Source organism: Arachis ipaensis, chromosome B7, assembly GCF_059453495.1.
Source record: "Arachis ipaensis isolate K30076 ecotype BB chromosome B7, ASM5945349v1, whole genome shotgun sequence".
Lineage (NCBI taxonomy): Eukaryota > Viridiplantae > Streptophyta > Magnoliopsida > Fabales > Fabaceae > Arachis > Arachis ipaensis.
The window spans coordinates 2,864,101-2,986,867 of NC_142442.1; the positions used below are offsets into that span (position 1 = coordinate 2,864,101).

The following is a 122,767-nucleotide window of genomic DNA, read 5'->3' on the forward strand; positions in this document are numbered from 1 at the left end:
TTTAAATACATCTCCCGTTTGTATTTCAAGATACCTCACTATAGAGGGAGAATTATATCCAACATATATCCCCAATTTTCTTTGGAGTCCCATTTTGGTGCGATTAGGTGGTGCAATGGGAACATATATTGCACACCCAAATATTCTTAAATGGGAAATATTTGGCTGCTGGCCAAAAGCTGATTGCATAGGAGAGAACTGATGGTAACTCGTTGGCCTCAAACGAATAAGTGTTGCGGCATGTAAAATAGCATGCCCCCAAACCGAGGTTGGGAGATTTGTTCTCACAAGCAAGGGTCTAGCAATTAATTGGAGGCGCTTAATAAGTGATTCTGCTAACCCATTTTGTGTGTGAACATAAGCTACTGGATGTTCAACACTTATTCCATTAGCCATACAATAAGCATCAAAAGCTTGGGAAGTAAATTCACCAGCATTATCAAGACGAATTGCTTTGATTGGATTTTCTGGAAATTGTGTTTTTAATCGAATAATTTGAGCCAGTAATCTCGCAAACGCCAGGTTGCGAGAAGATAATAAGCACACATGTGACCATCTCGAAGATGCGTCTATTAGGACCATAAAATATCTAAAAGATCCACATGGTGGATGAATAGGTCCACATATATCACCTTGAATCCTTTCTAGGAATTCAGGGGACTCAAATCCAATCTTTACTGGTGATGGCCTTAAAATTAACTTTCCTTGAGAACACGCAGCACAACAAAATTCACTAGTTTTAAGAATCTTCTGGTTCTTTAGTGAATGTCCATGAGAGTTTTCAATAATTCTCCTCATCATTGTTGTTCCCGGATGACCCAATCTATCATGCCAAGTTATGAATTCATTTGGGCTAGTAAACTTCTGATTTACAATGGCATGTGATTCAATTGCACTAATCTTAGTATAATACAATCCAGATGAAAGTGGGGGTAACTTTTCTAATATAACCTTTTTATTTAAATCATGAGTTGTGATACATAAATACTCATGATTTTCCTCATTCATTGTTTCAATATGATATCCATTTCGGCGAATATCTTTGAAACTTAACAAGTTCCTCAGAGACTTGGTAGACAATAGTGCATTATTTATTATGAATTTTGTTCCTCCAGGAAACAAAATTATAGCTCTTCCGGAGCCTTCTATTACATTGCCCGAGCCAATAATAGTATTAACATATTCTTCTTTTGGCACAAGATGGGTAAAATATATAGTACTTTTAAGAATAGTGTGCGAACTTGCACTATCCGCAAGGCAAATATCTTCAGAATATGTCCTTGCCATTTTTCTTCAAAAATAAATAATAATAATAATAATAATAAAATGAGTAGAAGTACATGCACAGTAAAATTATTCACATAAATACTTAACAAACACATACATATATCAAACTATTCCATCATTGATCAAATAGCCAATATTTCCTTCAGAATCCTTAAAGAAATTAGGTACATCCTAATGAGTAGTGGAATTTTCATTATTTGAAACAAAATTTGTTTCCTTTTCTTTGTCATCCCTTTTCAAGGATGCTTGATAAAGATCAACTAGGTGCCTTGAAGTACGACAGGTACGTGACCAATGACCCTTTCCACCACAACGGAAGCATTTATCCTCAATTGATATACTTTTCCCATTGTTTCTTTCTTTATCCCACTTCTGGTGAGATCTTTTCTTGTGAGAATAATTTATTTTCCTTCCATAATTTTTCTTGTTATCAAAATCTTGTCATTTACCTCTTCTGGGGTTATAATTTGCCGCATTTGCTTCAGGAAATGGGGCGGCACCAGCCGGGCGCGCTTCATGATTTCTTAAGAGCAACTCATTGTTGTGTGCAGCAACAAGAAAGTAAGAAATTAGCTCAGAATATTTTTTAAATTATTTTTCTCGATTGCTACTGCAGGAGCACATTCGAAACATGGAAGGTCGAGAAAGTTTTCTCTAACATATCGGGTTTAAGGAAGTATTTGATGATTGTACCTTTCTTCAAGGTCTTTCCACAGATCTGCATGATCTTTTAATGTGAGATATTCATTTTTCAATCATACTTCAAGATGACGACAAAGGAAAAATATGGCTTTGGCTTTATCCTTCTGGGATGTATTATTTTCAGCCTTAATGGTATCTTCAAGATCCATTAAATCAAGATGGATTTTAGCATCTAGTATCCATGATAAATAATTATTTCCATATATATCAAAAGCATTATATTCAAGATGAAAAAGTTTTGACATAATAAAAATTTGTTACCTGAAGTCTTTCTAAAATTTCATTAGAGTTTCGTGCTGATAACGTGTTGTAAAATAACTAAATAAATAAATAAGGAAGAAATAACAAATATAAACTATAAAAATATAATTAGATAACTCTCATAGTAATTTTTACTAAAATTACTATATCAATATAATAGATATAATCATATATTTAATAATACTAAATAAAGTATATAAGAGAGAGAAGAGAAGAGTATGAAGAAGAGAGAATAAAAAATGTTATATTCTTATTATTGTTGTATTACTTCAATCGTTACTTCTACTATTTATACACATAAAAAGCTTTTGATTTTAACTTTCATTAAATTTAAATATGCCTTGAAAAACTATTCCTTGTATATAGGAAATATTAGCCGCCCAGTTTCAAAAATGGACATTCAATTCTTTCTTATCACAATACACATTAAATTTTGGTGAAAATGCAATTGTTTTTACGTGACATTAATGATTAAAAGTTTAATTAAATTTTTTAAATTATTTAAGGATTTTTATTATCAACTTGGGAGTTCTGACTCTAAATCTGTGAAACTTTTAATGACATCATCTTTAATGTACAAGAAACTTTTAATGACACGTGGCGTCAATCTGAGGATAACGCCAACTGACATATGGTTCATTGGTTCTTAAACGGGGCAGAGAGATTATAACTCATCATCGGTAGTTTCCGTTTCCGTTTCCGTTTTCGTTTTCGTTTTCGTTTCTGCTTCTTCCTCCTCTTCTTCTTCTTCTTCTTCTTCTTCTCCCTGAGAGGCAAGTGAAGCAAAGAGTGTGTTAACATGAATGTGGAAGTGAACGTAGAAGCAGTTGAAACCATAATAGGTTACACTTTTCGAAACAAGAAGCTTCTAGAAGACGCACTAACCCACTCTTCATTCCACCAATACGAAAACTTCGAACGTCTTGAGTTCCTCGGCGACGCCGTTTTGTCAAACTCACTCTCCAATCACCTCTTCCTCACTTACCCCTCCCTCCAACCCTACCACCTCTCCCTCCTCCGTGCCGCCAACGTCTCCACCGACCGCCTCGCCCGCCTCTCCGTCCGCCACCGCCTCCACAGCTTCCTCCGCCACCGTTCTCCCACTCTCCTTCCTAAGGTCCGATCCAATGCATTGCTTACACTAGCTTCGTGTTATATATGTATTACTGTGTTGTGATGATTTTGATGTCATGTATAATGTAGATTCAAGAGTTTGCGGAAGCAGTAGCTGAAGAAGGCGATTCGGTTGCTCATGGTGGATCAGTGAAAGCTCCTAAGGTTCTTGCTGATATTTTGGAGTCTGTGGCTGGTGCGGTGTATGTGGATGTTGATTTCAACCTTCAAAAATTTTGGCTGGTATAGATCTCTGTATAAGCTGTTTAAATCACAAATTACTATGTAGTTGATCTTCAGTGTTCCGCATTTTGTTTGGCTCCAATAGGATATAATAGAATAGAAACCTTCCCATTCAATCTACCTTGGATCCTTTTTGATAGAACAAACATGTTGCTAGGGATTCCCCTTTGACCTTGGTTTTATGGTTTATATATACATCTTGGAACAAATCGTGCTTTGCTGACTTGTACTGTTGAATAACTTCTTATGATTTGATTCATTTCATCAATCTAACCATTGAATAGCTGCATTAATTTACAATCAATGTGTGATTAATTTACACTTTACAATGGAAGAAATTTGGTTTCTATTACTAAATAAACTACCATTTTTAACCATGAAAGATGTTAACTAGCTTAATACTTGTCAAAGATTGGGTTAGTTCAACAAAATTATCCAAATTAGTAGTTTATTAGGGAGTTTTGTCAAATGTTTTGAGTAGTTTTGTCATACTAATCCAACCTTTGATGCATATCAAGTTAATTTACATCTATGGTTAGAATTGTCTGTGCTCAAATATTTCATGGTCGAAAATGGGAGTCTACTCTTTTATTATTTCATTCCATTGGACAGATGAGTAGCTGCATTGGTTTTCGGGATTTTATTATTACATTTATAAATTAGTTACTACAAGCTGTTTGAATTTATGATCTTTCATCTAGGTCAGGAAGCCATATTAAGGAACTGCTTTGTTTTGGCTGATACATTTGTTTGTATATTTGACATAATCATTGTTTTTGTGGTTATTCTGTGGAGAATTAATTGTTATTGTTTGAAGATAATTAGAGGTCTTCTGGAGCCATTGGTCACACCAGACATCATCTCACAACAACCCCAACCAGTGACAATGCTCTATGAACTCTGCCAAAAGAACGGGAAACAGGTCGACATCAAGTACTGGAGGAATGATGGCAAAACCATTGCGAGCATCCATGTCGATGGACAATTTGTGACGTCGGCTTCATCCGATCAGAAGGACCTTGCAAAGCTTGATGCTGCCAAGCTTGCCTTGGATAAGATAGCAAATTCATTCCCTGCAAATACTAGTATGCTTGAATTTTCTGCTGGAGTGGATGGTTCCCTTGAGATTGAATTTGCAAAACATGAGTTAAATGAACTTTGTGGGAAGAAAAAATGGTCTAAACCAGTTTTTAGGTATGTAAATTCATAAGGATGCATTTTCTTTTCTTCTGATTTCAGTCTTGTTAATTTTATTTTGTTCTATCAATGGAGTTATATATGTCAAACTTTGCTTCTTCCTTGTAAACTAACTTCTTGATCCTCTGCAATGGTTCACAGCATCACAAGCACTGAAGGTCAACCACATCAAAGGAAATTTGTCTGCTCCGTTCAGGTAACAACTACAGAAGGTACATTCCAGATGACAGGCGAGAGAAGGTCGCGAGTGAGGGACGCAGAAAACTCTGCAGCTTCTCTAATGATTCAAGCCTTACAAGAATGTAATCATCTTTGAATCTAGATCACAATATGAAATGTGTAAAGTGTTAACCTAAAATTCATTATAAATTGAAGGGTTGTATGATGCCCTTCTCTTCATGCACATTATGTTACAGCAATTTTGTACATTTAACTAAATGAGAACTAATTGACCGTAACTGAAGGTTTTCTTAGTTTAATGATAGGCAATTCCATGCATATTTTTGTGACAGAAATTTTGTTCATTGTTCTTACTAGAATACAAGATTACTCAGTGGACTTTGCTTGCACACAATAATTCTCTTTACACGCAAGCACCTTTTCTTTTTGCCTGCACACTACACTCATTTTTGTCATTCTATCTCACTGTGTCTGTAGACTCCTACTACTGATTACTCTGCAAACACAGATTGAGTATTTGAACTGCACAGTTATACATGTTTGATTGGAAGGATCAAAATTTCAATCTTGAGCATAAAAGCTTTTACCTTCACTTGTTTATGGTATGGTTTTCAGTGGTTTGGAATGGAGCTCAAAGAAATTTAATGGTTTATATTGTTTGGATAGTTGAATGGTGGAAAATACTTCTTACAATAACATGCCAGAGTAGGTTATGAAATCTAAGGTAAAGAAAATCTAGATTTTACATAAAATCGAAAGAGGAAATTAAATATGTAAAGTATAAAATTGTAAAATTACCTGACCTAGCAGAACTTTTTAAGAATCGATTAAAATCGATTCGAACCCCCGACACTTGCTTAAGCGGACTAGTGAGCTAACTACTAAACCAACCCAACTTGGTTGGTGTTGAGGAATATTATTGGTGGGAATAAACCATAAAACAATAACATAAGGATCTTCACAAGCATCCTCTTCATGTATGGACCCCTCTCCTCTCACTTCACACGAAGGCCACATATCAAAACAATAATGGAATTTCATAGTTCAAAAATAAAGGCAAAATAATATCTTAATTTTGATTTTGATTGATGACTTTGCCATCACACAAATCAAAAGCTAAAAGACACAACATCAGCCTTAATTATGAGAAAGAAAAAGTATTTAAAAACTAAGAATAATTATCTTATAAAAATGAAATTCTGAGTGAGCACTCTAGGCTACTGATCCCTAAGAAAACACCAACATATATATAATTTTTCAACAAGCACCACCAAAATATGATGTGTACGCAATACCTTTATATATTTTAATTAAGAGAGAATGAAATCTGCATTCTTATTACTTGTAAGAGATTATATATTAACATCAGCTTAGAAAAGGGTAGGTGAATTTACTAAGTGGTTCTAATCTAATTTTATGTAGTGTAAGAGAAATTATATTTGTACTGCTTCAATTTCATGTTTAACAATATTTGATTTTGTTGAATTTGTTATAGATAATTTTCATGATATATTATTGTGATTCAATAATTAAATTGATAAAATATATATTCTATAAAAAAATTATGAACTATATAACTTTACTGAAATTTAATCAGTGTCATTTGATCCTCACTTGTCTATGTATATATAAAGAAGGAAAAATTCAAGCAAGAAAAAATGTCTTGTACTAATGTTTTTACTACTTAAACTCAGACAAAACATGGATCCCCAACAGATTATTCTTAGTTTAAGGTTAACATGAATGGAAATGCCATCAATTTGAGTCAACAACAGTGTTCATAATCATAATATTGATACTGATAAAAATGGATTTTGAACTGAATGATTCTTGACAGGTGTATAATCAAGATAAGGCATGACCTCTCTGTCAAAGTTAACCCATCATCTTGTTTACTTTATATGCAGCTGCCTCTATAGTCTATAAAGCATTATTGTTTGGCTTGAAGCAACACTTTTTAGATATTCTTCTGGATAACACTGAATAATATGCATCCATTTGCTTTCTCCAACAAGCTTTTTGTAATATATTATGTAATTTTGGTAGGGGGGTCCTAAAGTACAATTAGTGATGTCAAAATCACTCTTAAATTTAACCAAATCACATATAAACTAGCTTTTTATGATTGAGTTAGTTGCTTAAACTTTGTGGTAATAACTTATGTTAAAAAGTGGTTGATTTGATTCAAAATGTTGGATTAATTGTTAGATAATTTTGGTTAGAAGTTAGAGTTGCATGGATAATGATATCATCTAAATCTATTAAGATAATACGATTCTATCGTCTTACTGTCCCAGAATAGAAATATATAAATATCGAAAGATACAAATCTATTTAGAGAAAGAAACATGTACAGAAACAACTAAAATATCTCCGTCTTAAACGAAAAACTTGTTCAATTTTTTGTCCGAAAAAAAAACTAAGGACATTACTTCTGTATTTACATTTTGAAACACTAACCAAACACAGCCTAATAAACCAAAGATTCTTCTCTTTGCATCTTCAGCTGCTTATAGAAGTTTCCAATGAAGGCCTCAGCTTTTGCAAAGAGCTCTTGGCCATTAACACCAGCAATCTCTTCTTCCATTTCAAGTTCCTCCTCCTCAATCTCCATGACCATGACTTCTTCATCAGCTTCTCCTATGTACTCTTTAACCTTATCTACTTCACTATTATTATTAATCACACCCTCATCAACAACCATACTATGCTTCTTTTCCTTATGTTCTGAGACATCACTTCCATTAAGAACAACAATGCTTGAAGCTTCCCTTTTTTCAGCTATGGCTGCTTCTTGGGGTGGCTGCTTTCTGTCTTCTATAGGCTTAGAAAAAGCAGAAAGAAGACCAGCTTCAGCTCCAAGTGCAATGATGAGAACATTAAAGATGAAGTACAAAAAGGTAGGTCTAAGAGAAGAAGGTAACAAGGGTGTGATTGCAAGAAGAAGAGCAAGAACAATGAGAACCATAACTTGAGATTTCATAAACTCTTTGATCATGGTTTGATTTGTGTTGGTGAATGTGAGAAAATAGTGGCAGAGAATAAAAGGTTCTAGAGGGAATAAGTGGTAGAAAAAAGCATTGAATTGAAGGGTTTTGGACATATATTTATATATGAATGAATGTGGGAATGAATGAGGGGAAGGAAGAAGAGACACAAATGGTGGAAGTTGTCGTTTGCATTCCTTATATGTATATGTGTTCACTGAGACAAAATAACAAACACCTTTGTGGGTGTGTTTGGATATTCTGAGAAAACTCTTGACACATCTTTTTTGTAATTGACATTTTGACAACAAACAACATCATTTGAAAAAAAAAAATTATGGATGGTGAATTACCACTGGTTTTAGTAATTTTTGCTACTTTTATCTTTTAATCGTATTAATTTTTTGTTATTTATCTAATTAGCAGTGCAACTCCTCTTAATTTTTTTTTCTCACTTGAGAGGTTAAAGTGTAATCTTTTACCATACATTTTATAGATAAAACTAAGAGAAAATATATAAAAAAAAATTAAAAAATTAAAGATCACATTTAACTTTTTCAATTGAAAAAAAATTGAAAAGATCTATTTTTTAATTAACACACGTTTATATTTATTTTATTTATATTAAAAAATTTTAAATTTTTAAATATTTCGAAAACAAACTAATATTCGTGTTCTAATTAATTAATTGTCTTTTACATTGATATAATAAGTCTATTATTATTTAGTCACCAAAAAAAAAAACTTTATTATTATTTGTAATTTAAATTTCGACAAAATAAAAACTAATTCCAATTTGGCAAAATAAATGACTCAAACTAAACATATTTATTTGCTAAGGTAGAAAAAATTGAGATTTTACGTAAAATTGACAAAGTAAATTAAGAATATAAAATGTAAAATCTTAACAAGATTTAAATCGTAAAATCGTCAGATTTAGTACAAATTTCGTAAAATTGATAGACTCATTTAAAATTATAATATCAAAAAATTTTAAGAGTTAAATCGAGATTTTAGCTACTATAATTTGCTCTATGAGCACATAAGAAATTTTCTACTTACACATGGAATAAAGTTGATTTTCATGTTCTAACCTAATTAATAGGCAGCAAGGTAGTTCAGTGTTACAAGTTTCATGTTATTGAACTTGAGAATATAATAATGAAATATATCTTTGGTTAATTATTTATTTGAATAGAAAAAAATTAAAGGCTGCAATTTCTTTAACACTAGCTATGATCACTAATTGTTGCAAGCTACAAAATAAAGTTTTTGTTCTCTAAATAATTATGTTGCAAAAGATTTTCATATTTTTGTTACGTGATAGTTTTTCGATTTAATTATTTATAATTTCACCAAATTTACAATTAGGTACTATATATTTTTTTAATTATATTTTTATATTATTTTTAATTTTATAATTAGTTTATTTTTATGTTAAAAATATTAAAATTAACAGAATATTTTTTAAAAAAATATGTGATCAAAGATCTAAATAGGTTCTTAATTATAAATATATTTAATTTACAAAAAAATATTCAGTTAACTTTAACATTTTTTACACTAAAAAAAATCTAATTACAAAATTAAAGATGGTGTAAAAATTTAATTGAAAAAAAAATATAAAAATCTAATTAAAAATTTAGTAAAACTATAAAAACTAATATAATAATTAAACCTAATTTTTCAATACAGCCCAATAATTAAACCAGTTTTCTCTATTATTTTTTTTTAACCAAAGTTTTTTGAGTGTTAGAAAAATGAATCACGCAAGCATTATATGTGCCATGCATTTTGTTTTGTTCACTTTATTCTTCTTAGGAGCTGGTTAAGTATTGCATCTTATTATAAGGACCACATTGAAAGGAGCTAGGGAATATTAAGTTAGGGCAAAAGATTGTGACAAAAAGATAAACAGAGTGAATACTCACTCGATCCCTGACTTTTTTTTGGCATAAAGGCTTTATTGTCATTTTAAAGTAATTGTCAGGAGCTGAATTAATTTTTTTTTTTTGGTCAAGGATCTCATTGTCTTTCAAGATAATTATCATGTGCTGTTTTAGGTTTTTCTCTAAACATAATGATAGGTTTTGCAATATAAAGAACTTTGAAGGTAGCCACATTGGTTATTGGTGTATGAGATAAAAAGAAAGGGACAATTGAACATGCATGAGAAATATTTATTATTTTATTATTGATTGGAGCTTGCATGATAAGGTCGGTGAAAGTATATGTATATTCCTCCATTGCCTTCTAATTTTATTGGTGCTCCTTCATATGAAAAAATCCAAAGGGAAGAAGGTAAACCCTATTTGAACACTCTTTTCTTTTTAAGAAAAAAAGTAATTGTATGTCCTTTATTTGTAAAGATGTAAATATTGACTTCTCAAAGTTTATGTAAGATTCAATATTCTTATACTTTTTTTGGTAAATATAATATTAAATAATAAGCACTCTTATATTGTAGTATATAACAAGAACACTAATCTACCTAAAAAATGTTAATGCCATTTTTCTAATAAATAAAATAAATTTCTTAAAAAAAGGTTTTTGGTTCAATGCTCAAAAGTCAAAACCTTGTTTTATTTTGGTCATGATGCCCAAACTTTTTTTTTTATAATGATGCTCAAACTTTGTTCAAGGTAGGACTAACATCTTTTGATTTTGGGCCCATTGAATATCTCTCCAGCCCAATTATGAGTCCACCAATCCACTTTTTCAGCCCACTTACATCTTTGTTAATATTCTAAGTCTTTAATTTGGGTTTCCCTACCCAAATAAGGCCCAATAATATAAAGCCCAAAGAGCTCTAACCAACCCATAACTCCAGTCCAAAAAAAAAAAGAAACCAACCCATAACTTGAATAAAGTGCATGACCAAAAACAATTAGTGTATTTTCCATAAGTGTATAATAATAATAATAATAATAATAATAACAATAATAATAATAATAAAACCAAGTTAGGTTGGTCTAGTGGTTAACTCACTAGTCCGTTTAAACAAGTGTTGGAAGTTTAAATTTCGCCTTCTGTATGCAGCAACTCATTGACCAGACAAATCCTTAAATAGAGCTTAGTATAGCGGTATATTAGTCTTTAACCTGTCGAGAATCGGAATCGGAGATACTGTGGGAAATAAATAATAATAATAATATATTTTTCAGTTTTTTTTTTTCAGTTTTAGGTCATTAAATAAAGAATGATCTAAAGGACCAGACTTCTCATTTGCATATCCCAAGACTTTTCTTATCACAATCTTTTAAACTTCAAAACTTTAAGGTATATTCCAAAGAAGTCAATATCTGATTATGGTTCTATATGTTGCCAAATGCATCATTATCCACTTTTTATTTTCTTAAATTAACATTTGGTCGCTGCCTCAACTCAGAGTCTATGTTCATAACTACATGCATCGAGAATCAAGAATATCAAATATGTATAAAAATTAATTTAGTTTTTAAAAGCTCAAATTTTTAAAATTTATTTTTGAAAGATACAACTGTGAATTAGATTAATCTTTTCATTAGTTCAATGATGTACGAAATATAATTATTTTGACAAATTATTATTTAATTAGCGAAAAGACCAATTTAGTTTACTATTATAACTTAAAATTAAGTGTTTGATCTTTTGAAAATCAAATTCACAAATAAATCATTTTAAAAAAATCATTTTGACTATGAATACTAAAAAGTGTAGAAACTATTTTTGGTCAATGTGGAATTATCACGGCCCTTAACTTTAGTGTATAGAAACTATTACTTGGCCTTATATATGAAACTGCTACGAAACTTCTTTGGCTGTTGTCATTTTTCACAAACTGTTCTCATATTTTAAACTCTCCAAAAAATAAATAAATAAATAATTATTAGTTCTAGACTTTTAGGTAGTGTTTATTTTGAGGTATTGAGACAGAGACTAAGAGATTGAGACTCAGTATCATATTTGTTGATTCAGAGATTGGTACTAAAATTTTTATCTCTAGTCCCTAAAATTTCAGTATTTTAGTACCTCCAAAACGTAGGGACACATGGGACTAAAATTTTTAGAGATAGAGATTGAAACTTTAATAACATTTTATACCTAAAATATCTTCATTTCAATTAATTCATTCTAATTTTATCTTTTATACAAATTAAATTAGAATTTTATTCTTGTTTCAATTTCTGTCTCCCACTTTATACCAAACAGAATACTAAAATTTATTTCAATTTCTGTCTTAATTTCTGTCTCTGAGTCTCAGTCTTTCCGTCTCTATTTTTCCATCAAACGCTACGTAGTGTTCTACCGTGGAATATCATTTTCTTGGTAGTTAGAAAAGATCAAAATAAACCATCCCTAAAAAAGTAGCTTAATTATGGAGTAAAGTAGTACCTTACTGGTATTTATTAAATATTAATTCACATATGAATTAGAAATTCATCTCGGGTTAATCTTATTTATTAAGAATTACTATATATATTATAATTTTATGGAAATTATATAAAGTGGTGGCTGCCATTTGCAAAAGGTTGGAGTTTGGCTGCTAAAGAAGAATATTAGTAAAATATAGAGTGTGTTTGGAATATAAAATTAATTTTGGATTAATATAGGAAAACAATTTAAAATTTTAATAACTAACTAGCTTAAATTTAGATGTTATAGTGTTTTTAAATGTATATTTTTTAACAGATTGTTGATTAATTTTTATTATCTCCTAACCTAATCACTTAATTTTTCTACTATGTATGAACGTTCCTCTTTTATTTAGCAAATTATATTAGAATTATTAAGATAGTAAATGCGAAAATTATTTTTCTTTATATCACAACATATGCTTAAATATTTATTTATATTTATATTTATATACTAAAAACTAGTCTCTATTATTTATTTTAGGGTAAAGTATAATTTTTTGTTTTTGAAGTTTGTTAAAAATTTTAAAAATACTTCTAAATTTTATTTTGTTTCAATTTATTTCAAAATTTTTTGAATTGTATCAAATATATCCATGACGGCCAATTTTTTAAAATATTTAGCACTAATTCAGCAATAATTTCATAAAAACAATCTTTAATATAAATAAATCAGATATAATTATTACGTATTACTATCACATTGGTCTTAATTTTTAAAAAATATAATTGTTAAAAATATATTTGATACAAATAAAATTTTTTTAATAAATTTTAAAAATAAAAAATATAGTTTAATCTTTATTTTATTTTAGTGGAGTTTGGTGATGGAACTTGAGCATCTAATTAATATTCTAATTGGGTAATTCCATTCAAATTTGGATTCACTACATACAAGGAAAGGTCGTCTTTTTTGACTAAATCATTATATATTTTTCTTTTTGATGAGCTTTCTTGAATTGATTGGCCAATCCTAGAAATAGTTCAAGTTGCATTTAGATTGATGGCAACAAATAAATAAATAAATAGACATAAAGAAGATGCAATCAGTGTGAGAGAGCAGACAAAGGTGTGGGTTTCTTACAAAAGGAATGATTCTTCTGTTGATTCCGAATCCTGAATCCTTTTTATTTTATTTAATTAATTAATTAATTTCCATGGTTCTTGTTTCTTCTCATTCTCCACCCCATGAAACATTGAAACATCATGAATCATTGTCGTCCATGCCATTTTCATTCCCATTCTATTCAAAACAGCACTAATCAGATTTATATAGAATAAATTACCATTTGTAACTATAAAATATACAAACATTGACAAATGTACTTATATAAAAATAAAACGACAATTATAACTATGGAAGATAGTTTTCGTTTGCCAAGAGTACCCTAACGGACGCTACTCTTGGCACAAGGAGATCATCTTCCTTAGTTACAATTGTCGTTTTATTTTTATATAGGTACATTTGTCAAAGTCTATATCTTTTATGGATACAAATAATAATTTATTCTATAATATATATGCTTATGAGCTAACGCAATATTTAAATAAAAATTTTTTATATGCATTAAAAATAATCATTAAATCAATTATTGATATTCGTGATATATATATATTATCAAATAATTTATTTTTAGAACATTCAAATTTTGAATAAACTAGTATTAAATTTATTTAAAGTAAAATTATATTCAATTTATTTTTAATATATTTAAATATAATAATGTTACTTGTATATAAAAAATAAAATATTAATCAGCTATTATGTATAAAAATATAATGTATTATAATTTAATATTTCACAAAAATATTTTATTGTCTCAATTGAATTATTATTATTTAAAAATATTTAATTAACCTAATATGACTTGATTGAGATTATATAAAATTAATTAAGAAATGAAAATTTTTAACATTTTCAAAATTTAAGCTCAAAATATCGTTAATTAAAAGTATTTATGTACTTAGAAGAATTAACTATAGATATTATTCTGCTATAAATTAAATTCTCTCGTATTTTTTTTTTTTAATTATGAGTGAGATTTGAATATGTAATTTTTAAATGAATATAAAGAGATTATACAATTTGAGTTATAGTTTATTAATTAAATTCTCTCATGTTACGCCAAAATAAAAAAAAATTAATTATTTTTTTTTTGTTTATGATATTTTCTATCATAAATTTATCTTTTATTTAAGAGTCTATTATTAATCTCTCAACTAACACGTTAATTATTTCATTTTTTTTACTTATTTTTTATTATTATTTTGGGCCCAATGATATTGATAGCACGCAAATTGTACGACGCACACATCACGTGGAGTTGACGATAGATCACTCAACTCTCTGCTTCGTGCTTTGTGGGGTCAAAGACATCACCATTTCTAAGCAGATTTTTTTTCACCAAGTTTCAGGCCCTTCATTTTCGGGGTTTTCTTTTTCTTTTTTAAGACAGGGAGATTTGAACCTCCGATTACGCAGTCGAGGCCTTGGTTCAATGGCAGCATCACCTGTCTTGTTGGGAGCTGCATTTAGGTTCGAATCCTCAATGAAAAATATAAAACCTATATTAGTAATGTATTCATATAGTGTATATGAGTGTGTAATATATGAGTGTAATACTTAAAATTAAAGGTTGTCCAATTCACTTGACAAAAAAAATTTTTTAATTTATAAATAAATATAAAAAAATTATATTGTTTAAATTTTTTTATTATAAAATTAATAAATTATTAATATAAAATATATATTACGAACCTAAGTCCGGCCCAATCGTCCCACAATAATTCGGTCGATAAGTGGAATCACCACTCTCGACCCCAAAATTTTAGGGGCTACCAAATGATCGGATTATTAGTCAAATATTCAAATTTAAATATTAATTATATTCCAACTAATTAAAAAATAAGATAAAATGATCAAATTTATATAAATGAGATCAAATATGTTATATATACACCTCTAAAATTCTATTTCTAAAGTTTATTATGACTTGATCAAATTGAGCCGAAAACAGTAGATTTCGATATTTTAAATAATTTACGAACAATATAAAAAATAAAAAATTAAAATTTATTTAGCTGATAAAAAATACAGGATTTTTACTTAATAAAAAATACAAGGATATTGAGTTTTTTGTAAGATTAATTTTATTTGATAAAATGTATTACTTTTTCTATAATTATGAATTAGTTTTTTAAAATATATGTGGACAATTATTCAAAAAATATTAAAAATCAGAATAAAATTTGGTTTTTATATTTTGATTCTTTCTTTAATTTTTAAATAGAAAAAAAGGTCAAAAAAATTCAATTAGCATAAAATTATAAAATTTATACGGTAGAAAAATGATTTTTAAATACATTTGTAAAAAGTATGCAAATTTTTTATCTCTATAATTTCGAAAGCGGGGGAGGGGGTAAGACTAAATTGTAGTTTTTCTTGTTAATCTTATTGAAGGACTTAATTTTCATATAATAAATACAAAATTACACATATTGTATATTCAATTATATATTATTATATTGATAAAAATAATTATATTTATATTTTTTACTTATTCAATTAAATTTAAATTGTTATTTAATATTTGCTGGTACTTCCGTGAGTTATAGGTTGCCACTCATTTGTGATCACAATTCACGTGTACATGGCCATACACTATCATCACTACGACATTATTTTAGGTCCACATAAATTTATTATATGAATAATAAATTAATAACCAATAATTAACCATTGCTCTATCTAGTACAATAATATTAGCGAGTTTGAACATATTTACGTGTATTTTTCACAACGCATTATTCTTTTCTTCTTCTCCAAGTCCAAGTTACATGGGTGTTTTTGGGACTTGTAGAAAATAATTTGATGGTGATGTTGAATTCCTTATTATAATGAATAATGAAAAAAAAATTAGTACAGTAATTAGACACAGTTTGAGTAACCAACTTAATTAAGTTTCTTTTTGATAAAATAACTTAAACAATAAATGACTCTGTTAAAAGTAACTTATAAATAAGTTATTTTGTATTTGGATTTTTAACTCTAAAAGTACTTATTTTATAGAAATATGATGAAAAGTATAAGTATTATGAGAGAAGTCATTTTTTTTAACTTCTCTATAAACTCCTAAATAGTTTCTTAAAAAGTTATAATTTGACTTTAAAAATTATACCAGACATTAATATCACTACTTTTTATAAGTCAAAAACTAAAAAAAATTACTTTTAAATTTTCCCAAACGGACCATAGCATGATTGCAACTACTTAACACATGTTAAAGGAAAAAAAAAAGGGTTTAATTATAGGGTAATTTAAAGGGAGAAAGCTAAGTAAATGGGTTAGTAATATTATTTGGATTAATAAATTTATGGTGTGAAATCCCATAACTTCTTATTTTCTCATCATTGGCACCTTTATCTCAAACACGGAAGGACAAAAATAGCCACAAATTTAATTTAAGTATTTAACTAATATATGTAGCTGTGTTCCTATGTTCTGCACGAAATAATAATATACAAAAGCATATAAGATTTTTTTTATTTTTAAAATAAAAACACACACAATAATTTAAAGTTTAACTATTTTTAATATTAAAAATAATGAAATTAATGAGTAATAATTTTACTTAATTTTAAAGTATAATAATTACTCATTATTAATAATATATAATTTATGAGTAAATTAAAATATTTATATTAGATTCGTATCTTTTTAAATATTTTTCTTTAAATAACATTAGCGATTAAATTTGTTTATCTTTTTTAATAATTTATGAGTAAATTTTTCAAATCATCTTACTTTTATGTTAACATCAATTTAAGAAAATACAATCTAACATCAGGTCAAATTTATCCTCGAATTGCTTTATTTATTATTATAGCAAAAAAAACTATTATAAAAAATTATTTATATAATAAATTTACATAAAATTATTTTATATTCTAATATTATATCTATTATTTATATTAAAATAATATGACAAACATTGTTATCGGATGAAACTTATTAACATATTATGTCTGTTTTTAAGTTAAAGTAGTTATTTTTATACCTAAAATTAATTTTATATTTTTTTTATTAATAAAAATATCTATCAAAATTGCTAAAGATAAAATAAATACATAATATTTTATCTTAACTCTTATTAAATGATATAAAAAATTTGTACTAAAGTTTTGAATTGGCCATACATAAAATAATAATTATTGATACAGATTTTTTTTACAAAAAAAATTATTTTATAAAATAACAACTTAAACATTAACATGACAATAAAATGAATCAAATAATATATATTTAAATTAATTAAATTAAATAATTGATATAATAAATTAATTATAATTACTTGACTCAATAAAATAAGTTAAATAATAAAAAATATATATCATATAAAAATTATAATACTTTTAAAAATTATTAATCAAAATATATGAGATGAAAAAATTAATCTAAATTAAAACAAATCAATTCATTCATTATAGTTAAATCAAATATATAAATAATATAATTAATTTGTTATAGTTAATGTAGTCGAACAAAATATTAAATAATTTAATATTTATTTCAATTTAATTAAATAATTAATTAATTATAACTCTTTTAAAAATTATTAATTAAAATACATACCACAAAAAAATTCATAACAAATAAAACAAAATTTATTTATTTATTTTAATTAAATTAAAAAATTAATCTAATTAATTAATTATAATTAATATAGTCAAATAAAATATTATAATTTAATAGTTATTTCTATCAAATTAAATAAATTATTAATTAAGTAACATATTTAAATAAATCAAATAAAATAAATAAAAAATATGTCACGCGATTTTAATAATATATAATAGATTAGTGGTGGTAAGATCAATACGTTTAATAGACTCTAATCAGTGGTGGTGGAGAGAAAATTCTATATTAAGTAATAAACACGATACTTCTAGAATATTCAATTATAAGATATTTTCTAAAAATAAAATGGTGTAAATATATTACCTCTTATTATTAAATGAAAAATAAAGAGACTAATTAGTGAGTTTGATATTTAATTATAGTTTTAGCTCTTTTTTAAACATTTATTTCCAATTTCTAAGAGTATAAAATAACTAGTTTTTGACACGATTTTAATTAAAATTATTTTTTAAATAAATAAATTGAAAAAGAGAGAAAGAATAATTCAGCTTAATAATTTTAAAATTTCCATGTTGTTATCTTTTTTTATTAAATTTTATAAACAAAAAATCATTCTGTTATGAAATTTAAACCTAAACTTAAAAAAAAAAAAAAAAAAAAGAAGAGCATGAATTGATAGAGACGTGAACCACGAGTTAAGAAAAAAAAATGTAGTTTTCCGAAGTAATTGCTATAGATACGGTCAAACCAAACAACCCACGCAATTTCCTTTTTTTTTTTATTATTTATTATTTTTTAAAGTTAATAATTAATAAAAATGATTATGTATATACAAAAAAATTTACCAAATTTGCATTTTAACATATCTTTGAGTATCTGATTTTTTGCACATGATTTTTAAATTTTAAGTTTTAACTAATAAAGAATGGAAACAGAATCTATACATAATTTAAAGAAAAAAAAAGATAAATAGGTCATTGACTTTTTGATCGACAGATATTTAAGTCTTTTAAGATTTGAAAATACATTTAAGTCTCTAATCTTTTTAAAATCTAGACATATCGATCCCTCGTGTTCAGATATGGTCATTACGGATACACACATGGGAGAGTTTTTAAATGCGACAAATTAGACTCAATGATCGATGTGTCTATATTTTAAAGAAGTCAGAGACTTAAATATATTTTTAAATTCTCAGAAATTTAAATATTCACGGACTAAAAAATCAGGGATCGATTTGTCCTTTTCTCTAATTTTTATAATCAATTATTCCTCTCTTTTTTCTAAAATATTATATCACCCAATTAAATTTCACACTCTATTTAATTATACAAAAACAATTTATATATACTGAAAATCTATTATTTTTAAATAAGTAATAATTAGAATAATCAAATTTATTTACAATATTATAATAATATAATATTTTTTATAAAATATTAAATGCATATTTCTATACATGATAACTATTAATAGTTGATTATATATATGTAGTATAATTGTTAATTACAACTCATTATATTATTGTATACTAGTTCAAAATTGTTAATAATTTCAATAACAAATAATAAATGTGGGGATTTTGTATTCACGTTTTTAATGATTTTCTTCTATTTTTAATTTAAAATCTGAAAAACTTTTACATTATTGTCTAATTCGTATAATTGTTGAAGTAGTAGTAATTGCATTGTAAACTAAAGTCAATACAAACTTTTTAAATTAACAATAATATAAAATTCTTTATGCTACCAATATATATAACAAGAAAGTTACAAAACATTATATAAATCACAAATTAAAATAAAAAAACACAGACATATAAAAGCACAAATATTTAATTAGTTAATGATATTAATTGCTTTCAACCTGGCATTATATTAGTAATTTTACCAAATAAAATTTACAACGAAAAAACTAAATATATACTAATTACAATTTTGATAGTAAAAAATATTAATTATACTGTGTATATATTAAAATTAACTATTAAAATAATTATTTGTATAAAATATATATTAAAAATATATAAAATAATAAATATTTACGTAAAAATAAATAATAATAAATTTTTAGTCTAAAATATATATTTTTAAAAAATATAAATACATTTGGTATTTATACAAAAGTCAAATTAGTTCGAAAAGTAATCACAAATAAGAAAGAATGTAATTTTGATGCTAGTTTTATATGTATATTTAATTACGTAATACACATCAATAAAAATAATTATTTTTTACATTAATTACATAAATAATCATTTAAAAAATTAATGTAATTACATAACTATATTAAAAAATTACGACAACTTTTTACAAATATATTTAAAAATAAATAAATACGTGTCTAGTGTGATACCACGCTTAAAACGTCTTTTTATAAAAATGCTTACGTTTAATGAACCAGTTATTTTAATTTTTTTAACAAATTAGGATGAGACCGATTTTTTTTTATAACAATAACAATAATAATAAACCTATTTTTTTAGAGATTTAATTGTATTTTTAAATTTTTAGGAATTTAAATGTCTACAAAATAAAAAATTAGGGATATATTTATCTTTTTACCAAAAAGTTTAAAGATATTCGATTTAGATTGTATAATTCGATCGAATCAAATTGGATTTAATAATTATAATGCAAATAATTGAGTTTATTATTATTGCTATAATAAATCAATTTTAATCTAGTTTATTAAAAATAAATTATTAATCAATTTAATAAAAATATCCAGTAATAACATGATACGTGTAAACAATCTTAAAAAAAAACATTTTTAATGTCTTTATTAAAACTATCTCCTTATTTTATTTATTTAAAAGAAGATTCTAAGAAACAGAAACGCAATAATTATCCCATAAATACTCACAAAGATATTAGATAATAATTTAGTAAAACACTTAAAAATATGAAAAAATATAGGGTACCAATATATTATCTGTCAATTTATTGTCAACGATAATTAATTATTATATTTTAAACACATATATAAAGAGACACATCTAGAAAATATATCTATAAAAATACTTCTGTTAAACATAGCTATAAAAAAGATATTTTTATTAGACACATTCACAAAGATACTTCTATTAAATACAGTTATAAATAAGAGTTAGCAGAAGTTGACAGAAATGTTATTGGTAACGTAACGGCCCTAAAAAAAATATAGTTGTTGCCAATTGTTCCTTGAGAAGTACTGAAGCCACCACGTTAAGTAAGTTGGTTGCAAACACAAACACAAAGTCACAAAAACACACACACACATAACAAAACAAAACCCATTCATTCATTGATTCACAGCCCCAAATTCTCGACAATTTCTTTCCCCTTCTTATCTCTTCTATATAACCACGCATTCCGCTCACCACACTTTCCATCCACCAAACTCCAAAGCTCGAAACTTTCCATCCCTCTGCATGTTGGGTACCTCTCAAATTCTCAGCTTTCATTCATTCGCATAACAAATTCTCGGAGAGGGTGTTAACCCTGTGGTAGAAGAGTTGCAGACATCACGGCTATTCACGGAGCATCTCGGGTTCTCTTTCATGTCCGAACTGTACGACGCAAGGGTTGCGTAGTTGTTACATCCAACCCTTCGCCGCACGGTGGGCGTGGTGCTCTGCCTTCTGAAGGTGGTAGCCCCTCCGACCTCCTCTTCCTCGCTGGTGGCGGCTCTTCTTCTTCCTCCTCCTTCTTCTAGTTTAGTTGCTTAGAGTAGTTGCTTCTTTCTTTCTGCTACTTTTTCTTCTTTTCTTAAGCCTCTGCTAAGTTAACTTAAGCTGCAAATATAGTGAGATCTTTGTGTTCTTCTTCTTCTTGTTCTTGTTTGCTTTGTTTGGGGTGTTTTTTGTGAGTGAGAGAAAAGAAAAAAAAAAAAAAAGAAGAGAAGATGTTGAGAATTAAGAGGGTTCCTACTGTTGTTTCTAATTATCAAAAAGAGGAGGGTGGAGAGGCTACTCGCCCTGTTGGAGGATGCGGTCGTAACTGCCTCAAAAGCTGCTGCATTCAAGGTACTTGGAACTTGGAATTCTTCTATCATGCCTTCTTTTTGTTATTATTGTTTTATGTTTGTGGTACATGAATATAACATGTATTATTTTCTTTCTGGTTACTTGGTTAGAGTATATAACTTATGTTGTGTGTTTGGATCAGCTTAATATTATTTAAAGTAACTTATAATTTTGAAAAAAAAAAGTGCTTGTGATTTATTTAAAGCAACTTATAATTTCCTATGGGCTATGTTTGTGTTTGTGATTGATTTGTGTTTTCTGGTTTTGAGCAGAGGCAAAGCTTCCTTTGTATGCCTTCAAAAGGCTTGAGAAAGCTAAAGGGAAGGACTTGGCACTCCAAGAATGTGGGGAGCCACCTGTGTCCTTCTTGGATTCACTAATTCTTGGGGAGGTAATGGTGGAACTCTGAATTTCAGATCATGAAAAACTATTTACAATTACAAGTCTTCTTATGTAATTTAGTTCTTCAAGTTTCGTTTTTTGTTAAGATTTTTCCTATTTTTAAAGTCTTAGCATTTAGCAGCTTGTTTTTGTTCATTGAAATTTGGAAGTCATTTGATGGCAGTGGGAAGAACGTATGCAAAGAGGGCTTTTCCGGTATGATGTTACTGCCTGCGAAACCAAGGTCCAGATTGTTTCTTCCTTCTCTTAATTTATCTCTTATTTTGGGATCTGATGTTACCTGTTAGTCTTTTTAAGCTTCGAGAATTTAGAGTTTTAGATGCATAGATATGTATATGGGATTGGTTTTCATGTGTTCTGTGATTTTTCTGTATAGGTGATTCCGGGCGAGTACGGCTTCATTGCACAGCTGAACGAGGGACGCCACCTCAAGAAGAGGCCGACTGAGTTCCGTGTCGACAAGGTCCTGCAGCCTTTTGATCAGAACAAGTTCAACTTCACTAAAGTTGGCCAGGAAGAGCTCCTCTTCCAATTCGAGTCCAGCGACGATGGGGAAGTCCAGTTCTTTCCAAATGCTCCAATTGATGTTGACAATTCTCCTAGCCTTGTTGCTATCAATGTATGTTTTCTTAACCTATGCTCAATTTATGTCTTTGATGGTTAATTAAACTATATATATATGATAGACACTTTATATATGTGATGGTCTTTCTTAACAGGTGAGTCCTATTGAGTATGGGCATGTGCTACTGATTCCCCGGATTTTCGAGTGCTTGCCGCAAAGGATTGATCACGAGAGCTTCTTGCTTGCACTTCACATGGCAGCAGAAGCTGGAAATCCATATTTCCGTCTGGGTTACAACAGCTTGGGCGCTTTCGCCACTATTAACCATCTTCATTTCCAGGTAACGGTTACTTATCGTCATAAGATTAGCATGACACCTTAGTAGTTATGTAGATTTGTTTACTGGAGATTACATATTCTGTCAGTATTGAATTGCAATTTGGTTTTTATTTTGAATTGTGCAGGCTTATTACTTGGCTGCACCCTTTCCAATTGAGAAGGCTCCAACCAAGAAAATTGCCAAATCGAACGCTGGCGTGAAGATCTCTGAACTCCTGAAGTATCCTGTTAGAGGTCTCGTCTTTGAGGGTGGTGATACACTGGAAGATTTGGCAAACATTGTTTCGGATGCTTGCATTTGCCTTCAGAACAACAACATACCTTACAATGTTCTTATTGCTGATTCTGGAAAACAAGTCTTTCTGTTGCCACAGGTACAAATCTTTCTCGATAATCACTCATCTTTCGAAAAAATATCCAAAATTTTCAGATTATTGATGCGATTAGACGAACAGTGTTATGCAGAGAAACAAGCTCTTGGAGAAGTGGATGCTGAGCTTCTTGACACTCAAGTGAACCCTGCCGTGTGGGAGATTAGCGGCCACATGGTTCTGAAGAGGAAGAAGGATTACGAAGAGGCATCCGAAGCCAATGCTTGGAGGCTTCTCGCAGAGGTCTCGCTTTCTGAGGCGAGGTTTGAAGAGGTCAATGCTCTTATCTTTGAAGCCATTGCCTCTTTTGAGTTGGAAGTCAAGGCTGAAACCTCCGAGGAGGAAGTCAATGCAGCGAAATCAAAGGCTCGTCCTGCCAAGGCCATGGTAGCTGGTACACAAGAATGCCTTGTTCTTCAGTAACAAGGTTTTCATTATTCATGTCAACAACAAACATTGCTACAATCATTCTTCTACCTTCTAGGTAGAAGCTACTTTTAAGTTTCATTATGTTGTGCCTTAATGAACCAAATAAGCAAGTATGCTATGTATGCAGGTTCTTGCTTTTATGTGGCTTTGTGTTGCTTTGTTATGCTTTGCGCCGTCTTTTGACTTCGTAATATGTAATAACTACTCTCATGTAGCCGTTTGATCCATGTAGTCGACCCTATCTACCTAGTGGGATAAGGCGATGTTGTTTCTGTAATAACTGCTCTCATGAGCTGAATGTTGACTTGTAAGTGCTCGTTGTGTAATGAAATTGCTTGACATGATGTATGAATATACCTAATTCTTCATTTCTTTGCCAGAAACCTGCCACATTTAGTTATAAAGCATGTATATATTGAGTATGTGCTGTATTTTTAGGACCATATTAGTGATTGTTCTTCTTTAGAATCTGGTTTGAGATGATGCCAGTTTTTCATTTTTCTTGATCTATTATTGTCATTTGATATTGCTGTTAAGTTCTAACATCAAGTTATGATCCTTCTAACACGTTTATGTGCTATCATCAAGTTATCAATTTGATCACATTTTGAGAATTATCCATATTATTAATTTATTATCATTTTTTCCCTTTTTGATCTCTCTGTAAATTTAGTTCTGATCCTTTGAAGTCCATCCACAAAAATGCTTCAACTATGGATTCTCAAGCACTGATATTATTCAAAGTTTAGGGTTTACAATCAAATTTGCATCTTTATAAAATAGAATTTAATTTTGATGCACTGTCAGTGTAAAGTAGTTTTACACATGTATTCAATTAACGGATGTGATTATATGACTTTGTAAAACGCTTTTATTACACCTAAAATATGTAAGACTTGAATCAACTTTCATTGGCTATTACACCTAAAAAGAGTAGGGGTGAGCACGGGTAGCGGGTACCCGATTACCCATCCGAATCCGAACCAAACTAATTAAATTAGTTCTGAAATCAATGGGTAATCGGATCCAATCCGAACCAAACTGATGGTTTTTGTTAGTGATTGGTTCGAGTATTGGTTTTGGGGGTGCGGAACCCGAACCAACCCACAAATCCGATCATATATTAATTAAATAAAAAAATAAAAAAATATATATGGCTTTTTTATTAGACAATGATTATTCATTATTAATATGTTTTGATTTTAATGAGTTTAGTTTTTAATATATTTGGTGTTTAACATGTTTGGATTATTTCTATTAATGTTACATGTTTATTGTACTTGTTGAATTTTTAAAATAAAAATTTAGTTTTTTTTCATGAATTTCAAAGTTATCGAGCACCTAATTATCCGAAACAATCCGTTCTTAATCGGTTTGATTTGGTTTGGATACATGTACAAAAAAATGCAAATCTGAACCAAACCGAACCAATTATATTTTGATTGGTTCGATTCTAATTTTATCATAAACACGAACCAACTGACCCGTGCTCACCCCTAAAAAAGAGAACTTCTAGATGATTTGCACATAAAATTTTTGTACAAGCTTTTTAGGTCTCATTCTAAAATATTCACTAAAACCAAATCAAGATTAACCATACTTTTGCTTTCTTTAAGATAGGACAAAAATATAGAGTCAATATCACATGAGACAACATAGTTGTGCAAATGCCAAATAGGATACTATCTATAATGAATGTTCTAGAGATCATTATCTTAAGGCATGCATTGCCATTTCATGTGTGTTACTATAACCATCCCATGCTTATAGTTCATGCATTGACATTCATGACACAGCTTTAGCATCATGCCAATGCAAAAAGCCTTAACTACCCTTGTAAGATGCCTTGTTTTGAGGATCCATCAACACAAAAGTAGTCTTAAAGCTGCTATACACGCTTTTAATTAATGCAATCCAAGCATACAACAATCATATGACAAGAATGAAAATGATGTGTTAGGACAACGATTTTCTTAATGTGTTATGAATAGCATAAAGCTAACCTCTCCATGATTTTCATTCTTTCACCCATTCTTTGTACACCTTTATGTATTATTTGAAGTTATATAGTCTAAATCTACCAAAAAAATCAACTGCCTATATGAAATATATATTAAAATATTAAATTTATTAAAAACAAATTAAATAACACATGTATTTATATACTAATTTTTTGTGTGTACATAATATTTTTGTTAATAGCTATTTATGAACATAGTTCAATTAACGAGTCAATTTTTTTCGGTCAACATCAATTAACTTTTTTTAAATTCTAAATTATGAATAATAAATTTTAAATTTTAAATTTTAAATTCTAAATCCTAAATTTTCTAAAAATTGAGGGTTAAGAAAATAATGTTACAACAAATAAAAAATTTAGCTAATATTGGTTACTTAAAAGTTAGTTCCATGTATTTTTTCTAACAACAAAATTTTATATCAACATGTAAGATCAATGAAAACCACTATATAGATCAAACGACACTAAAATATTATAACAAATATAATAATACAACTATGATTTTTTATCTTTTTTTTTTTAAACCGAGCCAACGAGTTATAGTTCAAATGGCATAATCTCTTCATAGTCACCTAGAGGTTGCGAGTTCGAGTTTTACTCCAATGGAGTATCTGTGCAATGTGTACAATGGGGGTCGATTCAGATCAGATGTTTATTACTCCTAGTACCTGGATGGTCTGGATAGTATGAGTGTATTGTGTTTGAGAAATTAGTAGTATTTTATCCTAAATGTTCATTTTTTAACTCATATTAGGCCAAATAAATAGTCCATTATACACATCGTACAAATACTCCATTGACTTGCTAGCGGGATTCAATGTAATAATATAATCCAAACATAAATTGATGATGAAATCATGTTTGTTAGTCAATTGATGTAACATTGTAACTCCAAGACACACCGTCCACCGCCCAATGCATGAGACAATGCTAGTCTTCCATGCAAGAAAAAACATGTGATCCCACATTGTTAGACAAGCAACTAAGTTGTCATTACCTATGAAATAAACCTATAAATACACCTTCCAAATCCTAACCTCAATGCCAATAAATTCTTGAACATGAATCCCAAATCAAAGTCTTTAGCCCTTCTCACATTGATGCTTCTATTACTAACCAAAATAGAGGCAAACACAAAACCAAAAGAAGTGAACAATGAACAAGTTACCAAAATGTCATCAACACCAAACCAATTGCCACCCATCACCAACTGCCAACAACGGCCGTGGGTGTGTAGTGCGGGTGAGTTTCCTCCAAGACTTTTTTGTTGCCAAAATACTTGTGTCGATGTGAGTTCCGACATAGACAACTGCGGTTTATGTGGTATAAGATGTAGATTTAACTACCAATGTTGTAACCGGTTGTGTCTAAACACAAATATAAGTCCATTTAATTGTGGTCGATGTGGTAACATATGTCCTTTTGGAACTTTTTGCATTAATGGTTTGTGTACAACTATTCAACAACCGGTCCCCGGGCCACCTGTCACACCTATTTTGCCGCCGGCGCCGGTGACACCAATATTTCCTTCTCCGCCACTAAGTATTCCACCATTGATGCCGCCGGTGAAACCAATAATATCGCCTCCTCCGCCTCAAATTTCGCCATTGCCATTGCCATTGCCGCCGCCAGTGTTGCCTCCTGAGCAAAATTCACCACTATCACAACCACCAATATTTTCTCCATAGCCAAAAAAAAAAAAAAAAATTAAATCTACCTAAAATTCTCATTTGGCCACCTACAATAATATTATGAGTGGTATCTATAATTATTTGTCCCTATAGTATCACAAGTTTATGGTTATGCCATTTTCCCTATTGTTTTTAGATTTGATGAAGTGTTGTGCTATGAATCTTGTTGGTCAAGAATCATGATGAAGCATTATTATTGTTTTTAATTGGCTATTGTATGCTTATATATATTGGTGGAAAAATAATATTGAATTTGTTATACTATTGAGTGTATATGAGCTTGATCTTGGTGGCTATAATGTGGTTTAATTAATATATAATTATGGGAAAGTATACGGAACTAACTCCAAACCAACCAAGAATGGAACAACTTAATTAATTATAAATATAGTAATTAGTTTTATTTATTTATGATTTAAAATATTGGTTATTAAATGTTTCACCATATTCAAATTAGGAGGAGATACGTTCAGTATTATTGCAACATGAATCACGGAAATTGATTCAATTAGCTTCCGTCTCTTCACCCTCCTTCTCTTTCCAAATGCTTAAAATATGATAAATCAGAAAACTGATTCAGAACCATTCAATTTACAAAGAAAATAAACATCCTAATGTTTAGTATAAACACCATCCACGTAGAGGTTTTGAATTCACCCAAAAATATTTGGCTGATTTTTTGCTGGAACCATATTGGTTTCTAACATTATTGAATTGGGTAATGCTAGGTAGACAAAAAAAACAGCCAGAACTTATCTTATTTAGCATTAATTAATTATCGCAACAATTAATAAATGCTAAATAAGGTAAGTTATGGCTGTTTTTAACTTATTTTCTTTGATTACCAAATATTTCCGTATTGAATTATTAATGGTGTCTTAAGATTGAGACTCTTCAAGTAGTAAGCAATATGAATATGGGAGCGCATACATTACTAAACTAAATCTTCTAATTTGAAACTTATTCATATACACTAGATTCTAAAAGTAAAATAAATCAAATTATTATTAACTACGAACACCAATGGGACATAATTATATACACTTATCAAACTGAAATTCAATTATGAAATTTTTGAACATTCATTCAAGGGAACATGATACATCTTCAAATAAACTTTAATATATAATTTATGGCCTTCTCTCCCTTCTCATAATTATTTAAGCTTCTTGGCTGTTTCCAAATTCTTTCTTAGTGAAAAAATCTCTCTTGTATAGTAGTGTTGCCTATCTATCACCAATCCAAGGAATAGAGAGAATCCTGCCCAAAAATAATCCTCATTTTAACATATGATTTCATGATATATTCATAATGTATTATGTTATCATGTAATAATAATATACCAATTAAGGAGAAGCTTAATAACATATATATGAAGCCTCTTCAAACAATCCAATGTTATTCTATTGGTGGCATATCAAAATTCTTTTTCTTGCCAAGAACCATGTCTATGGCATAATTTAGGTCAAACAAATTTTTTAATACATATAAAATCATTGATTTATATTTTATGGTTGTGATCCCTCTATTTTTTTACTGTTTTGGTAAAAAGGGAAAAAAATTCCACAATTAAGTGAAATAAATTAAATCTCTACTTATCTCATTATCATGTATATAGATTAAATAAGGGTTAAGTACGATTTTAGTTCTCAAGGTAGGGGCTAAAAATTGTTTTCATCCCTAACTTTTTTTGCTTACAAAATCGTTCCTAAGATTTAACTTAGTTTTAAAATCGTTTATTTTACCAAAAATCAAGTTAAACCTTATGGACGATTTTGTAAGCAAAAAAAGTTAGGGACGAAAAAAATTTTCAACCCCTAAAAACTAAAATCGTACTTAACCCATTAAATAATTTACATTTACGGTTTAAAATATGAGTACCTATCTCCAATAAAACTTTTACCTACTTTTGAGACATTTTGATCCGTGACCAATATTTTCTTTTTTATAAGGACAGAAATCATTAAATTATTAATTTTAAAGGTCTAAAAAGCTATTTAACCATAGTATTTTCTTTTAAAAAAAATGAGAGAAATTTATGAGATTTAATTTAAACCTCCCAAGTGTACCTTTAAGAAACTAATTAAGCAGATATCAATACACATATACAAACATTATTAGAAGGCAAAAAATTAAATTAAAGAAATAATATTTTTCAGGAAATTTAATTTACCCATGAGAGATGCTTCAAGGAGTCTATGTGCCATTAGAACTTCATCAGTTGGATTAATTAATCCACCACTCTCACTTGAACGCTTTTGGATTTTGGTTATGGTATAAATGGTGGATCCAAAAACAACAAACATTGTTGTTGCCACTGTTTTTGTGACCAATGGACCTCTTCCTTGTTTCAAGAGATCAAGCCCTTTGATCACTAATTTTCTTATTGGATTTGCAAAAGATAGAATCAATATGAATGCCATTTCAATCATCACAAGTGCAAACAAAAGATGAATCATCTTTGCTTAGGAACTTGTTTGGATATGTTAGTGTTGATTCTATGAAATGAAAATGCTTCTCATTTTCCCCTTCTTTTCTTTTGTACTTAGTTTTTTATATGATGGATGATTTTGGAGACTTAAGAGGTTAAGCAAAGAATTATACTGTGCGTTATTTCTTCCATGAGAATAGCTTTGAATATGAGGAATCAATGGTAACAAGCTTGATGAGAATAAAATTGAATATGACCCTCAAGATTGGTTTTCTTTTCTCTTTTATTACCTTACCTAGTTACCTTGATTATCCAAGGACAATGGTGTTTTTTGGTTGCCCACGGTATACCCCAACCCGATAGGTCAAGGACTAATTCGTCGCGGATCGGAGCTCCATTTAAGGGTCTACTGCTGGCTAATGGGTTGCTGCATGCACAAGGCAGAATTCAAACCCCCGACACTTGCTTAAGCGGACGAGTGAGCTGACCACTTAGAAAATGGTGTTTTTAATTAAGCACAATGGTGTTTGATAACTTTACATGTTGGCTTTCAATTAAGCAAAGAGTATAAAATATAATAGTTAATTTATTGTTTTGATTAATCTTTTGTATTCCTTTCCAACATATTCTTCAACCTATCACTCATTATTATTATTATTATTAGATAACACAATAAACTTGAGTACTTAATAAATTTTATGAGCATACTTGAAAAATAATTAAATTTTTTGAAACTTATTAAAAGTAAATGTAATTAATTATTTTTTATGTTTATATAAATTCTAGCCTAAAATAAAAACAAATGATTTTAGATTAATATTTTAAAAAAGTAGAGAAAATAAAGCTTGAGACTAAAATTACTAAAATGATATTTTTTAATAAAATATTATTATTTGTTAATTCCGTCTTTTGCAATTTGCATCCAATCTATTGGTGAGTAGCAAATCATTAAATAGAATTTAAATCTGAGTTGGATTAATTTTTGACATGTCAAACTAAAAGATATCATAAAAAATATAAAATAAAATAAAATAAAATATTTTAAATTTAAAAAAAAAAGATATTATCAATTATGCCACTCTTTTTTGTTTTTATATATATATATATATATATATATATATAGTTTGTTTGAATATTATTAATTGTAAAAATATCTTTTTTTTAGTGTGTTTTGTAAAAGTTTAATAATAAAAATATAAATACTAAAAATATTAAAAAATATTTTTTGTGAAAGTTATAATTTAGATTTTTTTTTAAAAAATTATTTAAAAAAATTATTTTTAATATAATAAATAAATAAATAATATTTTATATTATTATATCTAAACATAATTATTAAATAAAAAATATTTTTATATAAATATTAGAACATAAAATTATTTTTATTTTTTTTAAAAAATAATTAAAAAAATATTTTTGTAAAAGTTGAACAGCAGATCTATAGGCTTACAAAAGAAAAACGACGGCGTTTGGTTTGAGTAAGAGAGAATCAGAGGAAGAACAGAGAAAGAGTGATACAGTGTGTGTGCGTCAGAGTCAGCAAGCTCCAACACCCAGAAATGGAGTCGCCGCCATTCCATTTCTACTCTGCTTCGCGACCCACCATCTCTCTCCCTTCATATTCTTCTTCTTCATTCCTTTTTCTTCATAAAAATCCTTCATTCATAAAAACCTCACGTTCCACCAACGTCAGCTACTCAAGAAGCTTCTCTGTTCGTGCTTCTTCTTCTTCTACCAGTGATTCTGGTCTGCTCTCTCTCTTTTCATGGATACCCTTTTTGAGATTTATGTAAAATTTTCAATTTTTATTATCATTACCGTTCTGACTTTTGTTCTGTGGTGCAGTGGTGACTCTGCTTGATTATGGGGCTGGCAATGTTCGAAGTGTTAGGAATGCTATCAAGCACCTTGGTTTTGATATCAAAGATGTAAAATTTTTATGCCATTTCTTAATGGGGTTGCTTTCAGAAGAGGAAAAAAAAAGATAACTTTTTGTTGTTGTTAATGTTAGGTGCAAACTCCAGAAGACATTTTGAATGCAAGCCGGCTTATATTTCCTGGTGTTGGAGCATTCGGCAATGCCATGGATGTCTTGAACAAGACAGGGTATTGTTTTCTCTGTTCCTTTTATTTTAATTTTGTTATATTTTGTCTGATCAAGTAGTATGATTCTACTATGCTTGTAGCTGGATTGATTGTTTGCTAGTTAAAGTAGTTGAATTCTGTGGTAACAATTTGGTTATTCATTGTCTTCTGTTGGATTAAGAATTTAAGTTTGTCTGCATTAGCACCATGAGCTAACTGCCTATGCAAAAAGAAGTTATGTAGTGGGGTTTACAGATGAAATGATGAACTAATTCCTAAGAGGATGAGGTTAAAGATTTTGAGGGTATACAAGTAGGAAATACGGAAACTCCCAAATTTGGAATTAGCTTAGATTTTTAGCGCTTGCACCCTAAAGTCTATCTTCTCATTTAGGTCAAAATTTCCAAATTTTCTTTCTAGTGTCAACCATCAACTGATAACATGTTTCTGCAGAATGGCTGAAGCACTGTGTGCATATATCGAAAAGGATCGCCCATTTTTAGGGATTTGTCTTGGACTTCAACTACTTTTTGAATCCAGTGAGGAGAATGGACCAGGTCAGCTATAAATCTCTCAGTTGATTTTTTGTTTTTAATTTTAATGTGGTCTGATCATAAAAGGAGAGAATTATGGGAGGCAATGTTAATAGATATTACACAGAAAGCTAGCTTTCTGGATACTGCAAAAGGCAATTTGCCTTTATTTTCAATAATCTTAGTGAAATAGGGAACTGACAACTCTACGTGTGACTCAGTAAAGGGTCTTGGCCTGATCCCTGGAACTGTTGGGCGATTTGATTCATCAAATGGTTTTAGAGTCCCGCATATTGGCTGGAATGCTTTACACATTACAAAGGACTCGGGAATTTTGGATGATGTTGGAAAACGCCATGTATATTTTGTGCACTCTTACCGTGCCATGCCTGTATGTTATGCTTTCCTTTACAATCTCCATTTCATGATTTTCGACTATTACTTATTGGTGGGGGAAAAAGAAAGAAAAGAAAAGGAACAAAAAGAAGATTTGTGAGTGTTTTAAGTAAACACAGTTATCTTATTCTGTTTCAGTCTGATAACAACAAAGAATGGGTCTCCTCCACCTGCAACTATGGTGATACATTTATAGCATCTATTAGACGAGGAAATGTGCATGCAGTTCAATTCCATCCAGAAAAGAGTGGAGGTAAGTTTTATCTAGTATTTTTTGATCTTCTAGTCTTCAGCTGCTCTTTGTGAAGTTTTTAGTATACTATATGCATTAATATTCTTTCGGGGAAAATAGAGTAGTCATGTTTGTGGCGCGTGTGTGTGTGTGTGTTTCTAGCAATCTTTTGTTGGAATTAGAAGAGTATTGTTTTTAAAATTTATGGGGGAAAAATTCTAAACATTTTCCATTGGAATTTTTTCATGAGCTGTCTTAATTCTCTACTAATTCCTCAAAATGAATTTTCAGATGTTGGTCTTTCTATTTTGAGGAGATTTTTGTATCCAAAGTCGCAAATGACAAAGGTGACCTTCGTACAACTCTTGATACTCATTTTTTGTATCTGTTAATACTGTTATTGTGACCTATGGTAAGCTAATCATTTATAATATTCATTTGAAGTCAGAAGCCTGGTGAAGGGAAAGCCTCAAAACTTGCACAAAGGGTAATTTCATGAAAATTCTTTTCAAGTATGTTTTTGCTTGGGTGTCATTTGTTATTTTGGTTTGCTAACAAATCATTGCCTTGTTAAGGTGATTGCTTGTCTCGATGTGAGGGCAAATGATAAGGGAGACCTTGTTGTAACCAAAGGAGACCAGTATGATGTAAGAGAAAACACAAATGAGAAGGAGGTATGCTAGATAATATACATTTTCTAATAATTGTTATAACTTATGACATTGTTTCTATATAATTCATAAAAAAGAAAACCAGTTATAAACTTCAATCAATTATTCAAATAATCTATTTATTGTGCTGACGCAAAGACACGGCTAATTGTTGGCCTTTCATTGAATTGCTTATGAGTATAGTCTTGAAGTCAAACCTCTTGCGTAGTTGTATATCTGTTTCTTTTCTTGGTATATCTATATTTGAGATAGGAGCATAACTTGTGCGTCATTCTAAACAAAAAAGATAGGAGCATCTTCTACAAAATCAATTCAAGTGCTCTTAAATTTTCTGCAGTCAGCATCTGGATTTTCTTCTCATTTGGGAATAAGATTATTTTCATTACCTAACAACGATCTTTGTAATATTAGGTGAGGAATCTTGGAAAGCCAGTTGAGCTTGCTAGACAGTACTATTTAGATGGTGCTGATGAGGTATGCCTTTTACCTTTCCATTCAATACACGTATTATGAAGAATTTTGTTTCTAATTGAATCCCTCCCTCACCCTTTAATTGCAGGTTAGCTTCCTAAATATTACTGGTTTTCGTGACTTCCCTCTTGGCGACTTGCCAATGTTGCAGGTTTGTGAAATGCAAAAAAAAAAAAAAAATGAACATTTTCAATGAGTTTGTTTCAAATTGTAGTTTATCCAACATCCACAATGTATTTTCATGCTTGTCATGCTTCATAGGTATTGAAATACACATCAGAAAATGTTTTTGTACCCTTGACAGTTGGGGGTGGGATTAGAGATTTTACAGATGCGAATGGCAGGTATGTTTAGTAGTCAATATGGTGTTTATACTTTCGAGTTTCAAGCTATAGATTTCCTTTTGATTTTAAATTATCAATTAAGATTTTCATCATAATAATTGTTCTCTTAGGCACTACACTAGTTTGCAAGTTGCTTCAGAATATTTTAGGTCCGGAGCTGATAAGATATCCATTGGAAGTGACGCAGTTTATGCTGCAGAAGAATATCTGAGAACTGGAGTATGGAATTCAACCCATTAATTTTTTCTAATAATATGTGCTTACACACTTACACACGCGCACACAGACATTGATAGTTTGCGTTGACCTCTTATATGGTGTTTGTGGTCTTTTAGGTGAAAACTGGAAAGACCAGCTTAGAGCAGATTTCCAGAGTTTACGGAAATCAGGTAAGTCAACATCTGGTAGTTGATATATGCATGTCTTACATTCTCTTTTGATCTCATCCTTGTAAGATAACGAGTTCTTCTCTTTATTGTAGGTATGATAGATTAAGAACCTTTTGCCAAAGTGATATTCCTCAGTGAGTGAGTATGATGCATGTATAGAGATAATTGGGTATAATGTAATGGTCAATTTTCACCGTGCAGGCAGTGGTGGTTAGTATCGATCCTCGTAGGGTGTATGTAAAGAATCCCACAGATGTTCAGTTCAAGACTATAAGGGTGTCAAATCGAGGTAAACATTCTTTTTCCCTCCTATTTTCTATTTTGTGATGTACATCTCTGATCTTCTATATACATCCATAATCTCAGAAACATCCATCTTATAGTGAAGAGATATTAAGTGTTTGAATCCCTTTTTATGTTGATTTTAGGTCCAAATGGAGAGGAATATGCCTGGTATCAGTGTACAGTAAGCCTTGTTATCTCATTTAATATTTCCGGTTTTTTTTCTCAATAAATGATATTCGCTTTGAATTATTAAACTTGTTGAGTAAACTAGCCATCTTGTCATGAGATTGTAATTTATAGAGATCTTGAAACATCATTAAAGGGAAAGAATGTTGATGAAATCATTTGATTTTTTCATCCCAAGGTATCATTGTCCTCCTCGTTCTTAATACTTACTTTTGTTTGTGCAAAGGTAAATGGAGGGCGAGAAGGCCGGCCGATAGGTGCTTATGAGTTAGCGAAAGCAGTTGAAGAACTTGGTGCCGGAGAAATACTACTCAACTGCATAGACTGTGATGGTAAATCTAACTCTCTGTTTAATTGGTTCCTGCTGAATATTTTTTCTTTGGTTTGGTTTTTCTTTTTTTTCCCAGACTTTTTCGATAAATGGAAGTTGAGAAGTATAACCTATTTGGTTTGTTTTATTTAATTTTAAAAACAATGACTTTAGTTTACTTTTTCTTGTTCTTTGCCTTCTTCAGTTCTTCATTTTTTCCCAAAGTTATTAGCTTTTGGGATAAATTGATGATATATTTTAAGCCTAGTTATACACAAATTCTGCTTCCTGTCTTCTAATGTACTCTTCTCTTCTGTAAATGTTTCAGGTCAAGGAAAAGGATTTGATATAGATTTAGTTAAGTTGATCTCAGATGCTGTAAGTATCCCGGTGATCGCAAGTAGTGGTGCCGGTGCTGCTGAACACTTCTCTGAGGTGTTCGCGAAAACAAATGCTTCTGCTGCGCTTGCTGCCGGCATTTTTCACAGAAAGGAGGTACAGATTCCCTTGTTTATACGCGCTTCATGAACATTTATGGCCATTCATAATTTCAAACAACAATGACTGAATGTTTAGTCAAGCATGTTTATTCAGTCATAGAATTTGATCCTAGTTTATTTGCCATTTAATTACAGGTGCCTATTCAAACTGTAAAAGAGCATTTGTTGAAGGAAGGTATAGAAGTCCGAATCTGATCTTGTTTTTACAGGCACACATTTTTTAGATGTAGTTTGTACTAAGAAATTTGTTCTAATCTTTGCATCTCTCAGAAATCTTACAGACTTTTGTAAAATTTACCATACCTTTTTGGCTTTTTCTTTTCATGGTGACTTAGATTAAGGAATTTTCACCATCTTCTCTTCTATCTCTTGGACCTACCTTTTGCCTATTATTAATAAGGATTTGTGACATTTCTCTCTTGCATGTTATGATGTATGATGTTTACTTTTAAGTTTTAATAGCTATAATCTTCAATATGCAAAGCCACTTCCTGAGTTTCATGTCCAGCAATAATACCATATCCTATAAATGATAGTTTGGTTCATTAACATTCAAGAGTTAACTCCACTTAATGATTTGGTTTGTTTTGGATATAAATTCTTATCGATAAGGAAACAACCCAGTTAAAGTTAAAATAGAATGCACATATCAAACCACACAAACAATCTAGAGTTCATTTTTACAAATTGTTATTTAAAGTGAAGATCAATTGTTAATCACATAACAATTGCTCCATGCGCATGTGCTGTTCTCATGGGTGCGGTGCATGCGACCGAGATGTGGTCGTCGTCATATCTGTCCTCCCCTCCTCTTGGGATTGGCACCGGCAGCTCCGCCCTCCCCTACTTCGGGATTGGCACCGGCTGCTCGGCACATAGGGTTGGTGATAGATGCTACGTGGTTGATCCTCACATATGCTTATCTCAAAGATTAAGTTATGCATGTGTAAATATGAACTTAATTCATTCTGTGAAACACATCTAAGCCACAAAATATAGTATAACTAGCATATAACAAAATGAGTCGTCTCAAGGTTTATAAGTGGGGGGTTTTGTAGAAGATAGAGTCAAATATGGTAAAATTTTAGTTCAACTCGTGGATAACTTAATTGAAATTTTTTAATTAAGTTCGCTCACAAACTCAACTCTGAGCTATTAAACAAGCTTGGTTTGACTCACAAACCAATATTACCAGAGAATTTTAAATGATAAAATAGCAATATAATTGTAACAACTGAATCCATAAACATACCAATAAGTTATAGAATATTTACTCTCGAATCTAGATAAGCCTCCAATTTCTAATTAAAACTTGATTGGGAATATACAAGAGTGAAAAGTCTTAACCCAATTTCCAAGCCTGTCACTAGTCCTTCATTAAATAGCACCCACAAAAAGAACAAAAAGAGAACTCCTACATGTACTTATCAACATCAATAGGGTGAGACAAAGTACCTACAATAGTGCATGCATAATCTTCAACATCCAAAGGGTTGCATAAAGTTCCTTTAGCAAGTTTTACTCTCCCTTTTTCATCACTAAGCAAACCTGCAAAATCTCCAACCACATTTTTCATACGATCAATCTGAGAAGGTTCATCATCCTTGAAGTTCAACCTCATTCCATTGATCTCATCCTCTTTTTTCTCTTGATTCACCTTTGATGCTCGCCACCAGTTGAGGTACTCCAATGACACACAAGGCTTGTAAGATCTTGAAGGAACATAAAACAAAAAATTTTCCCTGCAATTTGAGTTCATAACAGCAAAATCTCCAGGAAGATGTTGATCGAAGCCGAATTGCATTGCAACCCGGTACGGCATATACTTCTCAATGCAACCTCCCAAACCAACAAGCTCATTTGCAAACAAACACTTCCCAAAGGACCTTAACTCGTCGATCGAGTTTGAAGCATCATGAACAAATTGCTCATTGTCCTTGTAAGGGGACACAAAACAACAATTTTTCAAATCAGCAGCATAAGGACGCCACTGGAAACTCCTTGCAAATTTCAAAGCTGACGAAATTGGGCAGCCATTAGCATTCGATATCACTCCATGCCACCTTGCAGCTCTAGGCTCCCCCGGCTTTAGTTCTATGGGACAATTTGATCCGAAAATCGAAAACCTTTCATTAGCCCATAGCTGCACAAGTTGGAATAGGCCTAGAGCCTTCACGGATTCACCCGAAGAAGAGGTTACTTGTTGCTTAAGCAACCTCAAACTCTCATAGATACCAGCTAGAACAGCAGGGGCCAGAGCCAATTTTGTCCCTCGAGCCAGGCGAATCGCAATTGGAAAGACACGCGTCGCAATTACCTCGTAGGGAAGCGAGGGAAACACGAATCTTGACAACCACAGGGAGAGAAAACCTACATGCTCAAGATCATGACTTTGTCCATCCTCCATAAAAAAATTCATCCATGTCCTTTGGTCTCTCCTTGATTTTCCACCATCCATTTCCCTCGAAAGCCGTAACATCTCGGCTTCCATCGCAACCAAATCGCCGGTGAGAGGAAGATTCACCGGCTCGCCAAGGACCGAAAATCCACCAAGAACCATGACATCTTCAAGGGTGATTGTGGCTTCACCCCATGGAAAAACAAAAGTATTTGTCTCTATACACCAATACTCAACAATTCCAAGAATCAAACTTTGATTACATTGAATCTTATACATAGAACTCAAAATAGCATCGCATATACCTGTTTGGTTCCACATGAATCCGTATTTTCCCGCCATAATTTCAATCCAATCGTTCCATTTTCTCTGAGGATTTTTCCACCCTTTGAACTGAACAGCTGGATGCACCTCTTCGCCGTTACGCGGCGGCGCAGAAACCGTTGGGAATCTTGTGGCTTCGCCGGTGTTCTTTGCACATGGCTTGAGGAAATTGGCCACTCTTACAGTGTTGTTTCCACCTTCATCAGCCATTGTTGTATTCAGAGACTCGAATATGCAGAATCTTATAGAATCTTCTATTACCATTTTGGTTTTCCCCTTTGTGAAATGAATAAAGAGGAACGCAATGATCAAGCAAAATAGCTCAGAAAATGATGAATGGTGTATCGAAGAAGTTATTGAGTCCAAAAAAGGAGGGATTTTTCAAAAAGAAAAGGGGTTATGGCGGCATGGCGTCTTCGATAATCTTTCGGATTAATAATTTAATACAATACAAATATCAATTTTTTATTTTTAACAAAATATTAAACGTAATTCCCTTTTTTTTTTTTCTTAAACCCTTTTATAAAAAATCAAGTTATTGTTGAATAGACACCAAATCTCAGTTTATAGCCAAACTTCAAAATTTTAAAAATAATATAATCGAATTTAATTCATACTTGTAATTAAATTTTAAAACTAATATAACTGAATTAGAACTATATTTATAATTAAATTTTGAATGAAAGATAAAAAATACAATGAATAGTTTTGTATATATAAAAATTTTGATTATATTGTTATGAAAATATTTTATTGTAATGCTATGAATAGTTTTAGGTGAAAACTCAAATATAGTTAATTTCATGTAAATTTATCAAGAAACAAAAAAGTTTTTTGTAACTATTTTTTTTTTTTAAATATAACATGGCTAAATTTAATATACTAATACATTAAAATTTGATTGATTCATGTCACTAGGGTATCAAACCAAATCATGTATTAAAATAGAATATGAAGTTTTAATAGGTAACAAGGATGCTCAATTGCTCATATTGCTTTCTTGCCAAGGATTTAGTTTTAATAGGTAAACGAAATCTCACATGATATTGCTTCTATGAAATTCATTTCACTATTTGAGGGAACACTAAATCATTTTGCATTCCTTTACTTGTATAAATATTACATTTAGTTGAAGGGAAAATATTTGACTTAAGTATATATCATCAAGACTTCAATCATTTTGCATTCCTTTACTTGCATTCCTCTATTGCTTCAAACAATCAAGATGCATAATGTGATCAATCTGAGAATTTCGATGAAGTGAAAAATGATTGTAGCAAAATCACATTATTAACTAGGGATAACCCGTACAATTAGTTCATGGTGGTTTTATATAATGAGACAAAAGCTATGATCCTCTTCTCATTGAATGAGAGGAATAGAGGGAAGAAAGAACACAAACCTGATGAATGAGCATCAGAGAGAATCTGGGACATATTCCTAAGGAGTTTTCTCAATACAAATGATAAATTATGGGCAGCCGCACAAACATGAGGGTAAATATTATGGTGTTTGCATTTTTTTAAATGTATTTAATTTTACTCCGACGAGTTTGAGACGCAATTTTATATGTCGAGCAGAAGCCTGCGAGGATCCTCCACGATATCCTTGATGCGTCGCAAGAAGAACACTGCCTCTCTTCCATCAATAATTCTATGGTCGTATGTTAGAGCAATGTACATCATAGGCCTTGGGACAACATTTCCTCCAACCACCATAGGACGGCTCACTATGGAATGCATGCCCAAGATTGCAGACTGCCAAAAATGGTTATTGCATGAGATTTCTATATAAGACATATACTTCATCAAATAAATTCCTCACAATATTAGGCATAATAATATTTTTTTTAAGAATAAACAACAATGATCTAAGTTTAACTAAACCAAAGGAATAATCAAGATTTGGCTTGGTAATTTTGAATAATATCGGTCCTGCTTTTAGAGCAAATTTTATCACGAGTTACAAGACAAAAAAAATGAGGCCCTTATCATTATATAAGGCATGAAATGCCCTTGGTTGCCCCTACTTTTTGCCATCAAACATAGGCGGGGGGGTCATTTGGGGAAGCAATCAATTTTAGTATCAATCATAGTTATAGGAACAACTTCAATATATATGTATAGAGATTGGCACGAAACAAAGAGACATAACAATTAATAACTGCTAGCGTAGTAAAACTTTCAAACCTGAGGAGGGTTAATGATAGGGGTACTCAAGAGGCTTCCATAAACACCACCATTAGATATTGTGAGTGTGCCTCCAGCCATCTCATCAATTGATAGAGTTCCATCATTTGCCTTCTTTGCAAAAGCATTGATCTGCTTCTCTATATCCGCAAAGTTCATCGTATCACAATTGCGGATAACTGGCACAACAAGACCCTGAGACAGCAAAAAGTAATATTAATTGTAGTTCAAACAAAACAGGCAAGGTGATAATTTTCGTAGCCAAGCAAAAAATTCAAATAGACAATATATACTTAATAAATTTAACTCAATAATCCAAACATTCAGTTAACCAGCCATAACAAAATGAATTAACAAGGCCCATTAGTAGAATGCAGTGAAGTTTCATACAAAATTGCAGCACATTCAACCACGAAGGTGTTTCTACATAATGAAACAAAGTAAAAGGAAAGGTTAAGGTAACTGATAACGACCTTTGGTGTACCAACAGCTATGCTGATATCTATGTAATCTCTGTATATGATATCATCCCCATCAATGACTGCATTTACAATTGGCTGATGTTGGAGAGCATTGACAGCAGCCTGATATAAAACCCATATATAAGTACGAGAGGATAGATGTCAAAAGCCCATATGCTTTTTACACCAAAAATCAGAAATTTACATACTTTGACAAACCCGGACATAAGTCCCAACTTGACTCCATGCTTTTCGACAAAAGCATCCTTGTAGTCAGCACGGAGTTTCATCAAGTTAGTCCTGCAATTAAAAGCAATCAATCAGGGAAGACAGAAAGTGGTAATCTAAAATGTAAGGCCATAACAAGCACAAACACCATCATTAATTGATATTCAAACAAATAAACAATCAAAATGTCGTACTATGTTAGGTCAACATAAGAATGAATTTCCCTCATCCTTTACAAATCCAATCAATGGCATGTCCCCACGGGTCCTATACTATCATATCAAAACTTACAAAGTGACTTAAATATAAATAGCATATGGGCTTTTGACACGGTGCACAAACTTTAACTCAAAAAGATGCATTGGTAAATAGTGGTACGGAATAATTATGCACACACAACAAATCTTAAAACCAAGGCAAAATTGAAAGCTTGCTATAATTTCAAAATCAACAGAACTTACATATCAACTTCATTGAATGTTGTCAACATGGCAAATGTGTTTTGGGAATCTTTCAAACGGGTAGCAACACGTTTACGAAGCCTTGTCATAGGAACCTTTGATAATGAATGAAACCATCAAGACAGCATACATAATTTTTAAACATAACCAGCTAGGCATATCAACATATGAATAACAAAACATTCAGAGTGACTCACTCGTCTTTCCCTTTCCTTAGGGGGAAGCTGTGGCTCAGTAGGAGAACTTTGTGCACCAGCAGGCCTCGCTGGAGCAGGGGGTGCTTTGGGTTTCTCTTTAGCAGGTGCTGGTTCAGCTTTAGGCGCTTTCTTCTCCTCACTGGTCTTTTGGGTTGGCTGAGGAGCAGCTTTCTCAGATGTAGTCTCGGATGGAGCAACATGAGTAGTAGCATCGGCAGACCTTGAAATAATTGCTATCTTGTTACCTGGCTCAACTGTATCTCCTTCATTGGCTAGAAGCTGCAAATCATTAAATAGAACCAAAAATGCCAATTTTAACGAGAGAGAAAATATTGCTTTATATCATTTTAAGTGAGAGTCATTTTAAGTGAGAGTCAGAAATAAAAACAATATAAATCTCTTTCACATTACCTTCACAATCACACCTGACTCCGGACTAGAAACGTCAATTGTCACCTAATTCAGGAATAATAGAAAATATATAGCATTAGTTATTTAGAAATAAAGAAAATTTGATCCACTAATAACCACCAAAATCATTAATGAAGATTTGCATATTTCCCCAAATAACCTTATCTGTTTCAATTTGAGCTATTGGTTCATCAACAGCAACCCTGTCACCAGGCCCTGTTCCCACCAAAACAGAACACATGGCGGTAAATTAACAAGAACTATTAAAAATAATTCGATCATGTCACCTATAATATAATACAAGAGGCAAGCTAGCATACTCTTCAAGAATTTTGCCAGGGTTCCATCAGCAATAGATTCAGCCAAAGGAGGGACCACAACATCAACATTATCTCCTTCATCACAAATATAAACAACATTAGATGTGGTAAAATAAGAGCATTCAAGAGAGGGGGGGGGGGGGAATAAAAGCAAAAGCAAAAAACATAACTGGATACTTAAAAAACAAAGCATTAAGACCTGCATTAAGAAACTCTTTCTTTCACAAAAAGGACCATGTTGGTCCTAGACATTAGATTCTCCCAAATTCCTTGAGATATGCCCAATTGACACAGTGCACAGAAACAAAACTACTCAGATGTTATATTAAGTAATGTACTTTAGGGTAAGAGAATAAGTGACTAATGAGTTCTGAAGAGTTGGGGGACTCTAGAATTGTTCCTAACCACTGCAATATAGTATTCACTAAATCAGTTCCATCATATCCCTCCCCCCCCCCCCCCCCCCCTTTTCCTCCTCCTCAAAAGAATACTCCTCTTTACAGGTGCAGTTACCCACCAAATAAAAGAAGCACAAACTATAGATGCAACTTAAATGAGAGAAACTGATAGTCACATAATCTTACCACTGTCTGATGAAAATGGACGCCTCCATGTTTGCATGGTAGCCTCTTGACAAAAAACCTCCCTACATAGCAACAAGTTAATCAGGACAGTTTCTATAACTATGAGAGGAAGGAAGCAGGGGAAAATAATCAAGTAGATGAACATTAAGATGTAAGACAAATACTTGAAACATGTTTTGGGAATAATAATCTGACATGCATGAACAACATACAATAAAGGGATGAATAAAACCAAGGAAAGCAAAGAAATTATTCCAGAGGCAGATTTACCATCACTCATAAGGAAAAATTAAGGCAATTTTGGTGTTGAAAAACAATGCCACACCTACATCTTACGGAAATATTTTTTAATTGTCATTTTTTCCTGTTCTAAAAAAGTTTGTTCTGATAGGAAACAGAAAAGTTTCAAATTATTTTTTTCATCCTAGCCTTTTTCCAAAAAGCATAAGAACGTTATTGATCTTCCAAAGGTTAATTGACTCGCCACCTTACATTTAGTCCCTGTAATAATCAAACCCTAAGTGCATGCCCAGTGTAGACTGCAGACTCATTTTTCTATTTCCGGCTTGACCTAATTTCCATCCACAAAATAGAATCTTAAAGCAATAATTAAAGCCTCTGACTAATAAATGAAGCCACTAACCTCATAGGTTTTACATTGACCCAGCACCCTGCAAAAGCAATAACATTGATGACACAAAATTTCAAATTTGAATAAATAATTTAAAATGACACCAGTTAAAGCATTTCCAAATATAAAATGCACCGAAACTTGCCAGGTGTCATGTGAGAGAAGTTCCGGACATTCCCATAATGTCCTGAATGAAATGAAACCTGTTCAACAAAATTAAAAATAACAGTAAGAACCATCCAAGGATATAACTAATGAGCAAACAAACAATTAAGGCTCCAGGTAATAATGATTGCCCGAAAACAAAAAATCCACATTCTGTGAAGGTAAAAATTGCACAAAGAACACACCTTATCAATAAAAGGTAAATCACTCTACAATTTTAGATTAGATGTTCAAAGAAATTTGTTTTGGGTAAAACTGTAAAAGTATAATTCAATCAATATAAGGGCAGATAGTAAAACATAACATTAATAATAAGACGTCCTACAAACTGAAGACGATTGATCAAAGAAATCAACACTTTGTAGTCTTTTAGTAAAATTCATGCTGGACAAAAATCATGCAGCTCAACTCAACAATAAAGGTATAAATCCACATGGAAATAGCAGACTTAACTGACTTTAATTCAGTAAGAACAAGTTTTCACCACACCTCATCAATATTGGACAACCATCTGTATATCCAATCATATTTTGGACAAAATTCAGAGAACACAGAAGAGAACCAATTTTACAGAGAAGCAACTATGATCTAATTCACAGTTCAAACTGTCCAAGAACCACAGAACAACACATGTACACGATTCTCAATATGAGGGACAAATTACCTCCTTTTCAACAATGGAGGAAACTCTGGCAGGAGCTGAGGAGCCAGAGCGGAATTTCCGCGCTGACTGGCTTAAAAGCTGAAAAAAAAAATCACATCAGGTTTCACTTAAAATATCAACAGATCAACTACCTTCGCATTTCACTCCATGTCTCCATTGAATTTGAAATTTCATCATAAGAGATTAGTAAGAGAAAAACTCACCATGGGATATGGGCTGCTAGAAGCAACCCTCCGCCTTATGACACCGAGCATGATTCCGCGGCAACTTTAAAACCTAATTTCACACGCACAAAAAGAAAAAAAAGCCAACAATTTCAACAAACATCATCAGGTGAGAAATCACTAGCCGTAACAGCAAATTCACGCAACAGATAATATCTTCGATCCAATTCGTTCCAGAGGAAATAACATGCGCCAGATTACGATGTATTTACGTATTCCAGATGTTCTAGATGTAGATTTAAAAAACTACTAACAATTTGAAACAGTAATAATAATAAATGTCGAAGAATAACACAAATGCGAATTCTCTGAGCAAGGAGAGAGAGAAAACGGAAAGTGCGTAACAGTAAGAAAAAGGTGAATAGAGAAAGGAAGAACCCTAACCGGAGTGAGAAACGCTGAGAGTGATTGGAAGATCGATCGATCGAGAGACAGAGAGAGAGAATAAAACGGTAACGGAAGCAGAGAGAAGATCGCCGCCAGCAAAGTGATGAACAAAAGAATTGTTTATTTCAGTTTTCTACCTTTTATTTTTATTATTTTTGTTAATCATTAATTAACAGTGTATTATTATTATTATTATTATTATTATTATTATTATTATTATTATTATTATTATTATTATTGTGCTTTGTCCAAAATTTGCATGACCCTAATTCTTCGGTATTGTCCTTAGTCGTCACCTATTTTCAAAGAGGGAAAAGTCAAGAATCGCGTGCTTTAATTACTAATCATCATTCTGTTATTTTTAATAGATACTTTACACATATAAATATAATATTTTTTTTCAATTAAATCTAACTAAATTAATCTAAGATGGACAAAAGAATCGTTCTCATTAGTATGATTTAATTGTTCACCCAAACTTTATTATTTTATTTAGTTAAACGTAATTTACAATAGAAGAGCACTGTTAGACATATAAACTTTTTTGGTATATCAATCTCGTCGTAGAAGTGACTTACATAATTCGCGCGTAAAATTTCGTTTTTCTTTATATTCCGTATTTTTTATTCTCTTCTTCCTTCTTCTTATTCTCATTTTTTTTTGCGTTTCTACTCTTTTTCTTTTTTGTTTCATCTTTATCGTTTTTTTTATTATTGTTGTTATTGCTGTATTTTTTTTTCTTTCTCTTTTTATTGATTTTGCAACATTATGTTTTTTTTTTCTTTGTTTGATTTTTTCTCAAAAAAAAATTATGAGAATATGAAATAAGAAAATGAAGAAGAAGAAACAGCAGAATGCAGAACTTATCAGCACACATACACCGAAAATTCTTAAACAATACATTCGAATATCTTTGTGTTACACCCAAATATCTCCGTGTTACACCCAAATTTGCTGCAAATACAGAAAAATATTTTCTCTAATACTGCATTTTTTTCTTCTTCTTTTTTTCTTATTTCTTTCTGGTTTAATTACTCTGCTAGTCCCTATAGTTTCGCGAAATTTTCAATTAGGTCCCTATACTTTTTTTCCTTTTAATTGAGTCCTTGCACCATTTTTTTTAATTGGGTCCCTACACTTTTTTTCCCTTTTATTTAGGTCCCTATACCAATTCTTTTTTTTTAAGTTGGGTCCCTATAAAATTAAGCCAATTACTACTAAGAGGGACTTAATTGGAAAAAAAAATAGTGCAGGGACCCAATTAAAAAGAAAAAAAGTATAGGGACCTAATTGAAAATTTCACAAAATTATAGGGACCAACAAAGTAATTAAACATTTCTTTCTTTTTTTTTTAGTTTAATGAATATAAGTTCATCCTCTTTCAAGTAATTTTGTAATATTATGTGTTTCTTCTTCTTTTTTGTTTGACTTTTTCGTTTTTGTTCTTGTTAAGAGAGTGAAACAAGAAGAAACTTGAGAATGTAAAACAAAAAGGAAAAGATGAATTAAAAAAAAAAAAGAAGAAATGGTGATGATGATGAAAAAAAAAAGAAGAAGTAGTAGCTGACGAGGAGGAGGAAGATGAAGGGTTTTGAATTATGCAGCACATATACATAAAAAATTCTTAAACAATACACTCGAATATCTTTGTGTTACACCCAAATATCTTCGTATTACACCTAAATTTACAGCAAATACAAAAAATATTTCTTCTAATGTTACACTTTTCTTCTTCTTCTTCTTCTTTATTTCTTTCTTTTTTTTAGTTGAATGAATGTAAGTTTATCCTCTTCCAAGTAATTTTGTACCATTATGTGTTTCTTCTTTTTCTTTGTTTGATTTTTTTTGTTTTTATTCTTGTTAAATGAGTAAAACAAGAAGAAACTTGAAAAGATAAAACAAGAAAAAAAAGATAATGATGATAATGATAATGATGAAAAAAAAAGACGAAGAAGCAGCAAAAGATGAGGAGGAGAGAGAAGAATAGTTTTGAATTATACAGAACTTATTAGTACACATATACCGAAAATTTTTAAATAATACACTCAAATATCTTCGTTTTACACCCAAATATTTTCGGGTTACACCCAAATTTGCTGCAAATACAAAAAAATATTTCCTCTAATGCGGAATTTTTACATTACATTCAATTTAAACCATCAACGATAAAACATTATTCACCTACCGAATGATAAACTATTAACGACAAAATTAACTAGAATTGAACTACACCTCAACCACTTGATTGGATTTAAAATAATAATCAATTTCGTTCTAGTTTAATTGACAATATGAATTTGAATTATTCATTATTTTCAACAACGAGATAACTAATGATGGAAGAGAAGGAAGAAAAAGAAGGAAAATAAATTCCAATAAAAAAAAAGGAGGAAGAGAAAGATGAAGAGAAGGAGAAGGTGGTATTGGTGACAAAGAAGAAAAATTTAAATAAATATACATACAAGTTATATTAATTTATGTATATATATTTTAATAAGTATAAATACAAATTATATATTTTATGTGTATACATTTTTATAAATATAAATGTTATTGATTAAATGCTGAACCAAAATGATAATATTTACTAATTATATAATATTATTAATATTTTAATATATTTTAGTAGTTAATTTTTGCATATACATATATTTTTCAAAAAAAAATATGTGGAGACTAAAAGATAATTACCAAACTTAAAACACTTTCAATTCTCTTTATAAGTAGAGTCTATTGAGGTATTACAAGTAGGTTAATTGATGTTTTATTTTTGGTTTGTGTTTTTATTTTTTAAAATTATAAAATTTTATTACACAAAATATTAGAAATAAAAATCTAAAATAAAACATAAATCAAAAGTATTCTTAATTATTTTACTGTATTTATTATTTTTTTTATAAAAAATTGATTATTCTACTATAAAAATTTATACCACTTTATTATCAAAGTGATTAATTATTTTGCTAAAAAAATATGTAAATTATACTCTTATCAATCTTTTGGTCATGATATTTTTTCTATTTTAAACACTAGTTCATCGCAAAATTAAGCAAGAACAAAATGGTTATTTGCTCTGCTAATAATCTCATAGCACTAAAGTGAGCCAATTTTTTTTATAAATTAGAAACTATAAATCAGATGCTCAGATTTGGATAAGAGTAAAAAATTGAAGGTAAAATTTTAGGTGGGAATAAAAAAATTAAGGATCAATTTTGGATAAAAGTAAAAAATTGAAGATCAGTTTTGGATAAAAAAACAAAAAAAATTTGAAAAACTCAAATTAAAAAATCCGATTTATATATTCAAAAAATTTGTCTCTTACCTTTAAATTTGTAATTTAAAAAAAAAATAAAAACCACAAATTTAATCGTCAAATTTATAATATTCATATAAAATAAAAATACGCAAAATTTTCATATTATTGAAAAATACTAGTACTCCAATACAAAAAATAAAAAGTCAACGAGTTATAACTTAAATGACATAGTCTCTCCATATTCAATTAAAAGGTTGTGGGTTCGAGTCTCTATATTTGATATAAAAAAAATACAAAAAATAGAAAGCCCACTAAAGTGACCTCTTTGCAAAACAGAATCAAATATCGGATTCTCAAACCTTATCCCTACAAAAGTGTTAGCCACAACTATCTTTTCTGCACTCTTCAGAAGAAACACAAAAGCTTAAACTAAAAGTTATTTTCTTTTTTATTTTTTCTTCCAAATGTGGTGTCTCCAGCTCCATTATTCTTCATTGCTTCCTTGCAACTCAAAACCCAAACCTTATCATCAGAAACTACAACACACTACAAGTCTATTATGGCTTTATAGTGTTCCACAACTGAGGAATAATCAACACTTTTCGTTAAGAAGAAAAACCAACAACAACATGGCACTTCCACATTACATTGTTGTTGCTGCTACTTCCCCACCACCAGAACCCGTTGACATCTCAGTTTTTGTCCCAGTAAGGTTAGATTCTGTAAATACTATCATGAATTATGGAATATTATTATATTTTTTGTTAGCAACATGAATTTGTGTGAGAAATTGTTGCGACTTATTATTCTGTTCATTATTGGATGGAATGTAAACTTAATTCTAACAGAGTTTACAATTTATTCAATAGTGGATAATCAATAATGAATAGCTACATAATAAAATTTTAAGCATATTTTTTTTAGAGTAAAATAATAAATAAGTATTTAAAATTTAAATTTCAAATAGATTAATTTCTGAAAAAAATAAATACCAATAACCTTTATGATTAGGGAGCTACTTAGATAAAGATGTTTAAAATATTTTTTTTAAAGATATTTTCTAATAATTAAAATTTAATATATATAATCGATTAAATCGTGTTATTTTTGTGAAAATTAGGCCAGACAAATTAATTATTTGATAAAAAAAAATAGTGAATCAAATATTAAACCGACATAAATTTATTTTTTATAAAAATTACTATAATATCCTTATTATAGAAAATGATTAAAAAATTCCTATTATATATATATATTAGAAAGTCTATGGGGCCAATAGTTTTATTAAAATTTGGCTAGCACTTAAAGAAAAATAAGCAATTTTATACCATTAAATCTAATTTCACACTATTAAAAACACTAATAATAGCTAATTGATGACTACAAATTACAAAACTTGTTAGTCCCCTAGCACTCTTCTATATTAATTTTGAAAACTCTAAATCCTAATTCTATGACGGCAAGAAGTAAAAGACTAGAATTTAGGATTCTCAAAATTAATATATATAGTCAGAGTATTTTAGTTATTTTCTATAATAAGGGTATTATAGTCATTTTTTATAAAGAAAAAAATATTAATTTAGACCAGTTCAAAATTTGATTTACTATTTTTCGGCCAAATTAATTTTTCTGACCCAATTTTAACAAAAATAATACAATTTAATCAATTATATGTATTAAATTTTTAATTATTAAAAAACATCTTTAAAAAAATCGTTTTAGAGATCTTTACATAAGTAGCTCCCTTATAATTATGATATTAGGATATAGTGTCTTAATTTAAATTAATTTATCTCGTAAAAAACTTTTTTAATTTTTTTTAAAGATTAATCTGTTTAAAACATAAATTTTTAAGAATTTATTTTTTATATTATTTTTTTTATGTTCGGCATTGAACAATTACAACTTACAAGGAATTGAACTTAAGTTTTGTTTATATTTCAGTGTTCTCCTTCTATCATTTTATTTGATTACAAATTTTTTGGTGCCGGATTTGATCACGAAGTATTTTGGGTTTGATGATACAAATAAAGATGAAGACGAAGACGAAGACGAAGATAATAACTAATAAAGAAGTCACAAACTAAGAAACATGTGACAAATTGACAATTGATGAACGTTCATTCTTTCGTATTTTTAGTTTATGTTTGTATGATGATTAATTAGTGTCATATATCATTGTTAACTATTAATTAAGCCTAATTTTAATATATTGACGATGTAAAACATTTTATATAATCATTTAATTATATCTAAAAAATTAATAGTTATTTTTGTTGACGTGATGTTACGTAATTAGATATGTGTATAAAATTATTTTTATTTTTTATACTAAAAGTGTATTAAAATTAAATTTTCATTAATTAAATTTTAATATGAATTAATGCCTTGACGATGGAAATACTAATATGTCAAAAACTTTTAGAAAAACCCTAATGACTTGCCCAATGAATAGGTAAGTATCCGAATGAATTAGCCATGTTAAGATCTATCGCTACTTCAATTATTTGGCAACGAAATTAAGTAACCTAATATTAATAATAAAAAAATAGTTTTAATAATAACATTATAATACTTATTTCATAATTCAAATACAAAAGATAAGTTTCATGAACGAACTTACAATGCTGGTAACATAACAAGCTAAGACACATAATTAAGAAATACATGCAAATTCCACAAGCTAGGCTTTGCTGCTCCATAATCCATGGTGTATTATTGAGGATATAGCTAGATACCATCATAATATTAAATATATGCCATAAACATATATATTGACTATAGTTCATAGTTCATTATTTGAATTAATTCACTGGCTTCTTACCAACTTCTTCATAACCTTTTTTAACACCGTCCTCATCTGTGGTGCTACTCCCATAATCAAATTTTGAAGGTCTAATCGTTTTGCGATGCTTAATTTTATTTCCATCCAAGTCGTAGTACTTCTTCATCATCATTTCTACAATTTTTTTCACGATCAAAGTTAAAAATCTCAAATATAAACATGTAACGAAAATGTTGCCACATAAACGAGTTTAATAAATCAAATAACATTTTTATACGATTATTTAATTATATTCGTCATTTATATAAAATTAATAGTTAAAAATTATTAAATAATTTAATATATTTAACTAAATTATTATTTAATAATTTTTAAAGACGACTGTACCCAAATTATTATCGTATTAAAAAAATAAGGTGAATGATATCCTACCATCTTTAAAGTAACATATAAGTTACCTTCTATGATGTGTCATATTCTAATTTGATGTTTATTTCAATACATTTGTTATATATTTATTAAAATATGAATTTAAATTTTTTTATATTAACTAAATTCTAAACTAAAATATTGATGTGATAAATTAAAAATAGAAACACGAATCAGTGTCACAGTGAAAATTTTCAATTTGAAAAGTTTATCATGTCAAGTAGATTTTTAAATTTGGAAATTTATTCTATACAATTTGGTTTAGAATTATATAAAAAAAAAGAAAAAAATTAAAGTGTTTTTTAAAAATTAATATAGCTAGTTTGCAATTATTTTTTATGAAAATCTGAATTTTTATTTAATTTTTGTTAGAAATCAAAAATTTTGTGTGAAAAATAAAAGAGTAATATATAATATTATTTTTCAAAGGGGAATGCCAGAGGGACAATGACTTTGTTGAACAATATGAACAACCATCAATTAAATAAAAACACACTACACCTCTAAATTAACCCTATAAATTTTAATATTAAAATAACCCTCTATTGTTTACATTATTTAATATTTTCATTGTTTACCTATACTTTTCCTTTTTGAAATATTTTGTTAAATTTTCAATAAATTTTAATGACCTAAAATCAATTTCTTATTTTTTATTTTATTAGATAAATTAATCATCTAACAAATTCTACTAAAAATTTTAAATAAATAAACACCTATTATTAGAATATGACACATCATATAGAATAATTTACGTGTTATTTTAAAAAGGATAGGGTAGCATTTACCAAAAAATAATTATCTTACCTGAATTTTGCAAAGTTAAAGATTGAGGATGAACTGATTCAACGGAATATCTTCTGTAACGCCGACGATTATAATCACTTTGGTGACGATTATAATCATCGTCATCATCTGAACCGTCATCATAATCACTGCCCCCGCGGCGGCCGCCTCTCGGATAATTATTATACCTCCCGGAACCACCACCGCCACCATAATTCCTATAACGACGACCACTGTTATATTCACCGGAACTGAAATCCTCATCATCAAACTCATCATTGGGCTCAGGCCCAATAGTAATTCCCCATTGCCCATTTGGTTTGTAACCCACAGATGAATCACTTGTCAAATCTTTTAACGGATCACTTTCCTCATCATTCATCTCCTCTATATAGCCAACAACAAAAAAAAGTTTCTTAAAGATACATACATTATTATACATATTTAAAAAGGGTAAAGTGTATTTTTTATTTCTAAAATTTGATAAAAATTTTAAAAATATCTTTAAATTTTATTTTGTTTTAATTTTGTCTCAAAAATTTTTTATTTACATCAAATATATTTTTGACGGTTAATTTTTCAAAAAATTTAAGACAAATTCAACAACAATTTCATAAGAACAACTCTTAACACAAACAAATCAAGTATAATTTTCATGCATTATTGCTAAATTGGTCTTAACTTTTTTGAAAATTTATCCGTCGAGGGTATATTTGATGCAAATCAAAAACTTTTGGGACAAAATTGAAATAAAATAAAACTTAGTGATATTTTTAAAACTTTTGCCAAACTTAAGAGACAAAAAGTATACTTTATCTTATTTAAAAAAAAATCAGTAACTAAATTAGTCATAATATATTTATATATATCATTTATATATCTAACAAAATAATTAATAATAAAATAATAAATCTTATCAGAGTATAATAATTAAATTTGACATAATAAAATAATAAAATTCTTTTACAAAAGTATAATAAAAAATTATAAATACTATATATGTATTCATATATGGTTGTTGATTTTTTTATGTATATCAGTATATGTAATATATATATTTTGTTTTTTTATAATATTTTTTAATCCAACAAACCAATGACTAATTTGTTACAAATTTAAATAATGAATTACTACATACATAAAATAAAATTCGAATCCGATACTTGACTAATAAGCTAACAACTAGATTAACCAACTTTGGTTATATGTAATATATTTGATTATACTTACAATAATGCAAATTCAAATTGTTTCATGGTTGTGTAAATCTTGAAAGTTATTTTAGTTGACGATAAAATAGTAAAATCCACTGCTACACAGAATAACAACTTATAATATAAGCTAAGCCATAAACCCTATATTATTTTGACATTAAAGGTGAAATCACCGATATACATAAAAAAATCATATTCTTTTTTTTTTTTATCAAAGATAGGAGACTCGAACCTGCAACCTCTTAATTGAGTATGAGGAGACTATGTCATTTGAACTATAACTCATTGGCAAAAAAAAATCATACTCTTTGTATTTGTTTGGATAAAAGAATTAATGAGAAATTTTACCGTGAAATAATTCATGGGTCAAGACATGAGAAGATAGAACAAAAGCGAAAAGAAAAACAAAGGAAATATATGTCTTCAAGCTAGTCATCATAGGAGTAATTCTGATATTGGTAAAGCAATTGAAAAAAAAAAAAGAAAAAGAAAAAAGAGAGAATGGTACTACTTAGAATAGAGAGAATGAATGATATGATATATTTTCAGGTTTATATATAGGTTGAGAAAGCATAAAACCATATTCAATAACAATGTACAATAATCGATCAAATTTAAATGGTTAGCCACATGGCTAGTATAGAAAGCCAAGAGTCATGCATAATATTGTATTATACTACTATTTGACATAGAAATTAAGATAATTTTGTGGGGTTATTATTTAGTTACAATTATTTATTTATTTATAATTCTCATTATAACGAACTACATATTTGGTAAGATAATTCATAATTATTATGTTATTTCAAAAGTTGATGTTCTTTGGACAAAACGTTTAGTTAAATCAATTGTTTTATTTGTCTATTTTATAGTTAATTATTTTGATTTAATTAAAGGGAATCTTTGCCTTATATAGTAATTATAATTATTATAATGGTAATCAAGGATCCCAATTCAAACATGCATATGGTCACTTTGCCGGTCTATGAAGCCAAGAGTCAAGTATATATTCTCGAAGACTCGAAATATATTATTTTATCAATTTATATTATATATTTATATCATTATACGTATACTAAAAATGAGTCATATATTAAAATATAATATATATATTAAAATTTTATAAAATTATACATATATTTATACACAAAATATATAATGATTTATTTTTAATATACACATAATATTTTGTTTACTTTATATACATTGAAATTGGAATACTTTTTAACCAAGAGTCAAGTATATATTACTTTTTACAAATTTGCTATCTTTCTTCAAATATCTCCTTAGAAATTATTTAGTCTCACTATCTACGAATAATAATAATAATAATAATAATAATAATAATAATAATAATAATAATAATAATAATAATAATTAAAGAGTAGCATTTATTCACTTATTAATTTTTTTTTATTTCTCACGGTATGTTTCGACCCGACAGACCAATGACTAATCCGCTGCGGTACTGAATTTTATTTAAGAGTTTGTCGTTGACTAATGAGTTGATAAAAGCAAAATTTCATCTCTAATCTTTCCGAGCATGGTATGATACTATGATGGTAACACCTAAACCGGAAAGCAAGCAAGTTGAATCCTGCAAGACCATAGTCTATTAATGAATTATCATGATCTAGTTCTTTGAATTTGTAACTTAAACATTTGAAATTGATAATTAAATATATAGTAAAAGATGTTGAGGAAGGAGAACTGGCGAAGGGTTAAAGTAACACTTAGCATTATTTGCTATCGAATATGAATACCCAAAAAATGATGTTGGTTATCCTAAATATTTAAATAAGCACAGTGAAGACCAGAAAGTTGACGATATAAATGCAATATAACAATAATACCATGCATGATGAAAAAAAAAAATCATTATTGTGATAAAAAACTAAGATGCCAAAAGCTTCATATTGATGAAACATGTAGAAGGCATTCATATTAAGTTGCTACAAAGTTCAACAGTAAAGTATTTGGAGAAGAACAAAGAAAATTTACATTTATCTGCTATAGAATGTGAGAACCAAAAATGGTGTTATAGCGTGCTTATCCTAAGTAAGTGCCGGCGCAGCGAAGCTGTTATTTGTGTCGAGAGACGAAGATTTGATAGCAGGCGATTGGCATCCAGATGGAGGACTATGTAACTTCTTTGAAAACAGCAATGACTTGCCTTCAAAGAAACTTGAGAAAGATTGTTTTGGCTTTTCCTCAGAATTCATCTGATCTTTGGTTACAGGACTCCTCAACAGTTTATCTTTGCCATTAAAGATAAGCCTAATCCTCGCAAGACGGCTCTTTGGTTCATCTACAGCTGATTCTTCTGGCTGCTTCATCATTTTCAATGCTTCCTCAGGATTCAGTAACATTGTCTCCACTGTTTGATACACCTACACGGGGATATGATTGATACATTCTTGAGACAAATATAGCTATCATATAGTTGCAGATAAAAACTACCATCATGCACTCAGATTCATAACCTTATATAGTGAATGAATTAGACTATAATCTCTGCTTCAATTCAGTTTTGATTTCCTGCTGTAGGAAAATGCGAAACAAAGAAATGAAAACAAAAAAGGCACAACTTTATTGTTTTCACTTTTTCTCTTCGCAAAATCTTGAAAATAGAAAATAAAGAAAATGAAAAAAGAAATCAAACAGGCTGATCAGACCCATAGTTGGATACATTACAAAGCAAGGGTGTTTTCTGCTGGGTTACATATTGTCATATTGACCATTTCATTTTTGTTCTTCAATAAATCACTACTTGAGATTCCTCAGGAGGTTTTGAGGTGCTAGTTTAATGATAATTAGTCACTTATTCTAAAAGTACCCACCTGGACAAGGTCATCAATGTGCTCACTCAATTTGCTGCTTTGACATGTGGAAACTATGTACTCCTTGCACTCATAGAATAACTTTGAGAAGTCTCCATTATTGGATAGCATAGGTTCTGCATTCTCAATGCCTAAACCAAGCTGTATAAGCAGATCAAAGATTAGACATATGTCTTTTAAAAAGAGTTGAGAAATATTAGAAAGGCAACAAGTGGCATAACTGTTGATGAATAAAGAATAAGTAAGCTATTAGAGAAATCTAGACAACTTATAGAAAGAAGAGAGAACAAGCAGAACCTCAATCAAGAAGAGTGCATATTGTGATTCATAATTTGAGCAATAGTTTGGCCAATACACACTATTTTCTTTTAAAGGATATGAAATAATCAAACGTAATAGCACACCTGTGCTACCTGAAGTTTTGTTAACAACCACCATAGATAACCCGAAAACCTATATTAGAGTTCAAGATAGGCTCTATGGATATACTCAATAATTTCTTTCCTATGATCTACATTATAGTCAAAATATTCAGCTCTAAATTAACACTTCGTGAATTCCAGTCTACTACATCAAAAATAACAACTAACAAGGATATATGCTGAATTGCTGAGACTTGAGCATGGCAAATTCATCAGGGATGTGATGACAGATGCCTCAAATTTATACTAGAGAAACATAACAGTTGCGATAATAATAATTAAAATATAGAATAGAACTTACCAGAGAAACAAATAGCTGTCTAAAAAACTCAGAAGTATGGATCTTTTCAAATGCATTGAGGATGCCCTCCCTGCAGCAAAATGTAAAAGGACATTCAAGTGATTGGATTTAAGTGGAAAATATAAACCCAAAAACTATTATTTGGACTTACACCGCCAATTCTTCATCAAAGAGGGGTGCCTGCTTGACAGCTGGGACTGGTTTGGATGTTTCCCATAATTCACGCCACAAATTACCTGCCATCAACAAAGTAATGGAATTCAGAGAAGTTTTCTGATCAGATATCAAGAGAACACAAGTGCCCAACTTTTCTCCAATTTTCACATGTTATAACAAAACTAAGACCACCACACTGGCGAGACTCACTTTTCTGAATTTTGTTTTTCCAGACATTTTTAATTTAGGCATTCAGTTTAGAAAAAGGCATTTAATTCAGGGATCATTTATCTTATAACAATGTCATAAAGGTTGAGACTAAGATGTCAACATTCTCAACTCGATGCTAACATCATTGGGCCAGCAACGAATTTATTAATTAATATTTTGTTTTTGAAAACAAGTTCTGCGGTTCTGCCATCAGACATTTTAAACCCGAAACAGAACAGCTTACTATTATAGTTCAACCATCCATCTATGCCATACAGTATGGATTCTGCATATCTTCCTCACAAAGTCACAAGGCATCAAAGTATGTCCTCCACGGAAATTAGATCCATAATGAATATATAAATGATGATAAAATTTATAAGAATCCGGGAAAAGGTTTCCCATAATTGGTGTCAGGATACAGTGAACAAGATATTTTTGTGTCAAGCATAGTATTAAACAAATTTATCAAGTGATGATGTTATGTCGGTATAGACAAAGACCAAGCAACCACATTTCAGCTGATTTTAAGTAGCAATATACAATGTAAAGGATCATTAGTACACCTTCTTTTTGCATTCGCCGACTTAGGCAACCTCTGCCATCAAGTGATTCACCAGCGTCAAAAACATCACTATCCTCAGCAGTTGCCTTATTTTGTGTCCAGTCCGGAGGAGAGTACCACCTTACAAAATCCTCCAAAATACATCCAGGATTTGCAGCCTAAAATATGGTAACCAACAAAAGAAATGTTGATAAGTACATTAAAAACATTCAGAGTAGTCAGAAGCATGCAGAATAATTTAAAGTTCCCTTCAAGGGAGAGCTTGACCTTGAAAGCCTGCATGTCGGAGAGGAGTTGAGAACACCCAACACCAACACTGAACATAAATGGTAAGGAAAATTATCAAGAAATGTGAACTATCTCTCATTTCCATGACACACACATGCACATAATTCACACATAAATGAAATGAGAAAATGGATTCATAATTTACTGAAGCTGAATATCATACAAATCTATCTGATTTAGGGAACATACCTCCCTGTCCGCAGTACAAACTCCTCTGTTTCTCTGATTAGATCTTCTGTAAGCAAAGGCCCTTCCTACATTAAAGAGACACAAAGTTCTTGAGTAAGTTTGAGTATTAATCATATTATATGGCACAAATGAAAAATCTATCAAACCTGGGTAGCAGGACAGTAAACAGGCTCGCCTGTTTCCAACAATGTCAGATCTCTAGCTGGTCGAACTGCACCAAGTCGCAGAACAAGATCCCCAGTGTTCACTCTAGCATATAAAACAGGACTTGAAGGATTTCTGACTTCAGAATTGATTGGTTCTTTTATGTTTGAACTAGCTTCCATCATCATAGAATCCAGAGTGTCAGTGGCAATAACACGGAGCCTTCTCCGAGAGATGCAACAGTTAATTACTTGAAGTTGTTGATACAGAAGACATGCCTTCAGGTCTGGAATATCATCCGGAGGCACTCCAGGTAAATATTGATCCTCAGACCAATGTTTTCTGAGCTGCATTAGTAAGAAGATGAAACCAAAATATTATATTTTCAGCTGGTAATTAAGAAACAAAATAAAGCAGTGGCAATACTGAATATTACTTCAGTTCTAGTTAGAAGTTTGAAACCAGAAGTGCTTCAAAGATTTCTTTCTTTTTTCAAGGACAAGTAGATCTCAATTTATCCTAAGAGAGAATAAAGATATAGTTCTACCAATGATGATGCATTTTATTAAAAAGATATTCACTTTATAACTAACAGTTACTTAAGATAATAGATGATAACTTATATATGTTAAATGTATTGGGTTGGGTTGATAACAAAGGGTTAATGATATCAAAATGAGTTAAACATACTTCAGCAACAACCCTGAACCAGAAAAGAACCATTTTTCGAATGGACTTGAAGTTTCCAATGATTTCAGCTAGCTTAACAACAAAGCTTTCAGGAGGAGCACCATGAATGTCTCCCCACAAAGATGTTATGGAAGTTTCCCCTGGATTGGAGTCAATCTTTCGACTGAGAAAATCTCCCTCTGTGGATATATTACAAATATTATAATGAGAGTGAAAGACCATCACTGAACAATGAGTAAAAGAGAAAAATGTTGTAAGTTTAGTAATGCAACATACCCGGATCAAACAGAGCTTTAATCAAATTCACAACTCTCTCATCGCCACTAAACTCAGAGGTAAGTTTGTCTTCCTTTTCCCGCATCACTAAAGCCTTCACTGCTGAGAAACTCAAGGCTGGTGAACTTACTGGCGAAGCTGTAAAATCTTTCAATGACTTTGTTGTACTTCCAGCCCTATTAAAATGTTAACAAAAATTTTAATGAAGAGGCTAGTCATATCGTTAAGCTGAAAATCTTTGTCATGATAGAAATGAGAATCTTGTTATATTGAAAAAGAAAATTGCAGTGAACAATTGAGAGTGCCAACTTTGAGCAATAGGATGCAGCAACCAATTGGTCTTTGAGCATCTCCTGGGAAGACTCAGGAAAAAAGGGGCAATAAAAAGGTAAAAGAATTGCAGCAAGTAAGTACAACTTACTCAAAAGCTATAGCCAGTTGCTTCAGCACAGATGACTTAGGAATTGGATCTTTTGTATCAGAAGTTAAGCTTTCAACCAAGGGAACTGCTTCTGCAGCCTATGTCAAAAATTCCAGTCATATATTATAAAAGAAATCAATCTGTAATTAAATTGGAATTGTCAAAGAGACCTCAGTTGTGTCCTTAAACATATGATTCATAATAAATAAGTAAACATTACTAACTCATGTCAACCACATCATGCATTCTGGATTATATTTTATTTCATTTTTTAAATGAACTTTGTCACCTTGGCCTCAAGATCATTCTTCATATTCAGGATGTACAAATTTTCATCATAAAATGGAATTGCCATGTTTGCATCCCCAACTTTATCTTCAAATTCTTTTCTCCCAATTCGAATATTCTTGAATCTCTCTTTCCAATCCTTCTTCCTTCCTATATGAGGTGATTCCCTCCCCTTTATATTATTCAACTCACTGCAAAGCTGCTGCACCATGCCAATACAAAATTCAACATTTTCCAATTTTCTCTGAATAATAATTATCAAACTCAAATATACAACAAAAGTTTAAAAAAAAAAAAATCTTTGTATAGTACTAGTTCAAAACTTCAAATTACATGATAATAATAATAATGATAATAAACAAATTCCAGAAAGCAGAACAATAAACAGTGTAATGGCGATTCACCTTGTGAGGAGATTCAATTTCAAATTCCAGATTCTTAGTGAAGCTGTTCTCTTGATCTTCTCCTATAAACAAATTGAGTCAATGCAATTCTCTTAATTTTCTATTCTCTTACACAAAAATAGGTAAAAATCTGAAAAATAAAAATAATAGTAAATGAAATTAAAAATAGCGGAAAAGAAAATTAAGACAAAAGAAAGCTTTGCTAAAATTGTGTGTGGCGAGAGAAGAACTAACCTTGATCGAATTTGAAGTCGCTGAGAATCCGCTCCGCTTTTGCAGCTGCGGAATGAAACGCCATTCTCGCTCTATACACAAAGGTTGGTGGTGCCTCCATTATCACGCGCCGAAGGTGCGCACGTTAGCCCCACGCTCCTTCTCAATTGCTACTGAACCAGCCATATATATAGCTAGAAGAAGAAGAAGAAGAAGAAGATGGCCGGCGTTAAATTCGTTTCTTCAAATTCGCGCCGGTTCTGTCACTTTCTTTCTCTGCATCACTATCCATAACTCCCATGCACTTTGATGTTACGTTAATTAATTAATTAATTACGTTAATTAAGTTAATTACTTTATGACAAAGTTGTAGTCATGTATATCAACGGAGTTGACTTATTGATTTAATTTTAGTTTGACCTCTTTTGAATATAATATACTTTTATTTATAATTATTAGACTCAAATAAATCCAAAATATCTTGTAGTATCAGGATTCGAACCAGCTCGTAGTGTGCTTCCAAGTGGAGCAGCTTGTTGGAAAAGATGATAATTACGATGCAAGTAAAATAACTTAATAAGGAGATTATTTGCACCACCATAAAATAAAAACAAAAATTATAAGTACATTTTATTAAACGCAAATTAATCAAACTTTTAATGTAACAATATCCACAAGACTCAAATCTTCTCCCGACTAAGCTAATTTTTTTTTTTATATGATAGAGAATTTTGTGGAATGCTAAACACTGATTTTGGAGTAATTCTCTAAAATATGAAATTAAAAAAAAATTATTTGGGACGAATTTACTTTATTTTAATAAATTTTTAGGGGGTAAATTTTATTTTAGGATTTGCATGAGATGCTTTTGTTGGTCTTTTTCAATTCATAAATATAAGGGGGTTTTTGTATAAATTGTCATTGCATAAAAAACATTAAAATCCAAATTATCAGTACATAAATAGTGTCCTTTATTCTTTGAAAAAAAAAAGAGTGTCCTTTATTTATAATTCGTCTAGTAAATTATTATTAGTACAATGATATTTGAGAAAATTACCAAATACTACCATTCATTTGTAATACACTGATATGAGTACAAAGAAAATAAAAATTGACTTAAGCATACACATCAAATTAAGTTAAATTAACCATGAAGGATTATACTTTCTATATTTTTTAGGTTTTGGGCCTATGAGCCCATTACTAAAGGAACAAGCCCTAGATTCTCGACTAAAAGATTATAAAGGCCCCTTCTACAAAAAGCCCATACTCGTTAGGATACTTGTTTTTAATTTTTTATAGTAAAAAAAAAAACCGCGTAATTTTACAATTTTTTATACTCAAAAATCAAAATCGCAGCTCGCTTTGCGGGTAATGCAGAAAGCGAACGAGATTGCGCGCCAAAATGGACGACAACGACGTGGAGGACGTTGAAGCCGTTCCTCAGGTGTCTCTTTCATGCATTCTTCTTCGATTTTCACTGTTTCGTTGATCGCAGAGAAAATGAAAGAAAATTTTGAACGAATCACTAGTTTTTTTTCTACTTCTGCTATTTCGTTTCCATTTAATTTAGCTGAAAAACTTGAATGGCGCTATTATTTGCTGAGATTAATAATTAGTTGTTTTTTGTAGATCGCGCTCTTACTCAAATCGTTGATCTGAAATATAACACTTTGATGAGCTTTAATTTTAAAATTACTGTTAATTGTAGCAATGGATTTTTGCGAAACAGTTTTGAAGAAATGACAAGTATTCTGGTTTTGCGGTTAAAATGCAGGTTTACATGGCTTGCATCTTACACGGTCACAGGTAAACTTGTTTAATAGCTCAATATTGCAAATCTTGCTTAAAACTGTTCCGTGTAAAAGAAGCAAAACTAAAGTTAGTTTTCTTGCCTTAGAAATTTAATTGTGCAAAGAACTATAGTAGGAAGGCCATCTTGAATTGTGTGGCAAAATATTTTAGAGACATTGGAAATTAAAAATAATGCACAATGTGCTAATGTTTTGGGAGAAAGCCGTTAGATGATTGATTATAAACGTTATATGTTGCTGAATGTTCTTGCTCTTGTCCTGTTACTCGTAATCGTATTCACCAGGATTTTTCTTACTTCTTGAAATGGAAACTTGTGCCTGAATTCAAACCTTGTGATGATTTCGTAATCATTCATTCCAGAATAGGAGTTTCTTACTATGATTCCAGTGTTCGCCAACTTTATGTGCTTGAAGTATGGGATGATGGTGACAAGCTTTATCCAGTAATTGATATGGGTATGTTTTCTTTCTTGTTATAATAAAGTTTAGTTTTAGTTTCTATATTCCTTGTCAGGGTCATGGATGAGTTATCTTTACACTAAAAGCTCCATTGTTGCACTTAATATACCCGTTTTGATTTGAGGTTGAGTGGTTTCTTTTATTGGTATAAATTGTAGTGTATGAATATCTCTTGGCTTCAATTATTTGTGCAGTGAAATATCAAGCAAACCCTGTAATAATTTATACAAGCTCTAAATGTGAGGAATCCTTCTTATCTGCTCTGCAACGAAGTGGTAAAATGCACATCATGCAGTTGACTTATGAAAGACTAGTTTCTAGGATACCTTTTACCTATTGAAGTGATGCAGATGAAGCAGCCGAGGCTCCTCAAGTAAAGCTTGTTAAAAGCTCAATATTCAGTTATGAGCAAGCATGGCATAGGTATTGATACTGCTGTGATCTTAATGAGAAACTTGGAAACTCAGGTGCAGTCAACTTCGTGTAAAGTTGATAACCGTGAGTTGTTAGATGAAAATTTAGTCAAATCAGTCAAATTATTTAATTGCTCTCAGCTATTAACTTCATGTGAAGTTGACTACACCTGAGTTTTCATCTTACATTTTTGCATTGTGCTTGTCAATAATGTAAATATTTACTGATAGGCATTGATTTGCATAGATATTTTTTATTCCATGGTATTTTGGATATGAAAATTTGATAAAGCTCTATTGCTTGGTCCATTTCCTGATTTTACAGATTAATTTACCTGCGAGTGGTGGGAATGGATGAAGGATTAAATGAAAAGGAGAGGGTTTATTATGTAAGTTTGAAAATGATTGATGTTAGTCATTTGCATCTTTATTTCATGCTATCATAATAATGGACGTTCAAGGATCTTTGGATGGTCGCCTTTTAAGTGCATGCACTTAGATCATCAATTCAAAGCTTTATTTGTGAATTTGTTGCTTGCATTTAGTCTGTTATGGGAGACATCCCTGTATCCAGTTATTAGTGTAATAAACATGAACAACTTTATATCTAATGCCACCCTTCTTTTTTACTATTGTCCCTGATACAACTTCAGTTGAGTTCTATGATGGACATGGGAAGTGAAGTACAAGTTCGTGCTAGCGGTGGTCTTCTTGCAATATTAGAGAATGAAAGGATTGTAGATACTCTTGAGCAAATGGAATCTGGAAACACATCAATTACAGTAGATTCTGTAGCAGAAATTTCATTGTATCCTTTTCTTTATTCAACTCTCTCTTTTATATATATATATATATATATATATATATATATATATATATATATATATATTACGTTTAAGGGAATGATGTCAAGTTCAAATTATGTCCTCCTTTAAAATAGAGATACAGACATAAGTTTCTCAAACTTGATGTAGCAGCACATGAAGCCTTACAAATATTCCAAATGGACAAGCACCCTAGCCACATGGGCATTGGTAGACCAAAAGAAGGGTAATTATATTCACTCTTAAATATTATACTTTGAATGAAGATTATGTAAATATCTGAAACAAAATGTCTTAGTTGCAGGTTTTCAGTATTTGGAATGATGAATAAGGTTTGACGGATTTGTTATAATTCAATTCAGTGAATCAGTTTCTTTTGAAATGACAAATCCTTTGTCCTGTATGCAGTGTGTGACTCCAATGGGTAGACGTCTTTTGAGGTAAGGAGTATTAATGAGATTGACAACATGTATATCACTCGGAATTAAGAACTTTTGGTAACAGTTCTTTTCTATCTTCTCATTTCAGAAACTGGTTCATGAGGCCTATACTTGATCTTGAAGTTCTGAACTACCGTTTAAATTCTGTATCCAATTATAGCTCAGTATATGTGTTCTAATTATATTATAATAATCAGCAGAATTATAGGCTTAAGTGTGGAAGAAATTTCTACTTATTTTTTCTTCCTTTTATAGATGATATAGCTATTTAGTCAAATATCACATGTCTTCATTTGGTTCGTGAAAGTTGCTGATTTTCTTTGACGGGAAATAGGTATCTTTCTTTCTATGCTCAGAAGAATTGGTCGTTTCTTTACGTGACACCCTGAAATCTGTGAAGGATATTCCCTACTTGCTAAAGGTATGGAAGTTGCTCTCTTATAAATAAAAAATAAAAATCTTATTTCCTTTTTCTCCTTATAGGTTTGTACTAGTCTGACTATACTCTCAGATGGTTTATTCTTGAAGCTCCCCTTTCATAGATTATAGTATATGATCATTTAATTTTTGTTAATTACAAGATCTTCTTTCCCTGTGGAAATGAACCGTATAAGTTTTAGAAGCATGTTATTTCTCTTTCCTTTGAAAGTACCATAAGCATGATGTTTCTCTTTCCTTTGCTGGACCATGACGTGTATAAGTATTGCTGTTTGGTAGTGTCATAAATTGCGATATAATTTCCAAGTTTTATCCATCTTTTCATTCCTCAAATGTGATGTTTCGTTATACTAATACTTTAGAATATTCAATTTCAATGAGTAAAGAAATTTGACTCTCCGAGCTCCATATGCACCAGCTCTGATTGGACAGCTCTTCTCAAGGTAAATGAATAGAGAATGCTTTCTAGTATTGCTTCCTTGTCTTGTTTGTATTCTTTTTTACTTTTGTGTTAAAAGAAATCAATATTTTGGACTTTTATATTTATATTTACGTGACTCTCTCCATTGTATTTCGTGGAATCATAGGTTCTTATTATGCTCGAACAAAGTAGTCGATTTTCCTGTGCTGTTCAAAAATGTCTATCATTGTGGAAATATGCCTTGATCATCACTTTTGTAGTTTTTGCATTTTCTTTTAAATGTTCATTTTATCTTTTAGAGTATTTGTGCGCTGTTGCATTTGGGAAAGATATTTGAAGTTGGGATTTCAGAAGGTCTTCGAGAAGAACTTAAATACTTGAATCTGGATATTGTTGAAAAGGTAAATATTTTGTTCTTTTGAAATGCAATTACATGGGTCCTTTGCGGCTTTGCCTAAATAACCTTTTGGGTGTAACATTATTGCAGGCAAGTTCATCCATATCAACGGAACTTGCTTATGTCTATGAGCTGGTAGGTTCTATTTGTTTCCTTTCCTACTAATTATAAAAAAGAAAATGCACACAGGACATGAAAGATGGCATTTTACTGTTCACATCTCTATTTATTTTGGATAAATTACTGTTTAATTTTTTTAACTTTGTTTTGAACAAAGGATTCCGATATTCAACACTGCGTTTACATATTCTCAGCAGAATATGACTCGTTTTCTAAAATAGATGCATGTTTAAATGGAACCTCATTTTACATGACAGAGAATACAGAATGGAGAGGCATCTGTTTCATCAGAACTAAAAGTGAATGCAATGGGGTGGCTTGTTTAATTTGATGAGTATTCCTTCACTTGCATTCCAGTTTTAACAAGCAGTGTATTTTGCAGGTAATTGGTGTTATTGACGTAAACAGAACTAAAGAGAAGGGATATGCAACAATAGTGAAAGAAGGTTTCTGTGATGAGGTTAAAGCCAATTTACTTGTTCTTTTCTTCAACTAAGTAGCAATATAAAGAATTTAGGTAATATGATCATCCAATTCAAATTGAATTTCATGTTTCATCTAATTTAGTAACTAGATAAGATTTTAACAGAAGACTTAATCCATAGAAATCGATATCCAAGATAATTCCACTCTGCAATCTTCTTCATTCACGGTTAAACTTTGTTTCTATGTGGTCAGATTTTAATTTTAGAACTTGGTATAAATTTGTTTCCATTTTTTTTTTTGGGCAGTTGGATGAGTTGAGGCAAATATATGAGGAACTGCCAGAATTTCTCCAACAGGTTGCTATGGTGCATTCTTTAATTTGTTAAAACAAGTATTTATATTTTTTCTTCATCATGAACATGGTACATATTTTTTGCAGGTTTCATCATTAGAATTGGCACAATTTCCTGTTATATTCAAGGACAAGCCTATTCCTTGTATAGTTTACATACAGCAGATAGGTATTTTGATTTTATTGATTATATTTGTATCCTTAAGAAGCAAGTAATGGTCCAATGGGTCACTTAGTACATGTCGTTTTGTCTTTAAGTTCTTCAGGGTCTTGAGTTCAAATCCTGCTTAAACCTGCCTTTGGTTTTATCCTTTTTTATAAAGAGAGTACCCAATTCACCTATTCCGCAGCCAAAGTTGTGGGCATCATGGTAAAAGAAAGTGAACAGAGCTAATAAATGCTAATGCTTTAAAGTCGCCAATCACAGTCTAACTGCTAATTTCACCTGTAGTTTTTCAGATTTGATGTGGCTATATTTGATGTAGAATTAAATATATTTTGTGATGGAGATTCTCCTGTACTAGTAATTGAAATTTAATTTAGCTTTGACTATTGTTTGTTTTTGTTTCTGTAAAATTGTGTTCAATATAGGATATTTGATGTGTATCTTTGAAGAAAAACTTGAAGAAACCACTCTGGAGAAGCTTGTGGATTGGGAATACACAGTATGTTGATGTTTGCACCCGGTAAACAAATTTATGTAACTGATATGTTCTATTTGGACAATGTTAATTTCAAATATAGTTTTGTGACGCAGATGCAGAGACAAAAAGATACTTTTATCGTACACCAAAAACAAGAGAACTGGACAATCTTCTAGGAGATATCTATCATAAAATTTTAGGTATTAAAATCATATACTTCATATTTCCATGATGTTTTTCATTTTTGGGGTAGTTATATTTGGTCTCTGGTGCAAATCTTATTTCTAATTTGTATCTTTCAAGATATGGAGAGGGCGATCACAAGAGACTTGTTTTCACATATAGTTCTGTTCTCAAGCCACTTGACAAAGGTGGCAACATTTGCAGCTGAACTGGACTGGTAAAAGAAAATTGCTTGTATAATGACTGGGGATTAACTTTTATTTCTAATAACAACTAAGTCTTGACCACTAAATGAAATTAGTTACATAAATCAAAGCCAATAGTGCCTTGTCACTTTCCTTGACTTTATTGCCTGATTATTTTTATTTCAGCTTTCTGTCTATGGCATTGGTTGCTCGGCAGAACAACTATATCAGGCCTTTGTTGACTGAAGAGAACTTACTCGATATAAAAAATGGAAGGTTCAAACAATCCACCTTCAAAAGAACCTCTCCAAAATGGAAGACTATTAAGATGATTGATGGTGAAACTTTATTCTTTTTGTAGGCATGTTCTGCAGGAAATGACTGTCGATACTTTTATTCCTAATGACACCAAGATTCTTCGTGATGGTAAACTGATGTAGACATATATAATTATCATCGGCTATATTATGTCCAATAAACCTGGTCACCAAATTGACTGTTTAACCCACATTCATTTGTTCTTTACATCAGGAAGAATTAATATCATCACCGGTCCTAATTTTTCTGGAAAGAGTATCTATATAAAGCAGGTGGCTTTAATTGTTTTTCTATCCCACATTGGTAGTTTCGTGCCAGCAGATGCAGCAACAGTGGGTCTGACTGATAGGTATGAATTTCTTATAACCTAAGTAATTCTGAGACAGCATCTACATCCTGGCTTTGCTTATATCGACTATGATGGGTGTTGCTATGTTCATCAATTATCAGTCGTTAATATATATTAAAAAATTAAAGGAAAAAATATCTTACATATATCTAGTATAACAAAATTCGATTAGCTTTGTCATTTTACATAATTTTTTAGAAAATTAAGTGGTTTTAATATTTTTCAAAAGAGAGCACTCTAGAAGGAGGACTTTAATTTAGGTGAAAGGAGGAACAATTTTATCTGTTGATCCTAGTTATTACATTCTTATCTTTACAATGCTGCAGAATATTTTGTGCAACGGGAAGCAGGCTGATGACAGCAGAACAATCAACATTCATGATTGATCTTCATCAAATAGGAATGATGCTAAGGTATACCGAGAAAAACTTGATTAGAGTAAGGCCAATGCGTTGATCTAGCCATGGCCCTAAGCAGAAAGGGTATCTTTTCTCCTTGCATCTGACCTTTGAATGATGAGCCATTCATTTCATAATCACAGATGTTCTTCAGCATGATTTTATCAAGACAACAAAATGGATCAAGGGTTCCAGGAGAATGTAGTGTAGTGTACTAAAATAACACTAGTTTTTGTTTTAATTTTGAGGAAAACCTGCAGGCACGCTACTTCACGATCTCTATGTCTGGTAGATGAATTTGGAAAAGGGACTCTCACAGAAGGTCAGTATCTCCAGTGTTTATGAAGCATCTAATTTCACAAATATGTGGATCGCAGAATTTGTTGCACATGCTCGTTTTGGCCATAAATATTTTTTTATCCCGTTTCAGATGGCATTGGTCTGCTAGCTGGGACCATAAATCACTTTGTAACGTATGATGAACCACCAAAGGTTAAAGCACTTCATTATGGTTTACCTTCACCTCTTTGCTTGAAGCCAAATTGAACTTGCAGTATTTGTAATACGCGGTTCAGCTTAATTTTTAATAATTCAAATTTACTTGTCTCTTAAAAAGAAAGACATATTACTTAGTGAGAACAATTTCAGAAATGACATTGAGGAATGTTACCTGAAACTCTACGAGTCAAATTGCATTTCAAATTTATACAAAACTGGTTAAATGAATATATGGCAATTAGTTGTTTGTTCTCTTTCTGTAACTGAGGATTTCCTCATGGGAGACTCCAATGGCTCATTTGTTGTGATTTTTGCAGGTCTTCATATGCACTCATCTCATGGATTTATTGCAAGGGCATTCTTTGACCAAGGTTATTGCTTGTGCATCATAGTGGAGTTTAAGTTTTCAAGGTTTCAGCTGAGTCATTGTGAACATAATATTTTTGAATTGTTTCAGTCTCAGCAGATTAGCTTTCATACAATGAGTATACTGAGGCCTGACGATAATTCTACATTTCTTGAAGACATTGTATTTTTGTATAGGTATCTTTTTCTTAATTCTGCCATTCAGTATGCTAAGAATTACATTAACCATCATATGATCACTTATGCCAACCAAATTAACAGATAAACTTTGCTAACATGCATGTTTACTAAACCTAATAAATGCAATCTCTTTGTCCTCTGGAGACGGCACACTGAACACCAAAATATAAACACTTGAGCATGCATATGTTTCAGTTAGAATAATCTGCACTAAATGATAATATTTGATTCAATCAATTATAATGGTTTTCTTGTGAGTATTGGTTATTGAAATTACTAAGTAAAAATTGAAGTAATTCTGTTTTCTAAGGAGTTTTCAGCCTTGCTATTATGATACTGTATGCAGGCTTGTTCCAGGACATGCGCATCATAGCTACGGTATTCTTTTGCTTTAGTAATATAATGTCTATGTTGAAAAACTAATGAAAATAACGTGGGATTTTGGTATCATCCAGGACTGCACTGTGCACTGCTTGCAGGTGAAATTATGCTATGATCTAAATATATTTTTTTCAACTTTCTATATTCTGACGCAAACTACATTGCTCATGCAGGTGTGCCACATGAAATTATAAAAAGAGCTGCACTTGTGTTGGATGCTGTAGCAAATAACAAGTGTGTTGAGCGTCTATGTAATGATAACATCACGGCACGAGATCATCAGTACAAGGTATCATTTAAATTTCCAGAGTCGAAAATTACAGGGATAACATTTTGAACATGAGATTTGCTTAGTGTTTCCTTGTCCTCAGCATTTAGACATGTTTATGTTTCTGGACTTTGATGCAGAATGCCATAGAGAAGTTGTTGGAATTCGATATTGACAAAGGCAATTTAAACCAATTTTTTGATGATGTATTTTCTCTATCTCTTAATTCATGATCAAAGTCTAGTTGGTTGTTTCTCCATCTACCATTAGGTTAACTAAGATAATAGATTGGTCAAGTATAGGGGTGTTCTAACTTCTAACTTTGTAACGAATCCGGTTCTGTTTTCTCTTATTTCTGTCACCTACATTGCCCCATTGACAACGAATTGAACAAAAGAATGTTGTCCAACCAGACAAATCATTGGCGAAAATTAACTTCAGGCTGCAACTAGCTGTCTCATGTTAATAGGAGACGTGTACTTTGAAGAACCATCAAACATTTTGTCGACAAAGATACGATTAGCTGCCTCTGTAGGATGGAACAAATCCCAGAAGATGTGGTCTTGTCTATTGGAACAAAGATTTGACAGTGGTAAGCAAAGACCCCTTGCATTCAGTTCCCCGAATCCACAACAAGCAGCTTTGATCTCTCTAAATCCTTAAAGGAGAAAAAAAAGTTTATCATGATCGTTACGTATAACAATCTAAAACACCAAAAATGATATGCATAGGAGAGAATATCATATGATAATTAATAGTACCATAGGAAGCTGGATTCTGAATGAGGTCCATATGAGCAGCATAAGTGTCAAAGAAGGAGTAAGTAATGTCCCTATTCTCAAATTGCCATTCCTTAAGCATGGATTGAAGGCCTTCGTTATATTTAATTGGCCAATAATTGCCATCTGTAATGCACTCCGTTTTGTTCCTGACCCTAAATACAGGGGTACATCCAAGTGCCCCAATGCCAGCTATCTCAAATTTACGAGCACCAAGATTGTATAATCGCTGCCAGACATATATAAAAAGAAAGTTAACAAGATAACTAGGCACTGTAAAAGTGATTATTATACCGTATATATTAGCTTGACTAACCTGTAGTTGTACTTTGAGTGAGAAAACCATGGAATCCAAATACTGCTGTGGAGTGATTTTCTTACGAAGATTTGATGATTGTAAGTAGCCAAAGAGATCATTGCTGCCAATCACCACAGCGAAAATTGATTTTGAGAGACGCTTTTGTAGAGCAGCAGCATCTGCTTCTCGTTTCATATCCTCGTACACAACTGAGTAGTAAGTCACTTGTTTTGTCAACGGTATTGCCTGTCTCTGCAAATAAAATTGTTCATAGCAAAATTCATAACAACTTGCGGGGATAGCTCAGTTGGGAGAGCGTCAGACTGAAGATCTGAAGGTCGCGTGTTCGATCCACGCTCACCGCATTTTTAATCCAATTTTTCCCCTATACCCATTTTGGGTTCACCTTGGTAGAAAAATAAAATATTGGCCAAAATAAATAATTTTGCATAACAAACTTTATAACAACTTGCGAGGATAGCTCAGTTGGGAGAGCTTCAAACTGAAGATCTGAAGGTTGCGTGTTCGATCCACACTCACTGCATTTTTAATCCAATTTTTCCCCTATACCCTTTTTGGGTTCACCTTGGTAGAAAAATAAAATGTTGGCCAAAATAAATAATAGTGGAGAGATGAAAGATGGAACTTACAAAACGTTCATCCGTGCCATTGAATATTCCAGCACCTGAGGATGCAAAGCTAACACCATCCAAGGACACATTGTTTTTGTTGGCATTTGATTTTGCAGTTAGGGACAGGTAAGGTGGCGAAGTTGCCAATCCCAATTTCTCAGCTGCCACCCATCCATATCAACCAAATACTATTAAACTATTATGACAAATTAAAATAAAAATCTATCTACAAGCAATGTATAACTAAAATATCACAATTTTCAATATGGTAGCTTGAAGTCAAAATGGCATCAAGAGTTGGAACTTGGAACAGTATATAGAATTTATTGGTCTAAGGGGCTAATAAGAAACCTTAATAATATAGTTTCCTTAAGTTTGACGTCTTCTACATCTAAATCCCATGTTGGTGTCCCTTTTTATATATATAAATCCCATATGTGTGTAATCAACAAATGATTGTGAAGCTAACAGTAATGGAATCATAGAAGATGACTACTATATATACTTACAAATGAAATCAGCAGCATTCTTGCCATTGCTGAATCTGCCATTGGGTTTATGAGTTGGAAAATCAATTCCATAGTAAGGATGATCAGCTCTTGCAACAGAGATTCTCAAGTAATTGTTGTTGCCAACATCAACAAGTGAGTCTCCAAACACATAAACTGCTGGAACCACCGTTTGTTCACCCTTTGAAAATCCACATCTAATAACAAGGAAAATGAAAATCAAAACTCTAGTACCATAACTCATCTTGGATTTTTTTATGTGTGTGGAGCAAAATAGAGTTGAGTTAGTTATTATATATATATATATATATATATATATATATATATATATTCCAAAATTAGATAAAGGGTACACGTTTAAGTGTGAAAAGAAGAAAATAAAATAATGAAAAGAGAGATTTGATTGAAAGTGGAACAAATTAAAGCACTCTCCAGAACTCAACCCACAGATAATTACTAGAGAAAATGACAAATAGGTTCCTGACCTTTTGTCCCGCGGACATTTTCGTCTCTAACCATTGAAAAATACTTTTAAGTCCCTAACATTCACAAAACTTGGACAGATCAGTCCCTCCGTCCAAATACCTCCGTCAGGGACTGATCCGTCCAAATGTCTCCGTCAGGGACTGATCCGTCCAAGTTTTGTGAAGGTCAGGGATTTAAAAGTATTTTTTAATGGTCAGGGACGAAAATATCCGCGAGACAAAAGGTTAGGGACCTATTTGTTCTTTTCTCTAATTATTATTTTATATATTTTATTAGTTATCATGATTTATGAAACAGTAACATGAAGGTGATATGATCTTATGTGGCTGATGATGATAAATTAACCTTCAAAGTCACATCAAAATTATACGACAAGCTAAGAATTCATTCATCAGCACAAATAATTAACACCACCTATATTCTATATATAAAAAATATTACCTCATTTTCAATCTACTATTAGTGGGGCGAATTAATATATATATATATTTAATTTTTGAAAGCTATAGAAAGAAACTGTATAGGAATTTCAATTTTTCACACAGAATAATGCAATTTCACTAATGAAAGCAAGCTTCAACCCACTTTTTGATGAGACCAATGCCAAAAAAAAAAAAAGGTCTGTGATTCGGATTCGCTGCACCGTTGCCACGGTGCCACCCCATGTTGCTCCACTTATATATTATGCTTTTACATATTCCTATTTAATTAGAAATTTCTAAGCATAATGGAAATATGGAATCAACCAACATATCAAACTGTACTTTACCGAAAGTTATCGATCATGTTTCTGGGTACATTAAAAATCAATTATAAATAAAGTTTTGATTATATGTCTTATCTTTCATTATTCTATTATAAATTGATGATTATAAATAAATATATAATAACTGATTTAATAATTATATTTTAATATATATTTTTTCATATGTTTATATATGACCTTTTTAATTTATTACTAACAAGACACTGTTATCTACGCTAGATCTTTAAATCATAACTTTCAGAATGCAGTACTATATAATAACATGGCCTTAAAAAGCTGCACTATATATACATATATATCTAAATCCAATTTTGCATAGAGCATTATTTATTTGAGAAACCAATAGTTAGGGGTGTCATGGTCCGACCCGGTCCTGAACACTTTAGGGGCTATTTTGGTGTGATTTTACCGGATTTATGGTCGGATAAGGGTCTCAAAAATAGATCCGGTCATTATTTCGGGTCGGGTCCGGGCCATGTGTCGGGTCGTCCGAAGTCGGCCCGGTGGCCCGGTCATCATACACATTTAATATTTTGTGTTATTAGGGATGAATGATGGCTATTCTTATGTGGAATTTAAGTATTGTAAACTTTAATATTTTATGTTATTAGTTATTATAAGACTATAAGTTAATGTTTTATGTTTAAAATGCATAAGATTTTAGACTAATGGATAATATTGTGTTATTTATATTGATTTAAATATTTGGTGTTATTAGACAATATTAGTATTGATTATGGTTATGCTTTAATTTTAGAGAAGAGTTGGTTCTTGTTATATTTTTTAAGTGAATTTTACTATGTCAAATAATATGGTTGAAGTCTCGGAAATTTAGATATTTTCACATGCTAGCTTATAAGAAGGTATCAAGGTAATGTAGTGTTAACAGTCCGGTGAAATCCTAATCGTGGCCCGAAAGTGTATAGATTTCATCAAGTTTAGAATCGGATTCGGGTCTAATAAATGAGTCCGATATATATTTTGGATCGGATCTGAATCATATCAAATCCGATTTCACCCGACCCATACACACCCCTACCAATAGTGGTCCTAGTAGTTTAGCCGAAGCTAAGAAAGTGTACATTAATTATAAAAGTAAAACTTTGTGTCACAATGAAATTGATCTTAGTGATAAATAATTTTGATTTGATTAAACAGACCGACTTATTTATTATAATCCGGTTTGCAATTCAAATAGAGTATAAATTATCCGAATACTAAATGAGAAAAAAAAATTAAAACTCATGTGTCTAACATTTTTTGTTAGTACAATTTTTAAAAGGCTCAGGAAATAAAGCCTTTTAATTTGTCTTAGCTCAAAATATATATCTTGATGTTTGCTTTACTACTTCTCTTTCTTTTTTTTTTTTCTTTTTTCTTTTCCGGTAATTATTAAGTAGTTGTCAATTGTGGTTATTTTGTTCATAAAGTAAAGATTATGATATTTTTTTAGATTATTTTTATTAATCTCAATTTAAAAAGAAGAGTAATTTTTTATTTATAATTAATTTATTTCAATATTGTCAATTAAAGATCAACTACAAATTACAAACTTTGTAAAATACAACATACTACAAAACCTCCACTACCAAGACATACAACAAAAATTCACATACAAAATAAGTCAATAATTTATTCTACTAGTTCGTGAGCTATATTGAGTTTTTATTCATTAAAAAGATAAATAATAATAAATTAAATTAAATTAAATTAATTTATGCCTATGTAACTTTAAAATCCTCTGTTCATCCAAACACTTATTAATGTATGAGTACTACTAGTATTCCCAACTTGGTGGATATTGTGTGACACTAGCAGTAGTAGATGAGCAAATACATATGTTAATAGTATTTTAAATTATCAAAAAAATATAAAATTTCTCCTTGGTTTAAGAGCTACTGTATATGAATGTAAACTCACTCAAAAAAAAATGTATTATTTATCCATATATTAGGATCCATTTATTAGTGCATATTCAATTGTTCAATATATTATTAGACCATCATAAAAAAGCTTTCCTTTTCTACCTCATTTATTTGAAAACTTTCTTCCACAATACAATGCAATTAAAAGATTTAGCCGTTAAGATTATACCTAATTAACTATCAACAACAAACTTAATATTATATATGATATTAATGTTATTTTATATTTATATTTTTAAAAATTTGTAAATATAAATTAATAAAATTTATTTTTTAAAAACAATTTAATTTTATACAGATCATATAATAAAAAAATATTAAAAATTACTGCCCAAAATTTCAATAATAATATTGATAGTTGAAATAAATACTTAAATGTGTGAAAAAACATGTTTTTGTTCAAATATTTTAGCCGGCCGGCTAAGGACTGTTTGACTTTGACACTAAGGTTTCCTTTCGCTGAGGAAGAAACTAAGTTTATAACTTTATATATATAAGTCAAATAGTTTATTAATTTTTTATTTGTAGAATCAAATCGTGTTACTAGACTGGACCATTAGGGTGAACCTGGGCTGACTTCATTTTAGGTGTGTTCATTTCATCCTTAATTTTGATTTAGATTTTTGTTTATGATCAATTATGAGTATGTTGATCTTAGATGTTTCAATAATTATAAATTAACATTATAATATATATATATATATATATATATATATAACCATTTAAAATTAAATGTATATAAAAACAATGTTACCTATTTTTTAGATTATAATCTTGTTGATATTTTTTTAATATTTAAATAAAATTAATTTTATAAATATTTGCAAGTTGCAACCATGTAATAACGTCAAGTTTTTAATTTGTTTGAGTCTTGCTAATATGTATGGACAATGGATTTGTAGCAATTAGGAACCATTTGACAAATTATTAATGTTGTCATCCGTTAGTTTACACTTTACACCATCAAATGTCATTAGTTTTTCCTCTCCTAGAAACCTATAATAATAATAATAATAATAATAATAATAATAATAATAATAATAATAATAATAATAATAATAACTACCATCTACTAGGAATCTAGACAAAAGAATATTAGATTTAAGCTAAAAAAAATTTATGTATATTTTTTTATTAAGACGATGATTAATGATACAGTTTATATTCTTATTTCTTTTAAAGATGATGATAAATAAATATGTGCTGCAAGTGAATGCATATGTTAATAGTATTTTAAATTATCAAAAAAATGAAAAATTCTTCCTTAGCATAAGAGCTACTATATATGAATGTGAACTCAATTGAAAAAATGTATTATCTATCCATATATATATATATTAGGGTCTATTTATTAGTGTACATATTCAATTGTTCAATATATTATTAAACCATCATAAAAGCTTTCCTTTTTTGCCTCATTTATTTGAAAACTTTCCTCCATAATATAATGCAATTAAAAAATTTAGCCGTTAAGATTATAACTAACTATCAACAACAAATCTAACCATGATCTAAGCTTAAGGTAAAAGTATATAAATCATCTCCTTTTAGTAAATTACATCAAATTTTGTCTAGATTTTCTTCTTCTCACTAAGACCAATAATATAGAGAAGAAGAAATCTTTTGTGTGTAGGGTAAGAGATTTTCTTACCTAGATCTTATATCTCTTTATATAGATATCATATCATGATTTCTGGAAGATGTGCTGCTTGCAAGAATCAAAGAAGAAAATGCCCTTCTGATTGCATATTTTCTCCATATTTTCCTGCCAATGATCCTCAAAAATTTGCTTGTGTCCACAAAATCTATGGTGGCAGTAATGTTGGAAGAATGCTTCAGGTTACTTTTTTTACCTCAACATAATAATATTTAGTAATATGTACAATCTTAAAAAAAAGTACTATATATTGTCTTAACCATAATAGTTAATGTGAGTATCAATACAAAATATTATTATTTTAATGTTAGCAACCGATGAAAATAGTTAAAATTGAATTAAGAACATGATTTGTTTTGATAAACAATTGTAGTTCTTTATATATATATTTCATACAAAACATTTTTTTTATCTTTACAATGTAATATTATGCTATAAATAAGTCATTTAATTTCTATGCTTTATTATATTCTATAGTATTTTTCTAAAAGTTATATTGAGAAGCTATTATTGGAGTACTATTATTTGTTATAGTTATTTTTTGCTTTTATATTTACAATGTAAACCCTGCTCATTGTTCTGGTTGACGAGTGTTGCTTAATGTTGAGGGGGCCTTTTAAAAATATGTCATGTTTAGAAAATATTTCAAAGAAAAACCTATTATTAAAGAATTAAAATTAGTTTTTAATATATTTATTGAATGAAAAAGATTAATAAATATTCTTAACCAAACTTTAGTTTAATTTTACTATCATTATATATTTTGTATTAAAAAATTCTTTGATTTTAAAAATTTTCTCAACCTATACCACTAGTTATCTGCAATTTTACTTTATTGGGTATCCTTATAGAATGTATCAAATAATTACAATAAATTTTTTAAACTATTGCAGGGAATCCCAACCTATCTGAGAGAACAAGCTGCAAATGCATTGTATTTAGAAGCAAAATGGAGGATTGATGACCCTGTTTATGGAAGTGTTGGCATTATCTCTTCATTGTATGAACAAGTTCAAAATGCAGAAATTGAGCTAGCAAAAATTCAAGCTCAGATTGCTTTCTACAAACTCCAAACCCAACATGTTGAAGCTGAACCAAATTCGGAAGTTTTGCAATCACAAAGCATCACTATGGAGCAGTTTGAATCGGACAATCCAACTATAACTTCTTGGTTCAATTGAAATTTTTTTTTGGCAAGCTTTGAATAATTGTTTAAAGAGGCCAATGATTGGTATCTTAATTACTAATAATAAATGATGCTTAATTTGGTGCTTACTTTATAACTTTTGGACAATTTTAAATTCCAAATGTTAACCATGTTCCTTTTAATTTGATTTTATTTCGTTCTCAATCATTCTAAATTTTAAGAATTAGTATCCATATATAGATATATACTCGTGATAAATTTACAAAACATTAACATCATGTGATTAAATTATCAAGTTAATAAAATGCTTCAACAATTTCCTTATTAGTTTCCATGAATTTTTTTTAAACTATAATGCAATGTTTATAACTTGAACAAATAATAAAGTAAAAAATTAACTCGGGATTTTGAATATTATTGTTATATAAAGGATTTTATTTTTTAAATTTGATGTACTACTTGTTATTATTAGTAGTATGATCAATGAATTATGTAACTATATTTATGTAGAGTGCCTCCAATATAAATAATTAACTCAAATATTAGCTATGAAACTTTAGGGCCTATAAATAAAAAATTAAGATATAATCAAAACTTTAACGGTTTTTAAATTCATAATTTCATATTGTGAAAAGTGAAAACTGAACACTATGTGAGTCAATTTCAAAAATACATACTCTAACAGAGAGAATTAGGAGGAAGGTGTAGGGGTTTTTTGCCATCAATGAACAAGCCTATGATTTTGAGCCAAGACAATAGATTTCAATGTTTTTTAACATAGAGCCATTCTTGTAGAAACTTGAAGAGGCTCTAGTTTATTCCTCTCTCCTCTATGTAACTGTGAAATGTATCTCTAGTAAATTCATCTAGGTCTTTGTCAATTCACCTCGAACATAGCATGAACCATTCTCACTTACAAACATCAAAATATAAAATTCCAAAATTTATATTGGGTTTTTATTCATTGAAAAAATAAATAATAATGAATTAAATTAAATTAATTCATGCCTATCTAACTTTAAAATCCTCTTTTTATCCAAACACTTATTAATGTATGAGTACTACTAGTACTCCCAACTTAATGGACTGTGTGACACTAGTAAATAATAGTTGTATATAGAATATGAGGAGGTAGGGGTAGTTAGTATAATGCTTTTTCTTTTTTTTAAATGAAATCCTAAATATTAAGTGAAGAACTATGAATATGTGAATCAAGGATAAGACCTTTAACCTCTTTGTACACTAAATAGCAAGATTAAACAAGTGCTATTTTGGTGCTCAATAATTCTAGCATTCTAATCCTGTTCGTTTTCTTAGGTGTGAGGTGTACAGGAAGTACTCAGCAGCCATAAATTTTACACTAACAATTCAAAAGGAGAGTAAATCCTCATCTAGAGAACTCACGAAAGCATTACTTTTTTTTTTCTGGGTATTACTTTTTTTTTTCTGGGTAGACAAGTACTGTTTAGTTTCTGCACTAATCTATTTTACCACAAATTAACACTTAATTGTTAACCAAAAGAAGTCTCAGAATCTAACTCATCCTGCAGAGTGCAGAGCATATCCTTCTTCCCTCATCAAACCAAGTATTTTACCACAAATTAACACTTAATTGTTAACCAAAAGAAGTCTCAGAATCTAACTCATCCTGCAGAGCATATCCTTCTTCCCTCATCAAACCAAGCAACCCTTCCAGCAATGCATAGATCTCACCAGATCTTTCATTTGATACATCCTTGGCAATGAAGCTTATTAGTCCTCTACTTGTTTCAATCCAGCTACTTCCACGGATCTTCTGTAACCCAATTCCTTTCAGTTTTTCCCTGACATTATCAGCTTCCTCCCATCTCCCATAACGTGAATATAGATTCGCCATAATTATGTAATTCCCAGTATTTTCAGGTTCAATCTCAAACAAATGATCACACACAAACTTGCCCATTTCTACGTCACCATAAACAGAAGCCCCATGTAACAATGCACCCCAGACTTTAGCACTTGGCTCAACTGCCATTTCGGAAATGAAATCTGCTGCCTCTGAGAGCTTCCCAGCTCGACTAAGAACACTCACCATACAAGCATATTGTTCCATCAATGGCTGAATTCCACAATTTGATGGCATTGAATTGAAGATATCCCAAGCTTCATCTACTAATCCAGAATGAGCACAAGCAGTCAATACAGCAGTTATTGTAACTGGATCAGGCTTAATTCCTTCATCTAGCATCCGAGCATAGAGGCCAAGCGCCAAACTAGCATCTCCATGAACAGCATAAGCTGTTATAATTGCGGTCCAAATTATTAAGCTCCTACTTTGTGATTGATCAAAAACCTTCTGTGCCCCATGAATAAACCCTAGCTTTCCATAAGTATCAATAATTGCAGTTGCAACATATATATTTTGAACATAACTTCTTCTAATAGCATAAGCATGGACCTCTTTCCCTCCTCGCAGGTTTGAGAAGTATGAAAAAGATGGAAGAACGCTAGCAAGTGTGACAGCGTTCGGCCTTGAACCAGAAGCCTGCATTTCTTGTACCAAATCCAATACCCTTTCATACTGGTTATTCTGAACCATACCTGAAATCACAGCATTCCAATTACTCAACGCAGGCCTTGCCATTTCTCTGAAAACAGCCATGGCTTTGTCAACAAACCCATAAACCATGTACCCTGAAATCATTGAGCCATAAGTAACCTCATCCTTCTCACTCATTTCATCAAACAGTTCTTGAGCATAATCTAAACTACCGCATTTAGCATACATGGCAATCACAGCATTGCAAAGCAACATGTCCATCTCCATTCCACTGTCATTCACCATTTGGTGAACCTCCATTCCAAACACAAGATCCCCAGACTGTCCACAAGCCTGCATCACACTCGCAATGGTAGCTGCATCTGGCACACCCAACATCTCCAAATACAGCCTCTTACACTCTTCATAGAACCCTCCTTGCGAATACCCCGAAATCATTGAGTTCCACGACACAGTATCTCTCTCCGGCATTCCGTCAAACACCATCCGCGCAAGTACAACCTGATCGCACCTCGAGTAAGAAGTAACCAAAGCATTCATAACAAAAACATCTCTGTCCAAACCGCCTCTAATAACAAAGCAGTGAACCTCTTTCGCCGAATTTGAGCTACAAAACAACGAAGAAAGCGCCTTCAAAACGCACGATATGGTGAAATTATCAATGCACATGGTTTGGGTAAAAGAAAAGGTGTAAAAGAGGTCTATCGTTTTATGGAACATGCCGTTGAATGAGTAGCCCATGAGCATTGCGTTCCAGGAGAAGGAGTTCTTGCTGGGTATTTCGTCGAACACCTTGCGTGCATGGTGCATGAGGTTGCATTTGGCGTAGAACGTAACAAGCTTTGAGCCGAGGAAGTTATTGGGTGTGATGGAGAACAGGAAGAGGCGCGCGTGGAGCTGCTTGCCCTGGCGTAGGAGGCGGCGGTCGGCACAACGCTGTATGGCGGAGCCATAGGCGGCAATATCGAGGCCATTATGGCGGAGTGTTTGTCGGATGGCGGCGAAGTGAGTTTGATTGGTCAGAGGGAGCGCCAAAGGGTTACTGAACCTCATTCATTTGTTTCGTAAAGAGCTTAGTGGGTATTGTATGAAACTAACATGTGACCGTTGTATAAAAAATATAAAAAAAATAGTATTATAGTTGTATAAAAAATACGAGAAAATAATTAGTATAATATTTTTTTTGAAAAAAATATATCTATTGTATTAATGAAAAAAATTTACTTTTATAAAGATTTTATACTAACTATTTTTTCATATTTTTTTATGAGACACATACAAATTTTTTTGACTTATACGTCTTACAAGTTGGCACAAATCCAACAAAACACACGCATTACACTCTCACGTTCAAGAGTAAATAAACGCACATTATTCAACCACTTCCTGTATCTAAAGCGCACTACTCACCATGCATTATGAACGATTCTTCTTCTTCTTCCTCCATGAAAACGAGTTTCTTGCCAAATTTGAAGATAATGGAACTTCAGAAATACACCCAAATCATTACATAAATACATCCAAAGGATTACAAAAATACACCCAAATGGTTATAGGAATTCACCAAACGATTATAGAAATACACCCAAAGGATTACAGAAATACACCCAAAGAATTACAAAATTACACCCAAAGGATTTAAGAAATACACCCAAAATTCGTTGAAGTACACCTTATGCATAATTCAGAACTCTTTCTCTTTCTCCTCCTTATCTTCTGCTTCTTCTTCTTCTTAAAAAACGATTTCAGAGCTTGATGTCAAAAAACAATGGAAATCAAAAATAACGAAGAAAGAAAATAGAGAGAAAAGCATGCAAATGAAGAAGGAGAAAGAGAAGGCAAGAAACGAAAGAAAAAAAAAAGAAAAAGAAGCAGAGGAAGAGGAAGAACGTGCAGCAAGAAGAAGAAGAAGGTACGGTGCAATGAAAACGTGCAGTAACAATTCGAAGTGTGTTAATATAAATGACTTGTAAAAACTTGTATAAAAAAAAGCTTGTATATGAAGAATTATTTTTTTTATACAACTGTCATCCTAATAGTATTCATACATTAATAACACTTTACTCATGTGATACCTAAGCATTGTTTAGTTGGGATAAAAGAAACTACTTTCTTTTGTCTTTCTATTTTTATTTTTTTTAATACAAAAAAATTATGTCTTGAAAGAAAACTATAATTTTCTCCAAATTTATGTTTTCTCCTAAGATTCAAATGACCAAAATTAAAAAACAACAGAGTATAAACAACATAAATACTCGGTAGATACATGAAATTAAATTATCATTTCTTACCTTTTCTAATGAATAGATCTTCATTCATTTATGTTCTTACAAATTTAACCAAATAAATTCAAGTCCACAAATTAAACTTGGATAAAGAAAAAAAGAGAACTTATTATTATAACACAATTATTTAACATATACTTAAAATTATTTTCATGATGAGCTCAAAGGAGTTATAAAATTATTGTGTTCGTCGTAAAATATGTAAAAAAATTGAAGTTAATAGGCAGAAACTTTGTATATCAAATAATCAACAAGCACTTCCAAGTTTGTAGCCTCAAAAAATTAATATTCAACTTTAACAATCACAATATATACACTATATATATATATAACAACAACAGAAAAATAAATTTGAGTATTGAACAAAAAAACGGCTTACATTATCTATTCAATGAACCAAAACTCACTGATGATCATGTAAGCTTCTTGAAATTCATGATTCAGAAGAGTGATCTCTGTCTTCTCTCTCTAAACTTGAGACCCTTTTGGAGAAAGAAAAGAAAATGATGAAGTCCAAAAGTTTTGCTTTGATGGCTTGATGTTCCTGTTGATGGATGATGATGATCTTTTGGTGCTGGAAATTTCTTCCTTTGGATCTCTTAGAATACAAACATTTCCATCACATTTGTATCTTTTTGATTCTGATGATGATGAAGACTCGGAGAAGCACCCAAAGAGGTTTGAAATATACAAAGTCATTGTTAATGGAATTGAGAAGTGAAAAATTATATCAAAGCAAGCAATAAACCTCAAATGTGTGTATATATATAGGTGGCTATGTTTATTCTTATTATTATTATTATTATTATTATTATTAATTAGTATCATATATTTTTTTCTTCTAATTAATAATTTCACTCTATATTTATAAAAATTTTATATACAATAAATATATTATTTATATCTATATTTATTAAAATTATGTACATAAATTAATACTGTTTATATTTATATTTTTTAAAAATAATTTAATATTTATACAAATTAAATAATAAAAAAAGTACAAAAAATTGCTGCCCAAAATTTCTATAATAATATTGGCAGTTGAAATAAATACTTAATGTGTAGAAAAAAACACGTGTTTGGTCAAATATTTTGGCCGGCCAAAGACTGTTTGACACTAAGTTTGCTTAGGAAGAAATTAAGTTCATATATATAAGTCAAATAGTTTATTAATTTTTTATTATAGAATCAAACCGTGTTATTAGACTAGACCACTAGAGTGACATTGTGGTTGTGGCTGGCTTTCATTCTACCTGTGTTCATATGATCCATCAATTTTGATTTAGATTTTTGTTTATGATCAATTATGAGTATGTTGACGATAGGAATGCTAGGGGCCAGCAATTTTGGTGTTTTGTAATTATCAATTAGTCATTAATAATGTTTTTAATGGTATGAGATTACATCTAATGATGAGAGATCACTCAATTTTGTTTTGATGGTTAAGTGCTGGCAAAAAACTACAAAAGTTACTTGCCCTAAATTTTTCCTGTTGATAAATGTTTTTTTTGGTGACTTAAAAGAAAATAAACAAAAACTAAGAAAGAAAAAAAAACAAGAAACTGCTTAAGAAAGACAGTCCCGCTGAATACTACTCTCAAACTCCTTCCAAGGCAATGGAAGCTCCACTTGGGGAGAAATAGTCCTCATTGCAGTCTTTGTCATGATGTCTGCTACTGTATTTGCATCTCTCAAGATCAACCGAAGATCAGCACGCCATTTCCAAGACATGATATCTCGAATTTTTAACACCAAAGGATCAATAAACCCAGAGCAATCTTGTAAATTATTGACAATAGTAAAAGCCTCCACACAGTCTGTCTCACATATAATGTCTCTTTGTCCCGAGTCCCATGCTAAAAGAAAGCCTCTCCAAATAGCAAACAACTCTCCTTGCAAAATGCTACGACTCTCCTTGCAAAATGTTTTAATAACTATGAATTAACATTATAATGATTATATATATATATATATATATATATATAAAATTAAATGTATATAAAAATAATTTTACCTATTTTTTAGATTATGATCTTATTAATTTTTTTTAAAATATATAAACAAAATTAATTTTATAAATATAAAATATTTGCAAGTTGCAACGATATAATAATAATAATAATCTACTAGGAGTCTAGACAAAAGAATATTAGATTTAAGCTAAAATTTTTTCATGTATATTTTGTATTAAAATGAAGATCGATAATCCAGTTTATATTCTCATTTTTTTTAAGATGATGAATAAACATGTGCTGCGAGTAAATGCACATAATAGTATTTTAAATTATCAAAAAAATTTAAAAAATTCCTCCTTGGTTTAAGAGCTACTGTATATGAATATGAACTCACTTGAAAAAATGTATTATCTATCCATATATATTAGGGTCCATTTATTAGTCTGCATATTCAATTGTTGAATATATTATTAAACCATTATTAAAGCTTTCCTTTTCTACCTCATTTTATTTGAAAACTTTCCTCCATAATACAATGCAATTAAAAAATTTAGCCGTTAAGATTATAACTAATTAACTATCAACAACAAACCTAACCATGATCTAAGTTAAGGTAAAAGTATATAAATCATCCCCTTTTAGTAAATTACATCAAATTTTGTCTAGATTTTCTTCTTCTCACTAAGACCAATAATATAGAGAAGAAGAAATCTTTTGTGTGCTAGATTTTCTTACCTGGATCTTATATCTCTTTATATAGATATCATATCATGATTTCTGAAAGATGTGCTGCTTGCAAGAATCAAAGAAGAAAATGCCCTTCTGATTGCATTTTCTCTCCATGTTTTCCTGCCAATGATCCTCAAAAGTTTGCTTGTGTTCACAAAATCTACGGTGGCAGTAATGTTGGAAAGATGCTTCAGGTTATTTTACCTCAACATAATAATATTTAGTAATATATACTATCTTATGAAAAAAAGGTACTATACACTATCTTAACCTTAATAGTGAATGTGAGTATCAATACAAAATATTATTATTTTAATGTTAGCAAATGATGAAAATGTTTAATATTGAATTAAGAACATGATTTGTTTTGATAAACAATTGTAGTCTCTTGAGATTTTTTTAAAAGAAGTATATATATTTTTTAGAAAATATATATATTGTACAAAACATTTCTTTTATGTTGTTTTTTTTTTTTACCAAAGATAGAAGACTCGAACCCGCAACCTCTGAGTATGGGGAAACTATGTCATTTGAGTTATAACTCATTGGCATTTCTTTTATGTTGTTTGTTAGAGTTATTTTTTGCTTTTGTATCTACAATGTAAACTCTGGTCACTGTTCTCGTTGATGAGTGTTGCTTAATGTTGAGGGGAGCCTTTTAAAAATATGTCATGCTTAGAAAACATTTTAAAGAAAAAACCTATTATTAAAGAATTAAAAACTAATTTTTAATACATTTATTGAATGAAAAAGATTAATAGATATTCTTAACCAAACTTTAGTTTAATTTTACCATCATTATATATTGTGTTAAAAAATTCTTTGACCTCAACAAATTTTCTCAACCTATACCACTGCTTATCTGCAATTTTTCTTCATTGAGTATCCTTATAGAATCTATCGAATAATTGCAATAATTTTTTTTGTAAACTATTGCAGGGAATTCCAACCTATCTAAGAGAACAAGCTGCAAATGCATTGTATTTAGAAGCAAAATGGAGGATTCATGACCCTGTTTATGGGTGTGTTGGCATTATCTCTTCATTGTATGAACAAATTCAAAATGCAGAAATTGAACTAGCAAAAATTCAAACTCAGATTACTTTCTACAAGCTCCAAACCCAACGTGTTGAAGCTGAACCAAATTCGGAAGTTTTGCAAGCACAAAGCAGCAATATGGAGCAGTTTGAGTGGGACAATCCAACTATAGCTTCTTGGTTCAATTGAAATTTTTTTTGGTAAGCTTTGAATAATTGTTGAAAGAGGCCAATGATTGGTATCTTAATTACTAATAATAAATGATGTTTAATTTGGTGCTTATTTTATATTTTTTGGACAATTTTAAATTCCAAATGTTAACCATGTTCCTTTTAATTTGATTTTTTTTTTTCTGTTCTCAATCATTCTAAATTTTAAGAATTAATATACCATATATAGATATACATTCGTGATAAATTTACAAAACATTAACATCATGTGATTAAATTATCAAGTTAATAAAATGCTTCGACAATTCCCTTATTAGTTTCCATGAAATTTTCATAAACTATAATGCACATGTTCATAACTTGAACAAATAATAATAATAATAATAATAATAATAATAATAATAAATTACCTCGAGATTTTGAATATTATTGTTATATAAAGGGTTCGTTTTTTTAATTTGATGTACTACTTATTACTAGTAGTATGATCAATGAATCATGTAACTATATTTGTTTAGAGTGCCTCCAAAATAAATAATTAACTCAAATAGTCCACTAAGAAACTTTAGGGCCTCTAAATAAAAAATAAGATATAATCAAAACTCAACAAGTTCTAAATTCATAATTTCATATTGTGAAAACTGAACACTATATGAGTCCATTTCAAAAATACATGCTCTAACAGAGAGGATTAGGAAGAAGGTGTAAGAGGCTTCTTGCCATCAATGAACAAGCCCATGGTTTTGAACCAACGCAATAGATTTCGATGTTCTTTAACATAGAGCCATGCTTGTAGAAACTTGAAGAGGCTCTCGTTTATTCCTCTCTCCTCTATGTAACTGTGAAATGCATCCCTCATGGATTCATCTAGGTCTCTGTCAATTCACATGTTTATCCGTCAAACATAGCATGAACCATTCTCACTTACAAACATCAAAAATATAAAATTTCAAAATTTACATTTGCATTAACCTTCCTTGAGGTTTGCTAAAATTCAACCCGACTCTCCTATTCGTTCAAGTGCCATTGATTTCCACCTAGCTCTGGTTTGTGTTTTATTTAGAACTACATTATTTTCTAAGTCTTGGAGGGAAATTAGCACAGGTTTTCATAAATAGAGGAGAATCCAGTCGAATTTCATGAATCCTTAGAGGAGGTGATCATGTAAATGTAATTTGCCCTAAACTATATGGAATAAGACCATACAAACTCTAAGTCTAAACCAAAATGAATGCTTCTTCTATGTGGCGAGTTAATACCCATTTTGGCCCCCCGTGAAATTAGATCCCGGCCTCATTTTCAACCCCCAAATTTCAATTTACCTAATCTAGTCCTCCAAATATGCAATTGTGACTCACGTTTGCCCCTGGGATAATCTCTGTGAACGGGGTACTGAGTTGGCATGTTTTGGCAATCAACTGTTACTCTGGCAAAAAGAGATTAAACAATCTTTGTCTAAGCTTTACAACGCCACTAATGCATCAAACTACACAAGCTTCATCCCTTCCAATTCGACCAAACTCCTCCTTGCCTTAGGGCATAGTAACAAGAAAATAGGCACCCTTTTGCTTTTAGAAAACTAATACTTAAGTTTCTCTGTTATCTTAGACTAGAAACTCTTCAACATTTATCCAAGTAGATGAAGAGCTGCCTACGATTTTCACTAAAAGGAAAAATTGTTAATTTGCCACCTAAAACCAACCCTAATTAGCAAGCTTATCAAACTGATAACAAGCTTAGGTCCCCAAATCAAGGTAACAATTTTACTAGTAAACTCTTAAGAGCTTACAATTTGAGTTCAGCAATTCAATTTTCCAGTTCCTGTGAACACCAGAGTTTGATTACCTTCCTAATGAGCTTAACTAACATCATTAACCAATTAGCTGCATCATTTCATGCCCTAACAAAGGAACTGAACCAAACACACAAACTTTTAAGCTATAAAATTTTAAAATAAATAAAAAATAAAAAATTGTGAACTTACGCAAAAGATGGACCAGCGTATTGCGAAGGAACGAGGAGGTAACCGCCACCAGATTCTTGAAGCTTAGGTCTCATTGAAACTGAGTGAATCCCCAGAGCATCTTCGTATAATCCGCACAGAAACATCAAGCATTCGTTCTGATTTGGTTTCGACACATCCACGTGAATGAACAGTTGATCAATGACTCCGCCACCGCCGCCGCCGTCGCCGTCTTCGTCGTCGTTGGCGGCCAAGCGCATGACGTAGATTGTGATCTCTTCGTCGCCGTAGTTCCGCTTCAGCACAGGGCCGTTAGAATCGAGTGCGCCTTTTACGATCGTGAACGGCGATGGAGGTCCAACTTTCTGCGACAAATAACGAATCAGAAAATAAATAAATAAATAAAACCTAATTTGAGAGGTTTAGGGTTTAAGAAGAGAGCATTACAGGGGGCATGTTCATTTTGGCGACTTCGAGATAGTGGTCTTTGAGGGAGCGGAGGAGCATCGAGTTCACGGCAGAAGAGATTGAGTTGGACGATGAGCTGCTGGTGGCGCCGCGGATTAACGAGGGGAATGGACGGCGGAGGGCGGCGGCGGCCGTGGCGGCGCCGACGAAGGCTCTCTTCCACATTTTGGTGTGTTTCTAGTTACTCTGCCTTGCTTGCTTCTAAGCTTCAGCTTAATATTAACTAGTAATTTTTTTTGGTGACTAATATTAACTAGTAATTGAAAAAAAAAATATTGGTTTACAAAAATTAAAAATTTTAAATTTATACTGCCTTCACAACTAGGTGATTATATTTTTTTAGTTTAATTTTGTCATTTTATAAAATATTTTTAACGATTTTTTCAATTAAATTTTATTTTTTAGGGCATCATTACATAAAATATTATTTTTATTATTGTATTAATATATGAATACATAATTTTGTCTCTATAATTTAACCAATTTGAGTTGGTTAAATAATTAATTTATTCATTGAATAGTAATATACTCTTAAATAAAGTTTAAATTTACAATAAACTAGTCATTAAGGCTGCGTTTGTTGACAGAAACAGGACAGACAAAAACACAGACATGAAATTGTGTTTGACAAAGGAGACATAAACAAAGACAATATATCCAGAGATACTGAATTAGTGTATTTTGTGTCCATGACAAGACATGAAGACACTAACAAGAAACACAACTTATTTTTTATTTTTTCTTTCATTATTCTTGTTAATTTTTCATAATTATATTTTTTATTATTATATTTTTGTCTCAAATTTTTTGAATAAAAAAATGAGAATAAATTAGATTTTTATCTTTTGTTCTAGTTTATCACCAAATAGAATAACACAAAATTTTATATTTCTGTCATTTAGGCTGCATTTGTTTACAGAGACAGGACACTGGGACAGAGACACAAGGACACAAATTGACAGAGGAAACATGGACAGAGCAGAGACACTGAATTAGTATATTTTGTGTTCATCCTGACAGGAAGAACACGGAGACACTAAAAGGACACAACTTATTTTTCATTTTTTCTTTCATTATTCTTGTTAATTTTTCATAATTATATTTTTTATTATTATATTTTTCATCTCAAATTTTTTGAATAAAAAAATGAGAATAAATTGAATTTTTATAATTTATTTTAGTTTATCACCAAACAGAATACAAATCAGTGTCTTATCTTATCCTATTCTCAGAAACAAACCCAACCTAATACCGAATTAGAAAATATTGGAAGAAATAAAAATAAATATGCGATTGAACTCAATATTTTTTTAATTTTTATATTTCTCGTATTATTATTATGTACAAATACTGTATAGTATTTTGTGTTGTCATGTTTGATCTTGCTTTTACACCTCCATAACAAATTAACAAGAATATAAACCAAGCATTTGCTTATTTATTACTATAAATTTGACATTAAAAGAAAAAAAAATTAATAGTCTCTAGAGAATGGATATTGAATTATCTAAGAGTACTCTGTTCAGATTTCATCTTAAATTTATCAATTTCATCAAAACCAAGCAGCATGCAAATAAATTTGCACTTTTGTCAAAACCTCACACCTCCATTCATCTCAAGCCCGTGATGTTTCCAACTTGTTGAAGGAAATTTTCTAAAAATTTAGTGAAGAACTAATGAAATTTCTTACATATATATACAAAGTAATAAAACACCACATGATCTGATAATTTTATGAGCTTCTGCTGTGAAGAGACTTGCTTGCTTGTGAGGCCAAGACCATTGCCTTAGCCCTTGTGCTCATCAACATTAACTCTCGCACCGCGCGACGCTGGTGTTGTCGTGCATTTTTCGCTCGCTTTGGAGCTAACCGGTTGTCCCTTTCCTCAAAGGCGAGCCGGAATTTCTCGGCCACTGATAATTCGGGGGAGGTTGAAGGAGAGGGCGAAGCGGGCTTCACTGCAAAACCACGCCCTCTCCATGTCTTGGGATCAATATCCTTCACAGCCACATCATCCAATACGGTATTTCGTAACGCTTCCCAAGGAACCTGAGTTCCCATAAACCCGAACACAGATGACTTCGGGTTCACTATGATCCGCGGACACTCGGTAGATATCTCGTCTAACGAATTATTGTCGATGTTTGGCTGCAGAAAGAAAACCATAAAATTAAGCGTCTAATGACTCATGCATTTGTGAGGACAAAGATCTGCATTCAATTACAAAAGAGAAAGATTTAATAGTTTCATACCCATACTAGCCACCTGAGTGATTGCGCGCCACTGGAAATTTCTTTCGTATCGAGCTCCTCCCAGGAATCCTCCTTGACATAGTCTAGCCTCGGTTTAAATATACTCAAGCACCTCCGAGCTGTATGATCGCTCCTCGGACACCCTCTGCAACATTATCCAATAATCTTGTCTTAAATCTTCAATTACATAAAAAAATTTCCACTTTCTAAATATACTTTATTTTTAAAAAGGTTAAGAGAGAGAACTTTTTCGCTATCTACAACTCTCACCAGTCACCAGTTTAGAGAATGTTACCATTGTGAGGAGAAATCAAGCACCAAAGTCAAATCTTGACATTATGAACAGAAAAGCATGTAACAATGTCATGAATCTTGATCATTTTTAAAGAATTCAATTTACTTATACGAACTATTGAAATCCGGCATATGAACATAATACTAAAATGGCCCATTTAAGAAAATTTCTGGTTTTCAACTTCTGAGCATTGAAAATAGGCAAACTTTATAACAGAAATATGACTAACAATGGATGATGAGAGATACGTACCCGCATCTCAATGTCTCTAATAAACGGCAGTGCTTCACAAGTTCGGATATACCAGTAGCAGTGATTTTGGTACATCGGCTGCAAATAGTCTCAATATATCAAGTGACTCTGAAAAAGAGAGAGAAGTATAATATAAAAAAAAGCACACTAGACACGGCGGCAAACGTGTTTGCTTGGTAATTGTTTCGACAGAATCATAATCCTATACCTTATATCCAGAGCTTTAATTGATCTGCATACTTCGGCTGCTTTAATCAAGCCAATGTCGGAAACATCTGATCCAGAGACATCAAGGTATTCCCAAGAAGTATCAGCTAATGCAATCAGGACATCATCATTCAACAACTTTCTCCGTCTCGCAATAGCTGCCACTGCCGTCTATCATTTAGAATTAATTCTTTAACTGTAAGAATGCATCTTATGCATGACCTCTTTATCCGTACAAAGCGCAATAAAAGATTCTTAAGAATAAAGTTGTTCATGAAATTAAGCAATAAAGCAGTTTTTTTTTTACCCACAAAAAGGCTCTCCTAGAGAAAAAGTTTACAAACATTTCTTACGTGCATTCGCATTGCGCAGGCTACAACTTCGAAATTTTTCTTTACAGAAATATATGCTTGAATAAATGACCAATCAATAGATTTAACAGGTAGAATCATTCTCTAGAAAACTACCTTTATCTCAGCTGGCAAACCGATAGCAATCTCCGCCAAATCCGTAATAATATCCTCCAAATGTTTTCCGATAACTCCAATGCATAGGCTAACCAAACTTGGAGGCTTCATCTTCTTAGGCAGTAGTCCTGCATATAATTTTATCCCAAAATTGAACCATATTAAGGCGCCGCCATGGCTCAAAACCTATGATCCACGAGTAAACTACCTAAACCTCAAGACAACCAAAGACACATACATACTGGCTCCATCAAAGAATACAAAACACATTCTAACAATCCTATTAAGGTGCAAAACTCAAACTGAACTTCCTTGAATATCATTAGCACAAGTCACAATAAACAAACACAGATTCTAAGCCTCAAAGGAAAATCCCTAAGTATACAATCTGCTACTTTCACAACATCAGCTACCATAATCAAAATAGGTATATAATCATATGGAATCAAACTTCAATAAAAGCTCCAAATGTATTTTATTCACCATTCCCAAATTTTCTATAAATTGGAACTGAATCTGAAATTTTCACACAAGCTAATTAATTGTCCAACCCCCCTCCCTCTTTTTTCTTCTAATTTCCATTGACCATACCCCAAAAACAAAGCAAGTGCAATTCATCATAGAGCTCAGAAAGTTTGAAGCTTTACCAATAAACAAACAAAAACAAAACACCCCACCTCAGGAAAAAATAAAATTGATTACATACAAAACCAAATTACCTTGAAATTGATGGTGGTTAGTTGCAATGGAAGTTTTGTTCTTGACGTTGGATTGGGGATTCAAATCGAGGTTTTGCAGAGAGGTTTCTAATTCCTTGGAAGCTTTACCTTTATCCATCAAAAAAATCAAAACAGCAAAAAACAGAGACAAGTATGTGCAAACACGATTGAATCAAAAATACACACACAACACAATACAATATCCCAGAAAGAGGTTCTTAGTATTTAGGGATTTAAAAGAAAAAATTGTTTATTTATGTTCAGAAAAATAGAAACACACGATGCCGACTTGACTTACCATCCTGTTCCTTTCATATATATTTTTAATTAATTGATTCAATTATAATATATTTAATTATAATATATTATTGGTTTTTTTCTTAACAAACCATGGAAAGAAAGGAAGAGAAGAATGCAAGTTGAACGCATTTAACTGAATTTTATTTATTTTTTATTTTTTTTAAATATCCAACAAAAATACCTTTTTTTAGTTTCTTTCCATATATAGAATTTTAATAATTTTAACATAGCTTTTGGATATATATATATATATATATATATATATATATATATATATATATATTTATTTATTTATTGTATTCTCCATTTTAATAAGTTAAAAGAATTAATTTGTAGAAAATTTAATCTTCAATAAGTGATTGATGTATATAAAAAACAAAATCTAAATTCCAATACTTTATTTAACCCAGCAAATAAGTTCGTTATTTGATAAAATTAAGTTTAATTCATTCTCTTTAGCTGAAGTTTATCTTCATCCTTACAGCTGACCGAGTCGAAACCTACTGCTCAAGTCTAACGAATGCCGTTCATGTTCATGTTCCTGGTGAAAAAGAAAAGAGTCGCTTTCCTTCTAGGACCGGATAAGGTCAAATTCTGGGTGGGCTACCAGGTTTCGCCTACGCTACGGTTTTAAATCCCTACCCTACGCCTTACGAGGGCGCCCTAGCCAGATTCACTCCCAAAGGTCCATCAAGCCTATGAAACTAGTTCAAATAGTCGTCAAAGTCGCAGTCAGTCTTAAGGGCCTGTTTTCAACAAGACTCTCTTAATTGTATCAGTTTGTAAAATTCTCTCTCCTTCACCAAGAAAGAGAGAACGGACAAAGTACCAGACGATTTGATACTAAGTTATCAATTTAACATATAATTTTTTTATGTTAAAACAAGCCAACAAGGTCGAAGTCCAAGAAAAAAGAAAACTAAATGCAAACTAAACAAAGTAAGATAATCTTCATTAACAAGTTAAATTCCAAAGTGATTTTTAAGATGGTAATTTGGTATGAAATTCTAGTTATACTACTTTAACCTCTAAATTTGAAAAAAATACACTAAATTTTGGATATAGTACCTAAATCAAATTGGATTTTTATTTTTTAGTTTTTGGTATTGACCCAAATTAGGTAATTTTTTTAAAAGAAATATAACAGTTCCTTCTGTTGAGCCCAAAGTATTAAACAAATATTATATGTGAATCTACTAATCAAGTAAGTGGGACTACGGTTTCACAATTTTGGATCAATAAAAAATTAGGCCTCACTTAGCTATATGCCTCTCCTTTTGTTTAGCCAAAAACTTTTATCACTTTTTTAACATCCCTATGCTTCAGCCCAACTTAGCCCAAAATCATTTTTATTCCAATAGAAAAAAAAAATATAGAAAAATAATGGAGTTACATTTTGATTTGTAATTTATAAATACTAAGTGCAAATGAAAAATTAGTCATCAAACTAAAATATTATATATTTGTATATAAATATATATATATAATTAAATTTATTTTTGTTATATATTTTGTATTTCAATAAATATTTTATATTAGTAACTGATTTTACTATTTGATTATAATATATACTTAGCATAATTGTGTGTGATTTTATTATCTTCTTTTTTCATAAATATTAAATTCCAAAATTGTGGTTTGGAAGAGACATTGTTTAACTGTTCAAAACTAATTCTAAATTACATAATTATTTCAACTATTAATGTTAAACAAAAGCTGAAAAATGCTCAAGTTTGCGACAACTATATAATGGAAATGTGCACATTTTCTTCAAATATATAGAGAAATAATAATAATGTACAAGCTAGTAATTTGCATACTGTAATAGAACTTTGTCAGTCAAATTTCGTTGTCATTTTTGTCATCATCACGTACAAATGGGACCTATATATATATATATATATAGACACTGGCAAATTCATGAAATTCACATGCCAATTTAACTTTCATGCTGATTATATTGTCGGCAATATCCAAGCTATAGTATCAAAAATCTTTTTTATTCGATCGATTTCAGAAATTTTTTTTCTCCAGTGGTATTTTCGATTTTTAAAATTTGAATTTAAATTTAAAGCGGGTTGTCACGGTAAATCTTAATATATTACATTTAATAATATTTGTATAGTATTTTAGAATAGGTTAAATTATACAGTTAGTCCCTACACTTTTAGTAAAATTGTAAATTAGTCTCTACATTTTAAAAATTTGTAATTAGATCTCTAAAAATAATTAAAATTTACAATTTAGTCTTCATGGTTTAAAAAATATTTGATTTAACAGAATATTCTCAACATATTTTCTATTTTAACAGAATATTCTCAACATATTCTAAAAATATTCGGTTAAATCAACACTTTTTGATCGACAAAGACTAATTTACAAATTTTGATTCTCTTTAGAGATCTAATTACAAACTTTTAAAAAGTAGGAATCAATTTGTAATTTTACTAAAAGTGTAGGGATCAACTGTGTAATTTAACTTTTAAAATATTTAAGAATGTTCTAAACTATTTCAAAATGTTTTAGAATAATATTTTGAAAGATCTCGAAATATTTTAAAAGGTTCTAGAAAATTTTAAAAAGTCATAGAACATTTTAAAAAAGTGTGAATATATATAAAAATATAAAAAGTAATATAAAATAATTTAGAAGTATTTAAAAAATATTATAAATTAGATATTTGTAATAAAAATTTTGGATATTCGATTTAGATGTGAGAATATATAAAATATAAACAAAAAATATATACAACAATACATATAAGGTAAATATACAAATATATAAAAATTAATTTAATAACTAATTTTGTATGTGTGTATATATTATCTCATTTATATTTAATATTTAAATAGAGATGGCAAGAATTATGTTTGCAAGACCAAAGTTTTCCAAGTATTCATCTCTAATTCTCTATCATATTTAATTCTACCAACTCTAAACAGTTTTCTTTGTTTCAGTTTTTTCCAAATGACTTGACCCAACTTAAAAGTCATTGAATTGAACTGAAATTTTTATTATTTAATTTTTCACCTGCTAGGCTGCTACTATCTTCTTGAATTAGTCAAAATAACTAGAGTGCCTTCTTTAATTGAAAAACGAAATTCGTTAATTTTTTTTTTTTTTACGTAACTTCAGATTACTAGAGGATTCGGTTAAGGAATACTACATCCTCCCATATCTAATTTTCAAATTTATCATATTAAAAAAAAAAAGAACTTATAATCAAGATCCAACTAAATATATAGGTTAATAAACATGAGATTGTCATGTTGTATTAGGCACAAAGAGAAAAAAAGAAAAAAGAAAAAAAGACAAAATATCATGATTGTTAATTTGTTACAGTATTATTATGGACTCACGTGTGTCATTTTAATTTATCCATGTTTTCCCTCTTTTAATAATGGTCCACAACTAAAAATAAAAACTTAAAAAAGATTCGCATCGCAAAGACAAATATCCATTAATATTACCTGCATGAATAATCGATTATATTAAATCTACATTAAAATTAGCCACTAAAATTAGTTATTAATATAGAGTATATAAATATATTTATAGTTAATGATAGCAACTAATTTTAATATTAATATATAAATAATATTTTTAATAAATAATTGAGCACTAGTTAGTAGGCTCATTTTTTTTGATATGATTTATTGGCGTGAGTTTAGCTGGATTATGATCATTACAGGTGAATTACACTATTATGACGGCGTTGAGTTTGGAATCTTGTGGGAAAGAAATCGAACCCACCGATTTCAAGTAATTTGAGGAAGGAACACAAATCGGTGGGTCCGAATTGTGTGAGGTTGTTGAGCTAGAAATCGGTGCAACCGATTTGTGGGTTAACAAAGAGGATGGAAATCGGTCCCACCGATTTCAAGAGAGAGGAAATTTTTTTTTAATTCGTGAGGGGACCGGTCGGACCCACCGATTTCTGATGCGCACAAATTTCGATACGAACACGGTCGGTCCCTACGATTTGCCTGTAAGTGCATTCTTAAGATGAAAAATATCACAGAAGTCACATTCAATTCTTCGTAGCCGTCCCAACTGTTCTTCCTCTCCTCGTCCCAGCTGTTCTTCGTCTCCTCCTCTGATTTTTCTTTCTTTTTCCCTCCCTGTTGAAGTAGAATAAATTTCTGGAATAGTGAGTTTAGTCAGGTACGTATACTATTATGGATGATAGAGTTGTGTTGAAAATTTATTATTACGGGCAGATTTTATTGGAAACATATGAGGGGGTTCAATTTGTGTGTGAGAATCCATTAGATGTTGTTATTCTGTTCACATTATCGTTTGAGGAATTGAAAGGGGTGATTTGTGAGAAGATAGATTCTCAAAGATTTAGGAGAGTATCGTGTATTTTGTACCGGTATCCGTTATCTGTGTTTGGTGGGTTCGTTCAATTTCAGACCAAGTACGTCACAGATGAAGCGAGTATGCATGAAATGTTTTCATTGTATATGGATAATCGCCACCGAATGTCGTGCATCGAGTTGTATATTGAGTTTGAGCAATCCGAAGCAGACCGTAACATTGAGTTGGAAGATTATAATAGTGAAAGCGATGATGAATTTGAAAGTAACTACGAGATCGTTGGTCCAGGTGAAGACGAAGATGAAACTGGCGGTGATATGAACGCAGATGTGGCAGAAGTTGCAAATGCAGTAGCAAACCCGCATCCGTTTCAGGAGCCTTCTTTCATGCGGTCGTTGGATTTGGAGGCTATGCACGCACCGGAGTTTCCGCAATATATGAATTCAGGTGCGTAAAGCTAGATAGACATGTGAAACTCTGATGTAGCTGATAAATAAGTCAGATGCGTAACATATGTGGATAGTCATTTGTGACCATAGCATTTGATTTTTTTTTATTAATAGGTAGTTCTTTATTATGAATTGTATTTAGTGCTTCTTTGCGTAGATAGATCAGCGAAAAAAAAAAGACTATTATAGGCTTATATAGTTCTAGTGTGTTTAGTATTTGAGTTGTAGTAAGTAATTTATTACTGAGGACATAATAAAGGATTTCTTTCTTTTGCTGTATGCAGCCCTTCCTGTTGTGGCGGATGGTGAGTTCACAGTGGGGATGGAATTCAGTTCAAGGGAGGCAGTAATCAAGGCAATGAAAGATTATACCATCCGAAGAAGTGTAGACTATCGGGTATATGAGTCGGAACCCACGACATTCTATGCCAAATGTACAGAATATGGTAATGGTTGTGACTGGTTGATCAGGGTAACCAAAATGCATAAGAAGTACTGTTGGGAGATAAGGAGGTACAATGGAAGTCACACGTGTACCAGGTCAACTATTTCTCAAGACCATTCGAAGCTGGATTCGAAGACAGTTGCAGAAGCAATTAAACCAAGCAGCTGACTGAATGAAGTATGCTCTCCATACTCATACTGTGTACCACCCCAATACTGTGAATGTACCGGGACTGGGGATGAAAAAAAATCCGACGGATGCATGTCAGGAACATATGATGTCCAATAGTCAACCCCATGCTGTGGCGGCGGTGGTGAAGGTGCTGGTTCCGGTTCCGGTTCCGATTCCGGTTCTGATTCCGGTTCCGGTTCCGGTTCCGGTTCTGGTTCCGGTGCCGGTGGTGGCTGAGGACCTTCTGGATTCTCTTGGAATACAAGGTTCGACAATTGCAAGTGGTCACCATATGCCCCTCGGTACCAATCCATGTAACTTTCCAATTGATAATGTAAAGGCACCAAGTCATCAGAGAGAATGTGACTATACCGGTTGGTCCACTGCATCACCCAAGAAGAGTGGGTATTGGCCCAATCTTCATTCTTGGGCCCAGTTAGAACTTCGCCGTGTGATGCACCTAAATCCTGCTCTAGAGTAGGAACACCCTGTCTCATACCAAATTGCCTCATGACTCTATCAGTTGCATGCCACTCGATGCATTCAAAGGATATAAGTGGCACTCTGGCACTCCAAAGAACCAAATTATGACGGATGGCTAAAGGAATCAAGTATGGGTCAATGTCTCCAATGCCATAAGGCTGCCAAACAAACTGGACACATGGAACAATTCAGATGAGTACCCAAAAATTAACTCACTTAACAAGCTACATACGGTATTAGTATTTTACAACATACCTGTCCTTCTTGTAGATCATCTAACAACCTCCTGTAATTTTCAAGCGAAGTGTATCGGTAGCCATAGTTTTCACGCTCCCAGTTACGCCACCTGCCATCCGACAATTAATTAATTGACTTATCTTGTGAAAAACAAATTACATTATCTAGAACTTCTTTTAATGCATACAATAATCACAATTACCTGTTTGCAATTGGAAACAATCGGGGATTGCCGGGAATCGGCGCTAGAAATGGTAGCCGGATCCAAGCCCAAGTAAGCAACAACGTCAGTGGCCCGTCAATCTTCTTGCAATCGACACGAGTTGCCCTACACAATGACCTATACAAGTGTGCTAGGCATGCCGAACCCCAGCTAAACTGTATGATTCCACCAAAATTACGGAGCAAAGGTAAAAATTTCCAATGCACTGCTGCACCAGACTTATCTCCAAACATAATTAACCCAAATAACAACATTATGTGACACTTTACATACATCTGAATGTGAACATCATCATTCAACACTATACGATCTTTCAAACCCCTAAACCACGTTAATTTTATAAAACTTCCTCTACAGTCTGTCTTCCTCGGTGCAACTCCAAATTGGTGCAAGCACTCGGCTTCCAATGCCTCAAAACTACTCATTGTCGGTCCTGTAACTGGAAGTCCATTTGTCGGCAGACCGAGAATCATCGCCACATCCTCCAACGTCACGGCACACTCACCAACCGGAAAATGAAACGTGTGAGTCTCAGGCCGCCATCTCTCAACCAGTGCATTAACCATTGCTGACTGACATTGGACCACTCCAATCTGAGAAACATAATAAAAGCCAGTCTCGCGTAACTGTGACTCAACAATTTCATTGTATCGATCCGGCGGCTTATAATGCTCGCACATTAACATCCGTGAACCCTACAATATCAAATCTCCGTTATAAGTACCATCATAATATAACTACATTATCAAAAACACAATTATCCTAACATGTCCATTATAACTAACTCCAATCATAATTGCATTGAAGCATACACAGTAAATGATACAACAATCTTTCAATTATTAGTCATCATAAATAAAATAATTAGTCATCATAAATAAAATAATTTATTATATTGTTATTATTATTATTCATAATTACTCATTAAACTCAATTACTAACACTAATAAAATAATAACAACAACAACATATCAATATCTTCTCTAATCTGTTATGTATACATCTCATTCTCCTTCCTCATTCATTCATTTCTTACATTATAATATATATATATATATATATATATTACTAATAAAATCTACTATTATCACTAATATTATCAATAAATCAGATTATTAAAAAAAAATATCTCAGCTAATCTGGATTTAATTTATTCTAACTAACTTTATTATTATTTTTATTATTATTATTATTTCAAACAATTCTATTATTATTATTATTATTATTATTATCATTATTATTATTATTCCTAACACAGCTTACTATTAATTAATTTCTTAATCTAAATTTACTTATTACTAATTTATTGTCTAAATTTTACTGAATTAAAATTCAATTATTTGTCATCATAAATAAAATAATTTATTATATTGTTATTACTATTAATCATAATAACTTATTAAACTCAGTTATTAATACTAATAAGATAATAACAACAACAACATATTAATATCTATTCTAATCTATGATATACAGATCTCCTTTTTCTTCCTCATTCATTCCAACTCAACGGTTAAAAAATTCCAACCATTTAAGACATACAACATACAGGATTTATTTTTTAGTTTCTATTTCTAACTACTTAACAAACAACACATACATGATTAGATTAATTTTATTTAGTGTCATTATAATGTACATTACTACTAACTAAAACCTACTATTATGACTATTATTATCAATAAATTAGAATATTAAAAAAAATTAAAAACTTACATAATCCGGATGCCCAAGATAGTTGACAATATGAAGTTCCGGTTGATTTACTTCTTTAATTTTTCTTTTTTTTGGCATTTTCTTCAAAATTTTTTGAACCTTTCTTGTGGTTCAACAATGGTAAAGAAAGAAGGGAAAGAGGTGGGGTTCAGAGAGGAAAGTGTGGGGTTGAGAGAGAGATTCACGAAGAAGAGTGAAAATGATATGTTGGGGGAGGGGTTTACATCACTTGCATTGGGAGAAGGAGTGTCACGGGCCAACCAGGACCTGCGTGCATGCGTGACACCTGGCCATTGTCCTCAAATCGGTGGCACCGATTTGCGACCCATCTCCACCCTGAAATCGGTCCATCCGATTTCTGCCCACCAAATCGCTCCGTCCGATTTGTTTTACCACGCCGTCACATTTCCGTAATACACCCTAAACCTTCATAACGCTGTTAGACTCCATTAGAATCCCCATATTAAAATTAAAAATCTCCTAGTTAGTAATGTGTTAGTTTTGCAAGTGTGAAGAGTATTGAAATTAGTCTCACATAAAAAAAAGTAAAGAAGAGTAAGAAGTTTATAAGATAAGAAACTCATTAACTTAATATCTTAAGATTTTAAGTTGGATGTGTTGTCTTTTCATCTTATGTTTTATTGGTTGATTCCTCTCCAAAATCTCTTCGGTGATCGAAAATTCTCCACAGTGGTTCAACAAGTGGTATCAGAGCCGATGGTTAATCGGTCTGGTGGTTTTAATGGGGGTATTCAAGGTGAAGCATTAAAAGTCTTCCCGACAAAAGTGATTCAGACGGCATAAAACAAGAAAGAGTAAATAAAAAGTTTATAAGATGAGAGACCCATTAACTTAACACCTAAAAATTTTGAGTTGGATGTGATGTCTTCTGTGAGAACTCCCATGGCGGCCCAACATAATGAGCAGACACCTATATTTATGTGGCTTCAACTCCTCTTGTCACTATGACCCATCAGTGGCCCCATTTGGCCATTATTTATATCTACTACCATCATTATCTTATCTATATACTTTTTTCCTCTTAAGAGAGGTGTCTTTTTTAATTTCTTTTAAAAAATATTAAAAACTAGCATATCTTAATCTAATTAAAAAAAATCATGTTTATAACACTTTTTACACTTTTGTGTAGATTTTTCATGATATGAAAGCTAAACTTCTATTTTTATTCATTTCTCATGCATCACTTTTAATATTAAAAGTAAAAATATATTCAAAAATACAAAAATACATGTAATATATTAATTAAATACACATAAAAGTTTTCGTTAATAACTTTTAAGAAGAAACACTTATTTTAAAAGAAAAAGAATATGTAGGTAAACAGAGACAAATCTACAAAATTTTATAGTTGAATTTTATATAATTTTTTTAATTTTTTTTTATTACATAAAAACAATTTATGTATGATATGTAATTCCTGATTTTTTTTATGATTTTATCAATATATATATATATATATTTGGTATGAGAATTACTTAAAAAAAAAATATCTAAAATCAACAATGTGGTTATTAAAATATAGAGTCCTGCTAGGGAGATAATAACTTATTTGTACAATGTGTACAATGAGCTATATGAGTTATAAAATGAACATCCCCCATACTATCTAGAATAACCATCCGAATACTAGGGATATTAGGGATAATAAACATCTTCCCAAAAGTTTAAACTGATTTTCGGGTTCTCCAAAAATTGAACTCTTAACTTTTTGGATCTAAAGTTCTAATACCATGTCATGATACCACTCATCCCAAAAGTTTCAACTAATGAAAAAAAATAACATTAATTATTATATCTCTAATATTACCTAAACCTCCATTATACATATTGCACAAATATTTCATTGGCTCGTCGTACTTTTCCTCAAATATAACATGCAATTCATTATCCCAAGCAGTCACTCATTTAATGATTTAAGGAAGCATATATAAATATAGCATAGGCCCTCCACTCTCTCTTCAAAGCTTTTCTTCCTATTAATTCTCCCTAGGCCTAAGCTCTTTCCATTTCTCTCTTTTCTTCTTCATTCCACCATGGTGGTTGGTTCTATGCTCCACATAAATGGCAAGCCAACCGTCCATTTTTCATGCAAATCAAATCATGATCGTCCATCATACATACCTAAGCCCACGGCGGTTAAAATGACAACAATTACTACTACTACTACTATTACTACTGCTCCCTCTATCCTTCAACCTTATTGGGCTTCTTTGCAGGCCGACATTGAAGCCCATCTCAAACATGTCATGCCCTATAAAGATCCACTCGTGGTATTCGAGCCCATGCACCATCTCGTCTTCTCGGCCCCTCGAACCACCGTGCCGGCTCTTTGCCTCGCCGCCGGCGAGCTTCTCAGTGGTGATCGCCACCAAGCCATGGCGGCGGCTTCTGCCTTGGTACTCCTCCTTGCAGCTAATCACACACATGAGCAAATTCCAAGCAAGCCCAAGTCCAAGCCCAAGCCCATGTCCAGGCCCAAATCCAAGACTATGAGTTTTCGGGCTTTTAGTCCTGGTATTGAACTTATGACAGGAGATGGTCTTATACCTTTTGGGTTCGAGTTGTTGTCTGGATCCTGTGACTCGGTTCAAGAAAATTCGGACCGGGTCTTGCGCGTGATCATTGAGATATCACGCGCCATGGGATCAAAAGGACTGATAGATGCCCAATACAAAAAAATTTTATTGAGTGAATCGGACGGTGAGGAGTCATGCCACGTGGAGAGAATCATGGACATTATGGAGAAAAATGAGGGGGGGTTGCATGCATGTGGGGCTTCATGTGGAGCAGTGTTGGGTGGTGGGAGTGAAGAGGAAATTGAAAGGTTAAGAAAATTTGGATTTTATGTTGGAATGATCCAAGGAATGGTTAATGAGGGATTTTGGGAAGAAGTGGAAGTGGTAAAAGATTTGGCATTCAAGGAATTGCAGTATTTCAAGGATAATAATAGAGATGTTGATGCAATTTCTAGCTTCATTATTCATGTTTAGAAAAAAAAAATATTATCTTAATTGTATTTTAGGTGGTGTTATAATTATGTAAGATGTAAGATATATTAAGATGTATTTACTATAATTTTAGGTGTTTCGAAAACAACTCAATTTTTAGGTTCTCGTTCGATACTTTAATTACTTTTCAGGTTATTAGTAATATAGATTCACTTTATTATTTTTAAATTAAGATTTAACAAAAAAATATATATTATTAATATATAAAATATAAACTAAGATGAAGCAAAATAAATAATATATAGCAAAAATATTTGTTTCTCTCAGAGCATGCAAGAAATTTTCATATCCATTATATATTATTTTTTGAACGAAGTACATGAATTACCTTTGTAAACGTGGTCTATCACTTGTAACTAGAAATTATATTAACCGCAATTTAAATTTGGTTATTCCGTTTCAATCATCTTTTAATCCATACGACTAATAATAAGAATCTATGTTTTGTACGAGAAAATAAAGCGTATAACTATATATGCGCATATATGTGCACTATATCGTATGATGCATGAACACTAATATGGACACGGAATACGATATAATATGGAACATAGGACACAATACGTGATACGGGTATGCGAATTTTAAAATTTTACATGGCACAGAGACAAACATATATCTAAAATATAAAGTATTTTTTAGATAAATCGTAATGATATTTTGATATTTTATTGATATTAAAATATAATTAAAATTTATAATTATTTTTAATGACTTATTTTAATTATATCAAGTATTTAAAATATTTTTTTTGTTTTAATAATTAATAATATATACTATATCTAAATTTATTTTAAGAATATACGTTAAAAATAAGGCTAGACACGCTGACACGTGATGGTATTTAGGTGTGTTTAGGTGTGTTCGAAAAAGAATTTTTTATTTTTTATTAAGATAGGTTGGACACAGCAGACATGCGTGTAGACTAGTATCGATGAGTGTCATGTCCAAAATGTGTCCGACACGCAGATACGACAATTCAGCAAAGTGTCTGTGCTTCATAATCTATATCAAATTAGGTATATGTTTAATTAAGTAGTAGGAAAGCAAATAAACTTTATTGGATGCTGAGAACGAGGTAATATAATTAATCTTATGAAATTAATTTATTTTATGGGTGTCCAAATCTAAATCGATCTAAATTAAACCGTTTATCTAATTCAATTTAAATCGATAATCGATTAAAATTGTATTGATTTAAATTTGAATAAATTCTATTTTTGACCAACTTTATAAACTGGATTAATTAGATTTCAAATCTACTTATCAAAATTAATTTAATCCAATTTAAATCACATATTGTACTATAATATTATTATTGTATTATTATATTTAAAATTTTTGTTATAACATAATATGTTGAATTTGTTATAAATATTTATGTTATCATGTATTATTATTATTTAGTGAATATTTTATAAAATTAAAATTTATTTATTTATTTATTTTAACTAATTTATAATTTTATTTCTATTGTTATGTTATTATTGAATTTTTTAGATATTATTGAGACTTATTATGATATTGTTGGTTATTTAAAATTTGATATTGAAACTTGTTATATATATTTAATTTTTTTTAAAATAAAGTATATTTTTTATCCTTAAAGTTTCAAAAATACTCCTAAATTTTATCTTGTTTCAATTTTATTTCAAAAATTTTTTATTTACATTAAATATACCTCAGACAGCAAAATTTTTAAAAAATTTAAGACTAATCCAACAATAAATAAAAATTATGCTTAACTTACTTATGAAATTGTTATTAAATTGATTCTAAATTTTTTGAAAAATTAGCTATCTAAGATATATTTGATACAAATTGAAAATTTTTTAAACATAATAAAACTTAAAAATATTTCAAAAATTTTTGTTAAATTTTTAAAAACAAAAAATATATTTTACTTTTTTATTTATAAAATCATAAATTCAATCCAATTCAAACCGCTTAAAATTAAACCGAATTCTCTCAAAAAATATCAAATCCAGCCAAATCACACCACAAATAAAATTAATATTTACATCAAATTTTTTTTTCACTCATACCGATCTAAACTCCACCACGAGCATCCTAATTCATACTACGTCATCGGATATAAACAAAATTTTAAAAGAAAAAAAAACCTTGATTGTTGAACGGATAAAATAGTAATTCTCAATCTTTTTACAGGAAAAGTTTATTAGGTCTTACACTGTTTCTCTATCGTTATTCATGTGGCTCGATCCATCCAAATAAAAAGCAATTTTAGTGGAGTGTTAGGTGTTGCACTGTGTATATAAACTATTAGTTTTATGGTACCTTGTGACTCACGTGCAAACAGTACATGGATATACTTACATTATTATTAACTTGATTATATACGAGTTAATACTTAATTTATCTTCTAAAATTTAAAATGATACAATTTGATTCTTAACATTTTAATAGACTTAAATTAAACTCCAAAATTTATAATTATAATTCATACTAATTTTTGAACTAATTTTTTTAATGACGTATTAATTTGATATATTAATTTATTATCATTTAAATTTTTTACCCAAATTCTATACGATTAAAATTTATTAGAACTCCAAAAGTTTGATTGTTGCTTTTAGAGTTACAAAATTTTTAAATTGAACTTGTTATTATCGTTTTTATGAGAATATTGAAAAGTCAATTAAGTTTTTAGAAAGTCTAGTAGATCTTAGTCACATAAAATCTAAACGATAAGCCTAAATCTTAGCAAATTAACGTATAAAATCAACATACAATTTACAAAAATTAATTCCAAAACTAAAGCCAGTTATTATTATAAATTTTAGGAGTCGAATTGAATCAATTATAATTTTAGAAATTAATTTGAGTCCGACCTCAAATTTTAAAGATTAAATTAAATATTAATTTATATATACACTTTTGGTCGGTATTTCTTCTTTTTTTTAATCTATTAATAATTAATTTATTATAAATATAAATTTTATTTAAAATTTATTATTAATTAATATATTATTATATATATAAAATAAAATTTAAATTTTAATATTTATTTAAGTAGCTGAATGAATTAATTACTTGACTAAAATAAGTTAGTTTACTTAAAAGTCTGTATATTAAACTATATAAAGGGTAAACAAATTAAACATATGTGATTCGTATTCATGTGTGTATATGTATATATGTAGTACTGATCAGTAAGACAGTAACACATGCACGATCAGTTCAATAATTTATTCATACCTTTTTAGGTTTTCTTATTTAAATAAATTAAATAAATATATTTATTATTGAAATAAATAATTTTAAAAATTATTACTAAAATTCATCCTCTAGTATTATTTTATTTATAGTATAAATGAGATAATTTTGAACGTATCTCGTTTACACTACAAACGAGATAAGGTACATGTATGTGATATATGTATATTTCGTTTACAATGTAAACAAAATACGTGTTAAATTAATGTATTTACAATATAAATAAGATATAATATGACACATTTTCAACAGCTATAAAAGGATGTGCAACTCTTGGCATTCTCCACAAACATTGCACATCTTCTCTTCCGTTTTTCTCACAAAAAGAAGGCAAAAATGTCTAATAATAGCGGATATGTAGTTTTGTGTGTTTACCCAAAATGTCATATGAGAAACGGGGACAACAGGATAATATTTGAGTGTGAGAATCCGTTACTATTGCGCACTTGGCGTGTAAGTTCGTTGTACAAATTAAAGAGTTTGATATTGAGCAATCTTGGTGGCACAGGGATGAGAGAGGTCGGAAGGGTGGGGTATAGGTTGCTAGCACCGTTGGGTAATGGAGTTTTCCAGTTTCGACTAATTCGGGTCATGGGGGACGAGCATGTGTGACTCATGTTTGACATCCATGAGAGAATCATGGTGGAATAAGTGATGGAGCTATCCGCCGAGGTTGGAGATGTTGGTGGTGGTGATTCTGTACACTCGACTTATATGCAGTACGACCGACCTCTCGCACCACCACCGATTCATGTTGCCATTCTAGTGGAAGACATAGAGGTGGGTGAGGAAGACTCCAATGAAAAGTACGTTACCGATAGTGATTCTTCTGAAGGGGATGATGAGGAGGAGTTTCAAGTTTGTACCGGAGACGCCGGCCGAGACAGCGGTGCACTATGTCCCCCCCCCCCCACCTGATTCCATGCATGAGAGAACTCCGTTTTTTAACACCAGGAAAGAGGATTACAACCCAGACGGTGAGGTAGAGTTTCGGGTCGGCCACAGATTCAAATGCTGAGATGCAGGGTGTGAAGAACTACAGTATTCGCAGAAGTGTTGAGTACCGAGTGATCAAATCGGACCGATTAAAGTACCATGTGCATTGCCGTCAAGCTGCAAATGGCTGTCCATGGAGTCTCCGTGTTGCCCTCTGACAGAACCTCGGATACTAGTGAGTTCAAGTTTAATTGAGGCGTACTTACTCATTTATGATTGCTATATATTGAGTAGTTTCCAACCATGTATGCTTTATTTCGTTAGGGAGATCCGGAGGGTTGGTGGATCGCATACTTGTTTAGCACCCATCATGTCCCAGGACCATCGACAGTTGGACAACAATCTCATCTGCAAGGTGATATACTCATCTTGCCGTTGATATAGTCCAACCCATCCGTCAGCATTCCTGTCCTCCAAGGTGCAATCCAACAGAGCTATCACTTCAAACCCTCCTACAGAAAGGTGAGGATGGTGAAGCAAAAGACAATTGCTCAGATATACGGTGATTGAGAGGAGTCATACTACAAGGTGCCGAAACTGCTTTAGGCGCTGCAGAGTTGTTTCCCGGGAACCATTTGTGAGCTAAGGGCCATACCATACTACGACGGGCACCTTCTAGTCCAACGCTTCCTTGCTTGCATCCTTTCCTCTCTTTCTTAATGAAATAGATATAGATGTCTCGACTGCCGAATCCGTATCCTGCAAACAACTCGATTCTGTTGATTTACTGTCCATTTGTCCTTCAACCGGGTTAATGGTCAACGACTTTGACAGCCTTTCCTTCACACAAGGTTTTGAATCCCACTTAGGACAGAAAGGGGGAGTAGCGAGATTACGATTCCTTCGTGGGAAATCAACGAAGGCAGTCGCTCCTGCAGCTTTTTTGTTAAGGCCCCAGCTCTTAGCCCGGTTCTTCTCCACCAGCTGCCTTTATCAGCTGCTATAGTTCCCTTCCCGACACGATGTTGTAGTAAGAACTTTTACTAAGGTGCGGCATGTTCCAGATATGTCAAAGAACCTTATTTCGTTGACCACATTGGATCTCGGTGGTTGTCTGTTGGCGGTGATGGTGTTTTAAAGGTTGTAAAAGGCGCTCCAGTTGTGATGAAAGCTCATCAAGTTGGTAGCCCCCTAATGGTTTAATACGTGTTACAAGGATCTACCGTTATAGGCACTGCTGCTGTATCTTCCTCCATGTCTGATTCAGAAGTCACTAGACTATGGCATATGAGGCTGGGACATATGAGTGAGAAGGGTTTGACATTGTTCGACTGCAGTGCGTTTGACAAAATTTTTTGAGCTTTCCCATCCTGTGTGGAGGCTATCAAGCATTGCAAGTCGTTTATCTCCGTCGACGGCATGCATTTGTATAGCAGATACGGTGGGGTGTTGCTTATTGCAGTGGCACAAGACGGCAACAGCAAGATCCTACCTATTGCTTTTGCCATTGTGGAGTCCGATAGTACGGAGTCATGGTCGTTCTTCCTTACTAATTTGAGACAACATGTCACTCCACAAAAGGCTTGTTGGTTATCTCTGATAGATCGCAGGCCATCAAGGCTGCACTCAGCACCGATGATAGTGGTTGGCAACCTCCTAGGGCGTTCCACGCTTACTGTATTAGACACGTGATGGCGAACTTCATGACTCGTTTCAAGTTAGCCGAGGACAAGCGATACCTTATAAACGCCGCTTATAGTCCAAGCAAGGTTAGGTACGAGTGCTACATGGATGCCTTGAGAGATTTTGTTGCCGGGAATGGTTGACTGGGCTGGTCGTTTCATCAAGGAGATATGGCTGCAACACTGCAACAGCGGCCGGCGGTTTGGTCATATGACAACAAATCTGTCAGAGTACATCAATACAGTTCTAAAGGGTACACGATAATTGCTGATTTCTGCTATCGTGTGCATCAAGAACGAGAGGTTGCAGAAGTTGTTCGTTACAAAGGGCAGGGAGGCGCAGTCACAACTGGTTGCTAGAAACCGCTTCTCCCAGAGGCTGATGGCAGCCATTGAGAAGAACAGAGAAGGTCTCCCGAAGATTTGTGTTACTCATATTGATCGGCGGGCTTCAGTGTTTGTTGCGGAGGAGTTGCATATGTTCGAGGGTTGGTTGCAAGGTTCCTTTCGAGTTCGTCTAACAGAGGGTATGTGTGTCTGTGGCCTCTTTCAGTCTCTCCACTACTCATGCCGCTATGCGCTTGCCAAGTGTGCCGCCGCATGCATCGAGTGGGCACCGTATGTTCATCCGGTTTACAGGCAGGAGGCTGTATTCAAGGTGTACGAGATGGGGTTTTCACCAATACTGGTTGACTCCTTATGGTCCGAGTGGTATGGGACACAACTTTGTCCTAACCCACTCATGCGCAGGAAGGCTACTGGGAGACTCGTGTCTACTAGGTTTCGGAATGACATAGATGAGGTCGAGCGCCAGGAGAAGCGGTGTGGCCTCTGCAGGCAAGTCGGCCATACTAGGAGGGGTTGTCCCAGCCAACCCACGGACAAAGCTTTGGGTTGATAGTCCTTTCGTTATTGTTGTTTCCTTTTATTGTAGTTGTTTTGTTTTATTCTAGTTGTGTTCTTTTATTCTATGTTGTTTCGTTTTATTCTAGTTGTTTCCCTTTTTATAGTTGTTTGCTTTTAGAACACTTGTACTAAACACACTCAGTGGTTGTTGTTTACGTAATATATAGGATTAAGTACGATTTTAGTTTCTAAGGTATAGGTCGAAATTTTTTTTCGTCCCCACCCCTTTTTTGCATACAAAATCATCCTCAAGGTTTAACTTAATTTTAAAATCGTCTTTCGGACCAAAATGCCCTTCTCCTTCTTCACCAAAATACTCAAAATACTCAGTTTTCTTCTTCTCCATTACAGCAACATCTTTTTTTCTTTTTCTTCTTCTTCGTTCCAGTATTAGCAGCAACAATGAAATCAGAAGCATAGCCAATGTAATAAAAAATAGCAACAGTAGCAACAATTTCAACTAGCAGCAACAGCGAAAGACAAGAAGAGAAGATAAACTATCACCATCTCTCTCAACGCGAAGAACAAAAAAATAAAAACCAAAGCAGAATAATCAACGACAATAGTGAAAATCAGAAACAGAAGAATAGAATCAGAATCAGAAGAAAAAGAACAATGGAACCAGAGAAGAAATAGCAGATCAGTCCTCTCTCTCCTCTTGAACTCTGCGCGTCCCTCTCTCTCTTCGGCAACGGCTCGGCGGTGGCTGAACGGGATGGACGGTGGCGCTGAATGCAGTCTCCCTCTCCCTTCTAATCTCTCTCTTCTCCCTTTCTCCTCTCTTGCTCTCTGTTTCCCCTCCCCCCCCCCCTCTTTTCTCCCTCTCCGTTCTTCCTTTTATCTTCTTTTCTTTTTTTTCCCTTTGTTTCATCTCTGTGTGTGGCGTCTGTCCTCTCCATCACAGGCGACATCGCCACCTTTCCTTCCCCCTTCTTCCCTCCCCCCGATTCTCTTTCTTCCTTCTCACATTCTCTTTCTCCCTCTCGTCGTTCCCTTTTCTTTTTTTTCTTTTTTTTTTAATAAATTTTTACTTAAGATATTTTGGTCATAAATTATAAAATTTAAATAAAAATGATGATTTTAAAACCAAGTTAAACCTTGGGGACGATTTTGTATGAAAAAAAAAGTTTGGGACGAAAAAATTTTTCGACCTATACTTTAGGGACCAAAATCGTACTTAACCCTAATATATATGTAATCGTAACCGACTTGCCAAAATGAAGAACGAAGTTGTCACGAATATAAAAACAATGGACATAATAAAGGAAAATACATTAACAAAACATACAAGTATTGAGTATACAAGAGGCCTGTCATATACTGATACATAAATATAAAAACAAGATATTCGACCTAATAAACAAGGAACACCTATATAATATAATTTTAATAGTCTAGGAAATAAAGTCAACAACAAACATAAGTCATGATCGATAGTGGGGATCCTGATAGTGGAGTCTATGCCTAGTACCACATGGTGGAGACTGAGTCTGGCACTGAAGTCGGGCTGGTCGAGGGTCTGCATGAGGTATGGGTTGGATAGCAGGATCCTGTGGATGCGGTGGCAGTTGTGGGATATAGTAGCCTCCGGAGTATGAAACGGGAGCATACCGGTGGACATGAGAGGCACCGCGTCCACGAATGTCGTAATAAGAGAGTTGTCAAATGTGAAATTTCTGAGAGGCACTGTGTTGCCGAATCCAGCCTCCCTCAGATACGGGACGATGGAATCGGATGGAGGAAGGGTATGGCTCACTCGTCGGGGGAGGAGAAGATGAGACCTCTAATAAAAAAATATATTCACAATTATTAAAAAATAAATAGTTGGATAGGTCCATCAGCATAGCAAATTATCTTCATTATTCTATACATCTGTCTAACAGAATCTTACACGTATGTACTAACTAAATTTATGCCGACACGACATTTTTCTGTAACTATGTACCTTCTTAACTAATACACATTTTCTCTTTCCGTTATGCGAATTTAAAACATTCAATAAAGTTATTAACAATCTAACGAACAAAATCTGACTTAACTTAATAATTTAATTATCAAACTTGGCTAGTTACTGACTAAATTAATAATTATGTAACAACAACCTAATACACGAAAATAAACTAGAATTCCAAATTTCTATCAGTGACCTATTCATAATGATACAAACTATATTCTAGTTCTTAGAAAGTACCCTAATCATGGCTATATATATATATATATATACACACACGTGATTACATAAAAGTCAATATACCAAAATTAACCGCAAAGTCCTTTGCCCCAGCATAATGTCAAGTCTCATTCAGCGTCACTACCATCTGTACGCGTCATCGTCGTATTACTCAATAATATGGATAGAAATGGATAAAAGAGAGGAGAAAGTGGTCGAAATGTTCAAACTTGGGCCTAGAACCTTGCTGTCAACGAACATATATTTATAGCCGTCGACCAGCCTTATTTCGTTCACACTGTAAACAAAATATACATATATCACGTGTACGTGTCTTAAATAAATACATTTATTTAATTTATTTAAATAAAAAAACCCTACCTTTTTATAATAAGATTATTATCAGATATTATTATATATATTTGATGCATGTACTATTTTGTATCGATGCATGACTCATACCTCCATATTTCATCCCTTATCCCTGCCACGCACTTAGATCCGAAACTTTTTCTTTTTCAAAAAAGAGATTATTTCGGTTATTGATAATTTTTTTAACAATAATATTATACACATTAATAAAGTGAAAGACTCCACTTAGAAATATATAAAGGATTCAGAATTTTAATAAATCTAGCAATTAGAGGATTATCATCAGAGGAAAAAGTATACATATGTTTGTTTTACGACTTTCTCACATATTTTCTTTGCATTATATATATATATATATAATCGTATTTCATAGACATATGAAAGATATAAAAAATTAGTCTAAAATAATTTAAAGTTATTTCATTTTTTATTTTTTAATTTTTTTACGGTATTTTTTTTGTAAATCTAAATTTTATTATTTAAAATTTATTAACGGTCATTATATACACAAAATAAAATTTAAAGTCTGAAATTTACTTAAATAGACGTGTGATGATATGAACTAACTATTTGATCAATTTAAATTAATTTTTTATATTTTTAATTATTTTTAAAATAATCAAATAATTTTAAAAAAATTATTTAAACTGGTAAATAATTTTAGATATAATAAATTTGTAATTATAAATATTAGAGTCATAAAATTATATGACACACATTTGTCATCCCTATCTATCTTTTTTATGGGCCATGCTTAACCCCAAAATTCTTCTTGATTGTGATTAGTTTCCACTTATTAATTATGATAGGACCTTGCTAGGTTGATTGCTTCATCTGTCTAAATTATCAATTATACTGTTAATCTATACAAGTATTTATTGAAAATTCTTCTAATATTTGTTATTGCTCTTGACTTCAAGTTTTATTTTATAATAACCGTGCGTTTAGTCAAAATGACAAATACAAATGAATGGAGGATAAGTATTAAATTAAAATATTAAATTTCTGGTTATTAAAGATATAATCTTTTTGTTGGGCCCTTGTGATAGGTTCTCCCAAAGCCCATATCCTAATACGATAAACAAATATATAATCAAGTCCAAAGAAAAAAAACCGAATATATAATGAAACTTTAGAGAGAAGTTTATTCGTCCAAAAAAAAAGGGTATGAGAGAAGTAATTCTCAATAATCGATGGGTATGAATTATGAAACAAACTAAAATACTATCAGCCTTGAGTCCTTGGCCCATGACAAAAAAAAAAAAAAAAACCTAAATACTATTATTTTATTTTTCTTTGTATTATATATTACTCCAACAATTTTGACTCCAACAAATTTATTGAATAAAACTCTTTCGAGGAATAACCCTTTAGTAATTTTTTAGATCTTGAATAATGTTGTTTTTAGGCTTAATTAGTATGTCTTTATAGTTTAATTAATTTTTTAATAATGTTTTTATAGTTTAATAACTAAATCATTATATTAGGTAAAAGATTGTAATTTAATTTTTTATAATTATTTTATTAAAAAATATGAATTTTTTTTTGGTTTGATATAATATAAATTATGAAATACTTTAAAAATAAATATTCTAGAATTATTATTTTTTATAAAAAATAATAATTAATAAAAATATAATTATAAATTTTTATCTAATATAAAACTCAATCATAAAAATTTGATAAAAATTTTAAATTATAAAAATTAATAGAATAATTAAACTTTATTTTTGTTAAAGCCAAAGTTATGAGCTATCTCAAAGCAGGTTACAAGGGTTTTTTTTTTTTTTTTTGTTTCAACTCCCAAAGTTATGATTTCTTTTACTCGTAGTAACATTGATTTATATGATTAAATTCAAGTAATACACACCCTTTTAGATTAACAAGTAATTTTTTATTCATAATGCCACGCATTATTAAATATTATTGGATAAACTATATTTTTTGTCCTGAAATTTGATTAAAAAATTTAAAAATATTTTTAAATTTTATTTTATTTTAATTTTGTCTCAAAATTTTTTTATTTACATCAAATATACTCTCGACAACTAAATTTTCAAAAAATTTAAAATCAATCTAATAATAATGCATAAAAATTATGCTTAATTTACTTGTATTGAGAGTAAAGTGTGATCTTTCACCATTTATTTTATAAGTGAGACAAAAAAAACATAAAAAAAAATCATTCAAAAATAAAAAATTATACTTTACCCTCTAAAATTAAAATTTAAAATTTAGAGAATTCAAATTTTATTTGTCAATAACTTAACGACAAAGAGGTGAAGCCGGTGGAATGTCATTTTCAATTTCTCCACCATTATTTAATAATTTTGGTACTATATCGCTTAGGTCCACCACTAGACTCACCTTATTTCAATATTCACAGATTCCTGTCTCTTCTTAATTGGGATTAACACTAAAGTGTTGTTTTAGTCTAATAATAATCCAATTGGAAGTAATTTATTCCATATTAAATCATTTAATTTATACTTCAGATAAGCAATCAACTCATCCAAATAATAGTACTAGATATTTTTTTTTTTTTAATTAAGTGGAGGATACAAACAAAGCATTCATGATCTAATCAACAATTAAGTAATTTTTTGTTCCCACTACTAAAGAATTAATTCATGTAAGAATAAAGTTTGTTTCACATAAAAAAAATCTTAACATAAGATTGATGCCCATCACTTGGATCTGAAATTATATTAGATTAAAAAAAAAAACAAATTGAAAAAAAAAAAAAAGAGATGTGGGTGCTTTTCCACTTCATAGTTCATGTGCTATCTCTCAACTATGCCAAAATTGCAAGTACAAATAACATATATTTTTTATCTAAAACAACTTCAATAAAAGCTAATACATAAGTTAACTTTTCACTATACTATGTGTATTAAAAAAAAAAAATTAGTCACCCATAAAATTAAAAAGAAAAAAAAAAGTGTCTTTTTTTTGTTCACGGTATCTCCCATTCCAGATTTGAACCCCCAACACTTACATAAGCAGACGAGTGAGCTGACCACTCGACTGTCTAGATAAACTTGTTCCTATGGTTCTCCAGCTTATTAAGAGTTATCTCTATTAACTCCATTTACTAACCGTCTCAAATGAAAAATAAAATAAAATACTGCTAGACTAAGAAAATTAAACTCAATCAGAAAATTACAAAGAAAATTAAACAGACAAATAAAATAAAAGACATAAATAATCATCACTAGATATTGTGATGAAAACCAAAATCTAATTCATTGCTTTTTTTTTTTTTTCAGTTTCTACATGGTAAATGGCTAGAACAACAAATCATTCCCAATCACACCCCAATAATTAATCATGAAAAAAAAAAATTCTCCATCCCCAATTAAAAATCACTACACTAGCTATAAGGACTAATAATAATACTATAGTCTATACTAGTATCTATAACAATATTTAACAACAACAACAATAATAATAATGTTATTAATTAAATATTCATAGTGATTCAAGAAAACCAGTTTTTGTAAGAACAGCATTCCTCACTTTGCTAAGATCTCTACCTTTGAGTGTTCTTCCAACACCTTCCAACACTGAGAATGATGATATTTGACTCCTTGCTAGCCTCCTAGCAATAAACTCATGTGGTGGTAGCAACATTTTATTATTATTATTATTATTATTAACATCATATTGATCATAATCTTCATCTAATAAATCCTCATCACTACCATAATCTTCAACATAATCACCTGAATTATACATCTTTGACCAATCAGGAATGTTGACCGGTGCTGATTGCTGAAGAAATTGATGGAATTTTGCTTCACTAGAGGAATTATTAATTTTATTATTATTATTATTATTAATGTTATTTGTGCTATTAGGCCTTGGAATCATTCTTGATCTAGGGACAGGAATAGGAGAAGACTCCTTAATTTTAAGGGCACCAGAGTTATGTGTGTCCTTGTTAAGGACACACCAAACATCTTCTTCATCAAAGTCACCATCTCTCAATGATTTCCATATCCCACTATGTTCCCTAACTAATCCATACTTTCCTTCCATCTTTCTTAGTACTTTCCTACAAACACCACACAAATCTAAAATCAGAATCAACTTTTGGAAAATTTTAAAGTATGATACTCTGTATTTCAGTAATTTTAGCCGTTGATTTCAATCATGTATATGATTAAGATCGACGGCTAAAATAACTGGAACACCAATATTTTTTTCTATTGATCTTGATTCAGAATATTGTGACTTTTTTTTTTGAAACCACCAAATTTTAAAAAAAAATCAGATAAAAAATAATGGGAAAATTTTATAAGGAAAGCAAGAATCTTCTTAAATCTACCTTCAGAAGCTTCTCCAAAGTGGTGTTTTAATTTAATTTCCTTTCTGGAATATGCAAAGCAAAGAAAAATTAAGAAATTTAATTTAGAGGTATATAAGTAACTATATATCGAAAATAATAAATTGAAACTGATAATTAATAATTAAGGATCATGATGCTATATATATTTTGAGTAGAAAAGGTTGTTCTTAGTTCTTACCTTAGTAGATGAGAGAGTGTTGGCAGAAGAGAATGGTGGAAAAGAAGAAGAAGAAGAAGAAGAGGGAGTGAATGAATGAAATGAATGGCAGCACAAGTTTCCAAGCTCCAATAATAAGACACCATTTATGCTTTGTCTTTGCACTATGATTATGATGCATCTACCTATCAATTGCACTCTTTTCCTTTTTTATTTTTTTAATTTAAATCAGAGTTTGAAAAATTTCTGACAAAATTGAGAAAATGACAAATAGATCTCTGCGGATATTTTTATTCCTAGTAATTGAAAAATACTTTTAAATTCCTGACATTTACAAAATTTGGACAGATTAGTCCCTCCGTCCAAATGCCTTCGTCAGGGACTGATCCGTCTAAATGTCTCCGTCAAAGACTGATCCGTCCAAATTTTGTGAAGGTCAGAAACTTAAAAATATTTTTCAATGGTTAAAGACAAAAATATCTACAGAGCAAAAAGTCAAGGATTTATTTGTTCTTTTCTCAAGTAAATTAAACAACTGTTTTTTAATTTACATTAGATAATTATATATAAAAAATTTAGAGAAATATGTATTTTGTATCTCTCTTACTTTATATATATAATCAAATTTTGTTAAGTACATTTTAAAATTCTTTAAATATTTGTAGAATGATTATCCAACAAAATAAATCATATTATAATAAGAAATAATTAAAAAAGTGTCTTAAGAATGTTAATTAAGAGAGTGTAAAAAAATTTGATTTTATATTTTAAATGTATAAAAATAAAAATTTTAATATTTACTTTGTTATTTTTCTAATTGTAATATTCTTATGATGAAAATGAATTTAGATTTTAATGAAATTTGAAGTTTTTTTTTTATCGGCTGTGTCAGTTATTTTTTTTTATCATGTATTAACTTTTATCTGTTTCCTTTTCTTTTTTATTTTTTATTTATTTTATTTTTTGTGTAAGTTTTAACTCTTGCTAAAGTACTAACTTTTGGCTAGCTGTGTGAGGCAGTAATTTTTCTTTTTTACTGAGTCGTTTCACTAAGCATGTGGGAATCTTCAACAGAGAATAATAGTATAAAGGTAAAAAGGCTCATTTAAATTATTTTAATATTATGTTACATAGTGGATGCTTAGTCTTAGACTAACTTTACCTAATTCACCAAATAACGATCTTACTTGATAAGTATATATATAATGGGAGCTTCTTTTTAATTGTCCTCTTAATTTTTTGCATCATTTTAATTAATTAATTGATAAAGTATATATATAATATTTCCTTTTTTTTGTAACTCGTGTCTCTATAAGATATGCATAGCATAACTGAAATTAAAATATTATTACTTATCAATTTCTACAATTGATTAAAATTTTTGTTATCTTGTATTTAGCGCCAATTTTCTTAATTAATAATAAATTAAAGGTTGTCATATAATATAAATAGATAGATGAAATTGAATTACGAAAATTATGAATTAAAAAAATTATGAATTACTATTCCCTACGTGATTGAACGGCTAATAGATAAAGACTGGCTATTGTCAAAGAACAGACAAAAGAAGTCAAAATTTTCAACAAGAACAAAATGACAAAAGCTAGGAAATTAATAATAATAATAAATAAATAATCATCCAATGCTCATAAGTTGCATAACCATTTTGATTTGTCTCTTCTCTTTGGAGGCGCGCGGAGTTATATGAAGTATTAGAAGGCCAAAAATATTTACATAATAAAATAAAATTAAAAAAAATTAAATTGAAATTTATATATAATTTATATGTAAAAATTTAAAATTAGAAAGAGATTATTGTTATTTGTCTCTTTTAGTTATTATGTGTGTGTTTGGATTATTGTTTGTAAAGTGAGGTTTGAATAAAATTGATTTTGTAAAATTGATTTTGATTAAAAGTGAGTTGGTATTAACGTGATTTATGTTTGGTAATTTTTATTCAAAATGAATTATAGTAAACTAAATATTGT

General features: G+C 30.9%; 21 protein-coding genes, 1 long non-coding RNA gene and 1 other non-coding gene across 25 annotated transcripts; 10 read left to right on the forward strand and 13 right to left on the reverse strand.

Annotated features, from left to right (window-relative positions):
* Positions 1–2,916: 2,916 nt before the first annotated feature.
* Positions 2,917–5,318, forward strand: RTL2 (RNAse THREE-like protein 2). The gene is made up of 4 exons (XM_016311691.3): positions 2,917–3,367; positions 3,454–3,606; positions 4,424–4,800; positions 4,945–5,318. The coding sequence occupies exons 1-4, from the start codon at positions 3,050–3,052 to the stop codon at positions 5,117–5,119; spliced, it is 1,023 nt and encodes a 340-aa protein (XP_016167177.2). The 5' UTR covers positions 2,917–3,049; the 3' UTR covers positions 5,120–5,318.
* A 1,983-nt stretch (positions 5,319–7,301) lies between these two features.
* On the reverse strand, positions 7,302–8,175 carry LOC107609678 (uncharacterized). Its single transcript, XM_016311692.3, has one exon. It carries the CDS (start codon positions 8,084–8,086, stop codon positions 7,454–7,456), a length of 633 nt encoding a protein of 210 aa, XP_016167178.1. The 5' UTR covers positions 8,087–8,175; the 3' UTR covers positions 7,302–7,453.
* A 13,542-nt stretch (positions 8,176–21,717) lies between these two features.
* Positions 21,718–24,465, forward strand: VTC2 (GDP-L-galactose phosphorylase 1). The gene is made up of 7 exons (XM_016310675.3): positions 21,718–22,008; positions 22,281–22,399; positions 22,574–22,633; positions 22,787–23,029; positions 23,130–23,315; positions 23,440–23,688; positions 23,770–24,465. Exons 1-7 carry the CDS (start codon positions 21,888–21,890, stop codon positions 24,106–24,108), a joined length of 1,317 nt encoding a protein of 438 aa, XP_016166161.1. The 5' UTR covers positions 21,718–21,887; the 3' UTR covers positions 24,109–24,465.
* A 2,727-nt stretch (positions 24,466–27,192) lies between these two features.
* Positions 27,193–28,108, forward strand: LOC107606550 (uncharacterized). The gene has a single exon (XM_088492569.1). The coding sequence runs from the start codon at positions 27,196–27,198 to the stop codon at positions 27,820–27,822; it is 627 nt and encodes a 208-aa protein (XP_088348695.1). The 5' UTR covers positions 27,193–27,195; the 3' UTR covers positions 27,823–28,108.
* Positions 28,109–28,849: 741 nt separating this feature from the next.
* Positions 28,850–30,345, reverse strand: LOC107608756 (B-cell receptor-associated protein 31-like protein). The gene is made up of 2 exons (XM_016310481.3): positions 29,999–30,345; positions 28,850–29,085 (listed from the first exon to the last, which is right to left on the reverse strand). The coding sequence occupies exons 1-2, from the start codon at positions 30,282–30,284 to the stop codon at positions 28,982–28,984; spliced, it is 390 nt and encodes a 129-aa protein (XP_016165967.1). The 5' UTR covers positions 30,285–30,345; the 3' UTR covers positions 28,850–28,981.
* A 1,361-nt stretch (positions 30,346–31,706) lies between these two features.
* On the forward strand, positions 31,707–37,069 carry AT-HF (HIS HF). Its single transcript, XM_088492570.1, has 19 exons — positions 31,707–32,002; positions 32,102–32,184; positions 32,268–32,362; positions 32,795–32,898; positions 33,096–33,265; positions 33,409–33,523; positions 33,794–33,849; positions 33,951–33,989; positions 34,078–34,176; positions 34,585–34,647; positions 34,733–34,795; positions 34,906–34,988; positions 35,099–35,207; positions 35,324–35,377; positions 35,579–35,666; positions 35,806–35,843; positions 36,075–36,180; positions 36,487–36,653; positions 36,794–37,069. The coding sequence occupies exons 1-19, from the start codon at positions 31,816–31,818 to the stop codon at positions 36,851–36,853; spliced, it is 1,779 nt and encodes a 592-aa protein (XP_088348696.1). The 5' UTR covers positions 31,707–31,815; the 3' UTR covers positions 36,854–37,069.
* A 966-nt stretch (positions 37,070–38,035) lies between these two features.
* LOC107608754 (uncharacterized) lies at positions 38,036–39,768 on the reverse strand. The gene has a single exon (XM_088492571.1). It carries the CDS (start codon positions 39,642–39,644, stop codon positions 38,073–38,075), a length of 1,572 nt encoding a protein of 523 aa, XP_088348697.1. The 5' UTR covers positions 39,645–39,768; the 3' UTR covers positions 38,036–38,072.
* Positions 39,769–40,636: 868 nt separating this feature from the next.
* LOC107608755 (Dihydrolipoamide succinyltransferase) lies at positions 40,637–46,476 on the reverse strand. The gene is made up of 15 exons (XM_088492573.1): positions 46,300–46,476; positions 45,895–45,967; positions 45,692–45,769; positions 45,008–45,065; positions 44,875–44,902; positions 44,232–44,293; positions 43,648–43,722; positions 43,488–43,543; positions 43,328–43,372; positions 42,917–43,195; positions 42,720–42,814; positions 42,240–42,330; positions 42,043–42,153; positions 41,570–41,764; positions 40,637–41,137 (listed from the first exon to the last, which is right to left on the reverse strand). Exons 2-15 carry the CDS (start codon positions 45,943–45,945, stop codon positions 40,946–40,948), a joined length of 1,416 nt encoding a protein of 471 aa, XP_088348699.1. The 5' UTR covers positions 45,946–45,967; positions 46,300–46,476; the 3' UTR covers positions 40,637–40,945.
* A 3,421-nt stretch (positions 46,477–49,897) lies between these two features.
* LOC107608111 (uncharacterized) lies at positions 49,898–51,838 on the forward strand. The gene is made up of 2 exons (XM_016310000.3): positions 49,898–50,270; positions 51,503–51,838. The coding sequence occupies exons 1-2, from the start codon at positions 50,023–50,025 to the stop codon at positions 51,624–51,626; spliced, it is 372 nt and encodes a 123-aa protein (XP_016165486.2). The 5' UTR covers positions 49,898–50,022; the 3' UTR covers positions 51,627–51,838.
* A 524-nt stretch (positions 51,839–52,362) lies between these two features.
* Positions 52,363–55,355, reverse strand: LOC148550162 (uncharacterized). Its single transcript, XM_088493820.1, has 3 exons — positions 55,121–55,355; positions 53,580–53,945; positions 52,363–52,517 (listed from the first exon to the last, which is right to left on the reverse strand). Exons 1-3 carry the CDS (start codon positions 55,209–55,211, stop codon positions 52,363–52,365), a joined length of 612 nt encoding a protein of 203 aa, XP_088349946.1. The 5' UTR covers positions 55,212–55,355.
* A 1,301-nt stretch (positions 55,356–56,656) lies between these two features.
* LOC107608079 (uncharacterized) lies at positions 56,657–62,478 on the reverse strand. 2 transcript variants are annotated; one of them, XM_016309968.3, is made up of 14 exons: positions 62,201–62,478; positions 61,967–62,028; positions 61,564–61,761; positions 61,275–61,372; positions 60,854–61,029; positions 60,578–60,756; positions 59,890–60,234; positions 59,744–59,808; positions 59,534–59,582; positions 59,268–59,424; positions 58,487–58,571; positions 58,336–58,405; positions 57,613–57,753; positions 56,657–57,162 (listed from the first exon to the last, which is right to left on the reverse strand). In XM_016309968.3, the coding sequence occupies exons 1-14, from the start codon at positions 62,298–62,300 to the stop codon at positions 56,827–56,829; spliced, it is 2,061 nt and encodes a 686-aa protein (XP_016165454.1). In that variant the 5' UTR covers positions 62,301–62,478; the 3' UTR covers positions 56,657–56,826. The 2 variants fall into 2 exon arrangements, with proteins under 2 accessions (XP_016165454.1, XP_016165453.1); XM_016309967.3 differs by having other exon boundaries at positions 61,564–61,764; positions 62,201–62,435.
* Positions 62,479–63,562: 1,084 nt separating this feature from the next.
* MSH5 (MUTS-homolog 5) lies at positions 63,563–72,306 on the forward strand. Its single transcript, XM_016308601.3, has 33 exons — positions 63,563–63,626; positions 63,957–63,988; positions 64,355–64,449; positions 64,647–64,727; positions 64,803–64,875; positions 65,191–65,254; positions 65,519–65,673; positions 65,814–65,915; positions 65,994–66,021; positions 66,098–66,129; positions 66,218–66,275; positions 66,464–66,550; positions 66,954–67,010; positions 67,288–67,389; positions 67,476–67,520; positions 67,888–67,965; positions 68,237–68,287; positions 68,371–68,452; positions 68,875–68,948; positions 69,028–69,127; positions 69,231–69,327; positions 69,482–69,571; positions 69,657–69,721; positions 69,827–69,962; positions 70,289–70,375; positions 70,621–70,682; positions 70,791–70,852; positions 71,176–71,229; positions 71,316–71,401; positions 71,751–71,782; positions 71,860–71,883; positions 71,959–72,074; positions 72,194–72,306. Exons 1-33 carry the CDS (start codon positions 63,585–63,587, stop codon positions 72,284–72,286), a joined length of 2,442 nt encoding a protein of 813 aa, XP_016164087.1. The 5' UTR covers positions 63,563–63,584; the 3' UTR covers positions 72,287–72,306.
* Positions 72,065–74,555, reverse strand: LOC107609563 (GDSL esterase/lipase At5g55050-like). Its single transcript, XM_016311562.3, has 5 exons — positions 74,272–74,555; positions 73,781–73,923; positions 73,149–73,382; positions 72,815–73,061; positions 72,065–72,711 (listed from the first exon to the last, which is right to left on the reverse strand). Exons 1-5 carry the CDS (start codon positions 74,513–74,515, stop codon positions 72,491–72,493), a joined length of 1,089 nt encoding a protein of 362 aa, XP_016167048.1. The 5' UTR covers positions 74,516–74,555; the 3' UTR covers positions 72,065–72,490.
* Positions 73,423–73,495, forward strand: TRNAF-GAA (transfer RNA phenylalanine (anticodon GAA)). The gene has a single exon. It is a non-coding gene; the product is annotated as a tRNA-Phe (tRNA).
* A 4,579-nt stretch (positions 74,556–79,134) lies between the features above and the next one.
* Positions 79,135–80,286, forward strand: LOC107606548 (LOB domain-containing protein 23-like). The gene is made up of 2 exons (XM_016308600.3): positions 79,135–79,287; positions 79,999–80,286. Exons 1-2 carry the CDS (start codon positions 79,135–79,137, stop codon positions 80,284–80,286), a joined length of 441 nt encoding a protein of 146 aa, XP_016164086.1.
* Positions 80,287–81,560: 1,274 nt separating this feature from the next.
* On the reverse strand, positions 81,561–83,883 carry LOC107609131 (pentatricopeptide repeat-containing protein At2g37310). The gene has a single exon (XM_088492731.1). The coding sequence runs from the start codon at positions 83,842–83,844 to the stop codon at positions 81,868–81,870; it is 1,977 nt and encodes a 658-aa protein (XP_088348857.1). The 5' UTR covers positions 83,845–83,883; the 3' UTR covers positions 81,561–81,867.
* A 396-nt stretch (positions 83,884–84,279) lies between these two features.
* Positions 84,280–85,797, reverse strand: LOC148550163 (uncharacterized). Its single transcript, XR_015892324.1, has 2 exons — positions 85,456–85,797; positions 84,280–84,542 (listed from the first exon to the last, which is right to left on the reverse strand). It is a non-coding gene; the product is annotated as an uncharacterized LOC148550163 (long non-coding RNA).
* A 2,007-nt stretch (positions 85,798–87,804) lies between these two features.
* Positions 87,805–88,990, forward strand: LOC107609130 (LOB domain-containing protein 23-like). Its single transcript, XM_016310975.3, has 2 exons — positions 87,805–87,957; positions 88,703–88,990. The coding sequence occupies exons 1-2, from the start codon at positions 87,805–87,807 to the stop codon at positions 88,988–88,990; spliced, it is 441 nt and encodes a 146-aa protein (XP_016166461.1).
* A 545-nt stretch (positions 88,991–89,535) lies between these two features.
* LOC107609128 (Mitochondrial glycoprotein family protein) lies at positions 89,536–91,630 on the reverse strand. Its single transcript, XM_016310973.3, has 3 exons — positions 91,382–91,630; positions 90,956–91,299; positions 89,536–89,846 (listed from the first exon to the last, which is right to left on the reverse strand). The coding sequence occupies exons 1-3, from the start codon at positions 91,565–91,567 to the stop codon at positions 89,663–89,665; spliced, it is 714 nt and encodes a 237-aa protein (XP_016166459.1). The 5' UTR covers positions 91,568–91,630; the 3' UTR covers positions 89,536–89,662.
* A 1,357-nt stretch (positions 91,631–92,987) lies between these two features.
* On the reverse strand, positions 92,988–95,990 carry LOC107609395 (RNI-like superfamily protein). The gene is made up of 6 exons (XM_016311353.3): positions 95,596–95,990; positions 94,877–95,004; positions 94,411–94,580; positions 94,203–94,280; positions 93,656–93,800; positions 92,988–93,551 (listed from the first exon to the last, which is right to left on the reverse strand). Exons 1-6 carry the CDS (start codon positions 95,711–95,713, stop codon positions 93,135–93,137), a joined length of 1,056 nt encoding a protein of 351 aa, XP_016166839.1. The 5' UTR covers positions 95,714–95,990; the 3' UTR covers positions 92,988–93,134.
* Positions 95,991–101,216: 5,226 nt separating this feature from the next.
* Positions 101,217–104,017, reverse strand: LOC148550164 (serine/threonine-protein phosphatase 7 long form homolog). The gene is made up of 4 exons (XM_088493422.1): positions 103,940–104,017; positions 102,203–102,918; positions 102,019–102,109; positions 101,217–101,933 (listed from the first exon to the last, which is right to left on the reverse strand). The coding sequence occupies exons 1-4, from the start codon at positions 104,015–104,017 to the stop codon at positions 101,217–101,219; spliced, it is 1,602 nt and encodes a 533-aa protein (XP_088349548.1).
* Positions 104,018–105,905: 1,888 nt separating this feature from the next.
* On the forward strand, positions 105,906–107,061 carry LOC107609718 (heterodimeric geranylgeranyl pyrophosphate synthase small subunit 2, chloroplastic). Its single transcript, XM_016311733.3, has one exon. The coding sequence runs from the start codon at positions 105,994–105,996 to the stop codon at positions 106,948–106,950; it is 957 nt and encodes a 318-aa protein (XP_016167219.1). The 5' UTR covers positions 105,906–105,993; the 3' UTR covers positions 106,951–107,061.
* Positions 107,062–119,476: 12,415 nt separating this feature from the next.
* Positions 119,477–120,946, reverse strand: LOC107609825 (uncharacterized). 2 transcript variants are annotated; one of them, XM_016311864.3, is made up of 3 exons: positions 120,801–120,893; positions 120,602–120,645; positions 119,477–120,328 (listed from the first exon to the last, which is right to left on the reverse strand). In XM_016311864.3, exon 3 carries the CDS (start codon positions 120,310–120,312, stop codon positions 119,743–119,745), a length of 570 nt encoding a protein of 189 aa, XP_016167350.1. In that variant the 5' UTR covers positions 120,313–120,328; positions 120,602–120,645; positions 120,801–120,893; the 3' UTR covers positions 119,477–119,742. The 2 variants fall into 2 exon arrangements, with proteins under 2 accessions (XP_016167350.1, XP_016167349.1); XM_016311863.2 differs by lacking the exon at positions 120,602–120,645 and having other exon boundaries at positions 119,499–120,328; positions 120,801–120,946.
* Positions 120,947–122,767: the final 1,821 nt, after the last annotated feature.

Coding starts and splice junctions, on each gene's coding strand:
- RTL2 (XM_016311691.3), top strand. CDS start 3,050: ATGAATGTGGAAGTGAACGTAGAAGCAGTTGAAACCATAATAGGTTAC. Junction 3,368..3,453: donor CTCCCACTCTCCTTCCTAAG/GTCCGATCCAAT, acceptor TGTATAATGTAG/ATTCAAGAGTTTGCGGAAGC. Junction 4,801..4,944: donor TGGTCTAAACCAGTTTTTAG/GTATGTAAATTC, acceptor AATGGTTCACAG/CATCACAAGCACTGAAGGTC.
- LOC107609678 (XM_016311692.3), bottom strand. CDS start 8,086: ATGTCCAAAACCCTTCAATTCAATGCTTTTTTCTACCACTTATTCCCT.
- VTC2 (XM_016310675.3), top strand. CDS start 21,888: ATGTTGAGAATTAAGAGGGTTCCTACTGTTGTTTCTAATTATCAAAAA. Junction 23,030..23,129: donor CTAGCCTTGTTGCTATCAAT/GTATGTTTTCTT, acceptor CTTTCTTAACAG/GTGAGTCCTATTGAGTATGG. Junction 23,689..23,769: donor AAGTCTTTCTGTTGCCACAG/GTACAAATCTTT, acceptor TTAGACGAACAG/TGTTATGCAGAGAAACAAGC.
- LOC107606550 (XM_088492569.1), top strand. CDS start 27,196: ATGAATCCCAAATCAAAGTCTTTAGCCCTTCTCACATTGATGCTTCTA.
- LOC107608756 (XM_016310481.3), bottom strand. CDS start 30,284: ATGATTCATCTTTTGTTTGCACTTGTGATGATTGAAATGGCATTCATA. Junction 29,086..29,998: donor CCTTGAAGCATCTCTCATGG/GTAAATTAAATT, acceptor ATTTTTGGGCAG/GATTCTCTCTATTCCTTGGA.
- AT-HF (XM_088492570.1), top strand. CDS start 31,816: ATGGAGTCGCCGCCATTCCATTTCTACTCTGCTTCGCGACCCACCATC. Junction 32,185..32,267: donor TTGGTTTTGATATCAAAGAT/GTAAAATTTTTA, acceptor TGTTAATGTTAG/GTGCAAACTCCAGAAGACAT. Junction 34,796..34,905: donor GCGACTTGCCAATGTTGCAG/GTTTGTGAAATG, acceptor CATGCTTCATAG/GTATTGAAATACACATCAGA.
- LOC107608754 (XM_088492571.1), bottom strand. CDS start 39,644: ATGGTAATAGAAGATTCTATAAGATTCTGCATATTCGAGTCTCTGAAT.
- LOC107608755 (XM_088492573.1), bottom strand. CDS start 45,945: ATGCTCGGTGTCATAAGGCGGAGGGTTGCTTCTAGCAGCCCATATCCC. Junction 43,723..44,231: donor TCCATTTTCATCAGACAGTG/GTAAGATTATGT, acceptor TTTGTGATGAAG/GAGATAATGTTGATGTTGTG. Junction 41,138..41,569: donor CTATCATTAACCCTCCTCAG/GTTTGAAAGTTT, acceptor CATTTTTGGCAG/TCTGCAATCTTGGGCATGCA.
- LOC107608111 (XM_016310000.3), top strand. CDS start 50,023: ATGTGGTGTCTCCAGCTCCATTATTCTTCATTGCTTCCTTGCAACTCA. Junction 50,271..51,502: donor TCAGTTTTTGTCCCAGTAAG/GTTAGATTCTGT, acceptor TTTATATTTCAG/TGTTCTCCTTCTATCATTTT.
- LOC148550162 (XM_088493820.1), bottom strand. CDS start 55,211: ATGATGACTAGCTTGAAGACATATATTTCCTTTGTTTTTCTTTTCGCT. Junction 53,946..55,120: donor GACCCATGAATTATTTCACG/GTAAAATTTCTC, acceptor TTGGCTATATAG/AGGAGATGAATGATGAGGAA. Junction 52,518..53,579: donor TTTAACTTTGCAAAATTCAG/GTAAGATAATTA, acceptor AAAAAATTGTAG/AAATGATGATGAAGAAGTAC.
- LOC107608079 (XM_016309967.3), bottom strand. CDS start 62,300: ATGGAGGCACCACCAACCTTTGTGTATAGAGCGAGAATGGCGTTTCAT. Junction 61,373..61,563: donor AGAATGATCTTGAGGCCAAG/GTGACAAAGTTC, acceptor TTTTTGACATAG/GCTGCAGAAGCAGTTCCCTT. Junction 59,583..59,743: donor TTTGTACTGCGGACAGGGAG/GTATGTTCCCTA, acceptor ATTTATGTTCAG/TGTTGGTGTTGGGTGTTCTC.
- MSH5 (XM_016308601.3), top strand. CDS start 63,585: ATGGACGACAACGACGTGGAGGACGTTGAAGCCGTTCCTCAG. Junction 67,521..67,887: donor TTGCTTATGTCTATGAGCTG/GTAGGTTCTATT, acceptor TGTATTTTGCAG/GTAATTGGTGTTATTGACGT. Junction 71,783..71,859: donor ACATGCGCATCATAGCTACG/GTATTCTTTTGC, acceptor GGTATCATCCAG/GACTGCACTGTGCACTGCTT.
- LOC107609563 (XM_016311562.3), bottom strand. CDS start 74,515: ATGAGTTATGGTACTAGAGTTTTGATTTTCATTTTCCTTGTTATTAGA. Junction 73,062..73,148: donor CACTCAAAGTACAACTACAG/GTTAGTCAAGCT, acceptor TATGTCTGGCAG/CGATTATACAATCTTGGTGC. Junction 72,712..72,814: donor TCAGAATCCAGCTTCCTATG/GTACTATTAATT, acceptor TTCTCCTTTAAG/GATTTAGAGAGATCAAAGCT.
- LOC107606548 (XM_016308600.3), top strand. CDS start 79,135: ATGATTTCTGGAAGATGTGCTGCTTGCAAGAATCAAAGAAGAAAATGC. Junction 79,288..79,998: donor ATGTTGGAAGAATGCTTCAG/GTTACTTTTTTT, acceptor AAACTATTGCAG/GGAATCCCAACCTATCTGAG.
- LOC107609131 (XM_088492731.1), bottom strand. CDS start 83,844: ATGAGGTTCAGTAACCCTTTGGCGCTCCCTCTGACCAATCAAACTCAC.
- LOC107609130 (XM_016310975.3), top strand. CDS start 87,805: ATGATTTCTGAAAGATGTGCTGCTTGCAAGAATCAAAGAAGAAAATGC. Junction 87,958..88,702: donor ATGTTGGAAAGATGCTTCAG/GTTATTTTACCT, acceptor AAACTATTGCAG/GGAATTCCAACCTATCTAAG.
- LOC107609128 (XM_016310973.3), bottom strand. CDS start 91,567: ATGTGGAAGAGAGCCTTCGTCGGCGCCGCCACGGCCGCCGCCGCCCTC. Junction 91,300..91,381: donor CCAAAATGAACATGCCCCCT/GTAATGCTCTCT, acceptor TATTTGTCGCAG/AAAGTTGGACCTCCATCGCC. Junction 89,847..90,955: donor TACGCTGGTCCATCTTTTGC/GTAAGTTCACAA, acceptor GTGAATTGACAG/AGACCTAGATGAATCCATGA.
- LOC107609395 (XM_016311353.3), bottom strand. CDS start 95,713: ATGGATAAAGGTAAAGCTTCCAAGGAATTAGAAACCTCTCTGCAAAAC. Junction 93,801..94,202: donor TTAGAGACATTGAGATGCGG/GTACGTATCTCT, acceptor ATAATGTTGCAG/AGGGTGTCCGAGGAGCGATC. Junction 93,552..93,655: donor CACTCAGGTGGCTAGTATGG/GTATGAAACTAT, acceptor TTCTTTCTGCAG/CCAAACATCGACAATAATTC.
- LOC148550164 (XM_088493422.1), bottom strand. CDS start 104,017: ATGCCAAAAAAAAGAAAAATTAAAGAAGTAAATCAACCGGAACTTCAT. Junction 102,919..103,939: donor ATCTTGGGCATCCGGATTAT/GTAAGTTTTTAA, acceptor TTGATATTGTAG/GGTTCACGGATGTTAATGTG. Junction 101,934..102,018: donor ATGATCTACAAGAAGGACAG/GTATGTTGTAAA, acceptor CCATGTGTCCAG/TTTGTTTGGCAGCCTTATGG.
- LOC107609718 (XM_016311733.3), top strand. CDS start 105,994: ATGGTGGTTGGTTCTATGCTCCACATAAATGGCAAGCCAACCGTCCAT.
- LOC107609825 (XM_016311863.2), bottom strand. CDS start 120,925: ATGGTGTCTTATTATTGGAGCTTGGAAACTTGTGCTGCCATTCATTTC. Junction 120,329..120,800: donor ACACTCTCTCATCTACTAAG/GTAAGAACTAAG, acceptor TGGTGTTTGTAG/GAAAGTACTAAGAAAGATGG.